The sequence below is a fragment of the Equus przewalskii genome, chromosome 1 (genome assembly GCF_037783145.1).
Source record: "Equus przewalskii isolate Varuska chromosome 1, EquPr2, whole genome shotgun sequence".
NCBI classification, from domain to species: Eukaryota; Metazoa; Chordata; class Mammalia; order Perissodactyla; family Equidae; genus Equus; species Equus przewalskii.
Window position 1 is genome coordinate 34,480,891 of NC_091831.1, and position 121,896 is coordinate 34,602,786.

General features: G+C 37.5%; 1 protein-coding gene and 2 pseudogenes across 2 annotated transcripts; 2 read left to right on the forward strand and 1 right to left on the reverse strand.

Annotated features, from left to right (window-relative positions):
- The first annotated feature begins 21,534 nt into the window (after nt 1–21,534).
- On the forward strand, nt 21,535–29,013 carry LOC103559692 (SWI/SNF-related matrix-associated actin-dependent regulator of chromatin subfamily B member 1 pseudogene; annotated as a pseudogene).
- Nucleotides 29,014–44,459: 15,446 nt separating this feature from the next.
- Nucleotides 44,460–46,176, forward strand: LOC103559693 (transmembrane protein 41B pseudogene; annotated as a pseudogene).
- Nucleotides 46,177–48,737: 2,561 nt separating this feature from the next.
- Nucleotides 48,738–121,548, reverse strand: LOC103559691 (cytochrome P450 2C19-like). Of its 2 annotated transcripts, none has more exons than XM_070561469.1 (9): nt 121,183–121,548; nt 96,812–96,974; nt 96,490–96,639; nt 84,889–85,049; nt 83,518–83,694; nt 63,981–64,122; nt 61,103–61,290; nt 56,892–57,033; nt 48,738–49,263 (listed from the first exon to the last, which is right to left on the reverse strand). In XM_070561469.1, the coding sequence occupies exons 1-9, from the start codon at nt 121,348–121,350 to the stop codon at nt 49,082–49,084; spliced, it is 1,473 nt and encodes a 490-aa protein (XP_070417570.1). In that variant the 5' UTR covers nt 121,351–121,548; the 3' UTR covers nt 48,738–49,081. The 2 variants fall into 2 exon arrangements, with proteins under 2 accessions (XP_070417570.1, XP_008531629.1); XM_008533407.2 differs by lacking the exon at nt 121,183–121,548 and adding an exon at nt 98,434–98,741.
- Nucleotides 121,549–121,896: the final 348 nt, after the last annotated feature.

The following is a 121,896-nucleotide window of genomic DNA, read 5'->3' on the forward strand; positions in this document are numbered from 1 at the left end:
GCTCAATGGTCTTTTGTAAGTATGGCAATCAGATATCTTTTGGTCTACCGTACAGTGGCATCCTGCCTGTAATGAGTGCTTTCATGTAGGTGCCTGAGGATGTGGTATAATAATTTTTCAGGGATCAAAATTTGTCCTTGCTTGTTATATTTCTACCTTGAAGGGTGTTTTGAGAGCAATCCCCACTCTTCAACTCATTCCATGTCCTTGGGGGAATAAATAGGTTTGTATTCTGATATGTCAACTTTGGGAAGTAAAGAGGCAAGAAAAGTCACAATGTCTACCCTGGCTGCCCATTTTGCCACCTGGTCTGCCAGCCTGTTTCCTTTTGCTAAAGGGGCTTCCCCCTTTTGATGTCCAGGGAAGTGTACAACAGCTACATTGGAAAGCGAGTGGATTGCTTCAAGTAACCATAAAATTTCTGACATGTATTTAATGTCCTTGTTGTCTGTAGTAAGGAGCCCCCTCCCCTTCCAGATGGCACCATAGGTATTTACTACTGTAAAGGAGTACAGAGAGTCTTTAAAGACATTTGTCTTTTTTTTTTTTAAAGATTTTATTTTTTCCTTTTTCTCCTCAAAGCCCCCCGGTACATAGTTGTGTATTCTTCGTTGTGGGTCCTTCTAGTTGTGGTATGTGGGACGCTGCCTCAGCGTGGTCTGATGAGCAGTGCCATGTCCGCGCCCAGGATTCGAACTAACAAAGCACTGGCCGCCTGCAGCGGAGCGTGCGAACTTAACCACTCGGCCACGGGGCCAGCCCCCAAAGACATTTGTCTTTTGATAATAGAAGTGCCCTAGTTAAAGCAATCAGTTTCGCCCTTTGGGCAGAAATGCTAGGTGACAAGGCTTGAGCTACCAGTTTTCTGTTATGTCACTATGGTACATCCTGCTTTGCCACTTGCCTTGATCCATAAAGCTGATTCCTTCAATGAAAAGCTCTGTGCCAGCATCCACCAGGGATAGGTCACTCAAGACAGAGTAGCTAGCATAAACCATATTCATCACCTGTAGACAATCAGGTTCCAGTGGTTGTGCTGTCTCATTAGGCATCAGGGTAGCAGTATTTAAAGGAATGGTCACCTGTAACCTCACATTTGGGTTATCCAGGAGGGTGTTTTGAAATTTTCCCCTCCCTCCAGCTGTCAATCAGTGGTTCAAGCAAGGTAAGTACATGATGTGGTGCATGCGCGGTGGTGATTTGGCCAATGGTAAATTTTTCAGCTTCCTGGAGAATATCACAGTTAGTCGCCACTGCCCAAAGGTGAGGTGGCCATGCCTTAGCAATCTGTTTCAGTTGCTTTGAAAAACATGCCACTGACCTGGAGGTATTTCCCAAGCGTTGTGTTACTACTGCTATGATGATGCCTTGTCTCTCATGTATATGGGGGCTAAATGGATTTTCAAGATCAGGAAGGCCCAAAGCAGGGGCTGATATCAGCTTAGCCTTTATATCATCAAAAGCCAATTGGCATTCCTTGGTCCATTCTAAAGGTTCTGAATCCAGTCCTTTTATAGCCTCATACAAGGGTTCAATAATTAAGGCATAATCTGGAAGTTAAATGCGGCAAAAACCTGCCATGCCCAAAAAAACCCTTCAATTGATGCCAGGTCTTCTGGGAAGAATGCTATAGCCCTATTCAATCTGGCAGTAACTTTCTTTGTCCTTTAGAAATTATAAGACCTGAATACGTCAACTTTTGTTAACATATTTGGGCATTTTTTAAAGAAACATTGTATCTACAGTCTGACAAAAAATTAATGGTTTTTATGGTATTCTGTAGGTAAAATTTGTAAGTGGGGCTTGCAAGAGAGGTCACCAACATATTGTAGCAAAAGTCAATTATCTAATTTGAGCCCTCTTCAGTCTTTTGCTAATAATTCCCCAAATATAGTGGGGGAATTTTTAAAACCTTGAAGGAGTGCAGTCCAACAATATTGTTGTGTGCTCTGAGTGTCTGGGTCTTGCCATTTAAAGGCAAACAGTAGCTGGGCTTCTTTAGCCAGAGGAACACAGAAAAAGGCATCCTTCAGATCCAGGAGAGTAAAGCATTCATAATGCCCTGGTACGTTAGTTAATAAAGTATATGGGTTGGGCACTACTGGGTGCAGGTCCTGCACCATCTCATTGATGGCCCGCAAGTCCTGAACAAGCCTACACTCATCAGAGTTAGGCTTGTTTACTGACAGTATAGGAGTATTATAAGGCAACTGGCATAGCCAAATATGTCCTACCAGTAAAAATCTTTTTAAAATGGGTTGTATTCCCTTCTGGGCCTCCTGCTTTAATAGATACTGTTTGAGATTAAGTTTGGCCTTCACGTGCTTGAGAGGACTTTCCACTGGCACTGTGTTCTTGGCCTTTCCAGGGTGCCTGTCTGCCCACACTTCAGGCCTCACCTGGTCGTAGAGGTCAGGAGGCAACAGTTCAGTGTCTGATTCTCAGAGGGCCAACAAGGACATCTGCAATCTCAAAGAATGTTCTGGGGGGACTTGAATGTCCAGTTGACCAGGAGAAAAAGTAATTTGAGCATTTAATTTATACAACAGATCTCATTCCAAAAGAGGTATTGAACACTCAGTCATATATAAGAAACTGTGTTTGAGAATTTGACTTCCTAACATTCTAAAGGCTATAGAAAGCACAATTTTTCACTTCAGTGGATATCCTGTGGGAATATTACAATAGGGTGACTCAAAATCTCTGGAGACCCTGGGTCCCGTCAGTCCTCATCTGAACAGTTGCCTCTCTCGGCCATCTGGGAAGCCCCTGAGTCAGGCTTCTTTCCTTTTCTCCTTTTAGGTTATTCATTTTTCCAGTGTCCTTCTTCCTTGCAACAAGCACGTTGGTTTTTCCTTAAGGGCCGCCTATTGTGACAGCCCACTGCATTCTGCTCTCTTCTAGTCTCCAAACTCATGACCGTGAGCAGAGTAGCGCTTCTCTTTCCATCTTCCTGCTTGGTCCTCCATTTCTGGTTGTTATATACTTTAAAGGCAATATCAACCAATTTGGAAGGGTTCATTCCTAAGGACCCATCTAATTTTTGTAGTTTTCTTAGAAGATCAGAAACACTTTGCTCAAAAAAAGCCATATTAACCAAGTGGAGGTTCTCAGGGGCCTCCAGACCAGCCTCTGTGTATCACTGGTATGCCTGATAGATTCTTTCTAGAAATTCAGAAATGACTTCATCTGGCTTTTGTTGAATTCCCTGGACATTGAGTCTTTTTGGTTTGGGAACCCTGTTTCTCAAACCTGCTAGAATACACCTTTTATAGTGTTCCAGCCTAATCCTCCTGGCTGTGTCATTTGGATTCCAAGTGGGCTCAGCAATAGGCACTGCTGCGTTAGCATCTGGAGTGCCATTAGGATCTGCTAGGTAGAGGCTATGGGCTTCTTCGTGGGCTTTGTCAAGGACCATTCACTTCTCATCTCCCATCAAGAGCATATTCATCAGGATGTGTATATCTGCCCAAGATGGGTGTTAAGGGGCAAAAATGGAAGAGAACAGCTCAGTCATTTGGGAGGGGTCCTCTCGATAAGGTGGGTTATTATTCTCCCAGTTGAAGAAATCAGAGATAGAAAAGGGATCATGCATCCAAATAAAACCAGCCAGTTAGCCCTGTCCATTCATACCCACAGGGTATTGCTGTAAGGGAAACTGCCCAGCCCTGGAGGTGGCATTTTGGACAAATTGAGTGCCTTGCCTTGTACGAGAAGGTGAACCCCACTGGTGACCGTTTCCCACATGTACCATACCCAAAGCAGGGGGAGGTGGAGGAAGGGCCATAGGAGGTGCCACCTATAGCCATTGTCCTCCAGATGGTGAGCTTGTGTTTGCAATATCTTGATATCATCCTCCTCACTGTTACCCCCAGCCTCCTGTACAGAGAGCCTTTTCCTTGTGACCCACTTCTCACCACCATCATCAGGTCTTTTACTTCTCTCTGGTCATCCTGATAAAGCAACATAGAGGCATGAACGTGGAGCATTTCATTGTCTTTTCCCTCCTTTTTAAAAAATAGCCCTAATTATAAAATAGCATAGTAATTGAAAGACCCATTTGGAGGCCACTTTTCCCTGAATCCCAGAGAACATTGTGACCATGCAGCGTTACAATGGAAAGTCTTCCTTTTCTTTGACATGGGCTCATAGCTGTGATCAGTGCACTTGGACAAACGCGGCCCAAAGGGCTCTTCTTAGGAGTTGACAGCAGATGCTGATACAGTGGCTTCACACACTTATGCACACACACAGCACAGAAACAAACAGAAAGGATCCTTTAACCTAACATATGAGTTGACCCAGTTTCTTCGATACCATTCTGGGTAGTCCTTTAGCTATTTTTCCTGGTAGTCAGCTCCTGAACCTAATAATTGGGGATATCCCTATAGATATTCGCCTGAAAGAGAAAAAGAGTTCTCAGCAGGCCATCCAAGGCAACTTGACCTACTACAGACACAGATCAGCTGTTCCTGCTTTTCTCTGTCTATTTCATCAAAGAGGTGATGAAAGCAGCTGTTGCTCGAAGTGGGCACAGAGGGGATGTACCATGTAAAAAGAGTTTCCAGGTAGCTGCTGAGACTTCCCTGGTGCACTCCCAGAGGTCCACTAGCCACAAGCAGAAAGCAAGTACTGGCGGAGTTGTCAAAAATTGCTACTGAGCGATGGGCTCATTCTGCTTGCCACAAGACTAGCCAATAAGTCAGGAGGCAAGTCAGTGGAATAGAAAGGGTTTATTTGTGTTTGAAAGCAAATGGAAGATGGTGGACTAGTGTCCTCAAAGCCTATCTTCCCAGAACAAAAACTACAGGCCAGTTATATGAGGGAGAGGATATGCAGGCATGCGTCAAACTTATTTTTGGAATGCAGTTTGTTCAGACATCTGGTCTCCAGGTGGGCCTCCAAGGTCTGGTCTAACTTCTCAATAATCCTCTGTTTTCCCTCCTCTGTGATCGATGTTCCTGTTTTCAAGAGACTGGACATGCGTCAGAGAACAGTTCAATGCTCTACACACTGATTTAGTTTAAAGATAATAAGAACAAAATCTTTAATAAAGATTACTGCTTACGTGAGTGGTACCAACAGAATTATAATATTCAGGCTAGTCTTACTGAATAAAGATCATTATGTTAATCTCATTCTATTCTACTTCCTGGATAACATAAGTGAAAATTTTTAATTTGATGAGCCTGTTCACTCTTCCCTTAGTTCAGCCACTAGAATCATTCGAAATGTCAAAACATGCTTTCCTCTTATCTTGTTTTCTAAATCACTGTGGTAAGAGAAAGCATAAGGTACTTTTGGGTTTTCATAAATGGCACTTTATTTAGGATGATTGGTCATGAGGGTGGAGTGGTGGGTGTTTGTGGAAGGCAGGAGTCTAGTCCCAGGCAAAGTTGGTGCCTCTATTGTCCACAGCACCACCCTGCAGTGGTTCCCTTCCCTTCTGGGTCTCATCTCCCACTTGTATATCACTGCTCATTTCCTGGGCCCAAAACCTCTTCCTGGTTCCAGTCTCTGCTTCTGGGTAATCCACACAAAGACAAATGTTAGTGTATGGGGACTGACCCCTGTCACCAGTGTGGAGAAGACCTCGGAAGCCTGGGACTGAGTGGTGTTCAAGGAGGGGCCAAGGTGAGGGGAGATGGTGTTGCATGTGTACTAAATTTACCTGTCCGGTGTGGACTACAGCCTCTCCTGATCTAAGCAGACACTGATGCATGTTGTAGATGAGAAGGTGAGTTCACTTGGTCTTGGTGGTGCTGCAGGGCTCAGAATGTCCGTTCACCTTGGCCTCCACTCAGAAGTCACACGACACTACAAGCTATGCTGGGAATCCTCTGATGGACACACTACTGACTGACTATGGCCTGGGTCCCTGCAGCCTGAGAATGAGGCAGAAAGTCTATGGTGCCACCATGCCCTCATTCCTGCCTCCACTCAGAGACTCTCTCAGTCTCTGATACTGCCATGTTTGGCCTTTGGTCCCTCCATTGCTCTCCTGTGGAGCCCACCTAGTCTTTTATTTTCTGTCTTTCTCCTTCCTCTTTCCTATCTCTCCATTCACCCATCATTCCCATCACTTCACCCTCATTCACCAAGAGCCTACCCATTGGAAGGGACTCAGGCCCTTGTGGTGAGTACAGAATGAGAAACTCCATGTCTGCAATTAGACAACATATCACAGTTTGGGAGTCGCTCAGCCTCTCAATCCTGCTTCCCCACAATGAAGCATCGGACCCTCTTAAACAGGCACAGATGGAAACACATCTGGACAGGAGTCCTCTCTTTCCTGGGACTCAGGACCATTGCCCTGGATGATGACACATTCAACAGTCGCAGTGTCACTAATCTTCTAAGCTTACCAGCAGAAAACATCATGGGCAGGGATGGAAACCACCATCTGGAAATCAAAGAGACAGAGCAGCACTTGGAAAAGCTGCGCCCTTTCTCCAACTGTCTTCTCCCTGCAGCCATTCTAACTCCGGGCCTTTGCAGGCTTGGCTCCATTTGATTCCTGGTGTGATTGTGAGATGTGCAGAAATCACAGCTCCTCTTGTAAGGAGTCCAGTTGCAAGGGTTCAAGTGTCCTAAATCCTGGCTCACCTCCGAATCTCTGGTTCTCCTAGCCTCTGCCACGGAGGTCTATAAGTGTGTAGGGGAGGTGAGGTAGATAAAGAGTGAGGCACAGGCTAAGGAGGTGGGACTCATGGGTAGGAGGTCCCAGAGACCAGTCTGGGATTATAGGACAGCTTTGAAGGGACACGGTTGCCATTTGTCGATTTCATCCATAGGAATGAAGTTCTCTTAATAGTGTGCAAATAAAAATAGATAGAGCTGAATCAGATGCTGTAGCCTATATAAGGCAAGAGACATCAACACATCTGAAACCTCTAATATCAAACGTTTTTGTCCTTTAGATCAGCCCGTGTCCTCCTCGATTGTCTATAAATCTGTAAATTTGAATTTAGGATTAATAAATTACATAAGAAATACCATTTTCAGGGGCCGGCCTGGTGGCACAGCAGTTAAGTGTGCACGATCCGCTTCTCAGCCCGGGGTTCACTGGTTCAGATCCCAGGTGCAGACATGGCACCGCTTGGCACGCCATGCTGTGGTAGGAGTCCCACATATAAAGTAAAGGAAGATGGGCACAGATGTTAGCTCAGGGCCAGGCTTCCTCAGCAAAAAGAGGAGGACTGGTAGTAGTTAGCTCAGGGGTAATCTTCCTCAAAAAAAAGAAAAAAGAAAAATAAATACCATTTTCAGTGATTTTTAAATTTTTTTCTGATCCATACAATATGTTGTTTAACAAATTGTTTTCATTGCTAAATATAGAGAAATACTGAAGCACAACAGACCCTCATAAAGATATCCATCCCAAGGGGCTGGCCCCGTGGCCGAGCGGTTAAGTTCGCGCGCTCCGCTGCAGGCGGCCCAGTGTTTCGTTGGTTCGAATCCTGGGCGCGGACATGACACTGCTCATCAAACCACGCTGAGGCAGCGTCCCACATGCCACAACTAGAAGGACCCACATCGAAGAATATACAACTATGTACCGGGGGGCTTTGGGGAGAAAAAGGAAAAAAAAATAAAATCTTTAAAAAAAAAAAAAAAAAAAAGATATCCATCCCAAGCTTGCTCACTGTCAACAAGGAGCATACCATCCAAGAAAGCAGTTCAGTCCTCTGACTTTTCTAATTATAAGACTTTCAGAGATGGAGTTCCTGTCCTCTGGGCATGCTCCAACCCCACCAGACTCTACTGCTTCAGGGCATGGGTGCTCTCCTACAACCTATCAGGAGGTTTGTAAGGAGGATTCCTCCATAACCATGCAATGCTAAACACCAGGATGTGCAACAGAGAGAGACATACAAGGGTTTTCCTGGAGACCACAATTTTGCACGATGTGACATGAAAAGTATGTGTGTGCGAGTGTGTACATGTGTGTGAGTGTCTAAGTGTGAGGGTTTGTCAGTGTGAGTATATGAATGCCAGTGTGTGTGTATATGTGTTTATAAGAGGTTAAGTTCATTTCAACCCCTATCCCAGAAAACCACTGTTCCGTTAAAGACCATGGTCTGTTTTTTCTTCCCATGCGTCCTACTCAGCTAGATACCCTTAGAGAAAGGTCAGTAGAGATGCTAGGTCAGCAAATATTGGGAAAGAAGCCAATGCTTGGGGTGGGGAGTTCACAATCAATGTGCAAAGGTAATAAAAGAGGATACTTGACTATGGGCATAGAGAAATAAGTAGCCATTAAGTGGTTACTTGGCCATTATCAAGAAGACCACATCTCGGTACAGACATAAGTGGGGAGAATATTCTGAAGGACACAGAGGAGAATCAGTTTGACATGGCTACCCAGGGAGTAAAGGATTCCAGTCCTCAGGAGCTCAAGGCTCCCTCCCCTCATAGATCCTGAGAGGTGCGCAGCTGAAGGTTACCATAGAACCCATAAGCAGCTTCTAGGAGGTGCTGCTCCTGCTGCTTAAGTCACTGTGTAGAAATCGTCCAAGAGAGAGGCCTCAGGCATCTTCTGGAAACCTGTCACACCCTCACTTAGTCTGCAGTAATGTCCACAGGTCCTGGTTATACCCAGGTTCCAAGGCTGGGTGAGTCCTGCCTGACCATCACTGTGCAGGTGTTGGAGCCCTAAGGGGAGGCCTAAGTGAGCAGCTCATGCCCAGGACAAGTATTAAATATGTCATATGAAGATGGAGACAGAGATTGGAGTTGTGTATATACAAGTCAGAGAAAACCAGGCATAAGCTTTCAAGAGTACTCTCCCCGTGGACTCTGTTACTTCATCTTGCCATCTTACCACACAAACTGAGCATGGCCTCTACACTCCCAAGTCCTCCCAATAGTGCTGGAACAAAATTTTGGTTAGGTCAGTATTCAGTGCTTATGTCGTCATGACTATGTCAACATTATTCACTGAAGAGCCCAGTAGTATAGACGATGATTATTCTTCTTTTACTCTTACAACATTTTGTTTTCGCTGGAATTAGTAAATGTCTGTTTATTCCCATTTGCTTAATTCTCTAGACAAGTCTAGATACTTATCATTGACTCAACTGTAAACCCTCCCTGAGTTGTAAAAATCAACTATCAATATAATCAAATACGTGACATACTCTATCAATTTTATCTTCTTGAAGAAAACTCTCCCAACCTTATCACTTACTCCTGATTGCTCTAGTTGCTCTGGAGATCTGGAGCAGAGCTCATCTCTTAGGATCTGCCTTCAACATCATCTGAGATTTTACCCTCAACTTTCTCTTTTTTTTTGAGGAAGATTAGCCCTGAGCTAACTGCTGCCAATCCTCCTCTTTTTGCTGAGGAAGACTGGCCCAGAGCTAACATCCATGCCCATCTTCCTCTACTTTTATATATGGGACACCTACCACAGCATGGCCTTTTCTTGCCAAGTGGTGCCATGTCCGCACCTGGGATCTGAACCTGCCAACCTTGGGCTGCCAAGAAGTGGAACGTGTGAATTTAACCGCTGCGCAACCGGGCCGGCCCCTCGTTTGATCTTCTATGTGAACATCAGGTCTTCTTTTTTTGGTTACTCTCTGGCTTGGCAGAGCATGTATTTTTTTCTTGAGAAAACATTCATGGGAGGTAAATTTTCACATATTTTGCTTGTCATTTACTTGAAAGTTAGCTGGGCATAGGTTTCTAGCTGGTAAATAATTTCTCTTTGAATGTTTAAGGCATTTCTTTAATGAATTGTAGTTTGATGTGTTGCTTTTGAGAAGTTGCATTCCCTCCTGAATCTTGATCCTTTGTATGATGATACTTTTTTTCCTTTGAAATCCTGAAATATATTTTCTCTCTACTTGCTATTTAAAAACCTCACCGTGAAATGCCTCATTCATTATGCTGAGCCCCTTCGATCTGGAAACTTACGTCCTTTAATTAAAGGACATTTCCTTGAATTTTTTTGTGGAGATGATTTCTCCTTTTCTGTTTCCTTTTATCTTGGTATCTGGAATTTTCTTTCTTTTTTTTTTTTAAAAGATTGGCACCTGGGCTAACAACTGTTGCCAATCTTTTTTTTTTATGCTTTATCTCCCCAAAACCCCCTGTACAGAGTTGTGTATCTTAGTTGCAGATCCTTCTAGTTGTGGGTGGAATTTTCCTTATTCACATGTTGGAGCTTCTTGGACTGGTCTTCGAAATTTCTTCTTTCATCTTCTACTTTACATCATATGTATGTATAAATCATACATTGTGTCAAAGTTATATTCTATCTCTATGTTGAGTGCTATATTATCCATATCTGGTGTCATATTTAATTTTCAGAGTTTTTTTTTTTATGGACTATGTTTCTTAGGGCAGTTTCGGGTTTACATAAAAACCAAGCGGAAAGTCTAGAGAGTTTCCAAATACCCCTTCTCCCCCTGCCTACAGTTTCCTCTCTGATTAATATCTTCCATTGCTGTGATCTCTTTGTTAAAATTAATGAGATGATATTGATAAATTAATTACTAACTAAAGCCCGTAGTTTACATTAGGGTCACGCTTGGTTATACAGCTTATAGATTTTTCTGAAGGCGTGATGTCCTGTATCCTCCAATACTGTATCCTACAGAATAGTTTCACTGCCCTACAAATCCTCCGTGTTCTGCATATTCATCCCTCACTCTCTTCATCGCCAACCTCTGGCAAACACTAGTCTCTTTACTTTCTCTTTAGTTTTGCTTTATCCTGAATGTCATATAGTTGGAATCATAGAAGTATATAGACTTTGCAGATTGGATTGTTCCACTTAGCAAGACATGTTTAAGGTACCGTTGTGTGCTTTACGGCTTGAATGCTGTGGCAGAAGCCCAGTATGTCTCCCTCTGCTGGTATTTTTAGGAACAACAGCTGATTGAACTCAATAAGAAGATGGGCTTCTCAAAATGAGGAAAAGACGTGTCAGAGAAGCAGAGAAAACATGAGGAGTGGCTGAGCCAGGAATGTAGCCTCCATCTCACTTCCACCTGGCCCCTCCCTTCACCTGAGGGCCAGTGAAGTGGAACTGGATACTTCCACAGCAAATTCCTTCCTGGAATGTATTCCTAAGAGGACATGTGGATACTGGCCATGCCAATATCAACCTCTGGATGTCCTCGGGGCATGCTGCATAGTGTGGCTTCTCATTATGCCAAAATTCGAGAAATTACTCAAAGGTTGATGGGCCATGTCAAAAGGACAAAGAACCCAATCATGAGTAGATAATTGGAGCATCAAAAAAATACAAATGGATTATAATCCATTAAACACAATTGAATGTGTTTCCATTCTGATATAAATAAATAAATAATGAATAAAGAAAAAATTTCCCAGGGATAGTTATATATTTCAAAGGATATGCCCACAAAATTCATTACAAAGGTGAGAAGAATAACTTTGCAGTAGAAAAGACTGCCAGACAGTGTCTTAATCAAGTAATCAAAGTGAACACCATCTGTAATGGGACAGATTGAAATTGTTTGTCACCCAATAGGATGCAGTGGGGAAAAGAAGTATCATTCTATGATATTTCTGCCAAAGATACATAACCTGAATCTAATCACGAGAGAATACAGACAAACTCAATATCAGGAACTTTATTCAAACTTCTGATTTACATTCTTCAAAATAGGCAAGGTCGAGAAATTCAAGGAAAGAAGGAGAAATTGTTCCAGACTAAAGTTGATGAAATGGATATGACAATGTGTTGCAACATGTGACCTGCTCTAGTGTCTGAACTGGACACAAAGGACATCATTGGGATTTACTGGTAAAATACAGATGAAAATGAGAGTTAGATGGTCATTGTGCATCAGTATTAATTTCCTGATTTTTATAGTCATATTATATTTATATAAAAGAATCCACTTGTATTTAGAAATACATTCTAACATATTTCAGGTCTTTGGGACATCAAGTCAGCAAACTGCTCTCAAATAATTTGAAGTAAAAGAAATTCCTTGCATGTACCTCTAACTCTTCCATATATTTGTGATTGTTAAAAATCATGTAAGTATAAATAAATTACATATTTGAGCCAACCTTGGCTACGTAGGCCATATATGCTCTAGACAAAAAAATAATTGATATTGCCACTGAACATCTGAAAATGTGCTCAGCTCGTTAATCTTCATGGAAATGGAAATTAAAACTGCAGTGAGAAATTATTCCATACTCATCAAATGGTTAAAATGAAAAAATAATAATTATATACTAACAGTTGACCTAGAAGTAAAACAACTGGCACTCTTATAGTAAAATTGTAAATTGGTTCAACTACTTGGACAATTCTTGGCAGTAACCAGAAGTTGAAGATCAAGCAAGCAGGGTTCAAATTAGGGTCTTCTGTTTATTAGTTGTAGGATCCTAGACCCATGGCCAATGTCTGGATCTTCAAACTTCAGTTTCTTTACCTGTAAAATGGGGTAAATAAACCTAGTTCAACTGTTGATGTGAGGATTAATTGTAACCTGCGTACCAGGCACCCAGGTAACTGCCTGGCACTTCGGAAGCACTCAATAAATGGCGACGATAACAATCATCACATGTTTATGTACAAAATTTAGAAATACTTGAACTGTGTGCAGCAGAATAAAAACAACAAAACTTTGATGATAATAGTCTGAATCAGGCACAATATGTACACAAAAACAGCAAATACTTTTCTAATATTTGCATCTCCTTTCCATTTTCCAGCTCTCAAGAGTGTATGGCCCTGTGTTCACTCTGTATTTTGGCAGGAAGCCCACTGTTGTTCTTCATGGGTATGAAGAAGTGAAGGAACCCCTAACTCATCTGGGAGAGGAGTTTTCCAGGAAAGGCAGTTTGCCATTGATTGAAAGAGTTAATAAAGGATATTGTAGGTGTACAAGTGCTCACATTGTGTATTGGTAATGGGGGTAGGGAGGATGGAAAATAGGAATTTAAGGATCTCCTCAGCAGAACTTGGCGCAACCACAAGACTTCTAAGTCTCAGCTTCCTCCTTGTTGCCTAGGACCGCCCTCCCAGTTTCTGTTTCCCCTCCTGGTAAGAATCCTTTTCAGCAATGGAAAGAGATGGAAGGAGATGCAGCACTTCTCCCTCCTAATGCCACCGAATTTGGGGATAGAGAAAAAGAGCATTGAGGGTGATTGAGAGGAAGCCCCACTGCCTTGTGGAGGAGTTGAGAAAAACCAGTGGTAGGTGATTCTACAGTCTGTAACTGTGAAGTTAACTGGTTATTCTCTTCCCTAATGATGTCTTTGGAAACATTTCAGGGGCACCAAATCTTTCATTATGGATAGTGGCCATCAGGCCTCATGTGAAGGAGGGAAGATTTGAAGCAGAGAGACAAGGAGCATTGGTGTAGCTATGCTTGTGTGTATACACTCATGATTGTGCATGCAGTATGAGTATAAAAGGTAATTTAATTCCATTCTGTCCTGAACTTTGTTTTCAAATCATTGCATCATAAAGGTAGAAGGCTTTGAGTCTTATTTTTTTAAAGAGTTAAAGAGCAATGTTTTTCCCATAGCATAACTGAGGTTACATATTCCAGAACATTTCACCAGGGAACACTTGTCAAGTGGACAATATGTGAATGAGCTCATTTCTTCCCTATGGAGCATGAAACAAGTGACATGTACTTTCACTTTATTGGACTGTATGTGTAGAGTCAGCTTCACTGACACATATGAGAGGTTCTTGCAAAGCCCATTCCTACAATTCCCACCAGTAATGATGCTTATCTGTGGTTTTAATTGCCCAGACATTTCTTAGTGCAGCCCTCACCAATTGTGATTTCTCTGTAAATATATGGATATTTTAAAACTATGACCATGCTTTTTCTAACATTAGTGATTACTTATTGCATTGATTTTTATATAAGAAATATGTGCTATTCAGCATAATTCTGCAAAATACACAAATATGAGGTTATAAAATGATTTATTTAACTAGATGTAAAGTATTGTTAATGCTTTACCCTGTATTCCCTAAATATAAGTTGGCCCTAAAGGGAGCAGGAGGGTTCCCTTTTATGAATTTTACCTCCAAGAACCCTTACTATGTTCTCACAGTGAAGACTGGAGAAAAATTCTCTCTTGCGTCAGGCATGAGGAGGGGAAAATAGCCATTTTGAAATAGGCCCAGAGCATTCTGCTCTTCTTAACAGGGCTGGCCTTCAAGAGAAACTACTTTCCAGAGCCTACCTACTGATGTTTTGTGAGAACCTAGCCAATCTCAGGGAAGATAAATACAGTCATCCTCCCTTATTCATCATTTCTCTCTCCATGGATTTGGTTACCCATGGTCAACTGCAGTCGAAAAATGTTAAATAGAAAATTCCAGAAATAAGAAATTCACATGTTTTACACTGTGTGCTGTTCTGAATAGCATGATGAAATCTTCTGCCATCCCACTCTATCCTGCCTGGGACACGAATCATCCCCTTGTCCAGTTATCCACACTGTATATGCTACTTGCCCATTAGTCACTTGGCAGCCATCTAGGGTATCAGATCAACTCTCACGGTACCATAGTGCTTGTGTTCAAGTAACTCTCATTTTACTTAATAATGGCCCACAAAGGGAAGAGTACTGATGCTGGCAATTCAGATATTCTCTTACTGTGCCTAATTTATAAATTAAACTTTATCATAGGTATGTACGTATAGGAAAAAGCATAGTATAGATAAGGTTCAATACTATCTGTGGTTTCAGGCATCACCGGGGGTCTTCTAACATATCCTCTGCAGATAATGGGGGACTACTGTACACCACTCCAGACCCTGATAACCTTCCGGTCCCACCTAAGGCAGAGAGGGCTGAGAAGCAATTGAAACGGTCACCATCCAGGGGACCAGGCTCACTAAATACTAAGACTTATTCATAGGACTATAGAGTGCTTCCCCTGCCCCACTTTTAGCACCATATCACTAAAAACCTGTTAATGCAGTTCTTTTTACTCAGTACATCATGTCTGGCTTTCAACAAAGAATTACAAGATATGCTAAATGACAAAAAAAAAAAAAAAAAACCAGCACTTTGAAGAGGCAGAGCTAGCATTAGAACCATATTCAGATGTGATGGGGATGTTGGAATTATCAGACCAGGAATTTAAAATAATTGATTAATGATTGTGATTAATGATTAATATACTAAGAGCTCTAGGGGGAAGGTGGGTAATATGCAAGAACAGATGCGAAATGTAACCAGAGAGATGGCAATTCCATGAAAGAATCAAAAGGAATGCTAGAATCAAAAGTACTGTATTAGAGGAGCAGCCCTGTGGCTGAGTAGTTAAAGTTCCACGCAGTCTACTTCAGCAGCCCTGATTCGTAGGTTCGGATCCTGGGCATGTACCTGCTCCACTCCACAGCCATACTGTGGAGACAACCCACATACAAAATGGAGGAAGATTGGCACAGATGTTAAGTCAGGGCAAATCATCCTCACCAAACACAACAGAACAAAACAAACACTGTAACAGAAATGAAGAATGCCTTTGATGGGCTCATTAGTACACTGGAAAAAATCATCGAATTTGAGGATACATCAATATAAACATCCAACATTGAAAAGAAAAGAGAAAAAGACTGAAAATATGGAATAGAATATCCAAGAACTGTGACACATCAACAAAAGATGTAACATAGGCATAATGGGAATATCAGAAAGAGAAGCAAGAGAGAAAAGAAGAAATATCTGAAACAATAGTGATTGACAATTTTCCAAAATTAATATTAGACACCAAAATACAGATCCAGGAAGCTCAGAGAACATCAAGGTTAATATACAAATGTCAGTTGCTTTCTTGTATACCAACAATGAACAATTGGAATTTGAAATTAAAAATAGAATACCATTGGGGCTGGCCCCGTGGCCGAGTGGTTAAGTTCGCGCACTCCGCTGCAGGCGGCCCAGTGTTTCGTTAGTTCGGAATCCTGGGCGCGGACATGGATGGCACTGCTCATCTGACCACGCTGAGGCAGCGTCCCACATGCCACAACTAGAAGGATCCACAACGAAGAATATACAACTATGTACTGGGGGGCTTTGGGGAGAAAAAGGAAAAAATAAAATCTTAAAAAAAAAAAATTCTTGAAAAAAAATAGAATACCATTTATGCTAGCATTTAAAAAATGAAATACTTAGGTATAAATCTATAAAATATATATAAGGTATATTTGAGGAAGTTAAAAAGACTCTGATCAAAGAAATCAAAGTAGAACTAAATAAATGGACAGACAGTCCGTGTTCATGGATAGGAAGACTCAATATTGTTAAGATGTCATTTCTTCCCAACTTGATTTATACCATGAAATCCCACTCAAAATTCCAGCACGTTATTTGGTGGATATCAACAAACTAATTGTAATGTTTCTGTGAAGAGGCAGAACGCAGAGACTAGCCAACACAATGTTGAAGAACAAAGTCAGAGAACTGACACAACCAGAATTCAGGACTTAATATGAAGCTAGAGTAATCAAGACAGTGTGGTAATGGTGAAAGAAGAGACAAATAAGATCACTGGAAAAGAATGGAGATCCCAGAAATAGACCTATACATAAAATCCACTGATCTTTTACAGAACAGCAAAGGCAATTCAGTGGAGAAAAGATAGTCTATTCAACAATGGTGCTGGAACCACAGGAAATCCACATGCAAAAAAAAAAAAGAGAGAGAATCTAGACACATGCCTTATACCCTTCACAGAAATTAACTCGAAAGGGATCATAGACCTAAATGTAAAAGGCACAACTATAAAACGAACAGAACATAACATAGGAGAAAATCTAGATGATCTTGGGTTTGGTGATGACTTTTTAGATTCAACACCAAAGGCACCATCCATGAAAGAAAGAATCAAAAACTTGGACTTGATTAAATTAAAAACTCTTACTATATGAAAGATGCTGTAAAGAAAATGAGCAGAAAAGTCAACATTAGAAGAAAATACTTACAATAGATGTATCTGATAAAGGCATATCTGATAAAGGACTTTTATCCAAAATGTACAAAGAACACTTAAAATTCAATAATAAGAAAATGAACAATCAGATTATAAAATGGGCAAAATATCTGAACAGATACCTCATCAAAAAAGTTATATATGTAGTAAGTAAGCATATCAAAAAATGCTCAACATATTTATCTTTAAGGAGTTGCAAATTAAAACAAATATGAGATATCACTACACACTTGTTAGAATGGCCAAAATCCAAAACACTGACAACAATGAATGTTGGCAAGGATATGGAGCAACAAGCACTCTCATTCACAACCTTTGAGAATGTAAAGTTGTACAGCCACTTTGGAAACCTTTCGGCAGCTTCTTACAGGACTAAACATTCTCTTGCCATACAATCTAGCAACTGCACTCCTTGGTATATACGTAAAGGAACTGAAAACTTATTCCCACAGAAAAACCTGCACAAGGATATTTACAGCAACTTTCTTCATAATTGCCAAAATTTGGAAGAAACTATGGTGTTCTTCAATGGGTGAATGGATAAACAAACTGTGGTACATGCATATAATGGAATATTATTCTCTCTAAATAAAAAAGAACTATCAAGTCACAAAAACATGAAAGAACCTTTAATGCATATTGCTGAGTGATAAAAAGCCATTCTGAAAAGGCTACACATTGTATGATTCCAACTACATGACATTCAGGAAAAAGGCAAAACTGTGGAGATAATAAAAAAGATCAGTTATTGCCGGGGGAGAGGGACGAATAGGTGTAGCACAGGGGATATGATTTTTAGGGCAGTAAAACTGTTCTGTATGACACTGTCATGGTGGATACATGTTATATATTTGTTAAAACCTATAGAACATGCAGTACCAAGACTGAACCCTAATGTGAACCATGGATTTTGGCTGATGATGATGTGTCACTATTGGTTCATCTTTGTTACTAAGGTATCACTCTTGTGCAGAATGTTAATGGAAGGAAAGTCTGTGCGTGTATGGAGGGGGAAAGTATATGGGAACTCTCTATAGTACTTTCCACTAAGTGTTGCTCTGAACGTAATATTGAATATTAAAGAAAATTGCCTCTTGAATGTTTTATTTTCATCTCCAAAATAACAGGCACCTTGGGTTAGTAGGGTATAAATACATGCAGTGGATGTGAATGGAGTACTGGAGAAACCATTAATAAATTAGATATGATGGGATTATCCACTCATGTTGCAGGGAAAAGCAATGTGTTGATTTTATGGCTGCTAAAATTTTTACCTGATAAAGTAATTTCTATGTAAATATTGCTTTAAAGACTCTAAAATTACTGTTTCCCGTTATCTTGAAGACAAGAACTTTTATGTGTATATTTTAATAGTATTCCAAAAATATTTCCAATTCTTTAGCCTTACCCTTTGATCCCACTTTTATCCTGAGCTGTGCTCCCTGTAATGTGATCTGCTCCATTATTTTCTGTAAACGTTTGATTATATAGATCAGAATTTTCTAAATTTGATGAACATATTCAAGAAAAACGTCAGCTTTCTGAACTCCCTATGGATCCAAGGAAGTCCAAGATCCTTCTTTCTGAGAAATCATTTATGCTCCTTTCCCTGACAACTCCAGAATTCTACATGGACCAAGCTGTGAAGTGAGTGTTTGAATACCACAGTCCTGCCCAGAGCTTAGCAACATGGAGTGAACATCGAGGAAAACTAGCCGTGCCTTTTATTTTACACTAAGTAAATGAATGCCCAAACATAGAGCTGTAGTTCAAGTCCATTGGCTCCCTCCAATAGTTTCTCAACTAAATCCCAAAGACCAGTTTCCAAAAAGCATTTGGGGACTTCCCAAAAGCATGCCTATAGCACTCAATGGACATCCAGGCCCTTGCTGAAAGGCTTTCATTACCCACAAGGCTTGTCAGGCAATCCCATTTAATAACCTCCTCGTCACACTGACAATAGTATCCTAATTTAGGATACCAAGGAGGGAGACTGGGAGCACAGGTGCTGCAAGGAAACTCTGAATAGAGTAGGGATGTTTGACGCTTCAGCTGGGATCCTGGCAGACAAGATAACCAGCTTGGGGATGACAAAATAATTGGGTTTTGTAAGAAGTACAAACAAACATCACAATTTTGCCCTGTGCTGAGCTGCACTGTCCTGCACTCTGCATGAACAATAATTATGAGATATTAGATAAGTCACTTTACCTTTCTGGCACATAGCTATGTATTACATTATTTAAGGCAGGGCCTAAAATGCAATGTTGGGTTTGTGTTGTAATCATGTCCCTCACTTCTAAATTACTAATTTTACTTCTGAAGCTACTTGCTAGAACTAGAAACAGCTGGTTGTAACTTTGTGCTCCACATCAGGTTATCCAAACATTCTTAACTTCTGGACTCATCATACAAAATGTGAATCATAACAATTCATGCCATTGGATATCTGAAGGCTATAGGAAGGAACTGATGTAGAAAATGAGAAAACAGATACAAACGTCTTTTATACTGTTGAAATGACGTATGAGTATAGGAAATGATTATCATCTTTGACTATCTGATGAGAGCTTTCTCCCTCATCTGGCTATCAGCATAAAGAATTATTTTGTATTACAGTTAAAAGCTCCCCTTGAGATGGAGACTATCCTTTATTTATCTTTATAGCTCCAGTTTCTAACCATGACTTAGCATAGGGTATATTTGTCTCCATTGAATGATTTTATTCATTAAATATTTTTTCTCTTTTAGATCTGCAATAATTTTCCTGCTCTCAATTTTTCCAAAGAACTTATAAAAAAATTTCTTAAAAATTATGCTAACTTAAAATGTTATATTTTAGAGAAAATAAAAGAATACCAAAATTCCCCATACTGTTAAATCCTCAGGATCTCATTGATTCTTTCCTGATCATAATGAAATAGGTAAAATGTTAATGACAGTTCAGTATTTGAATCAGTAGACTGAGCAAAGAACATCATCCTTATCAATGCTGGTGGACATTGTCCAGTCCATTGAGGGCCTGAATAGAGCAAAAATGCAGAGGAAGGACAAATTTGATCTTTCTGCTTGAGCTGGGGCATCCATCTTCTCCAGTTCTTGGATATTGGCATTCCTGGTTCTCAGGCCTTTGGCCTCAGACTGAATTATACCACCAGCTTTCCTATTTCTCCAAATTGCAGACAGGAGATCATGGGATTCTCATCCTCTATAAGTGTGTGAGCCAATGGCTATAATAAATCAATCTCTCTTAATCTGTCCCTCTCTCTCTCTCATGATATAGAGTTCTCTTCTTTGTATAATTCTGACTAACACAGTAGAGATTTTTAAATAGACAGGCAAGTACTTCTGCAAATGTACTTTAAATACTTATTGTGTACAAGGATCTATACTGAGCATCATGGAAGATTTTAATATGAATTGTTAAAGAATTAGAATACATGGATGCTTTTCATTGGGTACTAATAATCTACTTGAAGAGAAATAGAACATACACCTCAAGTGAAATGAGACTGCTACAAGCAGGATAGTAAATACAAAATATCAAGTCATAAAGTAAAGATGGAAATGATCATTATATCATTTATATGATATATGGGAGAGTTAGAGGAAGGGATTAACCTAGGTGGGCTGCCTGCATGTCATGAGGTTTGATGTAACTCTTGAAATGCCTGCAGTGACAGACAGGGGAGGGAATTTCAGATAGATTGAATAGTCTAAGAGGAGGTTAAAAGGTGTATTTGGCAAAGAGATTATGTAGATGGAAGAGAGAAGACTTCCTTTAGTGTAATAAAAAATGAATTTGCACAGATATGGTGCTGGAGGCTGGTGTCTGTCAAGTAACCTGTAATCCTGAATGCTGGCATGGAAAGTTCTCATTTGATCAGGTAGATGTATGAGCCAGAACAAGAATGGAATGCAGACAATTATTAGAAAAAACTATCCTGGATGTTTGTGTAATGGTCTGTATGCTGAAAATTGGGCACAAGGAGCAACTGAAAGATATTTTATGTCTTTTAATTGGTTTGGTGAGAGTCTGGACCATAGAAACATAAAGGAATCTGAAATAAAATCAAGATTGTTCCAACTGTCATATTCTTGGTTTTTTAGGAAGAGAGTCAACTATGCAGTCCCATAGAAGTCTAGGTCGAAGCACCGTTTTAGACTAAATGTATCAGATAAAACTAGGAAGTGAAGAATGCTAGATCTGATAAAGCCATTGAATTTGATTAGAGTTTGTGTCAAAGAAGCCTTATAGAGAGCAGTTTTAGTAAAGAGAGGAGGTAGGGAACCAACTTATAATGACTTGTGTGGGAAATTTCACTTGTGAGACCGAACGTCCTATATGAGAAGCTTAGCCAAGGAAGGTCAGATTTGGATGGTGAATTTGAATGATACTCGTGTTTGAAAGCTGTGGAGAAGGAAAAGATAGGTACCATAAGTACATCTTTGTAGGTGCAAGCTCCTGGTTGAACTGAGGAGAGGCAGAATCTAGAAGACTGAAAAGAGCTAATTCCCGAGAAGGAAATTTCTCACTCTGAGGCCAATATTATTTATTCAAGCACTTTGTCGCAATGAGAAGAAATGAAAAATCGGTTAGGGCAAGATGGGAAGTGGGTCAAAGATGCTGAAGGAGATGACATTCAAAGAATTATCCATGGAATTGAGTTAACTATTCAAATCATTTGTCTAAGATTGAGTGCAGTGAAGAAGATGGAATTGTGTAAAGAAACTGGAGGGAAGAAGCACATTACTCACAAGGTCTGCCTTCTCTCCTGCTATGAAAATTATTCCTATTCTTCTGTAGGTCGAGTTATTTTGAGAATTTGATTAAAGATGTTAACACTTTCTCATAAGAATGCACCTACATGAGTTTTTAGAACTTTAGATGCCTTTAGGAAGGGATTCCTTAATGCCATGGAGCATCTCCATTAATGACAGGTCAAGAAGGGCTGTAAAGTCATTGGTATTTCAATTATAAATGGCTATTTCCTCAACACTATATTTAAAACAACATTGTTTCTCTAGCTTTAATATAGTATTTAAGGTCTAGCTTAAGTTTTTGTTAGCAGCTTTATTAAGATATATTCACAGGCCATACAATTCACTCATTTTATGTATACAATTCAATTGTTTTTAGTATATTCACAGAGTTTTGCAACCATCACCATAATCAATTTCAGAACATTTTCATCATCCCAAAAAAATACCCCATATCTTTTAGCAGTCATCTCTCATTTTCCTCCAATCATCCCAGCCCTAGGCAATCACTAATGTACTTTCTGTCTCTATAGGTCTGCTACTCTGGATATTTCATATATGTGGAATTTGTAATGAGCGATCTTTCATGTCTGGCTTCTTTCACTTAGCATAATGTTTTAAAGGTTCATTCACGTTGCAGCATGTTTTAGTACTCTATTCCTTTTTATGGCTGAATAATATTCCATTTTATAGGTATACCACATGTATTTATCCATTCACCAGTGGATGGACATTTGGATTGCTTCTACCTCTTGTTATTATGGATAACGTTACTATTAACAGTCATGTACAAGTTTTTGTGTGAATATATATTCTCAATTCTTTTAGGTATATTCCTAGGAGTAGAATTGCTGGGTCATGTGATAATTCTATTTTACCTTACTGAAGAAACACCAAACTGTTTTCTACAGTGGCTGCATCATTTTACTTTTCCACTAGCAATGCATAAGCATTACAATTTCTCTACATCCTCACCAACACTTATCATCTGTCCTTTCCATTATAGGCATCTTAGTGGTGTGAAGTGATATCACATTGTGATTTGATTTGCATTTCCCTGATTGTTAATGATATTGAGCATATTTTCATATGCTTACTGGCCATTTGCATACCTTCTTTGCAGAAATGTCTACACAATTCTTTGCCCATTTATCATTTTCTTATTGAGTTGTGGAATTTCTTATATATTCAAGATATAAGATCCTTATTAGATATTAAATATATGATTTGCAAATATGTTTTCTCACTTTTTGGGTTGTCTTTTTACATTCTTGGTGGTGTCCTTTAAAACAAAAGTTTTTGATTTTTATGACATCCAATTCATCATTTTTCTTTTGGTGCTCAATTGTCTAATCCAACATCATAAAGAGTTATACTCATGCTTTCTGTGTAGTTTAAACTTTTCGCATGAGACCTTTGGTCTATTTTGAGTTAATTTTTGAATATTGTGCAAAGTTGGGGCACCAATTCATTCTTTTGCCTGTGGATATCTTCTTGTCCCAGCACCACTTGTTGGAAAGACTCTTCATTCCCTGTGAATGGTTTCAGCACAATTGTCAAAAATCATTTGACTATAAATATGAGGATTTATTTCTGCATTCCCAATAATATTCCATTGAACTATACATCTATCTTTATACTGTACCACAGAGTCTTAACTACAGAAGCATTGTAGTAATTTTTTAAATTGAGAAGTGTGAGCTGTTCAACTTTGTCCTTCTCTTCCAAGATTATTTTGGGCCCCTTGAGTTTCCATATGACTTTTTGGATCAGCTTGGCAATTTCCAAAGAGAAGCCATCTGAGATTTTTATAGGAATTACATTAAATTTTTATATAAATTTGTAAAGTATTGCCATCTTGACCATATTGTCTTCTCATAGATTATTATGGGATGTCTTTCCATTTATATAAGCATGCTTTCATTTCTCTCAACATTATTTTCTATAGTCCAGATTGTTTTTTAAGACTTTATTTTTTTGGAGCAGTTTTAGGTTTCTAGCAAACGTGAGATGATGGTACAGAGGTATCTCTTATACCCCTACTCCCACACAGGCATAGCCTACCCCATTATCAGCATCACTCACAGGAATAGTACAATTTTTACCAAGGATGAACCTGCATGGACACATCTTAATCACCCAAAGAATCATAGTTAACCTTAGGATTCATTCTTGGTGTTGTACATTCTGTGGGTTTGGAGAAATATATAATGAGATATATCTATCATTATAATATCACATGGAATATTTTTAATGCCCTAAAATCTTCTGTGCTTGGCCTATTCATGCCCCTCAACCCCTGGAAAACACTCATCTTTTTTATTATCTCCATAGTTTTGCCTTTTCCAGAATGGCATATAGTTGAAAGCATACAATATGCAGCCTTTTCTTATTAGCTTCTTTCACTTAGAAATACCCATGTACATTTTCTCCGTGTCTTTTCACGGCTTGATAGGGCATCTTGGCTGCTTTCAAGTTTTGGCAATTATGAATAAAGCTGCTGTGAACAACCAAGCACAGGTGTTTGTGTGGACATAAGTTTTCAAATCCTTTGGGTAAATACTAAGGAGCCCGACTGCTGTATCACATGCTAAGAGTATGTTTAGTTTTCTAAGAAAATGCCAAACTCGCTTCCAAAGTGGCTATACCATTTTGCATTTCCATGAGTAGTGTATAAGAGTTATTTGCTTCACATCCTACATCACACTTGATGTTGTCAGTGTTCAAGATTTTGGCCATTCTAACAGATGTATAGTGGCATTTCATTGTTGTTTTAATTTGCATTTTTCTGATGATATATGATATGCAGCATCTTTTCATATGCTTATTTGGCATTCATATATCTTCTTTGGTGAGATGTCTGTTAAGGTCTTTGACCCATTTTTTAATCAGGTTCTTTTCTTCTTGTTGAGTTTTACGAGTTCTTTGAATATTTTGGATACAATTTCTTTATGAGATACATCTCTTGCAAATATTTTTCTCCCAATTTGTGGATTGTCTTCTAATTTGCTCGAAATTATCTTTTGCAGAAATTATCTTTTTGCAGAAGTTTGCAATTTGATGAAGTCCAGGTTATCATTTGTATCTTTCACAGGTGTTATATTTTGTGTTGTATCTAAAAGAGCATCACCATACCCAAGGTAATCTAGGTTTTTTCCTATTTCATCTTCTAGGAGTTTTATAGTTTTGTGTTTTACACTTAGGTCTGTGATCCATTTTGAGTTTATTTTTTTAAGCTCTGTGTCTAGATTTATTTTTTTGCATATAGATGTCCAGTTGTTCCAGTGCCATTTGTTGAAGAGACTAACTTTGCTCTGTCATATTGCCTTTACTCTTCTGTCAAAGATCAATTGGCTATATTTATGGGGGATCTACTTCTGGGCTCTCTACACTGTTCCATTAATCTATTTGTCTGTTCTTTTACCAATATTACACTGTCTTGATTACTGTAGTTTATAGTAACTCTAATTTTAATTATTTTATTGAGGTCACATTGGTTTATAACATTGTGTAAATTTCTAGAGTATATTGTTATAGTTCAGTTTCTGAAATATAGACTGCATTGTGTTCACCGCCAAAAGTCTAGTTTCCATCTGTCACCATACATATGTAACCCTTTACCCCTTTGGACCTTCCCTTCTTGTAACCACCAATCTTTTCTTCTTATTTATGTGTCTGTTTATCTTCCACATGAGTGAAATAATATAGCAAATTTATCTCTCTCTGTCTGACTTATTTTGCTTAGCATTATACCCTCAAGATCCATTCATGTTTCCACAATTTTGTCATTTTTATGGGTGAGTAGTATCCACTGCATATATATATCACATCTTCTTTATCCATTCATCCGTTCATGAGCTTTTGGTTGCTTCCAAGTCTTGGCTATTGTGACTAATGTTGCAATTCACACAGGGGTGAATATATCTTTCTGAATTAGTGTTTTCATGTTCTTTGGATAAATACCAAGAAGTGGAATATCTGAGTTATATGATAGCACTATTTTTAGTTATTTGAGGAGTGGCCATACTGTTTTCCCCTTTGGCTTCTGCCAAATGTGTCCTGAAAGTAGAAAATTCCCATAGGCTTTCCGAAACGCAGGTTACTTGATACAAAAGTCAGGAGGACCTCAGTATAAACGCTAGCTCTGCTATTCCAAGCTATCATCCTGGGTAAATTTCTTATCCCTTTGAGCCTCAGTTTTCTCATTTTTAAACTTTTGATAATACCTATCTTACTTACCTCTGTAGGATGTGGCAAGAATTAAACCAGGCAACATATGCATCATTTTCACCCTTTAGACCGATGAAGACAATAAAGGAGAAAACATTGTGCTGTAGAGGAAACGTGGAAATAAGTACTTTCACGTACTGCTGGGGGGATTATCAAATAAATAGATTTTGTAGGACAATTTGACAATATCTATAAAAATATAAAATGAAATTTCCTATAATGCAAGAAGTCAAAGTCTTCATACCTACTCCATGTGCAAATGGAGGCATGTCCAAAATGTTTTCATTGCTCTTAAGAAAGAAATGTTGCAAACTACCTAAATGTGCATCAGTAGTGTAATGATACATCCATATGATGAAGAACAATTGAAGCATATGTATACCTGTTGATATCAGCAATATCTAAAATAGCATTCATCATTTAGGTAAAAAAAAAAAAAAGAGGAAATATAGTTTCCCCCACTTTTGTCCACCACTCTCCAACTTTAACAGATATCAAATGACCAAGCATGTTTGCTAAGTGGTTACTTTCATACTGGAAAAAATTATTTGCTTCATATAAATATAATTATCTTAGATTTTTTAAAAAGACAAGAGTCTGACATGCAGTTTACATATATGATAATTCTGCATCAATGCTGCAAGTAGGTTGCATAAGAGTTTTAGAAGTACGTTGGTTCTTTTCAAACAGCAAAATGACAATGATCTGTAACTACAGTTTAAGGGATATGAGCATTTTTTTAAATTAAGAGAGAAACAAATTCTAATGCTATTCACAGCTTAATTTTCAATTTCTTTTAAAAATTCCCTTCGTGCCTACATACAGTCTAGACTTTGTAGGTCATAATTTCCAATCAAGTGTCCTCACATATGTGTCCTGTCAGTGGAGCCAAGTGGACACATATTCTGGAAGCTGAGATTTGACAATTTAAGACATTTTTGCAAATGACAAAGCAAAGGGATCTGAATGGACAGTTTTGGTCAGAGCACATAGAGACAGTATGACATGGATTGGTAACAGCTGAAAAACCTGATTCAACATTGTGTATATGAAACACTTATGGATATGTTGAGAAAGTGAGGAAATCAAGTCTGTATGCTGGAGGTGCAAACGATATGAAGAATAAATGTTATAGCTGGTGAAATGGAAAGGCAGAGAATGAAGATAATAAGTAACCTGTGCCCAGCAACACATTAAATGTTCTCCTGGTTGAGATGCTCTTTCTGGACAAAAGCTTGAACAATTAATAAGGAGCCTAAACTGGGAAAACATAGTCTCTGAACTGCCAGTAAATTCTTGTGAAGGCTTTTCCATCACATCCTACCACACATACAACTGTTATGGGTTTCTAAAGTTCAGAAAAAGCAAAAACATGATCATTATGGGTGAACAAAAGATGTAGAGAGAGGCTAGCTAGAGCTATCTGGCAGAAAAAAAGAGAGGTGATCACTGCCAGCAGTTAGCACAAAGGAGAGACCATTAAACCAAGATTACCAAAAATTTAAGCAGTCATGAAGGCAGACTAGGATAAAAATCTTTTTCCTCTTGACTTTCTCCAGTGGAAAGTAGTAGTAATTTCTCATTCTAGCTTTATTTGAGTTGTAAGAATCAAGAACCCTCTGCAATATCCAATGATGCCCATAATCCTGTGTAGAACACATACTTGGATTAGTCATTTCTGACTTCCATACTAATATCAAAGAAAAGCTGCATTTACATGTTTCTTGTGAAAAAATATAAATGTGGCCATTTTAAATATATTTAGGGTTTTTTTTAAACAAAGGATATTCAAACTATTATCTCCCTACCCCTCTTCAAAAAGAAAAAAAAATCCATCTACCACATTTGTTTCTCTAATTTTAAAATCAGAAAGATCTCAAAGGTATTTTCTGAGGTTCCTTGTGCAATAGATACCCCTCACTCTGGAGGCAACTGGCCAATGTAGAAGAGAGGAAGAAAACAGTTGTATCCTCACATGGTCATGGATACATGATCCTGGCCACTAGTGTGACTCAGTTAAAAGCCTCAGTGGTGGAAGAGATTCTGGAGGACAATGATGAGAAACACAAGGCATGTGTCCATCAGCATAGGGTTCCCCATCCATTTCAGGGAATGAGAAATCAAGAGGAATAGCCAGTGGGTGCCCACCCTGCTCAGCAGCTCTCACCATCTGCACACCGTGCCATGCTCCACAGCCATTAATAGGAACCTCATGGGCTAAGATAAGAAAGGAAGCTTCCCTCTCTGCTTTGATGATCATGACCCACCTGTGATCCATGAGAACACATCCCAGTCTAAAGTTTTGGTTCCCATCCGGCTGGACACGGAGATAGATGGGTAGAAGTGGAGGATGCCTTTACATGAAACATGAATAAGAAGCTGATGACCTCTGAGATGTTTTCAGAAATCCTCTGTGACCACTTGGATTTGAACCCACTCATATTCATTCCTGCTTTCACCTCCATCATCAGACAGCAGATGGAGTCCTACCCACTGACAGCATCTTGGAGGACCAGTCCGACCAACGTGTCATCATCAACATGTCAGCATTTCCCTGGTGGACAAGTTGAGTGGGACATGTCGGAGAAGAACTCCTTGGAGAAGCTTACCCTGAAGCTGTGCTCGGAGCTGGGGTTGGGCAGGGAGGAGGTTGTCACCACCATCATGTACAGCATTACAGGACAGCCTATCTGCCATCAGAAGACTTATGCCTTCAGTGATAGCCCCCTGCCCACAGTGAAGATTACCATCTGGGACACAGGCAATACTTATTAGTGGTGCCTGCTCCTGGAGACCCTGATGGTCTCCAAGGTGGAAAAGATCCATGACTAGGACAGGAACAAAAACATATGAGGCATCTCACCAACACTGCCCCAGGTCTGGTAACCAGTGCATCTGTACTTGAGTCCCAGGGAGTGTTCAGGAAATCCAATGGCATCTCCTTCCTCTTTGGGCAAAGAGGGAGGCAAGCAGGCAGTCAAGTGCCATCCCGAGAAGCATCAGAGATGCGTGGGGAGGACTTCCAGGTCATCCTCCTCCCGGGCACACATTCCATTTGCTGAGCCCCAGTCCCTACCACCCCAGTCTCTGGTCAGGAAGAGGCTTCATTTTGGGTTGTCTAAGTGTGTGTGTTTTTATAGGAACCACAGGCAGGGTTAGAAGCACTTTTTTTTTTATTGAGTTAATGATAGGTTACAATCTTGTGAAATTTCAGTTGTACATTAATGTTTGTCATTCGTGTTGTAGGTGCACCACTTCACCCTTTGTGCCCACCCCCCACCCCACATTTCCCCTGGTATCCACTAAACTGTTCTCTTAGTCCACATTTTTAAATTCCTCATATGAGTGGAGTCATACACAGATTATCCTTCTCTAGCTGGCTTATTTCACTTAACATAATTCTCTCAAGGTCCATCCATGTTATTGCAAATGGAATGATTTTGTTCTGTTTTGCAGCTGAGCAGTATTCCATTGTATATATGTACCACATCTTCTTTATCCATTCATTTGTTGATAGGCACTTAGGTTGCTTCCATGTCTTGGCTATTGTAAATAATGCTGCAATGAACATTGGGGTGCACAGGACTTTTGGGATTGCTGACTTCAAGCTCTTTGGATAAATACCCAGTAGTGAGATGGCTGGATCGTATGGTAGTTCTATTTTTAATTTTTTGAGGAATCTCCATACTGTTTTCCATAGTGGCTGCACCAGTTTGCATTCCCACCAGCAGTGTATGAGGGTTCCTTTTTCTCCACAACCTCTCCAACATTTGTTACTATTAATTTTAGATATTTTTGTCATTCTAATGGGTGTAAGGTGATATCTTAGTGTAGTTTTGATTCGCATTTCCCTGATGATCAGCGATGATGAGCATCTTTTCATGTGCCTATTGGCCATCCGTATATCTTCTTTGGAGAAATGTCTGTTCATGTCTCCAGCCCATTTTTTGATTGGGTTGTTTGATTTTTTGTTGTTGAGTTGTGAGAATGTCCGTTCTACCTAAAGCAATCTACAGATTCAATGCCATCCCAATCAGAATCCCAATGGCATTCTTTACAGAATTAGAACAAAGAATCCTAAAATTCATATGGGGGCAGCAAAAGACCCCAAATTTCTAAAGCAATCCTGAGAAAAAAGAACAAAACGGGAGGCATCACAATCCCTGACTTCAAAACATACTACAAAGCTACAGTAATCAAAACAGCATGGTACTGGTACAAAAACAGGTGCACAGATCAATGGAACAGAATTGAAAGCCCATAAATAAAACCACACATCTATGGACAGCTTATCTTCGACACAGGAGCTGAGGGCATACAATGGAGAAAAGAAAGTCTTTTCAACAAATGGTGCTGGGAAAACTGGAAAGCCACATATAAAAGAATGAAAATTGACCATTCTTTTTCACCATTCACCCAAATAAACTCAAAATGGATCAAAGACCTAAAGGTGAGACCTGAAACCATAAGGCTTCTTGAAGAAAACGTAGGCAGTACACTCTTTGACATCAGTATTAAAAGAAACACTTTTTAAATAAAAGTGTTTACAACAGGTAAAAAAAAAAAGTGGCATAAATGTATATAAGTTTCTCTGATCAGCATAGAATGTATATGGAGGGCATACATTCTCAACGGACATATGACTAGTAGGAGGGAATGGTTGATTCCAAAAGTCAGAATGAAGTTCTGTGGTTAGATGGGAGGAAGACTTGCTTTCCACCATATATGTTTTGTGACTTAATGTAATATTATTTTTCTAAATTGAGGTATAAGTTATGTAAAATAAAACATCCTATTAAGTGTACAGTCCAAATAACTGCAGTAAGGGAACCACCACCACTCAAGATATAAAACATTCCCATCACTCCCCAAAGTTCCTTTATTCTCCTATTGCAACCAATCCATTTTTCCCACTTCTGCTGATCCATTTTCTTTCTCTGTAGTTTTGACATTCAAGAATGTCATACAATGAAATGTTACTTTAGGTGGAATAAATTATAATCAGTTATATGCTTGTTATTTCTTGCTTTTCTTTTTTTGGAGGAGGTGGAAGACTAGTCCTGAGCTAACTATGCATGCCTATCTTCCTTTGCTTTAGATGTGAGATGCTTGCCACAGCATGGCTTGACAAGTAGTGCCTAGGTCTGCACCCAGGATCTGAACCACCAAACCCTGGACCGCGGAAGCAGAACGTGTGAACTTAACTGCTGTGCCACCAAGCTGGCCCCTATTTCTTGCTTTTTTATTTATCAGAATGCTTTAAATTCATCCTTGTTGCAATTATCAGCCATTCTGTTTTTTTTTTTTTTATGTAGATTAGCCCTGAGCTAACTACTGCCAAGCCTCCTCTTTTTGCTGAGGAAGACTGTCCCTGAGCCCATCTTCCTCTACTTTATACGTGGGACACCTACCACAAGTGGTGACATGTCCGCACCTGGGATCTGAACTGGTGAAGGCTAGGCTGAGAAGCGGAATATGTGAACTTAACCGCTGCACCACTGGGCCGGCCTTCAGCCATTCTTTTTTTCATTGCTTATTTTTTTAGTTTTTCTTGTTCATTGCTCAATACTATTCAACGGTATGGTAGTATCACAAATTGTTTATCTATTCACCAGTTGATGGATATTTTGTTTGTTTTCAGTTTTTGCTTATTCATTAAAGGGGCTATAAGTATTTGAATATAGATCTTTTTTTGGACATATATTTTCATTTTATTAGGTAAACATCTAAGAGTGGGATTGTTACATGAGTATTTGTTTAACTTTAGACAAAACTGTCAAATTGTGTTCTAATGTAGCTGTGCCATTTTACATTCATACTAGCAATGGATAAGAGTTCCAGTTGGTCCATGTACCCTCCACCACTTGCCATCATCAGTCTTCTTAAATTTTACCTCCTGTAGTATGTGTGTAGTGATATCACATTATATTTAATTTCCGTTTTTTGAAAAGTACTGAGGTTTGGCTTTTCACGTTCTGATTGGTTATTTATAATCTTCTTTGGTAACATTAATGTTCAAGTTATAAGCTTTTTTTTTTTTCGGTATTTCCCTTCCTTTTATTGAAGTTTTGTAGATATTTATATGTTCTGGATAAAAATGTGTTATCATATAAGTCTTTTACAAATATTTATACCCAGTCTAGGCTTTTTATTTCTTCAGTTTCTTAAGAACATATTTCAAAAAGTGGTATTTTTAATTTTAATGAAGTCCACTTAATCAATTATTTCTCTTGTGATTTGTGATTTTGTGTCATATCTAAAAAACATTTGCACCACAATTTTCCAAAGATGTACAGTTATTTCTCTTCCAAAGTGTTTAGAGTTTTTGCTCTTATATTTAATTCTATAGTCCATTTCAAGTTAATTTTTGTTTATGGTGTGAAGTAACAGTCATTCTTTATTTCTTTTCTATTTGGATATCCAACTTTCCAGGACCATATGTTGAAAATATATCTGCATTTTATCTTAAAGAAGTATTTTCATATGTTACTTGTTTAAAAACATACAAGGGAATGATGTTAAAAACAAAACTGTATACCCATATGTGATAAATAGGGTATGAAATTGTTCCCTACTTTGGATTTTAAAGCTTAGGAAAAAATTAAAACAACATAAATATGGTTACATAAAACATATATGAAGTGTATATATATATAGACATATCTATTTTTTATATCTATTGATCAGTCTATGTATCTATGATACTCAACATCTAAATATTTCCATGTCTTTTCCAGGAACAGAGAATTTCTTCTACATAATAATAATTGTATTTATACTGGAAGAATTATTATTTATACAATAATATCTAATACATAGCCATAAACTGTCCTAAAATATGCTTTAAAGCTTTTTTTTAAATCCAGTATCCAACCAAAGAACAAGGGTTAAATTTGGTTGTCTTGTCCTTTTAGTCTCTTGTAATCAATAACAGCTCCCTTTCCGTTGTTGTTTGTTTCCTTTGTATTAGAAACAATTTGTTTCCAAACATCTGTTTCCAGTGTACTCGAATGGTGCCTAACCTGGGACTGATAAAATCATTCTTTATACATGATTAGTAAGACCGCTCCCAATGCCCATGTGCTTTCCCACTTCATAATATATCTTCACAATTGGGCCAGGTCAGTTAGGCCATGGAGAACTGTCTCAGTTAGTCGAAAGTAAGAAAGCTAGAGAATGAGTTGATTGGATTTGTCTCCAGATACATCACTGCACAACCCAGAACTTTTCATAGATAGTCAAACTCATTTAGACTTTTCTCATGTCCCCTTAGAAAAGTATCTAATGCCACAACTTTGTTGAGTATCTTCTATGTGGTGCCCCCACATTTCTTGACTGAGCTCTGGGGCACAAGTATCTATAACCACAAATGGGCGCTGAAAGGGCTCACACTCCAGTTTGGAAAGTGGATGAATAAATAGATCATTATAATTCATTATGACTAATGCTGTGAAAGAGGGAAGCACAGGGTGCTCTGTGGGCTGAGGGTGAAGTTGTCTGCTTCCTGGTCACGTATATTCCACAGAGAAGCATAAAATAGAATAAGAAACATTTTGACAGAAGAAATGACACTTGAGGTCCCTCACAAAAGGGTACAAGCAAGAAAAGAAGACAGAAGAGGGCAATTTTACAGAGGTAATGGGATAGAAACAGGACATTTTCTCCAGATTGAAGAGATCACATACACCTGCGAAGGGGTCATGGAACTGTAGAAATGTGACAAACCCTGAAGTGATGAGAGAGTAATCTGGTTTTCCTAAAATCATAATTCTCCATCTTGGACATCGGGATGTCGACATCTGCAGTGTATGCTGAATCTCTTGCAATGGAGTTACCTTTATTTATTCTCTAGATTTTGATGCTTGCTTTCACCTAGAATTTAAATACTCAGATGACAAGTACTAGGCACTCCATTCAGGACCTCATATTTTAGCAAAGCAGAAAAATAAACAGAGAATTATGACTCAAAGCCTTCTGTGCTTCAGTGGAAGCATGAATATAATGAATATGATGCTGAGGAAACAACAAGGAGATTCTATGGAGGGAATTACAAACATTTAAAGAAAAAATGACGTTTGACTTAGGTCCTTTTTCACAAATTATCTTGTATGTTCTAATCTCTTTGGATGCTATTTAAAGAACTAATGCGGGGTGCTGATCTACGTCCTGACCACTCAAAACTCAGGCTGGAAAATTGATAGGACTGCTCAAAACCACTGTGAGCTAACTAACCCCACATGAGGGTAAAAGATTATGGTCAACATATACAATAGGGCTGATCCCTTTTCTCAGTGAAAGAAAACCTTGCCAAGTGTTAAAAAAGTAAACCAGTAAAGAGTAATTCTGCAAAGAACGGGAGAGATGAGGGTTTTTTGTTTGTTTGTTTGTTCATTTGCTTTGTTTTAGTTTCTTTAAATTCATGGCATTCGAGAAAATCCCTCTGCCAAAACACTAGCTGGCCACAAGGTAAGAAAGAGAAACCTTCATGATTACACATAACAAGGAACACAGTCATTGCAAAATAGTTTGGAAAAGTCACTGCACAGACTACTACAGCCTTCAACAATCAAGAAAACCACACACCTTGGGGAATAAGAATATGATTTCAAGATTGATCACATTATAATATTCAAATGCTCACTTTTCAACAAAGAATCAGGAGGCCAACTGAAAAAGAAGAAAAAGGAAAGTACGGCTCATTGAAATGAACAAAGTAAATTAACAGACTCTGTCCCTGAGGAAGCCCAGATACCAGAAATACAAGACAATGACATTAAAACAACTGACTTCAATGTGCTCAACAAGCTGGGGGATAACATGGACAAAGAACTAAACTAAATCAAAAAAACTATATAGCAACAAATGAGAATACCAATAAAGGGAAGTTATGAAAGAGTACTACAAAGGAATTCTGAAGCTTAAAAATGAAATAAATGAGGGGCTGGCCCCGTGGCCGAGTGGTTAAGTTCGCGCGCTCCACTGCAGGCGGCCCAGTGTTTTGTTAGTTTGAGTCCTGGGCGCGGATATGGCACTGCTCATCAGACCACGCTGAGGCAGCGTCCCACATGCCACAACTAGAAGAACCCACAACGTAGAATGCACAACTATGTACCGGGGGGGCTTTGGGGAGAAAAAGGAAAAAATAAAATCTTTAAAAAAAAAAAATGAAATAAATGAAATGAAAATTTACTAAGGGGTTCTGCAACCAATTTGAACAGGCAAAAGAAAGGATCAGTGAACTTGAAGATAGAACAATTAAAATTATTGACTCAGAAACAGAAAAAGTATGAAAAAAGTGAACAGTCTAATAGCCCTATGGAATATCATCGGTGGACCAATATACACATTATGGGAGCCTCAAAAGGTAAAAAGAGAGAAATAAGCATAAGGAATATTGGAAGAAGTAATGACTTATACTATAATAATAATATACTATACTAATAATGTCTATACTGATATCAGATAAAATAGTCTTTAAGTAAAAATTTGTCAGGAGAGATAAATAAGGACATTATATATGGATAAAATAGTAAATTAATCAAGAATACATACCAATTACAAACATATATACAGTAAACAACAGAGTCCCAGGATAGATGTAGCAAATATTGACATAATTGAAGGGAGAAATAGACAGTTCTATAATAATAGTTGGAAACTTCAACATACCACTTTCAAAAATGAATAGAACATCTAGACAGAAGATCAATAGAGAATGTGAACAAAACTATAAACCAACTAGAGCTAATAGATGTATACAGAAAATTCCACCCAACAATAACAAAATACACATTCTTCTCAAGTGCACGTAGAACATTCTCCAGGAAAGACAATATGTTAGGACACAAAACAAGTCTTGATAAATTGAAAAGAATGAAATCATACTAAGTATCTTCTTTAACCACAATATAATGACCAAAAAATAATAAGAGAAGAAAAACTGGAAGATGCACAATTATATGCAAATTAAACAACAAATGAGCCAAAGAAGAAATCACAGGGAAATTATAAAATACTTAAAAGATGAAAGAAAACAGCAACAAGATGCCAAAATTTATGAGATGCAATAAAGGCAGTATTCTAAGAGAAATTTACAGCTGTAAACACATCCATTAAAAAAGAACAATCATCTCAAAGTAATAACCTAACTCTACAACATAAGGAACTAGAAAAAGAAGAGCAAATTAAAACTAAAGTTAACAGAATGGTGAAAATAATAAAATGGAGATAAATAAAATAGAGATGAGGAAAAATAACTTCAACAAAACAAAAGCTGGTTCTTTGAAAAGATCAACAAAATTAACAAAACTTTAGACTGACTAATAACTAAAATCACAAATAATGGGGGACATTACTACTAATCTTACAGAAATGAAAAAAAGACTATAAGAGAATACTATTAAAATGGATTGTCAAAAATTAAATAATTTAGAAGAAATATTAAAATTACCAGAAACACACAAATAACCTAAACTGGTTCAAGAAGAAATAGAAAATCTGAACACATCTATAACAATTTAAGAAATGGAACCAGTAATCAAACCCTTCCAACAAATAAAAGTCCAGGACCAGAATGCCTTGATTGGTGAATTCTACCAAACATTTAAAAAAGGTAAACACCAACCCTTCTTACACTCTTGAAAAAAATGGAAGACAAGAGAACACTTTACTGCTCATTCTATGAGGCCAGTGCTACCTTGATACCAAAGCCAGATAAAGACATCACAAGAAAATAAAATTACAAACTAATATCCCTTATAAATAATTCTCAACAAAATAATAGCAAATAGAACCCAGTAGCATAGTAAAAAGATTATACACTGTTACCAAGTATGATTTATTCCAGCAATGCAAAGGTGGTTAAAATAAGAAAATCAATCAATGTAACACACCACAATAATAAAATAAAGGAAAAACTCACATAATCATCTGTATTGATTCATAGAAGGAATTTGACAAAAATCCAACATCTGTCATGATTTAAAAAAAAAAAAACGCTCAGTAAACTAGGAATAGAAGCGAACTTCCTCAACATGATAAAGGGCATACTTTTTAAAAAACCGTACTTAACATCATACTAACAGTGAAACATTGAAACCTTTCCCCTTAAGATCAGGAATAAGACAAAGATGCCCACTTTCACCACTGCTATGCATCATTGCACTGGAAGTTCTAGCCACAACAACCAGAAAAGAAAAAGAAATAAAAGGGATCCAAATTGGAAAGGAAGAAGTAAACCTATCTTATTTCCAGATGATATGGTCCTATATTTCCTATGAATTGCAAGGAATCCACAAAAAAGTTACTCTAATAAACAATTTTAGCAAAGTTGCAAGGTACAAGATTAACATGCAAAAATCAGTTGTGTTTCTACACAGGAGCAATGAGCAATCCACAAAGGAAATTAAGGAAGCAATTCTATTTACACTAGAACCTAAAGAATAAAATACCTGGGAATCAATTTAACCAAGGAGGTGAAAATTTGTTTCCTGAAAACTACTAAACATTGCTGAAGAAATTAAAGAAGACCTATATAAAAGGAAAGACATCCCATGGTCTTGGATAAGAAAATTTAGTATTGTTAAGATGTGACTACTACCCAAACAATCTACAGATTCAATGCAATCTCTATCAAAATTCCAACAGAATTTGTTGCAGAAATAAATAAGCCAATCTTCAAATTCATATGGATTTGCAAATCAACCTGAATAGCCAAAAAAATTTTGAAAAAGCCGAACACAGTCAGAAATCTCACACTTCTCAGTTTAAAAACTCACTACAAACCTGCAGTTATCAAAACAGTATAGCACTGGCATAAAGAAAGACATAAAGACCAATGGGGTAGAATTGAGGGCCTGGAATTTAACCCATATATCTACCACTGATTGATTTTTGTCAAGGGTACAACATCCATTCGATGGGAAAGAACAGTTTCTTCCACAAATGGTGCTGTGAAATCTAAATTTATATATGCAAAAGAATGAAGTTGGACCCTATGTCACACCGCATAAAAATGAATCAATGACCCAAATATCACCTAAAATAATCTAAATATAAATGCTAAAATCATAAGACTTTTAGAAAAACATTCAGTTTAATCTTCATGATCACTGATTTAGTAATGAATTCCTAGATATAGCTCCAAAAGCATGGATATATAGCATGGGTAACAAAAGAAAAAAATATATAAATTGAACTTCATCAAAATTAAAAACTTTTGTGCATCAAAGAACATTCTTTAAAAAGTGAAAAAACTTGGGGCTGGCCCCGTGGCCAAGTGGTTAAGTTCGCGCGCTCCGCTGCAGGCGGCCCAGTGTTTCGTTGGTTCGAATCCTGGGCGCGGACATGGCACTGCTCATCAGACCACGCTGAGGCAGCGTCCCACATGCCACAACTAGGAGAACCCACAATGAAGAATACACAACTATGTACCAGGGAGCTTTGGGGAGAAAAAGGAAAAAATAAAATCTTTAAAAAAAAAAAAAGTGAAAAAACTTACAGAATGGGAGAAAATACTTCCAAAGCATATATCTACTAAGGGAATGCCTAAAATAACCAAGACAAAAAATAACAAATGTTGAAGAGGATTGGAGAGAAGGGAACCCTTGTACACCACTAGTGGGAGTGCAAACTGATGCAACCATCATGGAAAGCAGTATGGAGTTTCCTCAGAAAATTAAGAATAGACCTACCATGTGACACAGCAATCCCTTTACTGAGTACCTAACCAAGGAACTTGAAATCAGCAATTCAAAGAGACCTCTGCACCCCTATGTTCATTGCAGCATTATTCACAATAACCAAGATGTAGAAGCAACCTAAGTGCCCATCAACTGATGACTGGATAAAGAAGATATGGTATACATATACAATGGAATATTACTCAGCCATAAAAAGGGATAAAATTGTGCCATTCACAATAACATGGATGGTCCTGGAGGGTATTATGTTAAGAGAAATAAGCCAGATAGAGAAAGACAAACTCTGTATGACTCCACTCATATGTGGAAGATAAACAAACTCAGGGACAAAGAGAACAGATTAGTGGTTACCAGGGAAAAGAGGGGTAGGGTGTGGGCACAAAGGGTGAGGTAGTGCATCTATGATATGGCTGACAAATAATAATGTACAACTGAAATTTCACAAGGTTGCAAACTATCATAACCTCAATAAAAAATAATTCAGTCAAGAATACTCTATCCAGCAAAGTTACTTTTCAGATATGAATGAGAAATAAAGGCTTCCCCAGACAAACAAAAGCTAAGGGAGTTCATCACCATTAGACCTGTCTTATAAGATATGTTGAAAGGAGCTCTCCTACCTGAAATGAAAAGGCAAATGTGTTCAAAGCTTTGAGCAAGGTACTAAATAGATAGAATCAAAAAACTGCAACTCTACATCAGAATAGGATAGCAAACACTTAACTATTATAAAGGTTAAAGGGAAATTAAGCATTAAAAATAACTATAACCACTTCAATTTGGCAACAAACTCACAATAATAAAGGGAAATTTGTGACAACAAAAACAGAAGGGGAAGAGGAAAACAATGGAACTTGCAGAGGCAAATGGAGATAAGATACTATCAGCAGAAAAAGGACTATCTTATCTATGGGATCTTTTATACAATACTCATGGTAAGAACACAACAAAAAATCGAAGCAGAGTCACAAATCATAAATAAAGAGAAAACTGAGAAAAATATTACAGAAAACCACCAAACTGAAATGGTAGAAAGAAATACAGGGAATAAGAAACAATGGAAATACAGAACAACAAGAAAACAAAAGAAAAATGGTATTATTAAGTCCTTATGTATCAATAATCACCAAAAATGTAAATGTGTTTGATTCATCAATCAAAAGACACAGAGTGGCTGCATGGATTAAAAAACAAGACTCAACAACATGCTGCCTCCAGGAGATATACCTCATCTCTAAAGACAAAAATAGGCTCAAAGTGAAGAAATGGAAGATGATGCTCCAAGAAAATGGTAACCAAAAGAACTTGGGTGTAACAATACTTATCTCAGACAAAATAGACTTTAAGCCAAAAAAGATAAGAGATAAAGATGGACATTATATAATGATAAAGGGGACAACCCATCAAGAAGACATAACATTTATTAATGTATCTGCACCTAACGTAGGAGCACCAAAGTATACAAAGTAGTTATTAACAGACCTAAAGGGAGAAATTAACAATAATGCAATAATAATAGGGAACTTTAATACCCCACTTACATCATTGGATAGATCATTCAGACAGAAAGTCAACAAAGAAATGTCAACCTTAAATCAAGCATTAGACCGGACAGACTTCATACATATATAGAATATTTCATCCCAAATCAGTTGGAACACACATTCTCCTCAAGTGCACATGGAACATTCTCAAAGATACATCCTATACTGGGAAATAAAACAAGTCTCAATAAATTTGGGAAGATTCCAATCATATCCAGCATCTTTTCTGACCACAGTGGTATGATACTAGAAATCAACTACAAGAAGAAAGCTGGAAGTTACAAATACATGGAGACTAAACAACATGCTACTGAACAACCATTGGAGCAATGAAGAAATCAAAGAAGAAATGAGAAAATACCTTAAGATGAATGAAAATGAAAATACAACTACCAAAATCTATGGGATATGGCAAAAGCAATAATAAGAGGGAAATTTATATCAATCCAAGCATTGCTCAAAAAAAAGAGAAAAATCTTAACAAACAATCAAACATCACACCAAAATAAACTAGAAAAGGAAGAGCAAACAAAGCCTAAAGTCAGAAGAAAGGAAATAATAAAAATCAGTGTAAATAAATGAAATAGAAACTAAAAAGACTGTAGAAAACATCAGTGAAACTAAGAGCTGGTTCTTTGAAAAGATAAATAATACTGACAAACCTTTAGCTAGACTCACTAAGAAAAAAGAGAGATAAATAAACAAAATCAGAAATGAAAGAGGAGAAATTACAATGAATATCACAGGAATACAAAGGATTATAAAAGAACATATTAAAAGTTATACTCCAAAAAGTTGGATAATCTAGAAGAAATGGATAAATTCTCAGATTCATACAACATTCCAAAACTGAATCAAGAAGAAATACAGAATCGGAATAGACTGATCACCAGTAATAAGATTGAAACAGAAATCTGAAACCTCCCAAAAAACAAAAGTCCAGTACCAGACAGCTTCTCTGGTGAATTCTACCAAACATTCAAAGATGATTTAATACCCAACCTTTTCAAACTCTTCCAAATAACTGAAGAGGAGGAGACATTTCCTAACTCATGTTATGTGACCAACATCACCCTGATCCCAAAACCAGACAAGGACAACACAAAAAAAGAAAATAATAGGCCGATATTACTGATAAACATAAATGCAAAAATCCTTAACAAAATATTAGCAAATTGAATGCAACAATACATGAAAGGGATCATACACCAAGATCAAGTCGGATTTATTTCATGGATGCAAGAATGGTTCAACATTCACAAATCAATCAACAAGATATACCATATTAACAAAATGAAGAATAAAAATCACATAATCATCTGAATAGATGCAGAGAAGGCAGCTGACAAGATTCAGCATCCATTTATGATTTTTAAAACTCTCAATTAAATGGGCATAGAAGGAAAGTACCTCAGCATAATAAAGGCCATATACAACAAACACCCACAGCTAACTTCGTATGCAACAGTGAAAAGCTGAAAGCTATACCCCTAAGAACAGGAACAAGACAAAGATCCCCACTCCCACCATTCTTATTAAACATAGTATTGGAAGTCCTAGCCAGAGCAATCAGGCAAGAAAAGGAAATAAAAGACATGGAAATTGGAAAGAAAGAAGTAAAACTGTCACTATTTTTGGATGACATGATTTTATACATAGAAAATCTTAAAGAATCTTGCAAAAAAATCTATTAGAAACAATAAAAGAATACTGTAAAGTTTCAGGGTACAAAATCGGCATGCAAAAATCAGTTGCATTTCCATACACTAAAAATGAACCACCCGAAAGAGAAATCAAGAACACAATCCCATTTAAAATTGTCACAAAAAGAATAAAATATCTAGGAATAAATTTAACCAAGGTAGTGAAAGACCTGTGCACTGAAAAATATAAGACGTTGAAAGAAATCAAGAAGATATAAAGAAAAGGAAAGATATTCCATGCTCATAAATTGTAAGAATTAACATAGTTAAAATGTTCATATTTCCTAAAGAAATATACAGATTCAATGTAATCCCTATGAACATTCCAATGACATTTTTTTGTGGTACTAGACAAAGAATCCTAAAATTTGTATGGAACAGCAAAGACCCTGAATAGTCAAAGCAACTCTGAAAAAAAAAAAAACCAAAGCTGGAAATATCACACTGCCTGATTTCAAAATATACTACAAAGCTATTGTAATAAAAACTTCATGGTACTGGCACAAAAACAGACACAAAGATCAGTGGAACAGAGGTGAAAGCCCAGAAGTAAACCCACACATTTATCAACAGTTAATTTTCAACAAAGGAGCCAAAACATACACTGGAGAAAGGAGAATCTCTTCAAATAGATGATGTTGGGAAAGCTGGAGAGCCATACGCAAAAGAATGAAACTAGGCTACTATCTTACACCACATACAAAAATTAACTCAAAATGGATTAAAGACTTGAATGTAAGACCTGAAATTATAAAACTCCAAGAAGAAAACATAGGCAGTATGCTACCTGACATTGGGCTTAGCAATACATTTTTGGATATATCTCCTTAAGCAAGGGAAACAAAAGAAAAAACAAAAGAATGACACTACATCAAACTAGAAAGCTTCTGCATAAAAAAGTATCAACAAAATGAAAAGACAATCTACCACTTGGGAGAAGATATTTGCAAATCATATGTTCAACAAGGAGTTAATTTCCAGAATATAAAAGAACTCACACAACTCAATGAGGAAAAAGAAAAACAACCTGGTTAAAAAATTGGCAGAGGATCTGAACACAAATTTCTCCAGAGAAGATATACAGATGGCCAACAGGCACATGAAGAGACATTCTACATCACCAATTATTAGGGAAATACAAATCAAAACCACAATGAGATATCACCTCACACCTGTCAGAATGGCTATTATTAAAAAGACAAAAAACAACAAGTGTTGGAGAAGATGTGGAGACAAAGGAACCCTCATACACTGCAGGTGGAAATGCAAATTGAGGCAGACACTATGGAGATTCATCAAAAAATTGAAAATATAATTATCATAGGATCCAGCTATTCCACTGCTGGGTATTTATCCAAAGAACATGAAAACACTAATTCGAAAGGGTATATTCACCCCTATGTTCATTTCAGTATTATTTACAATAGCCAAGATTTGGAAACAACCTGAGTGTCCATTGACAGATGAATGGATAAAGATGACGTGGTATATATATGCAATGGAATACTAGTCATAAAAACAGATGGAATCTTGCCATTTGAGAAAACTTGGATAGACCTTATTATTAGATCCATATTATTATTCCAGTAAGCAAGATAAGTCAGATGGAGAAAGACAAATAGCATACGATTTCATTCATATGTGGAAGATTAAAAAAGAAACACATAGCTGTGGAGAACAGATTGGCTGTCACCAGAGGAGAAGGAGAGTGAAGGAGTGAAAAGGGTAAAGGGGGACATTTGTAAGGTGATGGAAGGAAAGTAAACTTTTGATGGTGAACACGATGTACTCTATGCAGAAGTCGAAATCTAACAATATACACCTGAAATTGACATAATGTTATAAATCAACGTTACCACAATAAAAAATAATCATGATAAATAAATTATATAATATAGCCTCTAAAAAGCTTTTTGGTCAAAGAAGAAATTAAAACTGATATTACCAAATTATTTGACAGCAATAGCAACCAGAACGTCATATAATAAAATGTTTTATTTTTCTGCTTTCCCTCTCCCCAAAAATAAGGATACCCTGAATCTAATAATGAGGAAATGATCAGGCAAACACAAATTGAAGGATATTATACAAAGCACCAGGTGTGTACTCTTCAAATTGTAGCTCTATTCTAAGGGGGAAAATGTCATGCTTGACTGATGTATTCCTAAGAGAATCCTGGGCCCCAAACTCCTAATTTAACAGGGGCCTTGGCCTAGTGGCTTCTGGCAGAACTGGAGGCAGAGGCACAACGCTAGATGATCAGACACCATAGAAATGGTCAAACGGATAGCTGCTGAATCATCGCATGCGTCCATGCACACTACCTGCTCCCTAGAGATGTGATGAGCCAATCCATCTGTTGACAAGTTGTTTCCTGATGAACTATTCAAAAATAGAACAAGACAGAAATCGTCTGTGGGAATATCATCCTCGTTTAACTGGTTATGATAAAAATAGAGCTCAAGGCATTGTTTGATATTGTTGGGACAGTTGAGAAAATTTTAATAAGGACTGACTAATAGATAGCATTATGAAATAATTAATTTTCATGATTGCGATAATGATGATATGGTACCAGGGAAAGGTCCTCCTTCTTAAAAGATTCATGCTAAAGTCCCTGTGGGTGAAGTGTAATGTTTTCAAATGGTTCAATTAAAATGATTCAGCAAAATCTTTATATATATTTATATATATATTATATAATGTTATATATAATATGTTATATATAATTTTAAAGTATACATAATAATATTTAATATATATCCTATATGGCAAATTTATACATAAATATATTTATATTTATGTATATACATGTATATGTAAATACATTATACATATGATTAGAGATAAAGGAAATGTGGGAAATCATTAACAAGTGTTAATTCTGCTCAACTGAAAATATTAACTGTTGAATCTAGGTGGGGATATATGATGGTCATGGTACCGTTCTTTCAACTCTTCTTTAGGTTTAAATTTTTCAAAATAAAAAGGTGTGGATTCCTAGAGTCCTCTCCACAATGTTTAAGAATTTTAAGCTGTTTCTGAAGTAGTCATTTTCAGAAGCACTATCATTTATATCCATTTTTCCCTGGCTTACTATGAACCCAGGCAGCAGGGTGCCCAAGAAAGGAAGACAATCTTCTCTTCTCAAAGAAACTGTAAACAGAAAATCAGCCTCAAGTGATAAATCAAGAAAAGGGAGGGCAGAGCGCAGTCTGAGTTGGCGCTGCAGGTGTCAGCCCAGCGTCACTGTGCTCGCAGGGCTGAGGTCGTCTTAGTTGAGGTGGTCGCCCCGGAAGTAGCTGAGGCTGTGGCCACTGAGTGTTCCAAGGACCTGCGGCAGAGTCGTTGTTAAGGGCTTGCGACATCACCCCGCTCCCTTCACCTTCTCTGCCGCAGCCATAACAAAAGGCAGAGTTGCCGAAAGATAGCAGACGTGGGCACTCCATGCGACCCCTCCATAAGGAGGATAGGGTAGGGGGGACGCGGAGTCCCACAACGCCAGGCAGGGGAGACCACCTGAAGCTGTGGGTGCAGAAACTGGGTCAGCAAGAATGTCGCTTCTTACATTGGTGTCCATTTTTTTATCTGCAGCTTTTGTTATGCTTTTGGTATATCAAAATTTTCCTCACCTTAGTGCAGAAGAGTGAATATGAACATTCCCAGAGATATGGATGATGCCAAGGCTCTAAGGTTTTATCCAAATATAAGCACATCTTTTATGTACAAGTATTTGTAGTTCATTTTGCTATGTATATTTGTAGTTCATTTTGCTATGTATATTTTCTTGCAAACATTTGCTATTCCGGGCTCTATATTTCTCAGTATACTCTTAGGGTTTCTTCAACCCTTTCCGCTAGCCTTATTTCTTGTTTGTTTGTGTTCTGGACTTGGTGCCTCATTCTGCTATATGCTCTGCTATTTAGTTGTAAACAAATACGTAACAGAGAAAGCAGTAAAATGGTCATAGCGGGTTGAACGTCATGGAGAACATGTCATTAACTACATTATATTTTTGAGAATAACACCATTTCTGCCTAATTGTTAATATTATGTCTCCTGTGATAAACGTGCCATTGAAATTTTTCTTATTGGCACTTTTCTAGGTGTCACACCTCCCTCTTTTGTAGCGATTAAGGGCGTGAACAACACTGTACCAGCTCACAATCACAGAGGAAGCTATTTCCTGCAACCCAGTATTTGTTCTAACAGTTTTGGCTCTTCTTTCTATTCTGCCAGCCATCTTCCAAAAAAAACTAAAGCAACAATTTGAGTGAAACATGATCTGGGTTTTAGTTTTCCTGTCATCAGCATCTCAAGAATGCCAAGTTTATGTGTTAAAATCACCTCTTCAGTAACTGAAACAAGGAATTTGCAAAATAAAATTTCTTGTCAGACGGTTAATATATTTAAGTGGCAAGGGAGAGAAGAAAGTAAAAACGGAAATTGATATACTATGAAAAATGCTGTCAGTAGTTATGATAGACATCTTTTGAATTACTATTCTGAGGGTAGCTATACATACTTAGTGGCAGTGTAGTAGGAAATTCTCAACCTGACTGATTCATTCAATTTAATATATTTCTTGAACTGGCTATACATACTTACTCTTGATTTGATAATTTAATATTCTTCTCTCTTATCCCTTACTAATAACTAAAATAGAAAGAGTAAATACAAGGGCAAAGATTCTAGATATTTAAAAACAGTATTGCAGTTCTGGCTAATGTTAGCCTTCTTTCAGAGCAGAACTTGAAAACTAATGCTCAAAAGAGATTTACATCTCTTTCCTCTTTTTACCTTTGAGGTAATGGATTTGTTGAGAAGTTGCATCTCAGTGGACTACAGAATTTGGAAAGGACATCAAGTTATATATATTTTGTGAATTTTATTTTTGTCTTTTCCTGTTCTAGATTATCATGGATTAGTCTGAAATTTAAAATTCTGACCAGTCTATTTTCATATTTTCTTCTAGCTTTCACAATATTTCCACTGTGCATATATAAAATGATAATTACATGATAATTGTATCATATTGATGTTGATAAGTTATATTCAGATAATATTTTGTTACGCAGTGTCCCTTCATCTCATAAGGGGGTCAAAAAAGCAAACATTCAAAGTATGCACTTTTTTGGTTGTTAGAGTAATTATATTGCTCTGTATTTTGAGACAGAAGCAGTGGCCGTGCAACAGTTAAATGGTCAAATATAGTTTATTTGTTCCAATGACTAAAATTTACCTCATTTGCTTATTAATATGGTCATTAAAGTATGTATTATGTAATTATCCTTTTTATGCATGATACACTTATAAGAATGCTTGTTTCATTTCTGTTGATGGCTTTTTGGTTTGGGACTGCTTTTGATTAATGCAATTTCCCAATTTAGTGTTTTTACTTTTTTATAACTCAAAGTAAAATTGACTTCTCACATTGTAACTACTATATTTAAATAGTCCTGGAAAAACTAAACAGCTTTTTACTTCTTGCTTAATGGTAATACCCTTGATTCCTTGATTCCAGGACATAGCTGATCTAAAGTAAAGCACTCTGTCAGTTTTACCTTCACCCAAGACTGTCAAGTTGAAAAGTACTGTAGCTGTGGGAGAAATCCTGTTATGAGAAGTGTGATCATCTTCAAAGTCTGTTTCTACTACATAGTGTGGACTCATTATTTTTTCTATCATAGTATTAACAAATGAATTTATTGGAAATACAAAGAAAATATATTAATTAATATACTATTATTATGTCAAAAAAAGGAGTCCTGTTCTTACCATATTAAGTGAGATAGGGAATTTACACAAAACTAATTGCATTAATAATCCAATTTTTGTTCTCACAATGGCAAATAAAGAAAACAAAGAAGCTGTATGAAAATGTTAACCATTATTATCTCTGTGTATTATCAGTGATTCTGTTAATGTTAATCTGTAGTAAATGCATATTCTATTTTCAGGGGAAAAATTGGGTAAAAAAATATTGACTCAGGCCAGTGGACTTTACTTTCAGCCAAGACAACCTCCTAGAAGCCTAATGTGCACAGCATTGGTCCAGACAACTAAGTCCACTTACATCCCCTGTCCACGTATTAGCCCTCTCAGGAACTCAAAGATGACTATAGGCATACAAGCTTGAGTCAAAACATATCTGATGAAACTGAAACACTACAGGATATCTACTTTCCTCCTCCTTCCAAGCCCCAACACCTCCTCCGCATAGGGTAAAGATGATCTGTGTTCCTTGAGTTTTTATCAATTCAAAGCTCACTCAAAAAACCCACGTAAAATTGTCTCATTTAAAAAAAGTGATAATCCCTAAAATGGTTCAAATAATTAGTTGAGACCAGTATTGTTAAAGACATGAGAAAATTTACCCAAAAAATTATCCTTTTTTATTTTTAACTCCTCCTCCAGTCCCTGGGTTTTCTCTTGAACTCAGTCCTCAATACTCCTCTTTCCCAGTCTGCAATTCCATAGGGTCATGACAGAAAAGTGCTGAATTTGCTTCCTTCTCCCTCTGCTTCTAAAAAGCATTTGAACCAAGGAAAAGAAGATCAAATAAAACTCTCCAAAACAAAGAATTATAGGAGGTAGATGCTTGGAAGGGAAAAATCTATTGACACGTAAGAAGGCAAGCCAGTACACTGTTCTCGTCAACCTTAGTCCCAACGATTCCATGATTCCTCCAGTCATGTTCTGGAATATCTTCCCTTACCTACTGCTCCTTCATATCTCTCTCACTTTCTTACCTCTCTCTCTCTCTCATACACACACACACACACACATACCACAGACCACAGACATTACCATACAGAGAAACAAATATCTAAGAGACTCTTGTGTTAATATTTAATATTTATATGCATTTCTCATTGTGTAGTTTATCTGAACCTTATATTCAAGAATTATCACATCCAAGTTACAGATGAGGATCTGAGTATGGGAAGTAGTAGCAGAGTATAGAGAATAGCAGATAAATCTGTGCAGTGAAACTCAGGAAACTCTCTTTAATGGAGGTTGGATATTCACTGGATATTGAGGTAATGGGGAGATGTGAATGGAGAGGTCAGAGAAGGCATTCCTTGGAAGAGAATGAAGTGGAAAGGAGGTGAACGATGCCCGCAGAGGAGAGGAAGTTGCAGATGACGGCACAGCTGCAGCCAGATGGTCCTCCCTTCATCACACAGGAATGAAACAGATCTTGTAAAAGGGTGGCACAGAAGCAAATCCATTGACAACTGGGGTGACGTCGATGTCTTTTGGGTCAACCAGAGACTTCAAGTTAAATTTCTGTAAAATGGTTGTCAGGAATAAAAACAGCTCCATGCGGGCCAGGCCCTCTCCCACACAAATCCGTTTTCCTGAAAATAACAAACACAGGAGACAAATGCTCTTTGAATCCTGTATGTGTGACCAGCGCAAAGAGAGAACACAGTAACTATTGATGAATGATTGGATAGATGGATGGATGGATGGATGGCTGAATGGAAGGAAGACTGGTTAGATAGACACAGAGTAACAAAAATTAGCAAATGTTTTATTCACTTAATGTCTTATCTTAATGAACACCCTTCATTTAACAGATATTTATTATCAGCTCTATACTAGCATTCAATAAGTATTCTTACATTTTAACTTCTCTTTTGACATTTCAAATTTCCATCTATCTTTTTCGAGGAACACACTCACGTTACTTGGCCAGTGGGTTGAAGGGAGAAGGACTGAAAGGAGGAGGCTCATATGTCTGTGTTTCCCCTTCTGTCTCTGGCCAAAACACAGCCCAATATTTTTTTCCTCAGTGTACTTTCAAAAGACATGTATAAACATGTCACTTCCTAAATTTTAAAATTTTAAATTGCTCCCCACCTGTCCTATGGGATAAAGTCTGATGGCTTGCCCTGCCTGTTCACAATCTGTTCCCAGTCTGATATTCCACAATCTTTCCTTCCATTCTTCATACGCTGTACTCTCAGCTCTAAGCATACACACTCTTCATCAATCTCCAACACACCGTCAGTTTCACGCTTTATCTCATGCTGTTCCTTTTGGCTAAGATGTACTTCTCTTATACTTCCTTCAGGATCTAGGTCAAATGTTATTTCTCCTTTACACTCTTTGTGATCCCCTAAGGTAATAGATTGTCACCCTCTCTGAGTTTCTTCAGCATCATATTCATGCTTCCAATGAAGCATAGATCGCTTTAAATCATAATTATCTATTTTTATAGCCTGGTAAAATGTGAGTTCCATGAAGGGAGGGCTCACTCATTGCCTTCTTGATATTTACAGTGCCCGACCCAAAGCAGGCATCAAGAGTCGTAGAAGAAATGAGGTCTCCATGGCCAGACATTTCAGGAATGGAGACCCAATAACCCAGATATAGGATCATGATTGGAGGAAGAGCAGGGTGCTCTGGAATCACAGTATAGTATGCTACTACATTCCCAATATTTCCCTGACACTATAATTAGCTGGCAGGATTTTCTTCCTCCTTGATCTAGAGCAAATGTCCTACTCCAGTGGTCTATTACCTCCTTAAAAGTGTCCTTCCTGGGCCAGCCCAGTGGCACAACAGTTAAGTTTGCACATTCTGCTTCAGCGGCCCAGAGTTTGCTGGTTAGGATCCCAGGTGCAGACCTATGCACCACTTGGCAAGCCATGCTGTGGTAGGCGTCCCACATATAAAGTAGAGGAAGATGAACATGGATGTTGGCTCAGGCCAGTCTTCCTCAGCAAAAAAAAAAGAGGAGGATTGGTGGCAGATGTTAGCTCAGGGCTAATCTTCCTCAAAAAAAAAAAAGTGTTTTTTTAAGTGAAATGAAATATATATATTTTTTTAAAGTCCTTCCTTCTCTAGTTTTCTTTCTCTCTGCCCCATGTAAGGCAGCTCAAATATCATTTCTCTTATTAAAATGTCATTAGTCCATTTTATGCCTCACCAAGAGATAGGAATAATCAGGAAGGAGGCAGTTTTCATCTCCTGTCCTGATCAGCCTGTTCTTCCCTCTATCACAGCACTAATTGTACTGGATTACCACGGTCTGTTTACTCTTCTCCTTCTCTAATTGGGATGTGAGCCTCTGGGCTGCCTATACTGTACCTCAAGATATTTGGTCCCCAGATCTCCTCAGAGAGAAGCTTCAGGTTTTGAGTTCCCTCTAGATTATGGGCCGCCATACTGGTGGTGGGGTTTTGGTGAGACTGTGTCTCAGCCTCTCCTACCCACTTTGATGTGGGTTTTTTCTCATTTGTTTGTTAGGTAGGAGTGGCCCAGCTAGTTTTGGGGATTTTTTTCAGAGGAAATTGGGCTGTGTGTAGCTATGCATTCAGTGTGTCCATGGGAGGAGATGAGTTCAGGATCTTCCCACATTGTCATCTTGAGCCAAAACTCGGGAGGTTTCTGATTACTGAATCAATCTCATTCCTTATTATAAACCTATTCTGACTTTCTGTTTCTTCATTATTCAGTATTGGTAGGTTGTATGTGTCTAGAAATTAATCCGTTTCTTGTAGATTATCCACTTTGTTGCCAAAATTGTTCATAGAAGTCTCTTATGATCCCCTTTATTCTGTGGCAACAGTTTCATGGCTTCTCTTTAATTTGTGATTTTATTTGTTAGAGTCTTCTCCTTTTTACTCAGTCTAGCTAAAGAGATGTCAATTTTTTTTATTTTTTCAAAGTACCAACTCTTAGTTTCTTAACTTTTGTCTATTCTTTTTCCAGTCTCTATTTCATTTGTTTCTCCTCTAATCTTTATTATTTCCTTCCTTTCTCTAACTTTGGCTTTAGTTTGATATTTTTTCAAATTTACTGAGATGTAAATTTATGTTGTTTATGTGAGATCTTTCTCTTTTTTAATGTAGCTATTTCTTGGTATGAAATTTCCTCTTAGCACTGCCTTAACTGCATCCCATAATTTATAGTATGATGTTCTTCCATTTTAATTTTTCTTAAGGTATTTTCTAATTTCCTTGTGATTTCCTCTTTCACCCATTGATTGTTCAAAAGTGTGTTGTTTAATTTGTATGTATTTGTGAATTGCCAGTTTTCCTTCTGCTGCTGATTTCAAGTTTCATTCCACTGTGGTCAGAAATAATATTTGGTATGATTTCAATCTTCCTAAATTTGTTAAGATTCATTTTGTGATCTTACATGACATCTATGCTGGAAAAATTTTCTTATGTGCCTTAGAAAATTGTACATTCTGCTACTGTTGGTAGAATGTTCCACATATGTCTGCCACATCCATTTGGTCTATAGTGTTGTTCAAGTTCACTATTTCTTTTTGGCTTTCTTTCTGGTTGATCTATTCATTATTAAAATGGGATACTGATGTCTCCTACTATTATGGCATTGCTACTATTGTATTATATTAGCATGTATTTCTCCCCTCAGTTCTGCCAATGTTTACTTTATATATTTAGGCACTCTGGTGCTGCGTACTTATGTATTTATAATTGTTATATCTTCGTGATGGCTTGATCCTTTTATCATTATATAATATCCTCTCTGTCTCTTGTGACCCTTTTTGACTTAAAATCTATTTTGTCTCATATAAGTATAGTGACTCTTGCTCTGTTTTGGCTACCATTTCCATGGAATACCTTTTTCCACCCATTTACTTTCATCCTATGTGTGTCCTTATCCAAAGTGAGTCTCTTGGAGACAGCACGTAGTTGGATCTTGACTTTTTAATCCATTCAGCAACTTTGTATCTTTGATTGGGGAGTTTAATCCATTTACATTTAAATTAATTATTGATAGGGAATGGTTTACTATTGTCATCTTGCTAATTGTTTCCCATTTGTCTTGCAGATCTTTGTCCCTGTTTTCTACTCTGTCTCACTTTGTATTTCATTCTTTTTGTATACTTTGATTCCTTTCTTTTTCTTTTGTGTAACACCTACAGGTTTTCTTTATGGTAACCATGTGGTTATCAGTCTATTTTAAGCCGATAACAACTTAACTTTAATCACATACAAATCCTACACTTTTAATCCCCTCATTTTATGTTATTCATGTCACAATTTACGTATATTTACATTGTATATCCAGTAATATATTTTTTATTTATTCTTATTTTAATTTTTTTTTTTGAGGAAGATGAGCCCTGAGCTAACATCCACCACCAATTCTCCTCTTTTTGCTGAGGAAGATTGGCCCTGAGCTAACATCTATGCTCATCTTCCTCTACTTTATATGTGGGATTCCTGCCACAGCATGGCTTGATAAACAGTGCACACGTCTATGCCCGGGATCAAAACTGGCGAACCCTGGGCCACCAAAGCAGAGTGCACAAACTTAACTGCTATGCCACCAGGCCAGCCCCTTATATTTTGTCTTTTAACTTTCATACTAGAAATAAAAGTCATTTTCCTACCACCATCACAGCAATATAGTATTCTGTATCTTGCTATATATTTACCTTTACCAAGAGGTTTTATACTTTCTAATACGACTGTGTTGATGCTTATGGGCCTTTTGTTTCAAGTTGAAGAACTCCTTTTAGCATTTCTTGTAAATCTGTTACAATTGGTGATGAATGTTCTCAGTTTTGTTTGTTTGGGAAAATTGTATCACTCCTTAAATTTTTTCTTTTGTTTTTTCAGAGAAAGATTCACCCTGAGCTAACATCTGTTGCCAATCTTCCTCTTCTTTCTCTCTCCCCAGAGCCCCAATGCATGGTTGTATATCCTAGATGTAAGTCCTTCTAGTTCTTCTATGTGAGCCACCACCACAGCATGGCAACTGACAGACAGGTGGTGTGATTCCATGACTGGGAAATGAACGCAGGCTGCTGAAGTGGTGAGAGCACTGAACTTTAACCAGTAGACCATCAGGGCTGGCTCTGTCGATCCTTCATTGCTGAAGGACAGTTCTTTGTTGGTGGGTTTTTTCTTCTGGAACTTTCACCCAACTCTCTTCTCTCCTGCAAGGTTTCTGCTTAAAAATCTGCTAATTGTCTTATAGGAGTTCCCTTGTATGTGACAAGTGGCTTTCTCTTTCTGCTTTCAAAATTCTCTCATTGTCACTGACTTTTAATAATTTGATTATAGTGTGTCTCATTGTGGATTTCTTTGACGTTTTTATTATTTGAGGTTCTTTACACTTCTTGGGTCTGCATGTCCACTTGTTTCCCCAGACTTGGGAAGTTTTCTGCCATTGTTACTTTGAATAAGCTTTCTAGTCTTTCTCTTTTTCTCTTTTCCTTCTAGGACTCCTATAATGTATTTATTGGTCCACTTGATGGTGTCCCATAAGTCCTTTAGGTTTCTCTTCTTTTTCCTTCTTTTTTTCTTTTGGCTCCTCTGATTGAATAGTTACCAGTGACCTATCTTTGAGTTCACTGATCCTTTCTTCTGCTTGATCTAGCCTGCTATTGAACCCAATAATGACTTTTTCAGTTCTGTTACTGTATTCTTCAGCTCTGTGATTACTGTATGGTATTTTTATATGGTCTTTTTGTTGAAATTCCTACTTTGTTTGTTTATTGTTCTCCTGACCTCAGTGATCATCTTTATGACTATTATTTTGAATTATTTTCAGTTAAGTTATATATCTTCTGTTTCTTCATTTTTCTTTGCTCTCTGTGCTGCTGTCTGCACATTAGACAAAACAGCCACCTCTCCTAGTCTTCACTGGTTAATCTTGTGCAGCAGAACAAATTCACCCATTAGCCCAGTCAAAAATTCTGTAGGTCTCTCAAACTTGCATGCTAGTCTAGCTTGCTTTTTTGTTCTAGCAGCCCCCAGGTGTCTAGAGTACACTGAATCTTGTCAATGCTCCAAGACAACTAAGACTGAAGTCAGTTCCTCAAGCAACTCCCCAAAACAGTTTTGAAAGTTGGAATGCTAGATGTGCATTCCAACTCTTTTTCTTCTCAGAAAGAAGCTGGGATCTAGGGGGCTTCTCACCAATTCTATTGCACTTTTCTGGGGTTGGTAGTCACAGCAACAGTGTGTCTCCACTTTCACTTTTGGCTATGATGTGGCTGGATTCACGTTAACTCAGGGTACAGGAATCTTTTAACAAGTCTCCGGACTTTTTACAAAAGGAATTGATTGATGTCTTGCTGTGAATCAGTGTATCCATTGGAGGAAGGAGAATCCAGAGCTTACTATTATGCCTCGTTGCTGATGTTACTCTTTCTTATGCGAATTTTGACAGACTGTGTACTTCAAGAATTGATCCATTTCATCCAAGTTATAAAATTTGTGGGCATAGAGTTGTTCAGAATCTTACTTTCTTATGCTTTTATTGTCCAGGGTATCAAAGCAATGGCCCTCTTTCAATTCTGACTTTAGTAATTTGTGTCTTCTCTCTTTTGGGAGGTAGCTATGGATTTGTCTATTATATTTAACTTTTCAAAAGCACAGCTTTGATTTCATTGATTATTTCTATCAATTTCCTGTTTACAATTTCATTGATTTCTGCTCTGATTTTTATTTGTAGTTTCTGTGGCTTAATTTTTATTTAGTTCCCCACTATAACTGATCTCAATGTTTCCCTATGGGATAAAGCTACTCCTGACCACAATTTCCTCACTTTCAAATTCAAACCTCAAGTAGCTCTAGATGACATGCAGCCAAGAGATCTTTTCTGCTCTGGTATCCTTTGTCCTTCTCTGTGCTTATCATTATGAGGACCAGCATGACCTCTTCAAATAATTTTCTTTCGTTTCTTACTGAGTTTGCACAAAAAAAGTAAAATTTGAAAACTGGCTTATCAAATTATATTTTTTATTTAGAAATGCCAAGAAGAAATGGCTCTGCATTGGCATACACTAATCATCTTGCTCTATTTAGTATTGACTATATGGTACTACTCAGTGTTAGATAAGTATTAGGACATATGATGGCCAGTACAAATGTTATGGTGTATGGAGAATGCTAAATACATTTGTGTAATGAAACTCAGAAAATTCTCCTTTAACAAAGGTTGGATGTTCCTGGATGAAGAGAAAAGAGGTCATAGAAGGCATCCCCAGTAAGAGAGTGAAGAGGAAAGGAGGTGAACAATTCCCTAGATGAGAGGTAGTTGCAGACAACATTGTAGGAAAGGCCATATGGTGTGACCTTCCTCACATGGGAGTGAAGAAGAGCTGGTAAGAAAGTGACACAGAAGCAAACCCATTAGCAACTGGGTGGTATCAATGTCCTTTGGGTCAACCACAGATTTTAAGGTAAATTTTTGTAAAATGGTGGCCAGGAAGAAAAACAGCTCCATGTGGGCCAGGTCCTCTCCTACACACATCCATTTTACTGAAAATAACAAATTCAGAGAGTAGATATTCCTTGAACACTGTGTTTCTGGCTTTCAGAAAGAGAATATGCATTAACTATTTGATGAATTGTTGAATGGATTAATGGAAGGCACAATGGTTGGATAGACAGTTGGACAAAGGATGAACATACATGCTATCCACCTAACATTTATTTTAACAGGTATCCTTCTTTCAACAAATATTTATTGAGTATCAGCACTATGCCAAGTATTTCATTAAGTATTCTCACAATATAACTGCTCCTTTGATATTTCAACTTTCCACCAATCTCCTTCTAAGAAACACATATACATTGGTTGTGCTTTCTATTCATAGTCTGATGTCCCATGATTTTTCTTTCTGTTCTTCACAGCCTCTATTCTCTTCTCTAAATATACCTACTTTCCATCATTCTCCAAACACCATGAAGTTTCCAATTTTATATCAAACTTCTCCCTTTGGCTAAGATACACATATTTTCAGTACTTAACTCAAATTTCATTTCTGAATTTGAAAGAACTAGGTCAACTCTCCAAAACTCCAGTGTTCTGGCCCATTAATGAGGATGTATCATGAGGAAGGAAAGTGTGTGGACACTGGAACTGCTGCTCGTGATGATGAACAAAAAGAAATTCTACAGACCAAGAGTGAGTACTATGTATGTTCCAACTGATCTTAAGATGGTATCTTGTGCTCTGAAGTACCAAAGGATTGAATTTGTATTACCTGCTGAGAAAGCCATGAAATAGTCACTCTTCTTAAAGTTGCCACTCTTGTCCAGGAAGTGGCCAGGGTCAAACACCTCTGGGTTAGGGAATTCTTTATCATCATGCAACACAGAAGTCAGTGATATTAATATGTTTGTGCCCTGGAAATAACAGATAAAGATAAACTGAGTTATGAAGAAGTCATGGTGCTGGAAGAAATGTTGCAAATTTTTTAGTCTAATATTATGATCTATAGATGAAGAATCCCAGGTTCAAAGAAGGACAGTGGCATTTTGAGCCAGACAAAACAAGTAATAAGCAAGGATAAGTATAAGACCAATGGCAGTGATGCTGCTAAAGTGGACTCTAATTGCTTTTGAAATACTGAATACATGGGTCCTATGGTGCCAGACCTTCTGAATGCATTCTGTTTATCACCACGTTTGGACACTTGTGTATGTCCCCACCAGCTGCTTTATTTTATCATTTCACTGTTCACTCATCTCGCATGTGGATTATGGATTAAAATGGAAGTCTCTGTTGGAGCTTGAAATGTCTGGAGTTATCTGTTCATAGGGCTTTTGTAAACAGACATGTGATCTGCCTAAAAATAACTTCTGTGATAATAACAAGAAACGTAGTAACAACTATTAGTGTTTATCATTGCCATGAAGGTCATTTGTCTTAATTCAAAAATATGAAGTAGATTTCATTACAGATTAATCCTGTCTTAGAAACACAGAAAAGATGATAAAATTAGAAAAATCACTTTGCAACAATTCAGTTTAGGATCACTAATTCAGGCAAGTTTTATCAATTAATGATAAAACTGTTGGGGGAATGATTGGGAAGCATGATGTTCACAAAGTCCTAAAGTACCATGCCATAGATTTTTATTAATTAAATGCCAAAAACAGAACTTCTGTAATGGAGAATTCTGGCAGATACCAATTTAGTACATGAGAAACACAATGTAACCAATAACAAGATAAGGGACATTATGTTCCCTCACCTCCCCAACGGCTTTCAGAAGGACATAAAAGCACTTATGTAGTTCTCTTGCCAAAATCGTAACTGGAATCTAATCTCTAGAAAACAATCGCACAATACCAGTCTGAGGAATATTTTACATGACTTCTTGGCTGGACTCTTAACAAAGTTATATGTACTCAAAGAAAACAAACAGAGCAAAGGTAATTCCTAACAGGAGACTAAAAAGAAAAGATAACCAAATTATGTTCTTGTTTCTTGACTGGATACTGAATTGCAGAGATAAAAAAGCTATAGAGGATATTCTAGAAAACGAGAAAATTTACATTTCGCTGTACATTAAATGACATTATTGTATGAATGATAACTCTTAAGTGTGAATGCTATTATTGTTCTCTATTCAAAAACGCTGTTAATAGGATATACTTACTGAAGTACCGAGGTGTTGACAAATAAATAGGTGACAGATAATTGGATGTAAAAGTAAATATATACACAAATTCATATATCACATATATATGCACATGTTTTTAATGATTTGGGTTTTAAAAACTTTTAATGAAAAGTTGGGGGAAAATTCTATCCCCTAAGTTTATGATATAAGAGGTCTATAATTCTATTTTTAAAATTATTCCCTTGCATTCTTTTAAACAAGTAATATGCAAAAATTTTTTCCCTAAGATACAAAAGCAAAAATGAAAGTTACAAAAGCAAAAATATTTTCGTCAAATGTTGCTCAAAAAATTGGATAAAGTAAAAGGAGCCATAACCATTACTTCACACTGTTGTAAAAATTTACCTGAATGGATCAATGACCTAAATATAAGCACTAAAACTATAAAGTTTTAGAAATAAATAAGGGTAAATCTTTGAGATTCTGTGCTTGGAAATATTCTTTAGATAGGACCAAAATAAAAGCACAAATCAACCTCACATCATTTCCAAGTTTTCTATTAGACAGATTGCCTTATAACAGACATTGACAACAACCCATGTGGAAATCCAGCCTACCACCTGTTTTTCTAGAGCCCATGAGTTAAGCATTGTAAATTGAAAAAATCAAGGAACAATAAAACTTTGCTACATGAAAATTACATGAAATCTAAATTTCAGCTTCCACAAAAATTAGGATATAGCCATTCTCATTTGTTTATATTTGCTCTATGACTGCTTCCATGCTACAATGGCAGAGCTGAATGCTTCATCAGACACTTCAAGACCCAGACAGTCTAAAATATTTACACTCTGGCCCATTACAGAAAAAGTTCACCAACACCTGTTTTAGACTATTATCTCCACATAGCTCAGTGCCTCCAGCCTCTTTTAGAAGAAATCACTTATTTGGTTGGTAAGAAGGTAGAATCTGCCACCCAGTGTTGCATATTTCTGTGCTGGCATGTCCCATGCAGAAGGGAACGGTCATTCCCAAATCCGATGTAGTGGATGGGAGAGATAGGCAATCCCATTCTGATTCCTAGTCCATTGTTTCCCATTTACTTAGAAATAGCAGGGGAAACCAGTTTGATAATTTATTACCCTCATACGCTAATATTAAAAAAGAAAAGTCTTCTCCTCACTGCGTTCTTTGTTGAAAAAAGAGTGGACTTGAAGTCCTAACCCTTGTACTGAATCTATGATCATCGAGACATGCCCCATCACCTCTTGGTAAAATCATCAATTCTGTCTTCTGCAAAGATTGGCATTAGTACCTGCAGCCTTGCCAATCTCACTGCTTTCTTTCCCAAACAGAAAACAAATTTGTTATACTATTTTTTCAATGTAATACTAATATGTCCTGGCTTCAAGTAAACACGAATAGCTTGTAGCATATCAACTGAATAGTCTGAATATATACAGAAATGATGTGTTAGAAAGCACTGGAAATCTGCTAAGATGAAAATTTGTCTCCAGATTCCATAGTTGGGAGAACCTCAGAGAGGTAAGCGAACACCTAAAATTAACTTTAGTCTGTGTCAATGTCCAAATTTTAATCAAAACAAGAGACTTACATCATTCTGACTGCCTGGTAAGAGAGGGATAAACTCTTTCTGGAAGAAGACAAATATCATCTGAAACTCTGCATTTTTTCTGTACATAATAATTGGTATTTAACCAAAAGATATTAGGCCTTTCAAAGACAAAAAAAGAAGGGAAGACAATAAAAGCAAACCCACATGAGGGAACATTTCTCACGTATTTTGTAAGGGTATCATTACCTTGATATCAGAAATCTGACAAGAAAATTTTGAGGAAGAAAAATTGTAGACAAAAAATTTCTCATAAATATAAATGCAGAAGCCCTCAACAAAATGTAGCAAATCAAATCCAGCTCTGTGTATATACTTATAATATGTATATTTAGTGCAAAAAGTGAGACTAATGCATGCAATCATACTAATAGATGCAGAGAATTGATATGAAAAAATTGTATACACATTCATGACCAAAAAAATCATAAAAGACAAGAGGGTAAATTTCCTAATCTGATAAAGAATATCTACCAAAATATACATAAAACATCATTCTCAATAGTAAGATGTTAAATCTCCACTCTCATGCAGATCAGAAATGTAACAAGGATGAAACAAGGATATTAATCTAGATAGCAGGATAATGAATGCAGAAACTGCAAATTAATCTAGAGACTAATTATTGGCAATGATCTGAAACTTAGCAAGTTTGCTACATAAAAGGTCCTCAAAATGGTAAAATAGATTATGTTTCCATATACCAGATAAGAGAAATGGAAAATGCATTTTAAAAATTTATAACAACAATAATAAGTACCTAGGAAAAAACAAACAAAAGACCTGCAAGCCAATGTACTGAAAAGCAATTATCGAGAAAATTAAAATTGGGTTCATATACCATACCTATTAAATGAAACATTCAATGTGTCATGATTTTAAGTTTTCCAAATTGATCTCTCACCTTGATAAAAATTCCAGCAGAGTGTTTTGGTAAATTGACAAACTGATAGTAAACATTCATTGGGAAATGTAAACAGCTAAGGCAAATAATACTGAAGAAGCAGAACGAACGTGGAAGACTTACACTGATAGCTCTCAAAACCTGTTATAAAGCTTTATAATCTAACAAGAAGCAACAGGAAGTCCATCAAGTTGCCATGCATATGATTTTGGTGCTTCTCTCACTTTGTATTCATTCAAGATTGGATCCATACTTTGAAAATAAGAACTTCACGCAAACTAAGGTCAGTATAAGAGAAACAAATCTTACCTTGGGGATGAGGTAGTTTCTGAATTTAACGTCACGGGTCACTGCATGGGGCAGGTTGGTGGGGATGAGGTCAATGTATCTCTGGACCTCATGTATCACGGCATCCATATAGGGCATGTGGCTCCTGTCCTGCATGCAGGGGCTTCGGTGTCTGCCAATCACACGATCAATCTCTTCCTGGACTTTAGCTGATAAGACACAAGTAAGGCTCATGGAAAAAAGAGAAAAATGCATGCCACATTTGTATGTCAATTCAGGAATATATGAAGGAATAGGATGGTATCCCAACATCATTATAAACATCATTATAAACATCTGTTATATGCCCAGAAATACACCTACACATAGAGAGATAATTACTATAATATAGATACATAAAACTCTCCTACAAGCTAAGCTTAAGATCATCTATACATACATATATATCTGCATACATAATACAAACAATTGATGGAATGTTTCAAAATATAAATAGAACATAATTAAGTCAAGAAATTAAAGTCCTTGCAGAAAGAAAAATAGGAATTTTCCTGGAATGGGAGGTGAGAATTTACTCCTCCATCCCCACCTCATACAAAATATGCACAGACATACACAATTCCCCTTACTCCATTTCCCCTAATACATTTAGACCACAATTTTTGGCTGTTAGAATATTCATCTTAATATCATTCTAACTACATAAACAATGCTAAAAAAAATAATTTAAAGCAACTAAGATTATGTTTCATTTTGGGTACTTTCTTGGACTTACCCATCTCTCTTTAGTTCAATATGTTATTTTCTATATCTTGATTTAGAATTTCCAAATACCGAGGTAGGTGTTTCAAACTCCTAACAATAATGTCTCTATTATTAGGTTGTCTCAGGTAATTCATCACTTCTCTTTTGTTCTTGGAATCTCCCCTCATATCTGCTTTATCCACCTAATCCATTTTGAAATGGATATTTTCTAGGCCTGGTGTCTGTCAACCTCCTTGACACTTTCATTCTCCTGCATGAGTTCCCCTGATTCCTTGAGCCTATGACTTTCTCTGACATGACTTTAGACATTTGGATAAGAAAGGGGAAAGAGGGAGTAAAAATTTTGTCAAACATGCAGGTCTGAAAACACCCTCTTTTTTTTGTGAGGAAGATCTGTAGCCAGTCTTCCTCTTTTTGCTTGGGGAAGATTGTTGCTGAGCTAACATCTGTGCCAGTCTTACTCTATTTTATGTGGGATGTTGCCACAGCACGGCTTGAGGAGCAGTGCTAGGTCTGCACCTGGGATCTGAATCTGCAAACCCCAGGCCACCAAACAGAGCACACAAACTTAACCACTATGTCATTGGGCTGGCCCCCTGAATATACCCTCTTTTTATTAATACACAATTTGATAGTTGCTCTTGAAAATTCTGATACTGTTCTGAATCCTACCCTTATATATGACTTGATATATCTCTCCGAAAGTTTTTATGATTTTCTCTTTAATCCTAGTGTTCTGAAATTTCATGACGCTATGTCTTGGGTGGATGTTTTTATTTCATTTACTCGGCTATACATCTCAAGAGAATTTTCTACCTGCACTGCAAAATACGAAGATTTTTTCTCCAAAGCTGTTCACTTGCTGGAGTTTTTTATCTGGCTACTGAATTTCAGGAAGCAGGATGGAGAAAGGAGCTAAGACTCTCTGAATTCAAGAAGTAAATTCTTACCTAACCTTTCTCTTCAACCCTACAGCTCAGTATTTCCCTGTCACTGCTCAGTGTCCCTGAGTGGAGGGCCTCTTAGCTTCATTTTCTCTAGAGCAAACCTCCCTCATCCTGTTGGGGAAAACAATTACCCGATAAAAGGACTTGTTGAAGGGTCCTAGGGAGAGAGAGCTACCTTTTTCAGCCTATTTCTCCCCCTATCTTCTTTGACACTTGGTACTTCCAAATACTGAAACTTACAGGGGTGTAGGGGCACAAATGACTTTTCCTCATTATATAGCTTCCTCTTCTAACATTTAGGTTACAATTTTACCCTCTCTACTGAGTTCATTTTCACTCTCACAATGCTGTCAGTGTTTCATAAGTTTGTTTAAGATTTACTGGCTGTCTCCTGACTTCCTCTTGTCCAACTGTAAAAGACTAATTCTCATTTGCAACAGTTTAGGGTCATTTCAGTGGGACTCTGACACAGGACAAGAAAACATATGTCTCTAAGCTCCTATGCATAACCATAACTCTTTAAGGATAAATTTCTAACATAAAGTCCTTTATGAAAGGTAAAATTAGTGACGTCCCAAAATTCTTATTTTGGCAAACACCACTTTTCTGGCAGCATATTTCTGGAATAACAAAATTCCTTTACACTCATCTTAAGACTGAATAGCACCACGTTTCTTGTGAATTTAAATTTTCAGGGCATTTCCTAGACTGTGGAAATTATCTCAGCCGGGCTCACTAAATCTCTAGGATTTCCACTTATGCTTCAATAAGGTGAGTCTCTATTTTTCCTACTCTGGTTCTAGAACACTGTATTTTCAGAATGAGGAGACATTTCATTCTGAAAATATACCTGCAAGAATACACCTGCTGCTCAAAGTGGTCTTTTCATAACAATATGCAGTCCCAGGCCAATATATGCTGGCTGTGCCTTCCACAAATAACCCCCCATGAAATCCAGACATTGCTTTATTGCTTTTGCTACTGTCCACAATGTCTTCACTCTTCTCAGTCATCCTCCTGTATTACGTGAAGATATCCCATTATTACGCCTTCTTTAAATTTAGAAAAAGTAAGCTGGTTGAACAGATATTTAAATAATGAAGCTTCTCTAAGAAAAACAAGATGGAATGCACTTGTCTTTCCAACATGTTTTCTGAAGTTTACCCTGTCCACCATGCTGGTCATACCTGTGACCTCTGGGTGCTTCAGCAGGAGGAGAAGTCCATATCTCAGGGTGGTGCTCGTTGTCTCTGTCCCAGCTCCAAACAAGTCAGACACAGTGATTGTCAAGTTTTCAAAAGTAAACTCTGACTGTTTATTTTCTTTTTCCTAGGGATGATTTGATAAAATAATTAGACCAATTAATTTGCCAGACTTACAGTTAACCTAAAATAACTCACATTGCTATAAAGTTAAGCCAACATGTAAACTGCAGGGTGCAACATTAGAAAATACTATTGCATGGTATGGCAAGAGACTGTAGATCAGCTGACTCAAACATCATTTTCTACTGCCTAATCCTTCACTTGAATAAAAGTTCTACTCATCAGCCTCTTTTGCAGTTAGGTGAGCCATGCAGCATAGTTCTTGCCAGTGAGATATAAAGAGAAGCCTCTTGGTGCCACTTTGTCAATTTCCTCCTTCTCACACAAAGCAAAAGCCTTAAGGTGGAGGTAGAGATGATATCTACTTGGGACAAGAGGATTTAATCATGAAGTGAGATCTATATACTAGTCATAGGTGAAGAAAAATGGAAGGTCTCATGTTTCAGGGTTACAGGTGTTTCAAGGCTACTGCACTATCCCTACACTGACACATCACAAGACTCCTTGTAGTGAGGTAAACAAAACCACTAGTTGTTAAAGCCATTGTTAATAGGTTTTCTATTATTTGTAGACAAACACAATCTTAATTAGTGAAAATAGGTAAATCAGGCACATATCATGAAGAATGCTGTAAGCCTGAATCGAGATTTTGTAATTCTCTTCTTTGCTAAAAACTTGTATGAACTCAATATTGTCCGAGGATTCACTATGAAGTTGAAATTCTGCAAAAATTATTGTGGCAGTTCAACTTGAAATGAATTATAGTCAAAGAGAATGGATTCACAAAGACAATATGGGGCCACCACTATAACATTCCATATGCAATGCAATAGGAATTTAGTCTAGGAAATAACTGGAGGAATGAAAAGGAATACACAAATTGAGGAGGCACTACAAACCTGAAGACAGAGAGTTGGGGCCTTCGCTGCCCACAAGGGAAAAAGGAGAGAGAGAGAAGGGGTAATGCAAATGCCAGACTAATTGAATAGCGTTCTTATAAATTGCAAGCTGAGAGAGAGATAGCAAGGGACAATAACAAGTAATGCTTGTTTAGAACTGAGGAAATGATATGACACGTCAGTAAGTGGGCAGTTTGAAATACTGAATAGAAGAGATAATTAACATACAAAAAAGAATGTTTTCTGCAAACATGTCCCTAGCCAGCATTAATTTTATGATGCACTTACAATCTCCAGGGGTCCAGTGGCATGTCTATTATTATGTAATAAACACAATTAAGACAGACTAAACCCTCTGAATCTGTGTACATGTTAGCTAAAGAGTCATCTCCCTTGGTAACATTGGCTTCACACAATGTTTTAAGCCTGTCAATTCAAAATTACTCTAAAGTCAGTAAGAAGAGCAGTGCACTCATAAAACAATATTAGTATTTCCATTTCTTGAAGTGGATTTGGAGATACAGTGATTATGTGCACATAGCCTATCATTTTCAAGCTATACAAAACAGTGGTGAAAGAAATTAAAGAAAACCTAAATAGAAAAACTTTCCTTGTCATAGATAAAAACACTTAATATTGTTATAATGGCATTACTGGAGTAACATCACAAAGATGGCAGACAGGACATTCCGGGGAATCAGTCCCTCCACTGAAACAACTATTTGCCATGCATAAACTGTCTTAGCAACTATGTTGATACTCTGGAGACTAGTTAACCACTTGCAGCATCCAGTGGACTATCTAAATAAAAGAGTCTGGTAAATTTGACATCTCACATAGTGGCTAACATTCCTCATAACCCAGTTCCAGGTCAGAAAGTTCTGGAGAGTGTGGACCATGCTCCTAGTGCAGCCTACAGGTTCCAGAGTGGGCAATAGGACCATGTTCTTCAATAATCAGGGTTGCATGTTTTGATCACTGAGAGGCTGGCACAGAGAATAGCCATTGTTTCAATCTCCTCAGTTTCAAGTAACTTCCCCAACAGCTTTAACTGAGGAGATAAACAGAATGACATCATTTTTCTTTTCTTTTCTTTTCAGGTTCAAGTGTTTAAGAGAATCTCTATAAGGTCACTACCTGACTATGGAGATAACTGAATAGAGGGTCAAGTGATCACACAAGAGGAGAAAAATAGTCTTGGCAAAAATAATTTGGAAAAGTTACTAAACAAATGGAAGAGCGAAGTCTTCATCAAGTGACAACAGCAATTAATGGGAGAGGGAAAAATCTTATTTCCAGTGTTACCACGTTACAATATATTAAATGCTCTGTTCTCAATAACAACAAAAAGATTACAAAGCATACAAAGAAATGGGTAAGTATACCCCTTTGACAGCTAAAAAAAAAGTTGACACAAATGATTCCTGACAAAGCCTAGACACCAGACTTACTAGGTAAAAACGTTAAGGTAAATGTCTTAAATAAGCTCAAAGAGCTGAAGGAAACCATGAACAAAGAACTAAAGAAAATCAGAAAAGTGTATGAATGGTATGAACAACTAGGGAATTTCAATAATAAGAGAAATATTACAAAATGGAATCAAATAGAATTTCTGGGGCTCAAAAGTACAATACCTGAATTTTTAAAAAATCACCATAAGGTTTCGACTACAGACTTCAGTTGGTCTGAGAAAGAAACAGAAAATCTGAAGACAGGACAACAGAAGTTATCCAGTCTGAATGTCAGAAAGAGAAAGGAATGAAGAAAAATGAACAGAGCCTAAGGGACCTAGGGAACTCAATCAAGTGTATCAACATATATTGTAAAGTCAAGTCCCAGAGAATAGAGAGAAAAGGAACAGAAAATAATATTTGAAGAAAGAATGGCTGAAAACTTCAGAAATTTGATGAAAGACATGAATCTACATATGAAAGAAGCTGAGCAAAATCCAAGAAGGATAAACATAAAAAGACCCACACCAAAGCATTTTTTAACCAAACTTTAAAAGCCAAAGACAAAGAGAGAATGTTTAAAGCATCAAGAGAGAAGTAACTGATTATGTACAAAGGATCTTCAATAAGAGTAACAGGTGATTTTTCTTCAGAAACGATGGATGTCAGAAATTGGTGGAAAGATATATTTAAGTTCCTGGAAGGAAAAATGCCAAACAACAATTCTATCTCTGGCACAACTATCTCTCTATAATGAAGGAGAAATTAAGACATTCCCAAAGTAAACAAGCTAAAGGGTTCCTCATTAATAGATTTGCCATATAAGAAATGCTAAAGAAAGTCAGCTTTCAGGTTGAAACCAAAAGGCTCTAGATGATAATTCAAAGCCATATTAACAAAAATTCTTGTTAAGGATAACTATGTAGGTAAATATAAAAGGTAATATTATTGTATTCTATTATGAAACCCTCTCTTTATTTTCTATATTACCTAAAAGAAAAATGCATGAAACAATTACTATAAATATATGTTACTAGTCATGCAAAATATAAGGAAGTAATTTGTGGCATAACAAAAAAGGAGGATGAATTTGGATGGGAACAGAGTTAATGTACGCAATTTGAAGCTGCTTTGGAATTAATTCAATCCAGATTGTTATAAATTTAGGGTGTTAATATAAATCCTCTTGTAAATAGTAAGAAATTAAATTTAAAAATACAGAGAAAAAGAATTGAAGAGGGAATAAAAAGAGTACACTAGAAAAAATTGATTAAACAAAAAATAAAATTATTTTGGAGGAATTGAGAAACAAAAACAATAAAGGGCATTAGTTCAAAAAATAACAGCAGAAGTAAATCCTTCAGTATGACTAATCATTGTAACTGTCAGTTGATTGAAACTCACCATTTAAAAGATAGATATTGAAAGAATAAATTTTTTTAAATTGTATATGTATGTATGTATATATATATATACACACATATATAATGGAATATATATATATATATATATATATATATATATATAATGGAATAGATATATATAATAGACTATTACTTAGCCATAAAAAAGAACGAAATTCTGCCATTTGCAACAACCAGAATGGATCTTCAGAGAATTATGTGAAGTGAAATAAATCAGATAGAGAAAGACAAATACTACAAGATCTCACTTATATGTGAACATAAAAAAAAACCCAAAAAACAAAACACTGAACTCATAAATACAGAGAACACATTGGTGGTTGCTAGAGGTGAGGAGTAGGAGGTAGCAAAATGGGTGAAAGTGGTCAAAGGTACACACAGTTATAAAATAAATCCTGGAGATGTAATGTACAGCATGGTGTCTACAGTTAATAACACTGTATTGTATATTTGAAAGTTCTAAGGGAGTAAATCTTAAAAGTTCTCACCACACGAAAAAAAATTGTAACTATGTGCACTTATGGGTGTTAACTAGACATACTGTGGTGATCATCTCACAATATTGAAGCATTAGCTGTACACCTGAAACTAAGATAATGTTATATATCAGTTACATCTCAATTTTTAAAACTGCATGTTGTCTATAAGAGACTCACTGTAGAACCAAAGACACAATATATTGAACAAGAAAGAGGGAAATAGATTTTGCAAGCAATGAGCAGCCAAAGAGAACTGTAACGGCTATATTACTATCAGAAAAAATAGATTTTTATCAAAAGTCGCTTTTAAAAAACAACCAACAAGAATATTTTCGGGGCCAGCCCCATGGGTGAGTGGTTAAGTTCGCACGTGCCACTTCGGCGGCCCAGGGTTTTGCCAGTTCAGATCCTGGGCACTGACATGGCACTGCTCATCAGGACATGTTGAGGTGGCATCCTATATGCCACAACTAGAAGGACACACAACTAAAAATATACAACTATGTACTGGGGGGATTTGGGGAGAAAACGCAATAAAAAAAAAGAAGATCGGCAACAGTTGTTAGCTCAGGTGCCAATCTTTTAAAAAAAAAAAGAATATTTTATATTGGGGGGCCAGCCCCATGGCCGAGTGGTTAAGTTTGTGTGCTCCACTTCTGGGACCCAGGGTTTCACCAGCTGGGATCCTGGGTGCAGACCTAGCACCACTATCCAAGACATGCTGAGGTGGAATCCCACATAGCAGAGCCGGAAGGACCTACAACTAGAATATACAACTATGTACTGGGGGGCTTTGGGGAGACAAAGAAAAAAACAATTGGCAACAGATGTTAGCTCAGGTGCCAATCTAAAGAAAAGAAGAAAAACATTTTATATTGGATTAAAAAAAGTGAGTTCATCAAGAAGCTATAACACTATACAAATACACACCAAGCAACAGACCCCCCAAAATATATGAAGCAAACATCGAAAAAGTTGAAGGGATAGACAGAATGTTCTACAATGATAGTGGGAGACTTCAATACCCAACTTTTAATGATGGGTAGTTCATCTAGACAAAAGATTAAGGAGCAAATATAAGACTTGAACAACACTAGAATTAACTATACTGACAGATATATAAAGAATATTCTACTCAACAACAGCAGAATATACAAGCTTCTCCAGTGCACATACAACTTTCTCCAGGATAGACCACATTTTATGTCATAAACAATTCTGCATAAATTGAAAAAGATGAAAAATGATACAAAGCATATCCTCTGACCACAATGGAATGAGGCTAGAAATCAATAATAGAAAAAAATTAGAAAATTCACAAATACTAAAACATAAAATAAATCTGGCAGTTCCTCACGTGAGGAGTTTCGAAGTTGCAACTCCATCCTAACAACATGTAAAAAGCTGAACAGACTAAAAGATCAACAACTCTTCTAGGATCTATAAGAGAGGTGAGGACAAGGGAAAACCACTGCCTCCAAAATGGAAAGGTTGACAGGGGAGTACAGGGAGTCATGACTTAGAAGAGAAGAACCTCATGAGTGGAAACCACCATGAAAACCAGTGCCAGGGTAGGAAGACCTGAATTGTAATTGAGAAATTACTGAAAGCTCAGGGTTCAAACTTCTGAGAGAAAATCTACAAGGCGACCCAGTCATAGAGGGGCCCCCACTATTTTGTGAGACTTACCTCCAAGAGCTCAAGCAGATTCTCACAGCAAATATTTGAGAAAAATCCCCTCATGCTTCCAGCAAGGAGAGGAAAAAAGAAACCATTTTGAAATACACCAGAGCATTCTATTCTTAATAAGCCATAGTTAACTAGAGCCTAACCTACTGGGTATCATCAGAACCAAACTGCACTAGGGGAAGAGAAATGCTCAATCCAGTCAGCTCCAGCATTCCACATGGGAGAAGGGAAACACCCAACCCCAGCCCAGTCTAGCTATCCTCTCCCACCTAAGGAAAAAAAACACACTGGGAAACACTTGTGAAGTTCACAGTCCGGGGGTATAGGCTCACTAAAATCTGAGATCAAATCACAGGACTATAAAATGCTTTCCCTCCCTCCACATCTCTGCACCATATTACTAAATGCCTATTTACAACAGTTCCTTTTACCCGTAACACCATGTTCAGCTAACAAGAAAAAGTTCCAGCATACCAAAAGCCAAAGACAATTTGACAGAACAAGCATCAAAACCAGACATAGCAAGGATGTTGGAATTAACAGATGAGGATCTTATTTTTTCTGCCAAATCTTTTTTTTATTTTTTTTAATTGCAGTAACATTGGGTTATAACATTATATAGCTTTCGGATGTACATCATAATATATTCCAAATTCTGTGTAGATCACATCGTGTTCACCACCCAAAAACTAATTATAGTCCATCCCCTCACACGTGAGCCTAATCACCCCTTTTGCCCTCCCCCTACCATGGTACCCACCAATCCATTCTCCATTGCTATGTGTTTGATTGTCGTTGTTTCTATCTTCTACTTATAAGTGAGATCATATGGTATTTGACTTTCTTCCTCTGACTTATTTCACTCAGCATAAGACCCTCAAGGTCCATCCATGTTGTCACAAATGGCCAGATTTCATCATTTCTTGTGGCTGAGTGGTATTCCATAGTATATAAATACCCAATCTTCTTTATCCATTCATCAGATGAGGATTTTAAACAACTATGATTAATATGCTGGGGGGGGGTTGATGGATAAGATAGAAAGCATGCAAGAATCAGACGGGCAATGTAAGCAGAGAGATGGAAATTCTAAGAAAAAAACAAAAAGAAGTGCTAGAGATCAAAAATGCTGTAACAGAAAGGAAAGGTGCCTTTAAAGGGCTTATTAGCACACCAGACACAGATGAGGAAAGAATTCCTGAGCTTGGGGATATCTCAGTAGGAACCTCCAAAACTGAAAATAAAAGAGAACAAAGACTTAAAAAAGAATAAAGCATATCCAAGGACTATGGGACAATTACAAAATGTTTAACATTTATATTATATGTAACATACATGTAATGGGGAAAAAGAAGGAGAAGAAAGAGAAAAGGCAAAAGAAGAAATATTTGAAAGAATAAGGACTGAGAATTTCCCCAAAATTAGTATTAGACACCAAACCATAGATCCAGGAAGCTCAAAGAACAGTAAACAAGATAAATGCCAAAAAATTTTAAAACTGCACTTAGGTGTGTATTTTCCAACTACGAAAACTAAAAGATAAGTAAAAATTTTTGAAAGAAGCCAGAGGAGAAACTGTAGAGGAACTTAGGTATAGAGCAGCAAAGATAAGAATTACATCTGACTTCTCCTCACAAACCATTCAAGCACTAAGACAGTGGAGTGAAATACTTAAAGTGTTGTCAGAGAAAAAAACACCAATCTATATTCTGAACCCTGCAAAATTATCCTTCAAAAGTGGAGGAGAAATGAAGACTTTCTGAGACAAACAAAATTAAGGGAATTTGTTGGCAGTACAATGTCTTTGCAAGATATTAAAAGTTCTTTACAGAGAAGGGAAATCACATAGGTCAAAAGCTCACATCTACATAAAGAGCTACAAAGAAGGAATAAGTGAAGGTAAAAGAAAGTTTCATTTTCCTTATCCTTTTCTTTTTGGATGTATCAAAATTTATTCAATCAATCTCTTATATTGTGCATTTATTTCTAATATTTAATGGATATAAGCAATGTTGCAAAGAACTTTTTAACCCATGTCTGTGCACTTTTCCAATTTTTTTCCAGCTCCAGAATTTTTATTTTATTGAGGCCATAATAATTTGTAACATTGTGAAATTTCAGTTATACATTATTATATGTCAGTCACCATATATATGTGCCCCTTTACCCCTTATTCCCCCTCCCCAACCCCCTTTCCCTCTGGGAACCACTAATCTGTTCTCTTTGCTCAGGTGTTTATCTTCCACGTAAGAGTGAAATCATACAGTGTTTGTCTGGCTTATTTCGCTTAACATAATACCCTCATGGTCCACCCATTTTGTTGTAAATGGAACAATTTTTTATTTTATGTGGCTGTGCAGTATGTCATTTTATATATACACTGAATCTTCTTTATCTATTCATCAGTCTAAAGGCACTCAGGTTGCTTCCACATCTTGGCTATTGTGAATAATGCTACAGTGAACCTAGGGGTACAGTGAACCTAGTCTCTTTGAATTGTTGATGTCAAGTTCTTTGGATAAATACCCAGTAGTGGAATAGCTGGGTCATACGGTATTTCTATTTTTAATTTTTTGAGAAATTTCCATACTGTTTTCCATAGTGGCTAAACCAGTTTGCATTCCCACCAGCAGTGTATCAGGGTTCCCTTTTCTCCACATCATCTCCAACATTTGTTACTTTTTGAAATAACATTTGCTATTTTTGTTAAGATCTCCTACTATTATTGTGTTGCTGTTAATATCTCCTTTTAGGTCTGTTAATAGTTGTTTATGTACTTTGGTGCTCCTGTGTTAGGTGCATACATATTTATAAGTGTTATGTCCTCTTGGTGAAGTCCCTTTTATTATTATATACTGCCCCTCTTTGTCTCTCATTGTCTTTTTTATCTTGAAGTATACTTTGTCTGATATAAGTATAGCAACACCTGATTTCTTCTGTTTGCCATTAGCTTGGAGTATTGTCTTCCACCCATTCCCTCTGAGCTTGTGTTTGTCTTTAGAGTTAAGATGTGTTTCCTGGAGGCAGCATGTTGTTGGGTCTTGTTTTATAATCCACGCAGCCACTCTGTGTCTTTTGATTGAAGAATTCAAACCATTTACATTTAGAATGATTATTGATATATGAGAGATTAATGCTGCCATTTTATCACTTGTTTTATGGTTGTTCTCTATTTCCCTTGTTTCTTATCCCATGTATTTCAGACTGCCAATTAAGTTTGGTAATTCTCTATGATGGTGTTCTCAGTTTTCTCTTTATTTATCCATTTGTTTCTCTGTTTTTATTTTTTGTTTAGAGGTTACTGTGAGGTTTGTATAAAGGGTCTTGTAGATGGGATAGTTCATTTTCTGATAGCCTCTTATTTCCTTAGTCTAAGTAGGTTCCATCCCTTTCCTCTTCCCTGTCTAAGTTATTGTTGTTGCAACTTATTTCCTTTTGTGTTGTGAGTTTGTGGTTAAAATGAAGTGATTGTAGTTATTCTTGATGTTTGCCTTCCCTTTATATTTAATGTTATAATTAAGCATCTGCTAACCTGTTCTGATAGGGAGCTGTAATTTTCCGATTGTGTCTGCCTATTTATCTCTTTGCTCAAGGCTTTGTAAACCCTTTCTGTTATTATCAAGTATGAGGGGGCTTCTTGATCATTTCTGGTATGTGAAGTCTTGTGGTGATGAACTCCCTCAGGTTTTGTTTATCTGGGAAAGTTTTTATTTCTCCATCATACCTAAAGGAGATTTTTGCTGCATAGGGTATTCTTGGCTGAAGGTTTTTATCTTTCAGAATTTTCAATATGTCCTTTCCAGTCTCTCCTAGCCTAGAAGGTTTCTGCTGAGAACTCTGCTGAAAGCCTGATAGGGATTCCTTTGTAGGTTCTTTTCTTCTGCCTTGCTGCCCTTAATATTATTTCTTTGTCATTGTCTTTTGCCAGTTTTACTAATAAATGCCTTGGAGAAGGTCTTTTTACATTGATGTAAATTAGGAGTTCTATGAGCTTCTTTTACTTGTAATTGCAGCTCCTTCCCCAGGTTTGGGGAGTTCTCAGCTACTGTTTCTTTCAACAAGCTGTCTGCTCCTTTCTCCCTCTCTTCTCTTTCTGGAATACCCATAATCCTTATGTTGCATTTCCTAATTGAGTCAGATATTTCTCTGAGAATTTCTTCATTTCTTTTTAGTCTTAGTTCTCTCTCCTCCATCTGAAGCATTTCTATATTTCTGTCCTCTAAATTGCTAATTCTGTCATCCATAATATCAGCTCTGTTATTTAAGGACTCCAGATTTTTCTTGATCTCATTCATTGTGTTTTTCATCTCCAACGTTTCCAATTGATTTTTCTTTATAGTTTCGATCTCTTTTGTAAAGAATTCCCTCTCTTCATTAATTTTATTCCTGATTTCGTTGAACTGTCTTTCTGAGTTTTCTTGTAACTCATTGAGTTTTTTTATGATAACTATTTTGAATTATCTGTCATTTAGATTGTAGATTTCTGTGCCTTCAGGATTGATTTCTGGGTGTTTGTCTTTTCCTTCTAGTGTGGAGTATTACCATACCTCTTCATACTATTTGATGGGGTGGATTTGTGCCGTCACATAGTTTTGGTATGTGGTTGCAGATTCCACCTCCTGCCCCTGGAGTGGAGGCGGGGAAGGCAGGAGCTGCGTATTCTGAGCCCACTGTGATCCCTGGCAGCAGTGCCTGCTCAAGCCTGGGACACTCCTTGGGACCAAAGCAGCACCATGGGCTCCCCCACCAGATGGGAAAGTGATCATGTGGGGGCTCAGAGCTGCTACTGCCTGCTGTCACAGTCCTGGTGAGAGGCACTCCCATTGCCATATAATTCAGCAATTCTACTTCTGGATGTATACCCAAAAGAATTAAAAGCAGGATATCAATGAGATATTTTCACACGTATGTTCATATAAGAATTATTCACACTGGCCAAAAGGTGGAAGTAACGCAAATGTCCATCAACAGTTGATTGGATAAGCAAAATGTAATATATAAATGAAATGGAATATTATTCAGCCTTCAAAAGGGAAGAAATTTTGCAAACTGCTACAACATGAATGAGTCATGAGTTATTTCCTAAGTGAAATAAGCTAGTTACAAAAGGACAAATACTGTATGATTCCACTTTCATGAGCTACCTAGAGTACTCTAATTCATAGAGACAGAAAGTAGAATCACGATTTCCCAGAGCTAGGGAGAGGGGAAATAAAAGTTACCTTTTAATGGGTACAGAGTTTCAGTTTGTAATATGAAAAGAATTCTGAAGATAGATCATTATGATGGTTTCGCAACAATACTTAATACCACTAAACTGTATACTTAAAATGGTTAAAACAGTAACTTTTATGTTATGTGTACTTTGCCACAATTTTTTTTAATTTCAAAAGTAGATACCATGACCAAGTGGGATTTATCCCAGAAATGCAAAGAGGATTCAATATAAGAAAATCAATCAGTGTAATACAACACATGTTAGGATGAAAAGAAAACCCATTACCATCTCAATAGATACAGAAAAAGAATTTGGCAAATTTCAACATCATGATAAAAACACTCAGAAAACTACAAATAGAAGAGAACTTCCTTATCCTGATAAAGTGAATTTATGAAAACTCCAAAACTAAATGATACTCAATCGTGAAACACTAAAAGAGTATCCCTTAAAATCAGGGAAAAAACAAGGATGTCCACTTTCACCACTGCTGTTTGAAATAGCACTGGAAGGACAGTGACGTCAGCAACATGGCAGAGTAGGAAGCCCTACCTCTAACTCGTCCACAGAGACACTGATAAAATGATGATTTTTGTTCCAAAACACCTTAAAGAGAAATTCAGAATCCAGCAAAAAAGTAGACACCCTAGAGGAGCACAACCTGAGAGTATTTTCACTTATACCAGTAAGAAGAACAATTTCACCTTACCTGCCCTAGTCCCTCTCCCAAATCAGCTTAGCTCAACAGTGAGAAGGTCACCTCACTCCATGATTTCTCTACAGGGGAAGGAGAAGTGAGACTGGAGTGTGTGCATGGCTGCCTGACCTTCTGGCCACACGAGGCATCCTCCATGGGGGAATTTTTATCCTACCTCATAGCAGGCACTGGATGACCTTCAGAGCCCTGTGCCCAGGGCAGCTGGGAAAAAAGGAAAGAGGAAGAACAGTGCTTTACAGCCAGAAATGCTCTCGGAGATTGAGAAAAGTTACATAACTGAGGTTTTTCCTCCACAAAGGAAGAAAGAAAGTGAAGGGGGGCTTATAACGAACAATTCAGTGCACCTTATGGAGAAATTTTGTCTGACCTCAAACTGAGTACTGAGTGACCCACAGAAAGTGGCCCCTAGGGACAGCTAGGTAAAAAGGAAAGGGAAAGATGAGCCATTACACCCAGCACTGCTCTGAGAGATTGGGAACAGATGCAGAACTGAGGTTTTTCCTCCACCATGGAGGGAAGGTAGTAAAGGGAACCTTATCCTAAGCATTTCAGAGTGCCTACATGGAGCCAGTTTCTATCTTGTCTCCTACCAACTACTGTACAACCTCTAGACTCAGTTCCCTGGGACAGTTAGCAACACAAAAAAAGAAGCCAATATTACCCTGATACCAAAACCAAACAAGGACAACATAAAAACAGAAAATTGCAAACCAGTATCATTGACGAACATCGATGCAATAATCCTCAATGAAATCCTAGCAAATCAAACACAACAATACATTGAAAAGATCATACACCTTGATCAAGTGGAATTTATTCCAGGGATGCAGGGATGGTTCAACATCCACAAATAAATCAATGTGATACACCACGTTAACAAAATGAAGAATAAAAATTACATGATCATCTCAATAGATGCAGAGAAAGCATTTGACAAGATACAGCATCCACTTATGATAAAAATTCTGAATAAAATGGGTATACAAGGAAATACCTCAACATAATAAAGACCATATACGACAAACCCACAGCTAATATCATTCCCAATGGAGAAAAACTGAAAACTATCCCTCTAAGAACAGGAACCATAAAAAAGATGCCCAATTTCACCACTCTTATTTAACATGGTATTGGAAGATCTAGCCAGAGCAACTGGGCAAGAAGAAGAAATAAAAGGGATGCAAATTGGAAAGGAAGAAGTGAAACTGTCACCATTTGCAGATGACATGATTTTATATATAGAAAACCCTAAAGAATAAACCCAAAAACTTTAAGAAATAAAAAATGAATATGGTAAATTTGCAGGATATAAAATCAACATACGAAAATCAGTTGCATTTCTATGCACTAACAGAGAAGTACCAGAAGGAGAAATTAAGAATACAATCCCACGGACAAATGAAACAGAAAGAATAAAATACCTAGGAATAAACTTATCCACAGAGGTGAAAGATCTGTACACTGAAAACCATAAAAAATTTTTGAAAGAAATTGAAGAAGACACAAAGAAATGGAAAGATATTCCATGCTCTTGGATTGGAAGAATAAACATAGTTAAAATCTCCGTACGTCCTAAAGCAATCTACGGATTCAATGCAATACTTATCAAAGTTCCAGCAACATTTTTCACAGAAATAGAACAAAGAATTCCAAAATTTATGTGGAACAACAAAAGACTCCAAATAGCCAAAGGAATCCTGAGAAAAAAGAACAAAGCTGGAGGTATCACAATCCCTTATTTCAAAATATACTACAAAGCTATAGCAACCAAAACAGCATAATACTGGCACAAAAACAGACACACAGATCAATGGGACAGAATCGAGAGCCCAGAAATAAACCCACATGTCTATGGGCAGCTAATTTTCAACAAGGCCGTCAAGAACATACAATGGAGAAAGAAAAGTCTCCTCAATAAATAATGTTGGGAAAACTGGACAACCACACGCAAAAGAATGAAGGTAGACCATTATCATACACCATACACAAAAATTAACTCAAAATGGATTAAAGGCTTGAGTGTAAGATCTGAAACAATGAAATTTCTATAACATAGGCAGTATGCTCTTTGACATCGATCTTAGCAGCATATTTTCAAGTACCATGTCTGACTGGGAAAGGGAAACAATAGAAAGAATAAACAAATGGGATTACATCAAACTAGAGAACTTCTGCACAGCAAAGGAAGCCATCAAGAACATGTGGAGAAAAGGGAACTCTCATACACTGCTGGTGGGAGCACAAATTGGTGCAGCCACTGTGGAAAACAGTATGGAGATTCCTCACAAAATTAAGAATAGAAATACTGTATGATCCAGCTATTCCACTGCTGGGTATTTATCCAAAGAACATGATAACACAAATGCATAAAGATACATGCACCCCTATGTTCACTGCAGCATTATTCACAATAACCAAGAGTTAGAAGCAACCTAGGTGCCCAAGAAGGGATGAATGGATAAGGAAGATGTGGTATATATACATGTGGAATACTACTCAGCCATAAAAAGTGATGAAATCTGGCCATTTGTGACAACACGGATGTACCTTGAGGGTATTGTGCTAACAAAGTAAGTCAGAGGGAGAAAGTCAAATACTGTATGCTCTCACTCATAAACAGAAGAAAAAAACAACAACAAACAGTGACACATAAACAGAGATTGGAGTGCTGATTACCACAGGGGATGGGGTAGGGAGGAGGGCAAAGTGGTGATGGATTGTAACTATTCTTTGGGTGGTGAACATGATGTAATCTACACAGAAATTGAAATATAATGATGTACACCTGAAATTTATATAATAAACCAATGTTACCATAATAAAAAAAAGGGGGAGGCAGATGTCCTCTTACAGGCAGCATTGCTTGTGTAATTGGAAAAAAGCACAGAACTGAGTCTATTCTTCTACGAGTGAGGAGGAGTTGAAGAGGTCTTTTCCCCAACCGTCATTGTAGTTTCTCCAAGGGGTCAGTCTCTATCTTGCCTGATATCAAGTACTCCTCACTGGTGAAATTCTCTCACAGTCAAAACCATTCCATAAAGAATGGGAAAGACAGCTGCTTCATCCAATGCAAAGACAATACAGCAAACTTACACGAAACATGAAGAATCAAGTAAACACAACACAATCAAAGGAAGAAAACAAACCTCCCATTACCAACCTGAAAAAAAAGGATATCCATGAATTGCCTGGCAAAGATAAAAAGTTACCAACTTCGTGGAGCTCAGTGAGTAACAGGAGAACACAGACAACTAAATAAAATCAGGAAAATAATACATGAACAAGAGAGAAGTTCAACAAAGTGATAGAAACCATTTAAAAAACAGACAGAAATACTAGAACTGAAGAATTCTGAAGTGAAAAATTCACTGGAGGGATTCAGAAGCATATGTGATCAAGCAGAAGAAAAAAACCCGTGAACTTGAATACAGGTGATTTGAAATTATCCGGTCAGAGAAGAAAAAAAAAAAAAAAAAAGAATGTAAAGGAGTGAAGAAAGCCTAACTTAAGATTAACCATTGAGCAAACCATTGAGGAAAAAGCTAGAACACCTATTTAAAGAAATAGTAGCTGAAAACTTTGCAAATCTGTAGAGGGAAATCAACATCCAAATTCATGAAGCACAAAGGAATCCAAATCAATTGAATTCAAAGAGCTAAACACTGAGATACATTATAATCAACTTGTCAAAATTCAAAAACAAAGAGAGAATATTGTAAGCAGCAAGAAAATAGTGACATGTCACATACAATGGAGTCCTCATGACACTGTTGGCAGATTTATCAGCAGAAACTCTGCAGGCCAGGAAAGAGTGGGGTGATATATTCAAAGTGCTAAAAGAGAAAAACTTCCAAACAAGAACACTATACTTGGCCAAACTGTCCTTCATAAATGAAAGAGAGAGAAAGACTCTCCGAGACTAACAAGTTGAGAGAGTTCATCACCATTAGACCTGCCTTACAAGAAAATGCTAAAAGAAGTTCTTCAAACTGAAAAGCAAAGATGCTAAATAGCAGCATAAAAACATAAGAAAGTATAAAACAAATTGGTAAAGGTAACTATAGAGTCAAATGCAGAATGCTCTAATACTGTAATGGTGGTGAGTGAATCACTTGCAACTGTGGCGTAAAAGTTAAAAGACAACAGTAATTAAAATAACCATAACTATAATTGTGTGTTAGCAGATACACAGTATAGAAAGACATAGATTAGGCTGGCCCCGTGGCCGAGTGGTTGACTTCATGCACTCTGCTTCAGCGGCCCAGAGTTTTGCTGGTTCAGATCCTGGGTGCAAACATGGTACTTCTTGTCAGGCCATGCTGAGGTGGCATCCCACATAGCACAACCAGAGGCACTCACAACTAGAGTATACAACAATGTACGGGGCGGAGGGGGGCGGAGGGGGGCGGGAGGGGGGCGGGAGGGGGCGGGGGGGGCCTTTGGGGAGAAGAAGACGGAAAAAAAAAAGATTGGCAAACAGATGTTAGCTCAGGTGCCAATCTTTAAAAAAAGCTATAAATTGTGACATCAGTAACACAAAGTATGGAGAGAAGGAAGAAGTAAAAATGTAGCATTTTTGTGTGCAGTTGAATTTAGGTTATAAGCTTAAAATAAACTGTTACTATAAGGTTTTTTATGCAAGCCTCAGTACACACAAATAATAAACCTGTGGTAGACACACAATATATAAAAGAACAAAAACATATCACTAAAGAAAAATAATCAAATCACAACAGAAGACAGCAAGAGAGGAAGCAAGGAAAAAAAGGAACAAAAAACACAAGACAATAATTTTTTAAACAGCAACAATAAGCCTTCACCTGTCATTAATTATGTTAAATGTAAATGGATTAAAATCCCCAATCAAAATGCATAGAATGACTGAATGGATAGCAAGATATAACCCTATGTTGCCTATAAGAGACTACTTTAACTAAAGCTGAAAAAGGACACATATAGACAGTAAGTGAAGAGGTGAAAAAAGATATTCCATGCAAATGGTAACCGAAACAGAGCAGGAGAGGCTATTCTTATATCATACAATATAGACTTTAAATAAAAAACTGTCTAAAGAGACAGAGAAGGTCATTATATAATGGTAAAGGGATCAGTTCATTGAGAGGGTATAACAATTGTAAATATACATGTGTCCAACATCAGAGCACTTAAATATATTAAGTAAATATCTACAGATATTAAGGGATAAATAGACAGCAATACCATAACAGTAGGCAAATTCAGTACCCTAGGTTCAACAAAGGATAGATCATCTTGACAGAAAATGACTAACATTCCACCAATAGTAGCAGAATACACATTCTTCTTAAGTTCAAACAGAATATTCTCCAAAATAAATCATATGCTAAGCCATAAAAGAAGTTTTAACAAATTTAATAAGATTGCAGTCTTTCAAGTATCTTTTCCAACCATATTGGTGTGAAACTAGAAATCAATAACAAGAGGAAAATGAGAAAATTCACAAATATGTGGAAATTAAACACACTCCTGAACAACCAATGGGTCAAAGAATAAATCAAAGGAGAAATCAAAATGTATCTCGAGAATAATGCCAATAGAAACACAACACCTCAAAATTACTAGAATGCAGCAGGAGCAGTTTTAAGAGGGAAATTTATATCAATAAATGCCTACTGTAAGAAAAAAGATGGGTGATGTCATCAAGGTGGCAACATAGGTTTTCCCTAACTACAGTCCCCCTCACAAGGTCAACTAGCAGCTATCTATAGAGAAGACACCATAGTGAAAATCCCAGAGCCCAGGGGTGAGGCTGATGCACCCCCCTGGACCACAGAAACTGAGAAGAACTGCCTTAGAAAGTAAGAGGAGCAGTTTCACTTTGACCCTCCCCAAGGCCAGCACAGTGCCACATCAATAGGATCCTCCAATGGAAAAAAAGGTGACAACCAAGTCCCCCAGCATTGTGAGACATTTCCCAGGAGGCCTACTTGGGTCTCAACTCATAGGGATCTCTGGGGGAATCTGAAGGGCTTGCACACTGGGCATAAGAGAGAGACCAGAAAGGGGCTGCGCTTACAGTAATCAGTGTTCAGATCTTGGCAGACTACATTCCTGCCTGAAGCAGTGCCCAAACAGAGATCCCAGCCAGGCAGTGTGCCCATCTGTAGAGACAAGCTGGTGGGACAGTTCAGCCAGAGATCTTGGTTAGCAGTTCTGCCTAATTTGGCTGTCAGCCAATGAGATACATCAGCCATGGAGCCCATTCTTCACCCCAACAGGGCAAGGAAGCCAGTTCACAGTTCTGCCCCACTAGGAAGCTTGGTCACAGGCACCCAGCAGCAGCAGAGGGTAACTTATGGCCTTCTTGGGCAAGGAAGTAAATTTGCAGTCCCACCCAACTGCAGAGCATAATGTCCAGTTCCACCCCACTGAGAAGTGTGGACACAGATTCCCAGCTGCCTTAGACCACATGCTACAGCCCATCCAAGCAGGGAAGAAAGTTCACCACTCCACCCAACTGCACAGGATACCCACATGTGCTACACTGCCAGGTATCCTAGCCACAAGCACCCAGCAGCTATGGAGCACATTCTATGGCCCACTCAGGCAGGGAAGCAAATTTGAAGCCTTGCCCAACCGCTAAGCATAGCCTTCAGTCCCATCCAACCAGAAAGCCAGTCTATCAATGAACAGAAGACTTGGAGCACACACTATGGCCTGCCTGGGCAGAGAAGCAAGTCAACAGTCCCACCCAATTGCTGAGCATAGCCTCCAGTATACATGTATGAAAACAACATGTTGTACACTTTAAATATATACAGTGTTTACCGGCAATTATATCTCGATAAAGCTTAGAAAAAAATTCTCTTTTAAAAATAGTACTTGAAGAATTAATCAAAGCAATTAGGGAAGGAAAAGAAATAAAAGCATCCAATTTTGATAGGAAGAAGTAAAACTGTCTATTTGCAGATAACATGATTCTGTATATAGAATCCCATAGAATACACAAAAAAATACCAGAGATAATAAATGAATTCAACAGAATCGCAGGTACAAGACCAATGCAAAAATCAGTTGTGTCCCTCTACATCAGCAATGAAATGCAAATATCAGTGTGTCTCTACACCAGCAATGAACATCTCAAAATGAAATTAAGGAAACAATTTCATTTACAATAGCATCCAAAAGGATAAATATCTAATAATCTATTTAACAAAGGAGGTGAAAGCCTTGTACACTGAAAACTAAAACCCATTGTGAAAAGAAATAAAGAATGCTTAAATAAATAGTAAAACATCCCATATGCAAGTATTGGAGAATCTAGGATTGTTGAGATGGCAATATTCCTAAAGCAATGTAACAATTTAATTTTATATCTTTTATAATGCTTAGAGTAGATTCATTCATAAATGAGTACTTAAAATGCTTGTCAGCATTACTTGCCTGACCCATTGAAACATCCCTGGTAGATACGGAACTATTTAATGAACCACAAAATGCACAAGCAATCAAATAACTGAGCTGCTGTCATTAACATTTTACCTGCTCCATTTTGATCAGGAAACAATCAATAAAGTCCCGAGGGTTGTTAATGTCCAGGGATTCTTGGTGTTCCTTTGTTTTCTCCAAAACATAATTGTTTATATATGCAATATTTTTAAGCAATTTGTTATGACTCCCTGGGAAATAATCTAAGAGAACAGGGAAATGATTGCAGAGCTAGAAGAGAAAATAATTTAGTTTATTAAATAAAAGATATTTATTGAAGACTTATATACCATATGCCAAGCCCTGGTTAGAAACTGTACTATGAATATTAATAAAATATAGTCTCTGTCTTGATAGACTTTTTTTTTTTTACAAATACATAATTTTCTATGCTGATAGATGCATTTGAGGGAGAAAATTCTGACCAGAGGATCAAAGATGAGGAATATTTCTTATACTCACACATCATATTTATAGTATAAAAACATCTTTGTATCAATTCTTCCATTTTTTACATCAATTCTTCCCTACAATCTTGAAATATGAAATGGCATGAAATATTATGATTCACATTTTGTAGATGACAACAGAGTTTAAGGGAGTTTGGGCAACGTGATACAGAGCACAAAGCTAGTCCCTGCCATTTCGAATTCTGTCTAGAAGCCCCAAACTTAGAATCAGTATTTTATAACTGGGAGAGTCCTGAAGATGCCATGAAACATAACTCAACGTTTTATGTATAAAGTAACTGTGCACTGGAGCAGTTAAGTGACTTCTCCAAGATCACACCATTATCTTTTAGCAGAACGCAGAATATGTCAGCTCAGCACAGGAAAAATGTGATGCCTGTTTGTGATTCATGTACCATAAAACCAATCCTTTTGTCATCCCCAAAACAACTACCTTGTCAGTTAGGATGCCAACAAGGCATTAAACATTCCTACCCTAGTCAGTGTTCCCTGGCAGCATCGGTGGCCCCCAAGCATGCTCCCTCTTTGATGGAGATATTCTCTTCCTTCTTCAATGCAGGTATTTCTGCCAACTAATGTGATGAAGTCGCTAAGAGTTGATGGAATGACAATACTTGTGTGTAATGGAAGCCTTTCAAGAAGGGTCTGAAAGTCCATTTAATGCCATGGGCATGCTTTAGGGAAGTTAGCAAAGTACTTTATAAAAACTGGGCCTTGGAGTTTAGTGGAAAAACCACTGGACAGGGTCAAGGGATTGAATTCCAGTTCCGTATTCTGGGTGTATGTTTTATTGTCTGTCATTAAAGGCTCAGCCATCTTTCTCACATATTCGCTCCATGATACTATACTCTGGAGAGAACTGTGGCCTTCAAACATTCACTTCACCGAAGATATTTGGACTTCTTGGAGAAAAAGAGCATAAGCAATTCCGCGGGAAGAAAAAATCTTGGCCTACCTGCATCCATGGAGAGCTACCGATCCTGACATTTTCATCAAATTTTTTCATTATATTTAGAAAATTCTGATCTGTATAATCAAAACGATTCTGGAAAATGATGGAGCAGATCACATTGCAAGGAGCACAGCCCAGGATAAAAGTGGGATCACAGGGTGAAGCTAGAGAATCAGAAACAATTTTAAAACACCATTAAACTGTACATATGAAACAATTTGTCTTTGAGATAACAGGTAAAGATAATTTTAGATACTCTAAAGCAATATCTTACCTACAAATTCCCTTAACATCAAAATATTCAACATGTATTAAATCAACACATCACCTTTACTTTAATCTGTGTAGACTATTTCAAATAGCTAGTTAAATTATGTTTTCTATTATTCAGTTCACATCCACTGCCTTTATTTGTACTCTTTACACCCAAGGTGCCTGTTAATTTGGAAGGAAAAAAGGAAAAAACATTTAAAGAGGACATTTTTTATATCATTTAGTAATTAAAGTTATTGGTACTGAATAGCATCTGCCTTCAAAGCCTGTAGAAAATTAAGCCCTGATATAGAAAAAGAGAGGTAGTTAGGGACCTTAAAAATGTTTTATGTATACTGAACAGTTGAAAGAATCATGTGTACAATTGGCAGAGGGGACGCTAAAGAGAGAGACCGTGGATGAATTCATGTATTTGAAAGAATAAGTGTAAAAAAACAGGGAACATTCTTGTTGTATAAGAAGAAAAACTAATACAAATGAACAATTATTTCAGATGGGTTTTTTTGTCTAAAATAAAAATAAAATTAGAAAATTTTATATCAACATAAACCCCAGGTAGTCAAACAAGAAAGGTAAACCGATAAAAGGAGTTCTTTTATTTTTTCATTTATATATTTTAAAAAGATCCCTCCTTAGGAAGTAAATGTTCATCACTTCCAACAACCATCAAAAATTAATTTATTGGGACAAAGCTGGCTACGCAGACTTCTGTGATATTATTCTGTACAGCCATCAACAGAATAGTATGTTTTAATAAATTTTAAATTTTGCCCATCATTTAAATCAATTTGGTAAATTTCTAGTAGAGAAATTACATTAGAGGAAAAGTTTTCTTTTTGGGGAGGGAATTTGTAAAATAGAATCGTTGCAAACGAATGATCAATGAAAGATCATTACCTGTAAAAAGATTGAAAATTCACAATTATAGCAATAATTAAGGATGACTTGAATCAAAAGTATTGAGGCAGAGTGACATCAGGAAGACGGTGGAATAGGAAGTCCTAGCCCCTGTTCTCCCATAGAAACACTGATTTAGTAATGAAATATGGACTAAAATTCTTTTATGATATTTTCAGAATCCAGTTAAGATGTTGTAATACCAGAGGTGAGGACAAAGCAGAGAGCAGCCACATTAAAACTGGTAAGAAGAACAATTTCACTTTACCTGCATCAACACCTCCCTCAAGCTGGCACAACTAAATGCTGGCAGAAAATGCCCCAGGTTGTGATCACTCCATCACAGGAAAGAGAAGGATGGAGCACGCATCCATGTACCAGGCTGAGGGACTGGTGTCTGTCTTACCTCACTTAGAGTGCTGACAGGACTGGCAGAGTGTTGATGCCTCAGACCACTGAGAATAAAGGAGAGCAGGGGGTAGTGGCTTGCTGTGGCCAGCATGGCTTGGCGCAATCCACAGATGGTGCACAACTTAAGGCTCTTCATTCAAGGGGAAAGGAAGAGGAGTGGAGCATGCATCTTGCATTCTGTCTTCTGGGAGGGCTACCCAAGGAACTATGTCTGTCTCTCCTGACTCAGGGCACTAAGGAGGAGCCTGCAAACTTTTGATGCTACTGAAACAAAGGAGAGTGGTGTAACTTGCTTCTCTCAAACCAGGGAACTTGCAGTACTGCAGATGCACACAACAAAGAGAATAAGAGAAGAGATTACTGGCTCCTCAGAAAGAAATTTTCAAGCCTCTCTAATTATGAAATTGTACACACAGCCCCAGAGAAGTTGTATCTACTAAAAGAAAAAGGCTTCACAAGCCCCCAGAATCTCTAGCCAGGATAACTGGTGAGGGTTTTTCCATATACAAAGCCAATTCATAAAGACTTGGAGAAGTGGTTATTTTTTAAAATTCATGAATCCCAACACAAAGTTATGAAACACATAAAGAAGCAGGAAACATGTCTCAAACAAAGGTATAAAATCAGTCTCCAGAAACCAATCCCAAAGAAATGGAGTCATATCAGTTATCTGAACAAAGAATTTTTTAAAAATTGATAAAGATGCTTTATGAGAACAAGAAAATGATGCATGAACAAAAGGAGCATATAAAGAAAGAGATCACATAAAAAAGAACCAAACAGCTGAAGGTTGGGGGGGGGCTGAAGAACACAATAACTTACCTAAGAAAGCTTGCTAGAGACTTTCTACAGCAGACTTGATCAAATAGAAAAAGAATCAGTAAACTTAAGGACAGGTCATATGATATTATTCAATCAGAAGAACAAAAAGAAAAAGAAATGAAAAAGAATGAAGAAAGCCTAAGGGACTTATGGGACAACAAGAGGATCAATATATGCATTATGGAAGAAGAAAGAGAGAAAGGGGCAGAAACCTTATTTGCAGAAATAATGGCAGATAACTGCCCATATCTGGGGGAAAAAATAAACTCAGATTCAAGAAGACATTCTAAACAGGATGAACAAAAGAAATCCACACTAAGAATATTATAATCAAATTGTCAAAAGTCAAAGACAAAGAGAGAATTTTGACAGCAGCAAGACAAAAGTGATTTGTCACATATAAGAGGACCACCATAAGTCTATTAGTGGATTTCACCAGAAACCTTGCAGGCCAGAAAGGAGAGGAGTGATATATTCAAAGTGCAGAGAGAAAAAAGCTGCCAATCAAGAATACTATTTCTGGCAAAACAATTCTCCAAAAATGAAGGACAAAAAAAGACTTTCCTAGATAAACAAAAGCTGAGAGAATTCATCACCACTATATATGTTTTACAAGAAATATTAGAGACCTTAAAATTGAACCAATAGGACACTGAACAGCAACACAAAAGAATATGAAAGTATAAAGCTTGCTGATGTAGGTAAATATTTGGACAAAAACAGAGTACTGTAACAATGTAAAGGTGGTACATAAGCCACTATTAATTCTGGTATAGAAGTTAAAAGACCCCGTGGCCAAGTAGGTAAAGTTGCATGTGCTCCACTTTAGCATCCCAGGTTCACAGGTTCAGATCCTGGGCGCAGACCTACTCCACTCATCAGCTATGCTGTGGCAGCATCCCACTTACAAAATAGAGGAAGATTGGCATAGGTGTTAGCTCAGGGTGAATCTTCCTCAACAAAAAAACCCAAAAAGTATGAAAAATAGGCTTAACTATTAAAATATGTTAAAGGATACACAATATAAAAAGATGTAATTTTATCAGATGGGAGAAATAGGAGTTTTCTATCACATTTCCCCTAAAGAATACCAATTTTCACAATCACCTATGAATGATAGTGTCTTTGTGGATGTCTGGGAGTCCAGCAGAGAAGTTCTAACACCATTGCAGGGGAAAAAAATCCATGATTGAATACACTAAAGAGGATAAAAGGAACACTTTCACTTTAGCTGCATCACTCCCACCACAAGTGGCACAGATCAGTGCCAGGAGTGATCTTCTTGGCCCATGATTTCTCCCATGGGAGAAAGGAAGAATGCGTGAGTGAAGGAAAAGCTTCCCCAGGTGTGCAGGATGCTGCCAAAGAGACCCACTTCTTTCTTGCCCCGTGTAGAAAACTAAGGTATGCTGCACATCTGAAGGGCAAGAAGTGTATGGGAGCACAGCAGTCAGGGCTTTCAGAGGGCATCACAGGATGCAAATCCCACTGACAGTTTCAAGGACTCCATCAAGAAGCCCATCTATGAGCAACTGGGGGTGTCTCACCTGCAGATTACCCCAATGGATCCATGGGCACTTCCAACACTCTGTGAACCTCACTGACACACGCGCACACACACACACACACACCCCTATGGCTGGCTCCCTATGCATGCCCCCAAGGGCAACGAGTGAAACTTTGTAGATAGTGAGCAACCAGCCTGACTGTGGGATTGGGAGAATCCATACAAACTTGAGCATTTAGTACAGCCCTAGAGAAAACAAGCAAATGGGAGATAGCCAGCACCTGGCCTGGCTTCACAGAATCAAGAGAAGGCATACAGTCTTAAGAGTTATCCCTCAAGAGAGAACAAAATTGTGCAGCAGGTATATTCGTAGAAAATGTCTGAGAAAGCCTCAGAATCCAAACAGGACTGACAGAAGATATTTCTCTCCCAAAGCCAGTCATTAAAGGCTAAGGAAGTTACTCCTTCAAATATGAATACAGCAAGCAAGACTTCAAGGAAAATGAAAAATTAAGGAAACGTGGCACTACTAAAGGAACACGATAATTTTCCAGAGTCTATCCAAAGAATTGGAGATTTGTGATCTCCCTGAAAAAGAATCCAAAATAATTTTCTTCAGGAAGCTCATTGAACTGCAAGAAAACACAAAAAGACAATTCAACAAAATCATAAAAACAATACATGAACAAAATGAGAAGTTTAACAGAGAGATAGAAATCATTAAAAAAAAACAAACAGGATTTCAGAGCTGAAGAATACAATGAATGAAAAGAAAAATATAGTAGAAGGCATCAAAAACATAATGGATCAAGCAGAAGGAAGAATCTGTGAGACAGCCAACAGGCACATGAAAAGATGTTCAACATGGCTAATTATTAGGGAAGTGCAAATCAAAACTACAATGAGATATCACCTCACACCTGTCAGATGTCAATTATTAAAAAGATAAGAAATAACAAGTGTTGGAGAGGATGTGGAGAAAAGGGAACTCTCATACACTGCTGGTGGGAATGCAAACTAGTACAGCCACTATGGAAAACAGTACAGAGATTTCTCAAAAAAATTAGAAATAGAAATATCACATGAAAGTACACTTCTGGGTATTTATCCAAAGAACATGAAAACACTAATTCAAAAAGATATATGATCTCCTATGTTCATTGCAGCATTATTCACAATAGCCAAGACTTGCAACCTGAGTGCCTATCAATGGATGAATGGATAAAGAAGATGTGGTATACATATGCAATGGAATACTACTCAGCCATCAAAAAGACAAAATCGTGCCATTTGCAACAACATGGTGGACCTTGAGGGTATTACACAAAGACAAATACCATATGATTTCACCTATACGCGGAAGATAAACAAACACATAGATAAGGAGAACAGATTGGTGATTATCACAGGGATAGGGGGTGGAGGGAGTACAGAAGGGGTAAAAGGGTACATATGTACAGTGGTGGATGCAAACTAGACTTTTGGTGGTGAACACGATGCAGTCTATACAGAAGCTGTAGTGATGCACCCCTGAAATTTGCACAGTGTTATAAAGCAATGTGACCTCAATCAATAAATCAATTTTTTTTAAAGTTTCCATTTCAACTGACTTGATATGGGGTCCAGAAATCAGTAGATTTGAAAACTTTATCAGGTGATTCTAATGTGCAGGGCTGAGAGCCAATGATCTAGATTTACAAAGAGAAGCACAGATAGATCGATGGGGACTAGAAAGATACATAGATGATAGAAAAGTAGGTAGATAGATAGATAGATAGATAGATAGATAGATAGATAGACAGACAGATAGATAGATAGACGGTTGATCGTAGATAGATAGATGATAAGTAGCTTACATAGACAGTACATCTGAAGGTCTAAAGGAAAGGAAGAGGGAGGGGAGAAACGGGAAGGAGAAGAAAGAAGAGAATTTGGAATGACACAGCCAGATGAGAAATGAGCCAGAACTCAATCCCTAATTGAACCTAGAAGAGAAGGAAACAAAAGTGAAAGCAGAAAAATAAAAAGTGAATGTGTCTAGCTAAAAGAAAAAGAGAATCTGTGAAGTAGAAGGCAGGTTATTTGAAATTTATCCAGTCAGAGGAGAAAAAAGAAAAAAGAGAATGAAAAGAGTGAAGAAAGCCTATGTGAACTATGAGATACCATTCAGAGAAACAATCTGCACAATAGATCTCTCTCCCTGAGAAGAGAGGGAGAGAGGAGCAGAAAGCTTATTTAGAGAAATGATGCCTCAGAACTTTCCAAATTTGGGGAAAGATTCAGACATCCAAGTTCACGAAGCTCACAGATCCCACGAAAATTTTACTCCAAAATAATCTCTGCCAAGACACACAATAATAAAACTGTCTAAAATCTAAGAGAAAGAGAGAATTTTAAATGCAGCAAGAGAAAAAAAATCCTAGCATACAAGGGAACCTCTATAAGGCTATCAACAGATTTCTCAGCAGAAAGCTTGCAGGCCAGGGAGAGTGGTATGATATATTGATACCATTGAAAGAATAAAAACTACCAACCAAGAATACTTCACCAGAAAAAGTTGTCCTCCAGATATGAAGGAGAGAGAAACACTTTCCAAAAAAAACACCAACTAAGGAAGTTCACACCACTAAACCTAGCTTACAAGAAATGTTTAAAGGAGTTCTTCAATCTGAAGTGAAAAGATACTAAGAAGTAACATGAAAACATATGAAAACATAAAACAAACTAGTAAAGGTGAACATATAGTCAAATTCAAAACAGTGTAATATAGAAATAAGTACAATAATTTCTTGATGGATACACAATATAAAAAGATGTACATTGTGACATCAGAAACAAAAAAGAGGGGTTACATGGTAGAGTTTTGTATGCAACTGAAGTTAAATTGTTATCAGCTTAAAATAGGCTATTACATAAGATGTTTTATGTAAGTCTCATGATAACTACAAAGCAAAAACCTACAGGAGATACACAAAAGATAAACAAAAGGAAATCAAATCATACAACTACAGAAAATAAGTATGCATGGAATTGTGTCCTTGATGTAATAAGAGAACACAAAATGCAGAACAGTATGTATGATCTCATTTTCTCCAAAATATAGAGAAAAGCCTGGAATAATACACCAAATTGATAACAGTGGTCCTCTGACTAATGAAATTGCCCGGCTTAGGCATCAGGTGTGGGGTGAGGAAGAAGGCAGATGTTCATTTATCGCTTTACACACGTATTGTATTTCTTTTGTAATTTTAAAGTAAAAATTCTTTATTTGCAGAAAAACTGAATAAAGCAATTTCAAATAAAAAAATACAACTTCACATCTCAAGGAACTGAAAAAAGAACAAACCAAGCCCAAATTTAGAAGAAGGAAGGAAATAAAGATCACAGCAGAAAATAATGAAAGAAAGACCAGAAAAACAATAGGAAAAAAGTCAATGAAATTAGAGCTGGTTTTTGGAAACCATAAAAGAAATTGACAAACCTTTAGCTAAACTAAGTAAAAAGAGAGAAGACTCAAATAGTTAAAATCAGAAATGAAAGAGGATACATTACAAGTGACATCACAAAAATACCAAAAAAAAGTGGAAACACTACTATGAACAATTATACACCAACAAATTGGATAACCTTGAAGAAATGGATAAATTCCTAGAAACATATGACCTACCAGGATTGAATCATAAAGAAATAGAAAACCTGAACAGACCAATAATGAGTAAGGTACTTGAATCAATATTCAAAACTTCCCAACAAAGAAAAGCCCAGAACCACCTCATTTCACTGGTGAATTCTACCAAACATTTAAAGATTGGCAAACATTGTCAATCCTTCTCAAACTCTTTAAAAGTATTGAAGAGGACGGAACATTCCCAAACTCATTTCATGAGGCCAGCATTTCCATGATACCAAAGCAATAAAGACACTACAAGAACACAAAACTTCAGGCCAATATAGTTGACGAATAAAGATGTAGAATTCTCAACAAAATATAGGCAAACCAAATTTAACAGAATATTAAAGGATCATACACCATGACCAAGTTGGACCAAGCACAAACAATAAAAGTGAAAAGAAACACATGGGACTGCATCAAAATTTAAAAGCTCCTGCACAGCAAAACAAATGATCAAGAAAATAAAAAGGCAACCTAAGAAATGAGAGAAAATATTTGCAAACCCTATATCTGATAAGCAGTTAATATCTAAAATATATAAAGAACTCACACAACTCAATTAAAAAAAATCTTATTAACAATGGGCAGAGGAACTGAATAGACATTGTTCCAAAAATGACATACAAATGGCCAACAGGTACATGAAAAGGTGCTCAGCGTCACTAATTATCAGGGAAATCCAAATCAAAACCACAATGAGATATCACCTCACACCTGTTAGAATGGCTATCATCAAAAAGTCGAAAGACAAGTGTTGGCAAACATGTGGAGAAAAGGGAATGCTTGTGCACTGTTGCTGGGAATGTAAATTGGTACAGCCACTACAGAAAATAGTATGGAGGTTCCTCAAAAAATTAAAAATAAAACTACCATATGATCCAGTAATCCTACTTCTGGGTATTTTTCCAAAGACAATGAAAGAGAGTATTGAAGAGATTTCTACACTCGCATGTTTATTGCAGCGTTATTCACAACATCTGAGATATGAAAACAACCTAAGTGTCCATCTGCAGATAATGTTTGAAGAATATGTAGTATTTATATACAGTAGAATACTATTCAACCATGAAAAAGAAGGAAATTCTGTCATTTGTGACAACATGGATGGACCTTGAGGGCTTTATGCTAAGTGGAATGTCATATAGAGAAAGAGAAATACTGTATAATATCACTTATAGATGGAATCTTAAAAAGCTGAATCGTAGAAACAGAGACTAGAAGGGTGGTTACTAGGGCCTTGGGGGTGGAGGAAATGGGGAGATGTTGGTCAAAGAGTACAAATTTCCAGTTAGAACATGTATAAATTCTGGGGATTTAATGCACAGTATTATAATTGTAGTTACGCTACTGTATTACATACTTGAAAGTTGCTGAGAGAGTCAGCCTTAAATGTTCTCCAAAGAAATGGTAAGTATGTGGCCTGATGGAGGTGTTAGCCAATGCCGTGTGGTAATCCTATTGCAATATATGAATGTTTCAAATCAACGCATATACTTCTTAAACTTACACAACATTACAATCAATTATATCTCAATAAAGCCAGGGGGTGAGGGAGAAATATTGAGTGTAGACCACACCCTTTGAAGAACGTTGATGGGTTTCTTTCAACCTGGATATGTAGGTGTAATCACAGCTACAGTGTAAGGAAAATATGTGCTTCAGAGGAAAAGTGCATTGTCTATAGCTCACCCTTCTGCTTTATCTGACTGTGATTCTTGTACAGGAGCTATTTTGGGACTTTTTAAACTATCAATAACTGACGGCAGTGCAAAGTAATTCCTGTCTATAGACATGCAAATTCTATTCTGTTCAGTAGTGGTTCAATTGACTCCCCTGGCTAGTTTTGTCTTCATTTACACATTCACGTCAACATTCTTATACTTTAAACAACCTTGTACTTTTTGACCCTTGTCCTTTGAACTGGTTGTAACACCTGACTAATTTCCTCATTAATGAGTTAAATAATATCTTTAACTTGTGTTTATTTAAAAAAAAAAAAAGACATACGAATGGTCGAGAGGTATATGAAAACATGCTCAGCATTACTAATCATTAGGAAACACAATCAAAAGCAATGAGATATCACCTCATATCTGTTAGGATGGCCATTATCAAAAAAAAAGAAAAAGAAATTAAGTGTTGGTAAGGGTGTGGGGAAATTGAACTGTTGTATGTGGTTGGCAGAACGTAAAATGGTGCAGTTAGTATGGAAAACAGTATAGAAGTTCCTCAAAAAATTAAAAATCAAATTACCATATGGCCCAGCAATCCCACTTCTGGATATTTATCCAAAAGAACTAAAATCAAGATCTCAAAAAGATATTTGCCCTCCCATGTTCATTGTAGCTTTATTCACAATACCCAAGAAGTAGAAACAATCTAAATGTTCATCAGCGATGAATGGATAAAGAAAATGTGGTAAATACACACTCTGGAATATTATTCAGCATAAAAATGAAAGAAATCTTGTCATATGCTATAATATGGATGAACCTTGAGGACATTGTGCTAAGCAAAATAAGTCAATCACAGAAGGACAAATATTGCATAATTCCACTTACTTGAAACATATGAACTAGACGGGCTCATAGAAACAGAAAGCAGAATGCTAATTGCCAGAGCCTGGGGGAGGAGTGAATGGAGAGTCACAGTTCAATGGGTGTAGAGTATTCAGTCACTCAAGACGAAAAGTTCTAGAGATCTGCTGTCCGCAGCGTGATTATAGTTCACAATAATGAACACTTAATAATTCATTAAGAGAGTGGATTTCATGTAATGTGGTTTTTTACTTTACATTTCTTTAAAATGTTAGGGAGGAATGGTAAGACATGGAATAAAAGGAAACATAGTTAGCGGTTTCTTGCCAGGCTCCTTTAAATGTTCCAAGGCTTTAAGCTTTAAAACAACTTTTGTTTTTGCTATATTGGTGGAGGGTAATTTGGTAAGCCTTGGGGATTTCTTTGCGTGTATGTGATTCACAAGTAAAGTCTGATGTTCAGTCTTTCCTTTCACTTCATATGGAAGAAAGAGTTAAAAAAAAAAAAAAAAAAACAGAGTAATTTGTACTCCAAGCTGAAAATCAGAGTCACTGTGACTTTACACTTTATAGGTGTAGTGGTACTCCCGGCAGTAGTAGGTAAATAATTACTGTACCATGAATTTGTTACCAAAATCCAGTAAAGATAAGGCAAAGTTTAACAAACTGAAAACAGAGCCAAATTTAACTTAGAAAAGACACGGTAAGCAGTTATTGAAGTGGTTGAAATCTAATTAAATAAAACATATTTTAACTTGCTACTTGTATATTTTGAAGAGTTATGGTGTAGCATATATTTATTCAAAATATATAAATCAATAGAGTAGTATGAGTAACAAGAAATAATGCTGGCATTTTTAAATAGTGCTTATCTTTAGAGAGGTCATAATTGACAAGAATTGCACTAAGATATGCCTAAGGGATTAAATCCATAGATGGCATTATTCTTGGCCAGAACTGTAAACATGGACTGTGGAAGAAACTCTCAGACATGTCTATGAGGCTGACCATATAAATATAATGCAATTAAGTGAAAGTACACATGACTTGTTTCATGCTCCATAAGAGTGATGAGGTCATTCCCACCAAGTTTACTTGACAAATGTTCTCTGGTGAAATGTTCTGGAATAGGTAAACTACTTTCATGCTATAGGAAAAACATTGTTCTCTAACTCTTTCAGAAAATGACTCAAAACTGTTTTTCGTGACTTCTGATTTGAAAACAAATAAAGCTCAGGAGAGACTAGGATTAAATGACCTATTATGCCTACTCTGTATGCACAATCATGGGTGTACACACACAACAAGCAGACATGCACAAAAGTTCCCCTGACTCTCTGCTTCACATCCTCCCTCTTTCACTTGAAGACTGGTAGCAACTACCCATAATGAAAGATGTGGCCACCCCTGAATTGTTTCCAAGGACATCACCAGAAAGGTGAACAACCTGTTAAGGTCAGAGTTACAGAGAATAGAATCACCCACCATTGGTTTTTCTCAACTCCTCCACAAGGCAGCGGGCTTCCTCTTGAACTCGGTCCTCAATGCTCCTCTTCCCCATCCCAAAATTCCGCAGAGTCATGAGGGAGAAACGCCGCATCTCCCTCCATATCTTTCCATTGCTGAAAACGATTCCTACCAGGAGGGGAAACAGAAACTGAGAGGGAGGTCCTAGGGAGGGAGGAGGAAGCTGACACTTGGCAGCCTTGTGTCCCGGCCAAGATCGGCTAAGGAGCGCTCCAATTTCCTGTTTTCCATCCTCCCCACCCCCATCACCAATGCTGAACACGCACACATGCACACCTACCAAGTCCTTTATTAGCTCTTTCAGACCCTGGGGAATTGCCTCTTCCAGAAAACTCCTCCCCCAGATCAATCAGGGATTCCTTCACTGCTTCATATCCATGCAACACCACAGCGGGCTTCATGCCAATATACAGAGTAAACACAGGGCCATAGACTTTTGAGAGCTGGGAAAGGAGATGCAAATAATAGTAAAAGAAGTCACTACTTGATAATTTATTGTGCCTGATTCAGAATGACATTAACATCCTATTTTTACATTTTTATTCTGCCACATACAGCTTAAAATATTTCTGATCTTAATATATAAATATGAGGGTGATTATTACAGCTTCCACTTATGAATGGCCTGGGATGTGCCAGGTAATGTCCTGAGTAATTGGTACACAGATTACAATTAATCCTCATATCAGCACCTTCAGCACATTTATTTGTCTCACTTACAAATAGGAAACTGAGGTCAGAGAATTCCAGTTCATTTCCAGCGTCCCATGGCTGCTATATAGAAGATTCAAATTTGAACATCTTATTCAACCTCTGATCCTCAAGCAATATTTCAATCCTAAATGTCCACCTTTGGACCAATATCCAGCTGACTGCTTCAGGATCACATGTGGAGCTCTTCCCATGCAAATTCTGATTCAGTAGCCCTGTGACAAATACTAGAAATCTATATTTTAAAAAAATTATTCAGGGGCCCACGCAGAGGCGCAGCGGCTAAGTTCACATATTCCTCTTCAGCATCCCCAGTTCACCGGTTAGGATCCCAGGTGTAGACCTACACACACGTGTCAGGACATGCTGTGGCAGACGTCCCACAAATGAAGTAAGGGAAGATGGGCACGGATGTTAGCTCAGGGCCAGTCTTCCTCAACAAAAAGGAGGACAATTGGCGGCAGATGTTAGCTAAGGGTTAATCTTCCTTAAAAAAAAATTATTCAAACAACTCTAATGTGCAGGCCTGTTTGTGATCCACAGAAAGAGAGCGAGTACCACAGAGGCAGGGCCAGGCCATTGAGCATCTCATGGAAGAACTATTTCTTCCACCCTGAAGCGCTCATAGGGTACAGACAGCAGTTTTGTGCAGAATCCAAATGAGTGCTGTTATGGCCAATTAGGTCCTGACTAATTACTACTTTCTTTTATTCCCTCACCCTGGTGCTGAACCCAGAGCCATTTCGTTGAGATCAGGCACAATTTGCTTCTTCAGAGAAGTTCAGTTTTCATGGGTATCTGAATAAAGCACACAGCTTATATAGTAGATGACTTCTGGATGAAACCTCTAATCACAACCACTTCTCTTACAATTTACCTTCAGTGAAAAAACAGCAAATGGCTGTGAAACAAAGAAGGGAAACAACACTCCCAGCTTTTGTCACTTTATTATTTGGATTCTACTATAGAAAAACCTAAATGTTTCTCTACTCACAAAACACAATATTCATTCCACTATCTATGCCAAAGACAGACCAGAAAAGGCAAAAGAAATATTAAAATTTACAGGGAGTAATTTGCTTTACAATGACCTATTGTAATAGTTACCCCCAGGAATATATTTTATTTTTAAAATTGGGTTCAGTTTACTTACCCTTTGCAAGCCACAGGAAGAGCATAAAACATACTTACATTGGTTAAGGATTTGCTGATGTTCTTAACATCTAACTGCAGGATATTTCCAATAATAGGGAGAGGAGTGGGGCCAGGTGGGAGCTTCCCTTTCCTGGAGCTCTGTTTCCAGAGTGAAAGGAGAAGCCAACAGGAGAGACAGAGCCCCAGGACCACAACCAGATCCATTGTCTCTTCTTACTCAGAAAACTGTGAGCCTGAAATCCAAAGCTTTTATAACACTCCCTGTTAAAACAACACGTGCCTCGCTGAGGTATAAGGAGACTAGTCAGTTACATCCTCTTTATACTCTCTTCCAAGTGGACTTTGGACCACTAGTAAAAATAAAAATAAAGTGTTCTTTGGTCTTGTTTTCCTTCTGTCCAGAGACAACTCTGGAGATTCTGATTTAATTATACTGGGTCGGAGTTCATGTATTTAAAACAAAAAAAAAAAGTGATTGCCATGTGCAGCCAGGATTGCTTGCACTGGCTCAAGTACGTAATCTTGTGCCAAAAATGGCTCAAAATTCTGGATTCAAATCAATGACCATCTGGGAATGTCTGATACTGAGGACAGTCAATGTATTCTATGCCTTGTATGTAAAAAGTGTTTATCCTGTAACGCTGTATCTAACACTAGGATACTTTGTCCTCAAAAATGAGAGATTTTTCAATATTTTAAACTACCGTACTAACATTACAGCTCCCTATACATAAAATAGCTAACATAAGTCAAACATCGTGAATGACCAAACACTCATAAAGTAATTAGCTAAGTAGATTTACATACCTTTTATCAAGAAATCCTCCCCTTCCCCACAAAAAAAAAAAAGAGTAGAGATTATTATTTTGGATTTTTCAAATAGGGGAAAGGGAGATTCTGGGAGAACAAGAAACCTGTCCAGTGTCACACAGCTCATAATTGATAAAACTAGGATTTAAACTGAGATTTTCTGATGCCCATTGTGATGCACTCGCTTACACCACAGGTGCCTCCAGAACAATTTTAGCAAAACAAAAACCAAACCCCAAAACACGTCCCTCTGAATATACATCCCACTGACTCTGTTCACAAAATAACAGGGTTCATATTAGATAGATGCCCCTTACTTGTCTCCAGGGATAAAAGTGCCATAGATTCTCAAGAGGAGAAATAAAAGATAGAGATTCTCCCCGCTCCATCATTGCAGAGACGGAACTTGCTCAGATTACTGTGGAAAGAGCCAATCTCGAGAATTTAGTGGAGAGGGCTTGAGAAACTATGGCTTCTCCCACTCCCAGTCACCTCCAGACACAACTGCTTTTGTTGTCTTTTTGAGTCCGTCTTTGTCAAAAAAAAAAAAAAAGGAATGAACTATGCACAGCAAGGAAGGGAATTTTTAGACAGAACATCAGGCATGGACTCAGCGGAGGATGGGAGGCAGGGACTTCATTAAACAGACCCACAGTACAGAACCACCACAGCACGCAGACCGGAACAGATTTAGTGGCCGCTAGGACCTAAATATCGCTAAAATGATATACTTAGTAGATAACTAATGGCAATGCTTGTACAAAGGCATGTTCCCTAAAGATTTTATATTTGTTCTAAATTGTTTAGTGCAGTTATTTCTAAGCTCTTTTGATAAGGAAAAAATAAGTTTTTGCCAAGATCTAATTACAACATGTTTATATGGATTCTGACAGTTAACAGAGAATTTTCACACCCATCATATCTCTTTTGATTCTCTCAATGCCCTTTGCCTAAGGTAGAATTATTTCCATTTTAGGGATAAGAAAACTGGACCTTGGAAGTTCAGTACCTGGGTAAAGGACATGACATCTGCAGGTGGCAGAGCCGAGACTTGAACTCACATCTCCGGAGTCATACACACTTCCCTCCAAGCCAACATTCAGTTCACCAGGGTCACCACATCTACTAATGTGTACTATGATGCAATATTTCCTGATTCATCCCAATCAGTGACTTTCCAGAGTTATCAATTTAGTTAATAATTATATCATCAGCTGATTAAAATGGGGGTCAGAAAAGTTTACTTTTGTAACCTTTAAACTTGACTGAGTCCAGACTTGGTGTAACCTTTATCCAGACAAAGAAAAGCCATAATTTGCTGCCTAACTCACATAGCTCTAAACTTTTAAAGAACTGCGCCAGCTTATTTTGGATGAAATAAATCCAATCACTTGCCTTAGAGCAACCATTTTATTCCTTGAAAAATGAATGTCACCGCTCTGTTCCACTTTCCTTCCACTGAGGCTCCTGACTGGCCTTTTGTTTTTATAGAATGAAGGAGTCAAAGATAACTTAAAGATACAAGGGACCTCTGAGATCAACTAATCATTTTTTTTCAAATGAGTAATTGGTGACTCAGTGAAATAAAATGTCATTAATGCATTAGTGCAAGACCTTGTCTTAGAATCCAGTTTTCCAACTCCGAATTCAGTGGCATCTCACATCGAATAGCATTCCCATTGCTGTCCAAATGATCAAGGGGACATTAGCATCAAGCCCTCCATTGGCACAGAGTAATGCAAGTTTCAGTTTAGTTAGCGTTGTGGATTAGGAGTTTTCTTTTTAATTCTTAGTATTTATTTTTTAGAGCAGTTTTAGTTTCATAGCAAAACTGAGCAGAAAGTGTGTAGTTCCTACATGCTTCCTCCTCACAGCCACACACACAGCCTCTCCCACCCACTACCAACAACCCTCTCCAGTGTATTGTAACATTTGTTGCAATTGATGAAACAACATTGACACAATATAAACCAAAGTCCGAAGATTACTTTAGGGTTCATGCTTAGTGTTGTACAGTCTATGGATTTGGGCAAATGTATGATGACATGTGTCCACCAACATCGTGTCATACAGAAGTTTCAGTGCCCTAAAAGTCCTCTGTACTCCGTCTATTCATTTCTCCTTCACCCCAAGCCCCTAGCAAACCACTGATATTTTACTGTCTCCATATTTTGCCTTTCTAGAATGTTACAGAGTTGGAACTATACAGTAGGTAGCCTTCAGATTGGTTTCTTTCATTTAGTAATATGTTGTGTTACCTTTGCTCCTTTGTCAAAGATCAGTTGACTGTATCTATATGGATCTATATCTGGGCTGTCTATTCTGTTCCACTGATCCATTTGTTTATTCTTTCATCAATACCATACTGTTTTCATTACTGTAGCTTTATAGTAATCCTTGAAATTAGATAGTGTTAGCACTCTGACTTTATACTTCTTCTTCAATATTATGTTGTCAAATCTAGGTCTTTTGCCTTTCTGTGTAAATTTAGAATCAGATTGTCAATACTTGAAAAATAACTTGCCGAGATTTTGATTGAGATTGCAGTGAATCTGTAGTTCAAATTGAGAACTAATGTTTGATTTTCAAATGATGAATCTGTTTTGTCTACTTGAAATAAATCCCACTTGAGAATAGTGTATAATTCTTTCTATATACTGTTGAATTCTATTTGTTGGTATTTTGTTAAGGATTTTTGCGTGTATATTTCTGAGAGACATTAGTCTGCAGTCTTCCTTTCTTGTAATGTCTTTGTCTGGTTTTGGTTAGAGTAGTGCTGGCCTCATAGAATGAGTTAAGAAGAATTTCCTCTGCTCCCATCTTATGGTAGACATTGTAGAGAATTGGTATAATTTCTTCCTTAAATGTTTGATAGAATTCACCAGTGAACCTATCTGAGCCTGATGCTTTCTGGGTTGGAAGTTACTAATTATTGATTCAATTTATTTCATAGTTAAGGACGTATTCAGATTGTCTATTTCTTCTAGTGTGAGTTTTGGCAGATTGTGTGTTAAGGAGTTAATTCATTTCCTCAAAATTATCTAATTTGTAGTCATAGAGTTGTTCATAATATTCCCTTATTATCTTTCTAATGCCTATGTTGTCAGTAGAGATGGCCCCTCTTTTAACTCTGACATTAGTAATTTGTGCCTTCTCTCTTTTTTCTTGGTGAGCCTAGCTAGAGGTTTCTCAATTTTATTGAACTTTTCAAAGAACTAGCTTCTGGTTTCATTGATTTTCTCTCTGATTTCTTATTTTCAATTTTGTTAGTTTCTCCTGATTTTTGTTTCATTTCTTCTGCTTACTTTGGACATAATTTGCTCTTCTTTCTTTAATTTCCTATGGTAGTTGTTTACATTATTGATTTTATATCTTCCTTCTTTTTTCAGACATGAGTTCAATGCTATAAATTTCCCTCTGACCACTCCTTTCACTGCATCCCAAAAATTTTGATTAGTTGTAGTTTCATTTTATTTAGTTCAAAATATCTTTAATCTCTCTTGGGATTTCTTCTTTGACCTATGTGTTATTTAGAAGTGTGTTGCTTACTCTCCAAATATTTTGAGATTTTCCAGTTATTTTTCTTTTACTGATTCCTAGTTTAGATCCATTGTGGTCTGACAACAGATATTGTGTGATTTCTATTCTTTTAAATTTATTAAGCTTTGTTTTCTGGTCCAGAATGTGTTTTGTCTTGGTGGATATTCCATATGAGCTTGAGAAGAATGTGTTTTCTGCTGTTGTTGGGTAAAGTAGCATAAAAATGTCAATTAGATCCAGTTGATTGATGGTGCCGCTCAGTTCAACTCTGCCCTTACTGATTTTCTGCCTATTGGATCTGTCCATTTCTGACAGAAGAGTATTGAATTCTCCAACTAAATAGTGGATATATCTATTTTCCCTTGCAGTTCTGTCAGCTTTTGCCTCACATATTTTGTTAGATGCATGCACTTGAAAGATTGTTATGTCTTTTTGGAGAATTGACCATCTTATCATTATGTAACTATGATACATATTTATTGAGGATACTCTTTATCCTTAACAATTTTCTTTGCTCTGAAGTCAGTTTTGTCTGAAATTAATAGAGCTATTCTAGCTTTCTTTTGATTAGTGGTAGCATTATGTGTCTTTTTCCATTCCTTTACTCCTAATCTATATGTTTCTTTAGAGTTCAAATTTATTTCTTCTAGACAACATAGTTGGGTCTTTTTAATCCTCTCTGACCATCTCTAGCTTTAATTGGTATATTTAATCATTGACGTTAGAATGATTATTGATATAGTTGGATCAATATCTATACCATATTTTTTACTGTTTTCTACACATTGACCTTGTTCTTTTTTTCTATGTTTGCCTTTAATACTTTTTCTGATTTTTGTGGTTTTAATTGAGTATTTTATATGATTCTATTTTCTCTCCTTTTTTAATTAAAATATATTTGATGTATAACATTGTTTAAGTTTAAAGTGTACAACATGTTGACTTGATACATTTATATATTGCAATATGATTGCCATTGTAGCATTAGCTAGCATATCTATCACATTACATAATTATTTCTTTTTTTGTGGTGGGAATAATTAAGATCTAGTCTCTTAGCAAGTCTGTTAGCTATAACTAGTATACTGTACATGAGATCTCCAGCACTTATTTACCCACTACTTGAAGTTTGTACCATGTGTCATTCCACTCTCTTCTGGCTTATAGGATTTCTGCTGAGAAATGTGCTGATAGCCTAATGGGAGTTGCTTTGTAGGTTACACATTTTTTTTCCCTGATTGCCCATAAGATTCTTTCTTTATATTAGATTTTTGATAGTTTTGTTATCATGTGTCTTGAAGAAGGTTTTTTTGGCATTGAGTTAATAGGGTGATCTATTAGCTTTGTGAGCTTGAATGTCCAAGTCTTTCTATAGGTTTGGGAAGTTTTCCTTTATTATTTCTTTAAATAAACTTTCTACTTCTTTCTCCCTTTCTTCTCCTTCTGGTACCCTAATTGATCTGGTATTTATCTTTTTGATGAAATTCCATAGCTCACAGAGACTTTTCTTGCTCTTTTTTATTCTTTTTTCTTTATCTTTTGTGTTATTTCAAAATCCCTATCCCCTAACTCACTTATTCTATCTTCCATCTGTCCTACTCTATCACAAATACTCTCTATTGCATTCTTAATCTCACTCATTGAATTCTTCAGCTCCAGAATTTCTGTTTGGTTCTTTTTTATGATTTCTATCACTTTGGTAAAGAGCTTATTTTGGTCATATATATTTTTTTTCCTGACATCATTTAACTATCTGTCTGAGTTATCTTGTAGCTCGTTGAGTTTTTTCAAAGCAGCTATTTTGAATTCTCTATCACTTAGATCCGAATATTTCATGATTTGAGCTGAGTTGTTAGAAAATTATTGGCATCTTTTGGCAACGGCATATTTCCTTGATGTTTCATGTTCCTTGTAGCTTTATGTTGCTGCTTTCACATTTGAAGTAGCAAATTTTTACTGGTTGTCTTCAGATGGGTTACTGTTTGTGGGTGTTGCTATATCTGAGTTTCCTAGGTTTTTTATGGAAACACTACGCTCTTCTTGCTCCTTTCTGTGGTAGAATTCTTAAGCTTTTATGTTTTCTTTTGTTCTTACTACTCACCAGGCTGGTTGCTGGAAACTTCTTTTGTTTTCCAGAAGATGGCACTATTGCTCCAGTTTTTGGTTTCTCCCTTTCTCATAAACCATGGTCTGTATTTCTGAGAGCACTCCAATTGCTGGACCTGCTCTCACCTCTGCAATCAGGAACCCCACACAAGGATCCAGGCACAGAGTCGGGGAAGGTGTGGGTTCAGCAGTCAGGGCTTTAGGTACCTGAAGATCCTGCAGTGAAATCCTCCAGTGAGATATTCCCAAAGGCTTGTGTACAAACTTCCTACTGATGTCCTGAAGCAGTCAGTAGGGACCACATTCCGTTAATGTCCTTTGAAATTCTTATCTACTTCTTTCCCTTTATCTTCCTTCCCCCTAGTCATGGAGATCCCACCTCAGTACCCTGAGACCCACCCAACTCGGGTAGCCAGGCACTCACTCATTGCTTTCCACCCCCTCCCTGGGAGAGGTCACTGCCACCAGACATCTTAGCTCCTTGCTGTGTTGTAGGGGAGGGAAGGCAGCTCTGGTTGAGTTACTCCCTCTCCACTGCATCTAAATTCATATCCTTCCCACTCCAATGGCATGCTGGAGTCTCTCCTCAGGCAGGCTGGACTTCTATAAATTCTCTCTTGCCTGTGGGTCTCTGCCCAGGTCAGCAAGCTCCATGTTTTTTTCCCCAACCACAGCAAGAAGAGACGGGCAGGTTCATTGACTTTCTTGGATCTGCAGTCCTTACTGAGGTCTGTTTGTCTATTTTGGATGCACAGGTGGGCAAAAGTCTCCCAGGTCCACTTGTACAGAGTAATGGGCCCCACATCTCCCACAGAGGCACTTTTATTCATGGATGGATTGATTAGTTTTTTAAAAAGAAAAGAGAAAGGAGGACTGTCTTATGCCCCCATGATATGCTGATGTCACTCAGCTTCTCTCCTTTCTTAACATATTATTTATACTTATTTTTACTACGTCGTTTTTTAGTGGTTGCCCTAGAGTTTGTAATATACATTTACGACTAATCCAAGTCCACTTTCAAATAGCACAGTACTGCTTCATACAAAGTGTGAGTACCTTGTAACAAACTATGCCTAATTCCTCTCTCCTATCACTTAGATCACTGCTACTATTCATTTCACTTATTCATAATCTGTAATCACAAAATACATTATTGCTATTATTATTTCAAACAAACTATTCTGTTAAATCAATTAAGAATCATAAAAATAAAAGTTTTATGTTATCTTCTGTCATTTCTTCTGTAATGCTCTTCCTTTGTTTATGTAGATCAGAGTTTTTTACATTATTTCTCTTCTCTCTGAAGAAATTCTTTTTAGTGTTTCTTGCAAGGCAAGAAGTGGAGACAAATTCTCTCAGTTTGTTGTCTGAGAGTCCTTATTTCTCCTTCACTTTTAAAGATAATTTCATGGATACATAAATCAAGGCTGGTGGAGGTTTTTTTTCTTTTAACATTTTATTTTATTTTATTTTATTTTTTAAAGATTGGCACCTGAACTACACCTGTTGCCCTTTCTTTTTTCATCTTCTTCTTCTTCTCTCCAAAGCCCCTCAATACATAGTTCTATATTCTAGTTGTGAGCACCTCTGGTTGTTCTATGTGGGACGCCACCACAGCACAGCCTGAAGAGTGGTGCCATGTCCACACCCGGGATCTGAACCAGTGAAACCCTGGGTCACTGAAGCAGAGCATGCAAACTTCACCATTCAGTCATGGGGCTGGCCCCCATCTTTTAACATTTTAAATAGTTCACTACACTCTCTTCTTGCTTGCATGGACTCTAAAGAGTATTCCAGTGTAATTCGCATCCTGTTCTTCTATAGATAAGATGGTTTTTTTCCTCTGGCTTCATTCAAGATATTTTCTTTGTTTTTATTTTCTGCATTTGAATGTGATGTGCCTAGGTGTAGAATTTTTGGCATTTATCCTACTTGGTATTGCCCAAGTTTCCTGAATCTATGGCCTAGTGTCTGAAATTAATTTGGGGAAATTCTCTGTAATTACTGCTTCAAATATTTCTTCTGTAGACTAGTTTGTTTTTAAATAATCTTTTTCACTGAAGCATAATATACAGAAAGAAAAATACACATGTTCTAAATGTGCAAGTCAACACAATACAATGTGAACATATCTGTTTAACCAAGATACAGGTCATGAAAAAGAATTCCACAATTTATTTTTTCCATTGTACTATTGTGGACATTTGAGTTGCTTCCAGTGTGGGGCTATTTTGATTGGTGCTGTTAAGTACACTTCTATACTTGTCTTCTTGGTATCCCAACGTATTGCATTTCTGTTAAGTACATACTAAGTGGAATTACTTGACGTCTACAACATTGCCACTTTTGAAGGGTATAGGCCAAGTATTTGTAAGACATCCCTCCATTTTAGTTCATCTGATGTTTCCTAATGATTAAATTCAGGTCATGCATCTCTGGCAGGAAATCACAGGATGATGCTTTTTCTTCTCCTTGTTAGGTGACAATTTCAAAATATCTCATTACAGATTTCCTCTTTTTTATTGAGGTCATAATAGTCTTTAATATTGTGAAATTTCAGTTGTACATTTTTATTTTGTCAGTCACCATAAATACGTGTCCCTTCACCCTTTGTGCCCAACGCCCAACTCCCTTTCCCTCTGGTACCCACTAAACTGTTGTCTTTGTCAGTGTGTTAGTTTATCTTCCACATGTGAGTGAAATCACACACCATTTGTCTTTCTCTGTCTGGCTTATTTTTCTTAACATAATACCCTCAAGGTCCATCCATGTTGCTGTGATGGGACAATTTTATGTTTTTTATGGCTGAGTAGTATTCCATTGTATATATATATACCATATACGGAAGATTTACATTTTGATTACTAAGTTCAAGTAGTGTCTGGCAGTATCCTCTATTGTATTCAACTTTGCAATCTAGAAGTATTTTGTGTCTAGATTCTTTGAAACTCTTTATCAGTTCCTCATCACTTTTCAAGCTATTCATTTATTTATTTATATCAATATGGAGCCATGGATTCAATTGTTTTCAATGGGTTATAGTCCATTACTATTATTTAGGTGCTCAAATAGTCTCCTAATGACCAAATTCAGTGTCCTTTTCCATGTCTCCATCAATCTTTAACCAGTTCCTTACTTTCTGGCACAGCAAGATATTCCAGACTCATTTTATACTTTTCCTGCCTCAGCTCTCCAATCACTAATTCTCCAAGAAGCTGTGGTTCTTTTTATTTGAAAATGTGATTTATAAGTCAAGATCTGTGCATTAGGTATGTTTATTGCCATGAAGGTGTCACAGCTCCCAGGCCTTCTCAGTGAACAGAGTTAGAGACTATGTTCATTGTAGACATAATATACATCTTGAGAATAGAGGAAATGAAATGACTGAACTTTATCAACAGAAAGAAATAGAGCATCTTGGATTATTACCTCTCAGGCAAATCATGACTTTCAGGAAGAGGTGAGAAGTTCCGAAGCAAAAAATGACCCTATGAACAATAAAACAGAAGAGCTAGTGCCCTACAAAAAGAGAACCAAAGATCTAGAAAAACTGCTAGAAAGGACCATTTCTTCTGAGAAGCTGGAACTAAAAGCTCATATTCATTGAGAATTCAGAAGGTTGAATGTAACGTCATCATCCATGGAGAGGAGGGTGCAGACCTGAGACAAAGAATCACCCAATTTTAATTAAAGTTCAGCTTCAAGATACTGATCCTCAAGCAGTTGATGACCCTGAGAGAGAATTTGTCAGGGAACATTTGCTCCTTGATCTCTGTGCACAAGGTGATGCTTCCCCTGAAACAGGAAAGTTTCTTATTCCTCTCCTCAATGCTCCCCTGGCTGCCAGGCCATCCTCCTCTCTTTCTCTCTCCAATTTGAAGTTTCCCATGGATCCGAAAGGGCTAGTCTCAAATCAAAGAAATGGAAGACCTTCCTTTCCCCCAAGACTCAAATCTGAGTCTCTGCCGTTCTTAGAATGAATTTCTAGAATGCCTGGGGTCCAAGGGGCAAATCCTGAGAATGGAAAATCTTTATGAGGAGCTTCACTTCTAGGTGCTGTCCAACTGGACTCCTCACTCTTCACATTCTGAAGGGTTTGCAGACATACTGAAGCAGGGAATTACTAGGGGCATTGAAATAAGGATAAACCAGTTTCCCAGCCCTGTTCCCAATGAGTCATCCTTGGGCAGGAGCTGTGGTGCTGGACAGGAAGTGTAGTCCTTACATTTAAGGTCATTGATGCAGTGGGGAAATTCCACTTTCTGGTCATGGTGGAGTAGCCTTATTAGTCATACCTTCGCACAGACAACGATGTTTCAATCTGGAGAAACTACACAGAGAACAAATTTCTGACACTGCTGGTATTTGGCATGCAGGCTTGAATATTTCTAACATCTTATTTTCTATACCCCTTTGATAAAAATTTTAGAACCAGTTTCTCTTTACCAGGCAAAGGAATGCAGTACCATTACCATCCTTCTACATGAAACTGATTCCCCTGCAAAATCTTGCTATTTGGCTAGACAATTTTTAGCTCAATATGCAATGCTAACCAGTGCCTTAACAAACTATTACTTTCTGAAAATGGCTCCCCTTTAAAAAATCACTCACTTTGTATTTTATGCTCTCTGGGTAGAACTGATTAAAGGTGGATAGGTTCTTTGTTGTCATCTAGGCAATGACCTAAAGAGATATTCCAGAGCTTATTAAGGAAAAAGTGCTGGATCTTGCATCCACCAAAAACAAAGAAACTGCCTGGCCATTTGGACTTTGGAGGCAATGTATTTTGCATCTGGATATTTCATTAAGCCTCCATGAGAAACCATTACATGCAACCAACTTCGAATGGAATCCCTTGCAGCAAGAAACCTGGGAATCATTCCAGGAAATATAAGCAAAATCTACACCTGAGCTCCCATCTCCTTCATACTCACGTAATTCCTGCTGTCTATGAACTGTCTCACAACTAGTTGAGCCTATAGCAAAAAGATCTCTTAAGTATTAGCCACTCCTAGAGATTTTAGTCACAAGAAATTCATCAGGTTGCTGAGCAGTATGTATTTGTTGAGCAGCAATTCATAATCTGTCACTAGGCCCTGGAGAGACAATATATCATTGAAAGAAAAGTCATGATTCTCTGACCAAATATTCCTGTATTACAATAGCTTTGACAAGCTGAAAAATGTTGTTTTGTGAAAAGGAAATGTGATATCCAAGAAAAGGCCAAGTATGGTCCCCGAGGTCTTAGCCAATTTCACATACAACTGACAGTCCTATCTACTTCACACAGATGGCTGCACTTGCTGCTTTAACCCAACCACTGGTCCCATGGGGGTTTTGCCTACAAGATATATCACCTGATGAGGACTCATGGTTTACTTAAAAATCTGTCTCCAATGTAGTAAGACCAATGGAGAGCTACAACCAACCACTGTAACGGTAAAATTTCTGACAGCCTATGATGTTAGACATTCTACCCAATGGCTGAACCTCAAGTAATGCTCCTTGCCATGACTCAAACATACCCCTACATACACTCAAGTTATGCTACAAATTGTCTATATACGTGATCAAGTCATTTGGACAACCTAACACTGGACTATAAAAGACACAGTCATATCATATACCCCCTCTACGAAAGCAAAGCCAACAACTTAGTCATGAACCAAATCTTTATGTTACAATGGAGCTCCATAAGAAGAAGTAATAGTTGGAGGAAAACACATGGTATGAAAAACTAATCAAGGACATGCAGTTATCATTTCTAGTGTAGTCAACTGGATCCTTGCTTGAACACTAGGTGGTAATGAAAGCTTCCAGAAGAACTGTGATTTCTTTTAGTATCTAAAAAAGCTGCTAATGTCTACAAAGCACATACTATGTACTAGGTCATGGATCTGGACCATATCATTATGGGCAAATCAATTTTATAGACTCCCTACCCCTGATATAAACTTAGGACTACAGTGGGTTTTAACTGTCATAGATACATTTTCAGGATATTGTGGAAACAAAGTAAAACATTGCCCTGCCTCTATAATGGTGGTTGGGAAAGAAATTATTATGCATGCTGGAATTAAATTTAAAGGAAAAAGAAGGTCATCTTGAGTAGCACTAGTTCCCTAAATAAATGAAACCTAAAGCCTTTTTTCATAAATTATTGACTCCCTAATGAAAATAACTTTATTCCTGGCTTTCACAATGCTGAGATTTGAAGATATGTCACAAATTTTGTGGGTATGATAACTATGTGAGAAAATTGTTCTTTTGCCACTATAAACAGGCTAACAAAAATAATGCTAGTAATATTATGGAGTATTTTCCTCTAAATGTCTCCTGTATTCCTTTACTTGATGAGCTAGTGGATCCAAATTCTGGACTCCTTGGGGTACAAAGTTGAAGTAACAGACAGGTGAAATTTTTGTGTCCTGTGTTTACTTTTTACCTACAGCTGAAATCGTGAAAATGAAGCTGCGATTTCTCTTGTGATGTATGGTAAAACATTTTTTAAGTATTTTCTTCTCACAAAAGAAGGGTAAATAGACTTTTTTAATGATTTGCTTATAATTATAACAATCTTTATCTGTGGCAAATTCTCTTGGGAAACTTAGAAATTAATTGGTCATAAAATCTGCCATTTTATACACAGTTTAGGAATAGATAAAGGTCAGACATAATATCATAGGTGAAAAGCTTTACAAAGATTTAAGAAAAGCTTTATACTGGCCATCAAGATGGTGATATAGCTCTGGGTGATGTCAGCATCATGGCAGAGTGAACTTGCCCAGGACTCTCTCCCTTCCAACATACAACAATAAGGGGCATTCATACTCCAGCAGAGGACATCCTAACACAACACAAAAATGTCACAGAGGCACGCAGCCATATGATGGAGGGCAGAGAGGCTGGAGCCCCCCTCAGAGGATCTGGAACAGGGAAAGAGAGAACTTCACTCCCTCCTCTAAAGACTGCAATCCACGACCAGGGGAGGCTGAGAGAGGGAAGGAGCAGGGGAGGGGATGTTCATTTGCAGGAATATCAAGGACTCCCTAGGGTCCTTGTAGCTTAGAGGGAAGCCCTCTAATGGGGTGAAAGGTTTTGTAGGGGGTGACCTTAACAAGCAAATACCCCAGGAGACCCGCTAGCTAGAGCAGAGCGAGAAAACCCTGAAAGCACACAGGAGAAAGTGCCCCCTCCTCCCATCTGCCCTGCCCCCACTCCACTGCCTAGGATCTCAGCTGAAGGCAGAGGGCTCAGAATATACGGCTCTTGACACCCCCCCCCCCACACACACACACACACACACACCCAGTGGCAATAGGTGGTAACTGCAACCAAATAATATCAGAATGCATAAGACCTGAGCCACCTCCTCTAACAATATCAGACATTACCTCAAATCTCCAGAACAGAGAGAAAATGACAAGTACCCAGAATTCATTCCTGGAGACACAGAAATATGTACTCTAAATGACAATGAATATAAAATAGCTATCATCAAAAAACTCAACGAGGTAAAAGAGAATGTAGAGAAACAATTCAACAAATTCAGAAGCTACTTCACAAAAGAGATTGAAACTGTAAAGAAAAATCAATCAGAAATATTAGAGATGAAAGACACAATGGAAGAGATAAAACAAAATAGGGATTCCCTGAACACTCAAGTGGACATCGTAGAGGAGTGTATCAGCATAATCAAAGATAGACATGTTGAAATGCTCCAGACAGAGGAGGAGAGAGAATTAAGACTAAAAAGAAATGAAGAATGTCTCTAAGAAATATCCAACTTAATGAGGAAATGCAAGATAAGAATTGTAGGTATTCAAGAAGGAGAAGAGAAGGAGAATAGAGCAGAAAGTGTGTTCAAACAAATAATAGCACAGAACTGCCTAAAACTAGGGAAAGAGAGGGAAATCTGTGTGGAAGAGATTTCCAGATCTCCTAGATTTGCCAACGTAAAACTACCTACTGCAAGGCATATAGTAGTAAAACTGGCAAAAATGAATGACAGAAAGAATACTCAGATCTCATCAAGGTGATGGCATAAGCAGACTCTGAACTCATCTCCACCCATGAACACAACCAGGTTACAACTATTTTCGGGAAAAATTACCCTGGAGAGAAAACTGAAAACTGGATAAAAAGAACCCACACAACAAGCGACAGTCCTGACTAAAGCAGAAGAGGCAGAAATTCCTGCTGGAGAGGAAAAAAGCCACCTTTGAGAGCAGCAGAGCTTCTCAGCTGGCCAGGTGGGAGACACCCTAAGGTACGCAGCCCTCCCTGGAGGAGTGAGGTCCGGAGCGGGAGCCAATACTGCTATAACCATCCTTCAGACTCAGCCCAACTGAGACGGGGGTCTTACTGTCTGGCTTCACTGGCTATTAACTGCAGCGAGGATACCCCCAGAAAAGCTATCAGCCAAAAGCCCAAAAGATCCGGGTCTTAAAGGGCCCATGCACAAAATCACTGATTGTAGCAACCAAAAATCACTAGAGAGAAGGCTGACAGTCCTTCGGTGAAATGAGACTCACCTGGTGGGCTCTGGGGGCATCTTGGTGAGAGGAGGGACCTCTCCAGAGACTGAGACATTGGTGGGGGCCATTGTTCTGACCCAGTCCAGGTGTGCTGACACAGGCTCCAGTGGGCACCATTGAGGTTCTTCCCTTGGCCTGTTATCCCTGGGGTCTGCCACACCCACTAGAGCACAGATTTAATCCAGTTCAGCCAGGGCAGGCAACCCACCCCATGGACCGACCCCACCTAACAGCAAGCCCTTAGGCTACTTTTCAGCCTTCATTGATTGGGTGCCTTGGTCCTCTATAGGCAGGCAAGTGTGTCCGCCTCTGTGGGGCAGGGTCTGTGTGAGGACCAGGTGAACTGTGGGGGGGCGTTGGTGGAGAGGTGGGGGCCTCTGCAGTGCAGTACCCACAGTGGAGTGGGTACACTCCAGGGGGTTGAGAAGTGTGCATGGACCAGGACTGTGTTGATGGTGTGTGTAGTCCTGTGAGGGGGTGAGGCTTAGCGGCAGAAGACCTGTACTTCACAAATAGCCATAAAAAGGATCAGCTGGACCTTCCAAAGCCTGAAACAATTAGTGCTCCTGTGCCTAGGGCCAGCCCCACTCAGCTGTACTCCTAAGAGAACTGACAACAGCCTTGTAGGCCTGAGACCTATCGCAACTGTAAGCCCCTGAGCCTAGCAACCAGATACACTGGGTTCCAACCCAATTAAGAGGAAAATTGCAACAGGAGTGTGCTGATAGACTTTGTAGCCAACAGTGTTGAAGCTCCCCAAACCGGATTTACAAACAGCTGGCCAGGGAAGGAAAGAACAGACTCCCTGGGTACCTGCAGTGGGAGCAACCCTGCCACAGCAGAAGGACACAAGTAGCCCACAAAGGGATCACTCTTGGATTATTTGGACTGGTGACAAGAGGGAAGCACACTGCTGGGCCTCATAAGGCATCACATACATAAAGCCACTTCTCCAAGATCAGGATCCATAGCCGACTCACCTAATACATAGGAATAAGCACAGAGAAAGAGGTAAAATGAGGAGACAAAGGAATACTTTCCAAGCAAGGGGACAGGACAAAACCCCAGAAAAAGGATTAAATGAAACAGAAACAAGCAACCTACTCGACAGAGAGTTCAAACAAAATATCATAAGGATGCTCACAGATATTGGGAGAAGACTGGATGAACACAGTGAACTCATCAGCAAAGAATTGGAAGATATTAAAAAAGAACCAATCAGAAGTGAAGAATACAATGCTGGAAATGAAAAATTCACAAGAGGGACTCAATAGCAGAGTAGAGGATGCAGAATAACGGATCAGCGAGCTAGACAAAAAACTAGAGGAAATCAACCAAGCTGAACAGTAAAAAGAATTAGACAGAATGAGAACAGTCTAAGGGAAATCTGGGACAATAGCAAGCATGCTAACATTCGGATTATAGGTGTCCCAAAAGGAGAAGAGAGAGACAAAGGGGCAGAAAATTTATTTGAAGAAATAATAGAGAAAATTTTCCCAACCTAAGGAAGGAAACAGACATCCAAGTACAGGAAGAACAGAGAGCTCCAAACAAGATAAGCCCGAAGAGGCCCACACCAAGACATATTATAATTAAAATGTCCAAAGTTAAAGATAAAGAGAGAATCCTAAAAGCAGCGAGAGAAAGGCCACAAGTGACATACAAAGGAAAGCCCATAAGGCTATCAGTGGACTTCTCAGCCAAGACCCTACAGGTGAGAAGAGAACAGCACGATGTATTTAAAGTGCTAAAAGGAAAAAACCTGCAGCCAAAAATACTCTATCCATCAAGGTTGTCATTCAGAATTGAAAGAGAGATAAAGAGCTTTCCAGACAAGCAAAAATTAAAGGAGTTTATCATCAAGCAACCAGTTCTACAAGAAATGCTGAAGGGACTTATTTAAGTGGGAAAGCAATGACCACAAATAGAGATTTAAAAAATTATCAAAAAGACAGGCAATAAAATCACTTGTAAAGGTAAAAATATAGTAAAGGTAGCAGATCAACTACCTTTGAAGATAATGTGAAGGTTAAAAGACAAATGTACTAAAATCACCTATTTCAATGATAAGAGGGTAATGGATAGACACACTAAACAAGAGACTATATATGATTTCAAAAACATAAAATGTGGGAGGAGGGGAGTGAAAAAGCAGAGCTTTTAGAAAGAGGTCAATCTGAAGAGTCTATCTACTTGATAGAGACTGTTATATACATAGAACATTAAATAGGATCCTCATGGTAATCTCAAATCAGAGACCTATAATAAGTAAGCAAAAAAGTAAGACAAAAGAAATCAAACATATTACTAAAGATAGCCATCAAACCACAAGGGAAGAGAGCAAGAGAAAAAGAAAGGAACAGAGAGGAACTACTAAAACACCTAGAAAAAAAATTAACAATATGTCAATAAATACATATTTATCAATAGCTACTTTAAACATCAATGGACTAAATGCTCCAATCAAATGCCATAGGGTAGCCAATCGGATATAAAAACAAGACCCATGTATATGCTGCATACAAGAGACACACTTCAGACCTAAAGACACTCACAAACTGAAAGTGAAAGGATGGAAAAAGATATTCCATGTCAATGGCAAAGAAAGGAAAGCAGGGGTAGCAATACTTATATCAGACAAAATAGACTTTAAAACAAAAGTTATAACAAGAGACAAAGACAGGCACTACATAATGATAAAGGGAACAATCCAACAAGAAAGTATAACACTTGTAAATATCTATGCACCCAACATAGGAGCACCTAAATATATAAAGCAATTATTAACAGACATAAAAGGAGAAATAGTAACACAATAATAGAATGGGACTTTAACACTCCGCTGACACCAATGGATAGATCATCCAAACAGAAGATCAATACAGAAACAGTGGCTTTAAATGACATATTAAACCAGATGGACTTAGTAGATATATATAGAACATTCTATCCAAAAACCACAGAATACACATTCTTTTCAAATGCACATGGAACATTCTCCAGGAGTGATCACATATTAGGCCACAAAACAAGTCTCGATAAATTTAAGAAGATTGAAATAATACCATGCGTCTTTTCTGACCACAAAGGTATGAAACTAGAAATCAACTACAGGAAGAAAAAACCAGAAAAGCCACAAAAATGTGGAGATTAAACAAAATGCTACTGAACAACGATTGGGTCAATGAAGAAATCAAAGGAGAAATGAAAAATTCCTGGAGACAAATAAAAATGAAAATACGACATGCCAAAATCTGTGGGATACAGCAAAAGTGGTTCTAGAAGGGAAGTTTATTGCAATTCAGGCCTATCTCAACAAAGAAGAAAAGTCCCTAATAGACAATCTAAAAGTGCATCTAAAAGTACTGGAAAAAGAACAACAAACAAAGCCCAAAATCAGCAGAAGGAAGGAAATAATAAAAATCAGAGCAGAAATAAAGGAAATAGAGACTAAAAAAAAAAAAAATAGAAAAAATTAATGAAACCAAGAGCTGGTTCTTTGAAAAGATAAACAAAATTGACAAACTCTTAGCTAGACTCACCAAGAAAAAAAGAGAGAAGGCTCAAATAAATAAAATCAGAAATGAAAGAGGAGAGATTACAATGCACACCTCAGAAATACAAAAGATAATAAGAGAATACTATGAAAAGCTATACGCCAACAAATTGGATAATCTAGAAGAAATGGATAAATTCTTAGAAACATCCAACCTTCCAAAACTGGACCAAAAAGAAGTAGCCAATTTGAATAGACCAATCACCAGTAAGGAGATTGAAGCAGCAATCAAAAACCTCCCCAAAAATAAAAGTCCAGGACCAGATGGCTTCCATGGTGAATTCTACCAAACAGTCAAAGAAGACTTAATACCTATCCTTCTCAAACTCTTCCAAAAAATTGAAGAGGAGGGGAGGCTTCCTAACTCATTCTACAAAGCAAACATTATCCTGATACCAAAACCAGACAAGGGCAACACAAAAAAAGAAAATTACAGGCCAATATCATTGATGAACATCAATTCAAAAATCCTCAACAAAATTCTAGCAAATAGAATACAACATTACATTAAAAAGATCATACACCATGATCAAGTGGATTTCATTCCAGGGATGCAGGGATGGTTCAACATCCACAAATCTATCAACGTGATACACCACATTAACAAAATGAAGAATAAAAAATCACATGATCATCTCAATAGATGCAGAGAAAGCATTTGACAAGATACAGCATCCATTTATGATTAAAACTCTAAATAAAATGGGTACAGAAGGAAAATACCTCAACATAATGAAGGCCATATATGACAAATCCACAGCAAATATCATTCTCAATGGAGAAAAACTGAAAGCTATCCTTCTAGGAACAGGAACCAGACAAGGACACCCACTGTCACCACTCTTATTTAGCATAGTATTGGAAGTGCTAGCCAGAGCAATCAGGAAGAAAAAGAAATAAAAGGGATCCATATTAGAAAAGAAGTGAAACTGTCACTCTTTGCAGACGACATGATTTTATATATAGAAAACCCTAAAGAATCCACTAAAAAACTTTTAAAAACAATAAATGAATATAGTCAAGTCGCGGGTTACAAAATCAACATACAAAAATCAGTTGTGTTTCTATACACTAACAATGAAGTAGCAGAAAGAGAAATTAAGAATACAATCCCATTTACAATTGCAACAAAAAGAATAAGATATCTAGCAATAAACTTAACCAAAGAGGTGAAAGATCTGTACACTGAAAACTATACAACATTGTTGAAAGAAATAGAAGAAGACACAAAGAAATGGAAAGATATTCCGTGGTCTTGGATTAGAAGAATCAACATCATTAAAATGTCTATACTTCCTAAAGCAATCTATAGATTCAACTCAATCCCTTGCAAAGTTGCAAGACTTTTCGCAGAAATAGAAGAAAGAATCCTAAAACTTATATGAAACAACAAAAGACACCAAATAGCCAAAGGATTCCTGAGAAAAAGAACAAAGCTGGAGGTACCACACTCCCTGATTTCAAAATATACTACAAAGCCATAGTAACCAAAACAGCATTGTACTGGCACAAAAACAGACACACAGATCAATGGAACATAATCGAGAGCTCAGAAATAACCCACATAATAAACCCTTTATGGACAGCTAATATTCGACAAGGGAGCCAAGAGCATACGATGGAGAAAGGAGAGTCTCTTTAATAAATGGTGTTGGGAAAACTGGACAGCCACATGCAAAAGAATGAAAGCAGACCATTCCCTTACACCATGCACAAAAATTAACTCAAAGTGGATTAAAGACTTGAATGTAAGACCCGAAACCATGAAACTTCTAGAAGAAAACATATGCAGTACGCTCTTTGACATTGGTCTTAGCAGCATATTTTCAAGTACCATGTCTGACCAGGCAAGGGAAACAAAAGAAAAAATGAACAAATGGGACTACATCAAGCTAAAAAGCTTCTGCACAGCAAAGGAAACCATCAACAAAACGAAAAGACAACCTAACAATTGGGAGAAGATTTTTCAAACCATATATCAGATAAGGGGTTAATATCCAAAATATACGAAGTATTCATATATCTCAACAACAACAAAAAACCCAACAACCCAATTTTAAAAATGGGCAAAAGATCTGAACAGAGATTTCTCCAAAGAAGATATATGGCTGGCCAACAGGCATATGAAAAGATGCTCAACATCAATAGCTATCAGGGAAATGCAATGAGGTATCACCTCACTCCAGTCAGAATGGCTATAATTAACAAGACAGGAAACAAATGCTGGAGAGGATGTGGAGAGAAGGGAACCCTCATACACTACTGGTGGGAGTGCAAATTGGTGCAGCCACTATGGAAAGCAGTATGGAGTATCCTCAGAAAATTAAGAATAGATATACCATATGATCCAGCTATCCCACTGCTGGGTATTTATCCAAAGAACTTGAAAATGCAAGGGCATAAAGATACCTGCACCTCTATGTTCACTGCAGCGTTATACACAATAGCCAAGAGTTGGAAGCAACCTAGGTGCCCATCGAGGGATGAACGGATAAAGAAGATGTGATATTTATACACAATGGAATACTACTCAGCCATAAGAAATGATGAAATCCAGTCATTTGTGACAACATGGATGGACCTTGAGGGTATTATGCTGAGCGAAATTAGTCAGAGTGAGACAGTCAAATAGCGTATGATCTCACTCATAAGTAGAAGATAAAAACAATGACAAACACATAGCAATGGAGATTGGATTGGTGGTTACCATAGGGGAAGGGATGGGGAGGGCAAAAGGAGTGATTAGGCTCACATGTGAGGGGATGGACTATAATTACTTTGTGGTTGGTGAACATGATTTAATCTACACAGAATTCGAAATATATTACAATGTACACCTGAAAGCTATATAATGTTATAATGCAATGTTACTGCAATTAAAAAAATAAGATAAAATAAAGACTGTAATCATCATCATATTGTTGATATTTTTATTCTGCCAAACATAACTTCAAACATTTCTGGATCTTATACAGCGATGTGTCGCTTAATGACAGGGATAAATTCTGAGAAATGCATTGTTAGGCGATTTTGTCATTGTATGACCATCATAGAGTGTTCTTACACAAACCTAAATGGTTTAGCCTACTACGTATCTAGGCTATGTCGTCCTAATCTTATGGGACCACTGTGGTATATGGAGTCTGTCATTGACTGAAATGTTATGTGGCACATGACTGTATATAAATATGATGGAGATTGTCATAGCTGACACATACAGAGGGACTCTGATGTGCCAAGCAATGGCCCAGGCAATTGGTGCTCAGATCATTACAAGTAATCATCAAATCAACACCTTTATTTTCCTGTTTTACAGATAAAGAGACTGAGGTTCAAATAATTTCCTATTTATTTCCAGAGTATCACAGCTAATAAATAGAAGACACAAATTTCAACCCTGCTTAGTTGAACCCTGATGTCTAAGCAATTCATCAGTTCCCAATGCTCACCTTGGAGCTAATCCTCAGCTGACTACTTCAGGATCACCTGTAAAGCTCATTCCATGAGGATTCTGACTCAGTAGTGATGAACGCTAGAAATCTATACTTTTAAGAATCACCCCAGAAAATTCTAATGCCCACCTCAGTTTGAGATCTGCTGGTATTACTAACTCAGAGAGTGAGCATCACAGCAGCAGGGCCAGGAGATGCAGCATCTCACGGAAGAACAATGTCTTCCACCCTGCAGTGTTCATAGGGTACAGAGAGCAGCTTTGTGCAAATCCAAAAGGATTCTGTAACCACCCGGCTAGCTCTAAATCGTTCTCTCCTGATGGTCCTGATCCTAAGCTATGTCTTTGACATCAGGCATCACTGGTTTCTTCAGAGAAGTTCAATTTTCATGGCTATTCTGAACAAAACACACTGTTTATATAGTACAGGACTTTTTAAATGAAATCTCCATTCACAAATCATTTCCCTTATTTACTTTCAGGCAAAAATCATAGCAAATGGTGGTGAAACAAAGAAGGGAAGGAACAATCTCATCTTTTGCCACTTTATTACTTTGATTCTACCATTTATAAAGAGCTAAGTGTTTCTCTACTTGCAAAATGCATTAGTTATTCCACTGTTCTTGACAATGACAAGCCAAAACAATAGTCCACAGGGAGCAGTTACTTTACAATGACATATGTTAATAGTTTTATCTTAATTTATTCTAATATATTTCATTTAAAAGTACAGGTTAATTTACTTACCCTTTGCAAGCCAGTGGAGGAGCATAAAACATACTTACATTGCTTAAGGATTTGCTGATGTCCTTAATGTGTAACTGTAGGATATTTCCAATAATAGGGAGAGGAGTGGGGCCAGGTGGGAGCTTCCCTTTCCTGGAGCTCTGGTTCCAGAGTGAAAGGAGAAACCAACAGGAGAGACAGAGCCCCAGAACCACAACCAGATCCATTGTCTCTTCTTACTTAGACAACTGTGAGCCTGAAATCCAAAGCTTTTATAACAATCTCTGCTAATTCAACATGTGCCTCTTTGACTCATAAAGTGACTAATCAGCTAGGTCTACTTTAATCTCTCTTTTGAAGGGACTTGGGCCCACTGATGAAAAATATGGTGTTCTTTACTTTTGCTCTCCTTCTTTCCAGTGCCCCACCCTGGAGCTTCTGGTTTGACAGGTCTGGGGTGGAGCTCTGTTACTGGTAACTTTTCTTTTAATATCCCAGGTGGTTGAGAACCAGTGAAATAAATGAATTCATTAAAAAAATTCCTCAATATTCTGGATTCTCAGATTAATGACCAGTTGAGAATTTATGACTTTGGGGAAAATCCTTGTATATTAGTAAAAAAGCTTATTCTTTAATGTTTATCAAACACTACTGTGAAAGATGACATGAGTGGAGCCATATTAAAATAGAGCCAGAGGAGGCATTTCACAGGAATTGCCTTGCACATCTTGTTCTCTTTATCTTCCAAACTGCACCAAACCACCAACATTCCA

Coding starts and splice junctions, on each gene's coding strand:
- LOC103559691 (XM_070561469.1), bottom strand. CDS start 121,350: ATGGATCTGGTTGTGGTTCTGGGGCTCTGTCTCTCCTGTTGGTTTCTC. Junction 83,695..84,888: donor GTAGCTCTCCATGGATGCAG/GTAGGCCAAGAT, acceptor TTTCTCTTCTAG/CTCTGCAATCATTTCCCTGT. Junction 64,123..83,517: donor TCCTGATCAAAATGGAGCAG/GTAAAATGTTAA, acceptor AATCATCCCTAG/GAAAAAGAAAATAAACAGTC.